At 44.0% G+C, this 144,179-nt stretch overlaps 1 protein-coding gene and 3 long non-coding RNA genes across 8 annotated transcripts; 2 read left to right on the forward strand and 2 right to left on the reverse strand.

The window, feature by feature from the left end:
• Positions 1–10,684: 10,684 nt before the first annotated feature.
• On the reverse strand, positions 10,685–95,556 carry Pik3r1 (phosphoinositide-3-kinase regulatory subunit 1). 4 transcript variants are annotated; one of them, NM_013005.3, is given in 16 exon segments: positions 10,685–14,924; positions 16,078–16,248; positions 16,829–16,897; positions 16,988–17,164; positions 17,331–17,473; positions 18,480–18,605; positions 18,824–19,004; positions 19,106–19,204; positions 20,036–20,138; positions 31,125–31,204; positions 31,394–31,595; positions 32,370–32,501; positions 38,530–38,604; positions 39,252–39,344; positions 84,781–85,492; positions 95,362–95,556. In NM_013005.3, coding segments are annotated over 15 exon segments (2,175 nt in total). In that variant the 5' UTR covers positions 85,115–85,492; positions 95,362–95,556; the 3' UTR covers positions 10,685–14,734.
• LOC148006644 (uncharacterized) lies at positions 56,870–63,677 on the reverse strand. Its single transcript, XR_015673848.1, has 2 exons — positions 61,085–63,677; positions 56,870–58,421 (listed from the first exon to the last, which is right to left on the reverse strand). It is a non-coding gene; the product is annotated as an uncharacterized LOC148006644 (long non-coding RNA).
• Positions 73,407–82,798, forward strand: LOC148006645 (uncharacterized). The gene is made up of 2 exons (XR_015673847.1): positions 73,407–76,257; positions 76,374–82,798. It is a non-coding gene; the product is annotated as an uncharacterized LOC148006645 (long non-coding RNA).
• A 30,551-nt stretch (positions 95,557–126,107) lies between the features above and the next one.
• On the forward strand, positions 126,108–126,899 carry LOC147996031 (uncharacterized). Of its 2 annotated transcripts, none has more exons than XR_015677698.1 (2): positions 126,108–126,311; positions 126,476–126,899. It is a non-coding gene; the product is annotated as an uncharacterized LOC147996031 (long non-coding RNA). The 2 variants fall into 2 exon arrangements; XR_015677708.1 differs by having other exon boundaries at positions 126,481–126,899.
• Positions 126,900–144,179: the final 17,280 nt, after the last annotated feature.

A 144,179-nucleotide genomic window follows, 5' to 3' on the forward strand; every position in this document is an offset into this window, starting at 1 on the left:
TAGGTTTATTTCTGGGACCCTTGCCAGCTGATCATATGATTATTTGATCCTTCATTCTTCTGATGTGGTATATTATCTTTATTGATTTTAATACATGAAGCCATCCTTAAGATGGATTTGACCTGATCACAGTGAATGATCTTACTGATGTACTAAATTTCATTTGCTAGTAATTTGTTGAAAGTGTTTGCATCTATCTGCATTAGGAATGTTGGTCTGTGATACTCTTTCGCTGTTGTCTGGATTAGTAATAGAATAATGCTGGTATTAGTGATATTTCCTTACCTTTCAGTTCTTTGGAATAATTCGGGAAGGGTAAAGCTTGTGGTGAATCCATCTTTCGGTCCCAGGCTTTCTGTTGTGAGATATTCTAGTACTGATTTTCTCTTATTACCTGTTACTGGTTACTGGTCGATTCAGTTGTTTCAAATCCCTCGGGGTTTGTTTTTTGCTAGAGCATAGGTATCTAAAAACTGATAACTTCCTATTGGTTTTCTAATCAGTTAACATAGAGTTTTTCATAATCCTAATGATCATTTATGTTTGGTGATACTAATAATTATGTTTCCTTTTCCATCTTCAATTTAATTTGGGGGGTTGTCTTTTCCCCCCTCGGTTAGTCTAGGTAAAGGTTGTTGATTTTCATATTTACACAACAACCAATTGAGGCTTCGTGATTTTTTGTGTCTATTTCACACATGTATTTTAACATTATTGTTAATTATTGTATGTGTGTGTGTGTGTGTGTGTGTGTGTGTGTGTATCTTTGTATGTATGATATGTGTTTGATGAGGGGTGGGACTAGATTACAGCTTTGTGGAATTAGTTTTCTCCTTCCACCCTTACATCAGTTTCAGATGTCGAATTTAGGTCACCAGGCTTACACCATAAGCACCATTAGCCACTGAGACACCTATCAGTCTTCCTTTCACTTATTTTTGCTTTGGCTGTTATTACTAGTTTTGGGACTGGCCTGTTCCTGCTTTCTAAAACCCTTGATGTGCATTGTAAGATCGTTTACTTGAAGTCTGCTTATTTATTTTAGCCTGAGCACTTACTGCTCTAAGCACTCTGATTTCTCAGTTTGGCTTATATGCCAAGTTGGAGCATGTTTATCATTAAAAACAAAACAAAAACCATTTTAATTGGATATCTCCAATTGTTTCCATGACTCACCATTGGTGTAAAAGTATCTTGTTCAATCTCTATATGTTTGTATAATTGTTCTAACATTTTTTTTCCTCACTGGTGACCTCCTGTTTTTGTTCCATTACAATCAGAGAAGATACAGAAAAAAAAGAAAAATTGTGAAGTTTTCAGGAAAATGGATGAAACTGGAAAATATACTAAGCGAGGTGACTGGGCTCAGAGAAGTAGCACAGGCTCTTTGGATTGGAGGATTTGTTCCTTCATGTTCAAGTCCATTAGTAATGGCTAAAGGTGTTGTTTTGCCTGTTCTCACTTGGCCGTTTCAGGTGATTTGTATTCTGTCTCTTGCTTAGTTTCATAGTCTGACTTTCTTACTTCTTGGGTACCTGCTTGCCAGTGGCAATTTACACTTTTGCATGCTTTCCTGATGACTGGTGTCTTTATTTCACCTTCAGATATGGGATTCCCTCAAGCATCTTTTGTGTTTGCTTGTCTCAGAAGGATTTTCTTCACCTTCATTCTGAAGGGCAGTCTTTCTTGCTGGATATAGCTTTCTTAGTTGGCAGTTACTTAGAATAATAATTCCATTTCCTCTGGGCCTTTAGGATTTCTGCTAAGAAACCTGCTATTAATATAATGGGAATAGCCTTAAAATGTGTCTTGGTACATTTTAAGATTCTAGAATCTTTCTTTTTACCTTAACTGATTGACTATAATATGTTGAGGTGAAGATCTTTTCTGATCATGTCTGTTTGTAGTTCTATATGTCTCCTATACATGATTATGTATTTCCTAAGACTGAAGAAGTTTTCAACTATTTCTAACTAAGTTTTCTATGCTATTAACCTTCTTATGGTCATCTTTGAATATTCAGATGGACACATCTGTTCCTTTAGTGGAACCTCAAAACTCTTGAATGCTCTCATCTTTTCCCTCCTCTTATTTTTCTTCTTTCTTACTTTCATTTATTTCTTTGTTTGTTTATTCTGTTTAACTGAAACATTACAAAATGTCTAGATTTAAGTTCATTTTTTTTCTGTTTAATCTAGTCCACTGTCGAAGATTTTGACTATATATTTTAGTTGACTTACTGAATTGTTTTTAAATGTATATTTTCTGTTAGGTCATTTTTTAAAAACTCTATGTGGTTTACTTTTATTCTGCATTATCTTAATTTCATTGAACTGTTTATATGGATACTCTCAGATCTTGTTGAGCTTTTCCATAATCATTCCTTTGAATTGTCTATCGTACATGCTCCCCATATTAATTTCTTTGGGACCCATCGCTAGAGAGCTACTGTGATTCTTTAGGAGATTTATATAATCTTTTCATTGATATTTGCTTTCACATTGATATTTTTACATTTGATATATTGGGTCTCCCCACCACTTTTATGGGATGGCTTAGAGGTGGTTTTCTCCTGAAAATATATCTAAGGTATTGATTTATTATACAATGTTGTCTTTGTTTCTAGCCAGGCACCACAGTGTAGTTTGTTTGTAGCTTCTTTGGCTGTCATGAATGATTTAGGCAAAGTATATACTATGGAAACATCAAATTAATTCCCCCTGTGGTCCCCGAAAGGGTTGTTGAGACATCAGTTGATTTTGGTCATTTACTGTTTGGCTACTCTTACAAGGAAAATTGTGCTCCTCCAATTATGAGATGATGACTGTATTCTTTATATATATAGAAGAATAATTTACAGGCTGTGGTCCAGTTAATCCAAAATTGGCTGCCTATGAATGGAAGGTTCAAGAATCCAGTAGTTGTTCAATCCACAAAACTGGATGTCTTGGCTGGCTTTCAGTACGCACTAGAACTCCTAAGTAGTAGTAGGCTTTAATGCGAGCTAAGGAATGGACTTACTAACAAGTGTGAGACCAAGCAGGCAAAGAGAGAGGAAGCTTCCTTCTTCCATATCCTTTATATAGGCTGTCAATAGAAGATGTAATCCAGATTAAAGAATGATCTTCCTACCTCCAAAGATGTAGGTTAAAGGTTTATCTTTCCACCTCAAAGAATCCAGATCGGAAGTAGGTCTTCCCAGTTCAAATGATTTAATTAAGAAAATGTCCCTCACCAGTATGCCTAGTCATTTGGGTTTAGTTAGTTCCAGATATCGTCAAGTTGACAACCAAGGACAGCTAAAATAGGCACTGTGGTATTTCTTCCTTTCCTGTCTTTGTCAGTTATAGATGCCTTAACATGGTGCAGAGAACAGGAGCAGTAGCATCTCTGTGGTTACCTGCCTTCAGTTCTAGCTCTGGTAAGTCTGATGCTTGAATATTTTCTAGCATTTCTCTGCTACCCCACTCTTCCTTCACACCTCTGTCTCTTAAAGCTGGCAGGGGGTGGAGAGATACTATGAAACTCTGGTAAGCATTTAGATAGCTTACTTCCTGGAGATTATTCCAAATGCTTTTTTGGTGTCCTGTCCTCTGCTCACAGTATTTGTAGTTATTTCTCAAAAATTCCATAGGCTGATAAAATTCCTTTCCTTCAAAAAAATCTTGACTTCCAAAGTTCATGGATGTTAATAAAAATGTTTCATTGAAATCTATTATTGGGAGAGGAGTATGGTAGTTTGAATAGGAATGGCCCCAATAATCTCATATATTTGAATGCTTAGTCATTAGGAAGTGGCACCACTTGAGAAGGATTAGGTGTAGTTTGTTGAAATAGTTGTCTACTTGTTGGAGAAAATGTGTCACTGGGGGTAGGCATTGAAGTTTCAAAAACCCATGTTAGTCCCAGTTCTTTCTCTCAGCCTGTGGATTAGGAAGTAGCTCTCAGCTACTTCCCCAGCACCATACCATGCCTGCCTGCATGTTGCCATGGCTCCATGAATGATAATGGGCTAAACCTCTGAAACTGTAAGCAAGCCCTCAATTAAATGTTTTCTTTTGTAAGAGTTGCCTTGGGCATGGTATCTCTTCCCTGTTGGGGATTGGTTCCAATGCTTTGAGTTAATCTGGCCCTCAAAATCAGGAATCTGCGTGTCTAAACACTGAAGGTCCTTTTCCTCTATTGGTCTTTGATAGATCAATAAAGAGTCAATGGCCAGTGGCTGGATAGGTAGACTAAGGCGAGAACTTTGGATTTGTGTGTGCTAGGAACTAGAAGGGAGAAGGGGAATCACCATGACTTGGAGAAGGATGGGACATGAGAGCTTCAGAAGAGAAAGCCAATCAGCCATGTAAGATTTTGGGTAAGTGGCCATTGGCCTCTTCCCCAGTTGGGCCTGAGGTAACAGGGGAGGATTTAGGAGTCTCAGGAGTACAAATGGGAGCCAAACCAGGGTAGCTAAATTCACCTCTACACTTCCCAGCAATAAAACAGTAAGCTAAAGAATTGAAGAAATGGATGAGTAAAACTGGGGATGAAGCCCAGTGGGGGACTATCCGCTTAATATGTGGGTTTGACCCTCAATACTGTCAACCTTCAAAAGAAGTAAAAGTAATTAAACCAGAGATGGATTCTGTGGGAGAAAAATGAACTATAGTGACACATAAGGTTGGGCTTTAGGACACATTAATGTGCAGTGGGAAAGTATGGAGCTCAGACCACACAGCATCAAGAAAAGTTGCACCAACTTTTCTATGTATACCACAAAACTAGTATCACTTGGCATGAAATTTACCATTGATCCTTTGACTGGTGAGAATACAGCATTTAAGCAGAGGGCCCTGATTTTGCTGCTCTTTCTTTCTATATACTTTGCAGAATGGTTTCCTCAGGCAGAGTAAGGCAAACATGGCCCAAAGAGTACAGGAAGGAATACAGTAAGTCTCAAGCAGATTTTTAAGCCTAGTCACCAAAGCTTTCTAGAACTATAGTCAGCTTCTGGATAAGTTGAATAAGAAAGCACCATAATGGAAAAAATTAAAACAAAACGTAGTGTTCAAGCATCACTATTATTTAAAGGGACCTCTTGACAGACTCCTCAGGGGAGGGGAAATGATGTCCTGCTATCAAGTCCCTTCTGTGGGAGGAACCTTTATGAAGCCATTATGCAGTCTTATTAGTTTTTACTTTTTCTTGGCTGATAGAAGCTACATTTCCCTTCAGTTATTGGAAAATTTCCTATCATTTTATTATCAATAGCTTTCCCCTCTCTTTTTATTTGTTCTTTTTGTGTCTGTTGTATGCTAGACATTTAAAAAATCTTCTTGTATACTTGCATTTAATTAAATGTATTCTTCAGAATGACTATTACACATCCTCCAACCATACATAGATCAGTGATTATTAGTGTGTTGGCTTATGAGAAATCCAAGACTACATGCCTAACATCCAATACGAACAAAATATTCTAGATGTAGGTATGAGTAATTGTAACTATTTCATATAATACATATAGTTCAAAAGTCAAATAAATACATTTTTTATTGATCTACCATATATTCAGCCCTTTGGTAAGAGATACATTAAATGAAAAATGAGAGCTATATCCCTGTGGCAAATGTTCCCATGAACATATTTATTGGCAGCGGTTGGTGAGATTTCATTCATATGCTAGGTATATTCTTTGTGGCATCTTGTTTGGCTTTTGCCTTCCCCCAGGTACTAAGAACTCGAATGTGTTCTATGACATAGGTACTTAAGTGTCTCTATTGTAGAGGTAGGGTTGAGGATTTCTCTTCTAGGATAAAAGAAACACGTGGAATGAAGCAGCTCGACTTCTACCATGCCAAGGTAAAAGAGACAATGGAGACCTGACAACTGTCCTTGGGTAGGGAGGACAGCGGCCAGCTTAGAGCTGAGCTGTGTGGTGTCAGCCATCCAAACTCCCTGCAACATGGGAGCCTCATATGGAGACCTCTGTTTCTAGGAGAGAGTTCACTGCATTAGTTACTCTTCTTGTTGCTATGACCAAATAATTGACAAGGTGCAACTTAAAGAAGGGGTTTATAGTTTGGGACGTAGTCTATCATGACGGGAAGGAAAGGAAGCAGAATCGTGAGGCAGCTGATCATACACCATCTGTAGTCATGAGGCAGAGAGGGGACTAAAAAATGGGGCCTGGTGAAAACAGAATATCAAAGCCCACGCCCCAGTGAGCCAATGTCCTCCAGTAAGGCTCAATCTCCTAAATGTTCTATAGCCTTCTAAAATAGTACCTCCAACTAGGGTACTCTTCAAATGTGAATCTATGAGAGATAGCTTATATTCAAATCACAATGGGCTGGTGCCTTTGACAGTATTTGAAACACGACACATTACCTGAAGGGTAATAGACATAGAGACTGTACAACAGTACAGACTGGGTGAAACCACCACAAAGAGTCTGTAGGCCCATTTCCCTTCAGTGGGTGACATTTGAAGTGTCCTCTGCTCTGTGAATCTTTGCTTCTCTCTGGGCCATCTTGAAGGTAACTGTTTATTTCTGCTATAAATCTTCAAACAATAGAAGGTTACCATTTTAGTTTGCCTAACTAAAGAGGTTAGTGAAAGACTAACCTCTTTGAATGCAACCATTTTCTTTGATCATCACTGGACGGAGCCCTTTCCATGAAGGTCTGTTGATCGGATAATAAGCACCATCAAACTTGTAAATTCATGAGCCCAGAGGGGATGGGGGAGATCACTTGTAATATGCCAAGGTAAAAGAGCCAAGGGAGGCCTAGCAAATGTCCCTGGGTAGGTAGGACAGTGGCCAGTCTAGAGCTGAGCTGTGTGATGTCAGCCCTCTGAACTCGCATCACAGCCTCTAGCAACTCTTTAAAGCCGTGAGGCACTTGGCACAGCTTCTCTGTGGAGGGCAGTAAACACGAGATGAAATGACCAGTATATTTTCTCCATTGTGATCAAGTTCTCCATAGTTTTTGGTTGGCAAGAGCTTGGACAGTAAATCAGTGAGCCCTGAAACGAAGGCCCCATAAATAAATTGGTTCCAGTGGGCTAGTCACACGATGGATGCTGTATTTTCCAGTCACTGCCATAATTTTAATGAGCCATCCTGGTGATGGATGAAGCTCTTGTGGCACTCTGTCCTTAACGTGGTGAGCGGTGGTCCTGGAGGTTCAGTGTCCTGTCTTTATATTATAGGCCAGATCTCTATCTGTGTTTTGGCAGGTATAGCTTGAAATATTGCTTGTTTGTTTATTTATTTATTTACTTATTTATTATTTAACTAACAACAAGTTAAGCTTGAGGTCATGCTGAGACTGCCATGATTGAATGCTATAGAGAGAAAGGAATTTCTTCATTTCTTTCTGGAGAGCCAGATCCAGATAAGCAAGCATGTGTTGGTGGCTACCCATTTATCCTCCCCTCCATCCCCCGCCCTTTTGAAAGCATCTTAGTGGTTTTCTGTTGAGCTGATTTATGACAGTGATACCCAGCTAGAGGATACAAAGTGGGATTTTTTTTTTTTTGAGAAGATCTGAACTTTGGATAAGAAACGATCTATTATATGTACTCTAAATGTTTCACAAGATTATCATTTCTAGACATGGTTTCAGAAACAGGTCAAGAAAACCATTTTTTATTTGAGAAAGTGGGCTCAGCCATCATGTTTTAAAAGGTGATACTTCTCATTGCCTGTGCTGCCCAAAAGCGGCCATTTTCAACCTGTGGGTTGCAACCCCTTTGGGGGTGTAATGACCCTTTCACAAGGGTCACCTAAGACCTTCCTGCATACAGATACTTACAATTCATAACTGTAGCAAGATTATAGTTATGTAGTAGCAATAAAAATAATATTGTGATTAGAGGTAACCATGGAAGTGTATTAAAGGGTCACAGCATTAGAAAGAAAGAGAACTGCCCTATAGGATTTCCAAGAGCACCTCCTCCCTGTCCTGTTTTCAGGAGATGGTAAAAGGTCATTCTAAAATACATCTCCATGCATACCATAGAGGACTCAGGTGCCAGTTTGGGTTCACTAGAAGGAAAGCTTTTAAGATGTCTGCAAGACTACTAGACTCCAGTTCTGCAATGCTGTTCCTCAGCCACCTTGCTGACCCTGCAAGAGACTGACAGATATTCAGATCTAACTGTCATGCTTGTGGGTTATAATCGTAGCCAGATTGAAAATGGAGTGTTGGAAGGGGGGGGGTGTAGATGTTTCTCTCCAACTCCCTCTGTAGATCCTACAAAGAGGCTCAGAAATCTCCAGAATCAGACTTTGTTTCCATAGAGAAGGAGCAGGAGGCCTGGATGGCTTACATGAGTTAGCCAGATTCTCAAAGTTCCTTAGAACCACCAGGAAGACAGTCCTTCCCATGGTAAATTAAATTTCTCTATCTGGAGTCTGTGCCATGAACATACATTGAAGTAACATTTCTAGCACTCATTAATGGAAATACACTTTTTTTTGAAATGCTAGAAGCACTCAGAAGAGATGACATAAGCAGCTGTTTTCAACCCTTTGTATCGATGAAGAGAGGCTGCAGAATTTGTGGGACAGCAAAGGGACAGCTCTACTCTGAGTCACAAAGTGAGGGATGAGGGAGTTGGAATATCAACAAGGTCCCAACTGATGCCGATGTGTTCCTCTGTACAAGGTCAAGCTATTTCAGGCCATTCATCATAGGGTACCATGTTCTGTCTATCAGCTGTGTCATATTGTTCAGCCCTTAGCACGAGGGACTACTGGTGACCCCTCTTTGAACTGGTCTGTGCAATTTTTTTCACGGGAAGTCTTTAGATTCTATCCCGGCGGGGGGGGGGGTGCCTTGACTTTTAGTGAGGTGGTCTTCTCACTCTGTGTTCTAACAAGTTCCAAGACCTTGAATAAGTCATTAGTTTTCCCTATCTGTTGAATGGGGGTAATACCCCCTCATTTACTTCTAACTTCTAATGTTGGGGGATTAGAATGGATAAAGTATAGGAGATTAATAGATATAATCACTTGGTGTGTCAGAGGCCAGTTGTGAGAAGAGTATAGCCATGTGCCACACAGTGACATTTCAGCTGATTTCGGGGCTTCCCTAAGAGGAGTTTGGGTTACACATAGTTGTGACACCTGCACAACTTGTCACATGATTGTGCAAAGGCTGACGCAAACAAACCCACAGTGCGAGCTGACATAAAAAGTAGCACGGGCAGTACCTGAGACCTGACAATCAACAGTTCTCATTGGCTAATGTAGTTGATGTATCCTAGAGTGCACTCCTAATTATAAAATGTTCTCTGTAAAAGTTTGCTATACCAGCAGCAGCCCCGGATAGTTTGTTTTATGTCTTGATTGTACCATTTGCTCTAGTGCTTGATCTACTCTCATATTCGTTCATTTATTTGGGCCCTGGGAGCCCATAGGTACATGTCACACAGCCCAGGTGTAGTTTAATAATCTGTGCCAGCTAGGTGTATGGGAACACGCCCTATGATGCTCACATAATGACAAAATTACCCCCGCTGCTGGGTACCCGATAGTGCTACTTACAGGCAGAATTAAGGAAGTAGAATTACTCAGCCAATGAAACGGTTAAAAACCCAAAAGTGGGGTGAGTTCAGAAAACAGAGGGTTAGAAGCAGCATGAGGCTGTAGACGTTCAGAAGACTTCAGTGTGAACAGAGCTGAGCGCACAGGATATCACTCACAGGAACTGCAGCCATGGTGGAGACTCACTCAGAGAACCAGGGTCTAAGATCCAGGGAATGAGTTTTGTGATACCTGAGAGCTACTGGCATGCGTAGAACGGACATTGTTGGCATAGAAATAAATGTGGGTCCTCTCACTCTTACACCTAACCCACGGCTTTGTCTTCTGATTCTCGGTTTTTTTTTTTTTTTTTTGGTTTTTGGGTTCTGGTTTTTTTTTGGGGGGGGGTAGGGAGTAATCATTGTTTTTGGGGGGTTTTGTTTTAAGAGACAGGGTTTCTCTGTGTAGCCCTGGCTATACTAGAACTCCTTCTGTAGACCAGGCTGACTTTCAGCTCAGAGATCTGCCTCCAGAGAGCTGGGATTAAAGGTATCAGACACAACAACCCCACCTAGCAACCTAGGTTCCCTAGCAACCTCACTGTGCTCACTCATAAAATGTGTGGCCTACATACATCAAACATATATACAGTAGTGAGGTCATGGGTTCAACTAGCCAGAAATGTCAGTGGGAAAGTTATTTCACAGTAAAAGCTACTTCTTGACCAGGTGACACAGTGCACATTGGTATTTGGGGATGAAGTTTATAAACAGGGGGCCCTGTTTATAGCTTCAGGTCACATCATGGCATCCTGTTTTTTGTACAATGAGTTTAAATAATCCACTGTACAAGAGATACAACCAGAAGCTATCAAAAACCCAAAAGTACTAGTAGATAATTGTGAAGGTTGGGTGGAGGACAGGAAAGATGGAGGGAAATGAGACCCTTTCAATAGCAAGAATATGCCTTAAAATGATATCACCTAGAGGTAATTTTTGTTTCTACCACCAACACATTGAGATGCTATCTAAATAACACCCAGTACATTCGAGTGACCGATTTGTACCTTCAGTTTATAAAATGGAGTTGGAATGGTGAAACCAACAGGTTGGCGGGAGTTTAGAAATGTCTCCGGTGAAAACTAAACTTTCAAATGGAAACTTTTAAGTTTCAAAACAACCTTTATTCTGTTTGAGGACCTAATACAATGCATTAAGCAACTTAAAACAATACATAGCTTCACTGAATCTATAACTTGAACAAAATGTCAAGGAGGCACACTCCCTCCCCACCCCAACCCCAGTTACCTTGTAAAGGCAAAATTACAACCAACCATGACATCCTCCCTCTCGTCAAAAGACCAACTTTAGTTTATCAATGTCATATAAACAGATTTGTAAAAACACTGAACAGAGTGTAGCTTTAAAAAATACACACATATAAATGAGGGTTCTTTTTTTTTTGTTTTGTTTTGCTTTTTTTTTTTTTTTAAATAGCAGCATCCTGGGCAGCCAATGCTATCTCATGGTGACAAACAAGCTTAGTGTGAAGTGGGAGAGTCTTTCCAATTGAGCCAATTCTACCCCCTTCCCTCCCCCAGTACTAGTTATTTTACATAACTACAGGTTGTTGTAAAAAATAGAAGAATTTGGCATTTTGGAACTTTGTCCCATGTGAGGCATTGTGCTTTATTTTTAACTGCCCCTTTCTTAAGTGACCCTAAATTCAGACAGACAACAAAGCCCACTTTCCAAGTGACGTGGATACCATGCATTGCGAAAGCACACTTGGGAAAACCAGCAGGAACATCAGTAGACTTCCCAAACAAGTTATAGTTCGGAACCAGATATATGACAAAGCAATTGGTTCCCCACAATGACAGCTCACAGAAACACACTCTGACCTGACAACAGGGACACATCAGGTAAGCAAGTCATGCAGACCTGCTCCCCAAAAGGGAGTAGCTTCTAAAAACAGGAAAATGTCAACTAATGGACTTCTCGCTTCACGTGCCGACAAGCTTTACCTTTATAAGACAAAACAAAGCAATAGCACACGCACACGCACACGCACACGCACACACACACACACACACACACACACACACACACACACACACACACACACACAGCGTCTACAAGACCTGTACTGGACATCCGCTTGTTACATACTTGAACTCCACTGTGGATCTGCGTGGCTGAAAGGTGTACTGGAAACAGTCCATGCACACTATACATATATACATATATCCAGGGCTGTGAAGTTGTCAAATGTTGCAAAACATGCTTGCTGCCTCATCACGTGGTTATGATCACTCTGGTGTGGAACACGAGGTCCCAACCCTCCCACGTCTACAGCCTAGCTCTGTCTCTCAGCAGCTTAGTGTCTGCTGGCTCTAGGATGTGACAGGTTGTGAGAAAAACCGATGCGGGAATGCTCACACCTCAGCCATGCCCTCTCTATCTTCGATCATGCTACTAGAGGAGGCCTGGATAGAATCAGGTCAAGCTTCTCTAAGGACAGAGCCGGTGAGCATACCAGCCTGTCATCAAAAAGGCATTCAGCAGGACGCTGAGTGACTTAACTCAGTGGCTCCTGCCTTCTGACAAATGAAAGCTCTATTGTACGTGTGTTGGTGAGATGAGAAATTGAGGCAACTGCCTAAAAGTTGCAAGTCATCCTGCAAAGAGTGCTGAAGGAAGAAAAAAAAAAAAAAAGAAAAGAAAAACCATTGAACAGAACTTGTAACGGTGCAATCTCAGATCCATTTTTAAAATTAAAGTTAGTTGTGTTTGATAGCATACGTGATGTGCTGCAAAAAGGAAAAGGGGGAAGGAAAGAGAGAAAGAAAGAAGAAACAGAATCCAATTAACCACCAACCTAGCTTACAAACAAGTGTTAAGTCTTCAGTCACATGTGGCATGGCAGAACGCTACCACTGGAAGTTGCAAAGCCTGGGGTGAAGCCAGGGATCAATGGCCTGGCAGTCAGGAGGTGGGCAGGTCAAGTCTGCAGGCTGACAGTCTCGCTGACTGACTCTTCCTCTTGAGGATGAGCAGTGGCTTCACAGGAAGGAAAAGAATACATTCGACAGACCATTAACCTGGCCACTGGGCTGCAAATTCTAAGATTCAAACAAGAACGACATTACGAGACCTGCAAACACCTTCACCTTAGTCTATAAAGGGAAGAGGTAAAGCTGGGGGTGCATCTGGTAATTGAGAAAGAGAAACTGAGGATGGCTGGTGAATCTACCTAGGCTGTGACCGTGATTCCCCACGATCACACCAGCTTTTGCACACGTACATGAGGGTGGGCAAACTCAAACTCTTGTCCTAAATTAAGGATGTCACCAACTGCTCCCTTCTCACACCCTGACGTATACAACATGCACCTTTATGCTAACGAGAAGGACCGTCAGAACTGTCAGTTTGCATTTAACAATCTCCACAGAGCACAGGGACCGCCCACTTGGGTCTACTTGTCTTCCGATCTAAGCGGAACTGAACAGAGAGCTAGGAAAGTAACAAGTATCCAGCTAGAAGTACTGTTTTTCAGATCATGCCTTTGCTGAAATGAATGGTGACTGGCTGCTGTGACTAGTCCAATGCTGCAAAGAGAAAAGAACACATTTTCTAAATGCAGGGATTCAACCTTGAGGCCAGTGTGTTACAAGGACAACGAGAAAGGGCGCGTCCCAGGAACCCCAGAATGAACTCAGCATTTCCCTCAGGAGAATGGAGATGCTGGCCAGCTGTGCTGGGTTCGAGTTACATACAGTAGGTCTGGAGTTACTGGTAATAAACTCAGATGGGGAAAGACGGGAGACACACAGCCTCGATTCTCCCCTTCTCTGGGATCCCAAGAAAGTGCACACCACCTTACCACCCCCCTCCCCTTAACCCTGCCTGTTACAACCCATGACTGCCTCCCCTCCCTCCAGATTCAACAAGTTCACAATTGATAAGGAAACAAACATTGCCAGGTACCGTATTTCAAGAGTCTTCACACTGTTGGACTCAGCCATACTTTGTCATATCATATATCGTTTTCTTTTTCTTTTTCTTTTTTTTTATTGAATAAAGCAGCTTTGAAGCTTATCAGGGCCCTGCCCAACATTTAGTCCGAGAAAAAAAAAAAATCTGTTATGAACTTTTTAACCTTGGGCTAACAGCCAAGTACTCTGTACAAGAAAAACTGTAAAATATTTCATAGTTTTAATTCTGAAGCCATTTTTCCTTTCTGGCATCCTGTACATTTATTTTATTTTATTTTTTTTTTTAAAAAAAGTAAGAATAACAAAAACAAATATTAACAAAAGTCAGGGACAGTATTTTCAAGCAACAAAATCCTGGGGTGAGGAAAGCTTACTCTGAAGGTGATCGGAAACTGGTAACAATGTAATAAAAATCGAGAATTGCATAGCGCTGCACGTTCAGCCTTTAGCAAAACAAAAACAGAAGCTATTTGGTATTGATACAAATCCATCTATTTGATAGTTAGTCACTCGTTATTATGTACATGTTTTATATACTGAATGTCATTTTTAAGTCCCCTTGTCCACACTCTTTTTCTCTGTTGGCAGGTTGTTGGTTTGACAAGCTTGAACAAAAAGGTTTTCTGGTGTTTTTGTTTTTCCTCCGAACGCACTGCATCGATGTTCTCTCTCTGAGCAGACGCGGCTCTCTGCTACATGTCATCCGTTCATTTAAAAAGGAAACAATCCACAGTGCGATGTGTCTGGGATCACCACACCCAGTGACACCCAGGCTAAACCAGGCTGGACCGAGCGGCCCCAGGTGCAGGCTCCTCGGCCCTGTCTACCTTCTGGTCTCCAAAGTCCCAACTTGTAGCTGGTAAAGCTTCAGAAAGCGTTCACAAGCACCATGGTTAAAGGCCTCTTTGTCCTTGCACGGAGAGATTTTTTTGCATTTCTTTTTCCTCTGTGTATTGTGGCTTTAAATTAAAAGAAAAAAAAAAAAAAAAAAAAAAAAAGAAAGATAAGGTTAGAAACGTCTGGTCATCCAACAGCCCTAGGCTGCATGTCTTCCCCGACTTCTTTTTGTCCAAGAAAGCTCTAGTCCCATGTGCAGACATCCGGCTTCGATTCCGCAGCTCAGTTCACAGGTCGGGCTGGAGAGGAGCCCTTTGCTTCCCAGAGGCCTTGGGTGGCTTGAAGGTGAGGAACTGTATCCGAGGGAGGGCAGCGCTTCATCGCCTCTGTTGTGCATATACTGGGTATGCTAGTGTGACATTGAGGGAGTCATTGTGCTGCACCAGGGAGGTGTGTTGGTAATGTAGCACCAGCTCTTTCAGGGAGCTGTACAGGTTGTAGGGCTCGGCGAAGCCATAGCCGGTGGCAGTCTTGTTGATGACGCAATGTTTGACTTCGCCATCTACCCTGGAAAGGGGAAGGGAACAAGAAAAGCCTTTTGAGCTGGTCCCAGACAATCTGGAATGCCGCTGTAGGGTATTTTTAACAAAGCTGTCCTCATGGAGGGGGCACAGTGAACGGTCTGTTTCACTCCTGGAGAACCAAAGCCCCAAAGCCACAGTAGACTATTAGTGCCCTTTATGCTGGGGAAGCAACACGCACAGCATTTGAGCCTCCTTCACTAGACTGCTAAACGTTTTAACAAAAGGAGAGGCATAACCCGTGTGTATGGAGTAGGGTTCCTACGAGATGTGAGCGCTTGCTAGACGTGTGGCTGGATGTGCCATGTGGCCAGCATGTGACAAATGGCAGCTTCCGACCTTTCAGGTGCTGTTGTTACTATCTCAGTAGGACCACGTGCTAGCTTCCCTCCTTCCAGTTATAATCAACAGGTCTCTTCAGCTCTCCTTGAAATGCCATCAAAGCTCTCCATCTTGGCATTTATTCTGCATTCTCCTAGTCTCTCATCCTAACTCAAAAGCTCTCCCTGTCTTTCTCATAGGGATAGCTCTTAAACGAAGCCGTGGTTTTTTTTTAGTGTCTTTCCATACAAGAGGATGGTTATTTTTCTGTCCCTGTGATGCTAGTGACTCCCAACCTTCCTTGCATCGTTCTTTCGGCTGACTGGGGTCTCCATGTGGCAGCCTATGCTGAACTCAGTCACTCACCATCCTCTTGCCCAAGCCTCTGAGTGCTAGGATTACAGGCGCCATACTCCGCCTTCCGACTGTACTTTTTAAAGTACCCCTTCCACAGAGTTAAGGGGTAAAAAGAAACTAGACTACAAGATAGAAATGTGTCCACTTCTGGGGGTATCTCTGAACGATCGCAATGGAGTCCTTGCTCTTGTTTAGGTCATCCCTGAAGGAGTGCCTGGTCTACTTCAGGTGTTCTCACAGAAACGTGACTGTGCGTTCTAACTATATGGACTCTTAGAGGGGTGGGAATAGTGGGCCATCTCTGTTTATAACTAAGAAAGAAAGAAAAACCACTTGTCCCAGCTGTCCAACCAAATGGCAGAGGGGTCTCTCCGTTAGGTGTTCTAAACAGAATCGTTTTCACATTCTAATGGCCGACGAATAGCTGAAACAGGAGGAGGAAGTGGCTTTGAGCTACTTACACTACAGAGCAGGCATAGCAGCCCTGCTTACTGCTCTCCCGGACCAGGAAAGTGCCATCTCGTTTCCCTCGCAATAGGTTCTCGGCTTTGTTTCGGTTGCTGCTCCCCACATTCCACGTCTTCTCATCATGGTGGGGCAAATCCTCGTCATCTTCTACCAGTGAGTATTGGCTGCACAGGCAGAAGGGAAGGTTTGTGACTGAAGAGTGTGGGAACCCAGCCTGCCCCCAGGTCTCCTTCCAAGCAAGTCAATCAGATGACTCAGCTCTCTCTGCTCTCCTTGTGTCTGGCCTTCTCACCAACCCCCAGGGTGAACGGTGAGCAGAACCTTATTACTACCTCCTCTTGCTAGTCCGAGGCCACCCTTAGATACCCGGGCAGGGGCAGAAATCAGAAGACTGCCCGTTCGGAAATAATTCAAGCCAAACATATACTTAACCTTCAAATTATACTAAACATAATTGTCGGTTTCCTCTCATTGTTCCAAAAATATTTGGGGGTTTTTCTGATATTCAGGGGCATCATTATGGACATACATACAGGGTCAATTTATATAACTGTGGGTTAAAAAAACAAACAATGCCAAAAACCCAATCTTCCTGGGCCCAACTCTCCCTTTGTAAAGCTCTGGGTCCTGCCACTGAGTTTATAGTTTTTCCTTGGGATGTGCCCCAAAGTCAGTGAAAACCCATTGACAAAACTCTCAGCTCTGCAGCTGTCTGCTTCCCTCCCGACTTCCGCGGCTACTTACTCTTCTGTGTTTTCGTTTCCCAACCATTCGTTCAGCTTCTTCTGCCGGACCCCTTTCTGCGTCAGCCACCTGAAAGAGTTTTGCAAAGTAAGGACCTTGAGGATTGCTCCTTGATTTTAGCCACTGTCAAAGTCTCCAGGCCCTATTTCCAACACTCACATCAAGTATTGATCTCTTGTCTTTCTCAGCTGAATGAGGTCCGGCTTAATGCTATTCATGCGCTTGTCGATCTCGCGATACTCGGCTGCCTGCTTCTTCAAGTCTTCCTCCAGTCTCCTCCTGCTGTCGATGATCTCGCTGATCCGAGACTTCAGCTTATCGTGATTATGCATTATCCTGCAGGCAGGAGCAAACAGACCAATAAGTGCCTACCCACGCCGGACAAAGCGCCCAGAGGAAACGGAACACGTTGTTTACTTCATTTGTCGACTGGTCTCAAACACAATTTTTTGTTACCTCCCATCACAGGGATAATGGGGACCTCTCATGGGTCATCATCTACCTTTGAATTTCCTTCTCGTTGCCTTCGCGTTTAAACTTCTCTATGTATTCTTTGCTGTACCGCTCCTGGGTTTGGCACTGCTCTTCGAATATTTTTATGGTTTCATTAAATGCTTCGATAGCTGTTCTTTTCATCTGTATTTCCTGCAACACAAGTTTCACATAAGGCAATGTCACTACTTTCAGAGTACGACTTCTGTACTGTCAGAGAGACAGGCTAGCAGGTGATGGACCGCAGATGAGCCGCTAGTCAGCACAGCCACCCATAGGGACCAGAAGCCCGTTTGGCCACTAACAGTCAGGTACTTAAGTCCCCTATTGAAGTGATGTAATGGCCACACAGAGCCTGTGCAATTTTGTCATCGACCCCAAACCACCTCTAAATTGCTTGAGCCTGCTCCCACATCAGTGCTATGTAAGTAAACAGCTGTGTGGTATGGCCTAGACTACAGCAGCAAGGGGCCGGGGAAAGTCTGTTCTGTGTCTCATTCCCAGAATGCAACAGCATCAGGATTTAGGAGCAGGAGACAGGGAAGGCCAGTGTAAGCTGTTAGCAGAGCTGGTCAGGAATTCACAAACACTTATCAAATAGATGATAAAGAAACGCATGTTCCTTGTGGAGAATTTTCTGACTAATTTCACTTTTTAAAATTATGTTCTATTTTTTTTGAGATTATAATATAATTACATTATTTCCTCCTTCCCTCTCAATCCTCCCATATTTCCCCTCCTTGCTCCTTCAAATTTATATTGCACGCATGCGTGTGTGTGTGGTGTGTGTGTGTGTTCCTAAGTATGAAGTACAAGCTGGTCAGTCTTTTAAAAAGCCATTTTATTTTATGACATCCATGCTGCTTTTTCTGATGATCAGCACAGTCACTTCTCCTCACAGCAGGAAGAGATGGATCTGAACTTTCCATTCCAGAGCTTGGACAAACTGACATTAGCAGTTATTATCAATGTCCAGCTTAGGCAGAAGTATCCAGTGAGGAATTGTATCAACTGGGCTTACAATAACCCTGCCAGTTAGAAGCAAGCTTCATGTGGGACTTTATAAGCACATGGGCTACCCTGAAAAGGGTTAGAGACACTTAATTCTTCTTCTGAATCTGAATCTAAGATGTGTTAGTCCAAAATATCTTAAACTCACCTGGGAAGTACGAGTGTATTCCTCATATAATCTATCATATTCCCGACTTTTTTCTTGAAATTGAGTATTATATTCATGTAATTTTTTCCCTACAGCTTCAATATTATCTTCTTTGACAACTTGATCCTGGAAGGAAACAGAAGCAGGGAAAAAGAATTCAGTTGATAAGGTATTTACTTAAATACCAATCCTTAAAGACATAGTCAATTCGGTGTCTGACTTAGCCATTAAAAAGTTCCGGCCAAGGTGTAAATTTGTCGAAACCCAATTTCAAATCATTTTCTATGTTGGAGAGTCTCTTGGCCCCCATGTTACCGCAGTGTGAGGAGTTCTGTGCGAATTACCTGCTGGTATTTAGACACTGGGTAGAGTAACTTCACATCCAGCTTGGGATTGTACTGAGCTAAGGACTCATTCCGGTAGTGGTTTATTAATTCAACCACAGAGTTGAAGGTTAATGGATCAGAGAAGCCGTATTTCCCATCTCGGTGAAAGATTTTGATTAATTTGTTATTTCCTCCTTTCCTATAAATACAACACAAAAATAATGATTATTAGAGTTTTCTGATGCGGAAGGAGGGCCCTGAGGGGAGAGGGAGGAGAAGGCGGCTGACCTCCTGGCTCACCTTAGTGTGAGAGTGTAGTCACCGTGCATTTTAGTGGATGCATCTCGTACCAGAAAGGTCCCATCAGCAGTGTCTCGGAGTTTTTCATTTACTTCTTCCCTAAAATGGTTTGTTTTTTGATGTTGAATAACTACACACTTACAAAGACAGACAGACAGACAGACAGACAGACAGACACACACACACACACACACACACACACACACACACACACACACAACTTTCCCCGCTCCTGCACTGGGGATTGCTTGACCTTAGCTTTAACAGACACTATTCTTTAGGACGCTGAGCCGAAAATCCAGATGTTCCCTATCTTTACATTCTGCCGTCCTTGGACATTTGCACGTCAGGACTGTTCATTTTCGAAGGTCACTAACAGTTTACTCCTTCTTTGCTTATACAGAAGTGTTACAAATTCATCCCACTGAAAATAAGTGCACTACACACACGTCCATACACACACTTCCATACACACTCCTTTACATTACTGGGGACTATAATACAAAAGTTGTTGGGTTTTTGTTTTTGTTTTTTTTAAAAAAAAACAGATTCTGACAAGTCAGCACAGAAAATCAGGCTCCACAGAAAAGGCTCTAGCAGCTTCTTCACTGAGCACCAGCACCCGAAGAGCTAAAGGAGCTCTTCCTGAAACCCTGGCCTAGAGAGAAGGCAGGCAGTGCCCTGTTTCCCTGAGCTTCCTGGCATCTCTGGCAATGGGGAGGCCTCCCGAGTATTCAATGTCCTGTGTCACCCAGCCCCACAGCACTCCAAAGCTCGGTGACTTTTCTTGTCGTCTTTGGAGGAGACCCAACTGTGCTTCATGTTTATGTTGGATGGTGCCCTAAAAATGGAACTGAGCAAGCTGGTGCCTTCTGCTCTTGCTCGAAACTTCCCCGCAGCTGGTGAAGGAGAAGGGCTCTGTGGCCTTACCTTGAGATATCTCCCCAGTACCATTCAGCATCCTGTAAGGACATATTGTTGTTCATGCTGTTGTTGGCTATAGAAGTGGGCTTGGGTGGTTTAGGGGGCAGTGCTGCGGGACAAAAAGGAGGAGACAAAAGAAAAAAAAAGTTGTTTGCAATCTGAACTCCAAGTGTACATTTAAAATTAGACTTGCATCTTTTCATTGCAAAAACAGAAAAAAAAAAAGTAAAGGGGGGCGGGGAAGTGGTGAGATTCTACTTCAATTAAAATGTATAAAAATTCAATTCTATTTTCAGTTAAAAAGGCAACTGAATTTGCTAAAAGACATTTACAGTGGGGGGAGGGGGGAAGAGGATGGATACCAGGAATTCATGATATCATGTACCACAGAAGATACTTACTTGCCTTTGAAAGAAACCTCAGAATTGACTTAAAAGGAAAACTTAAAAAGGAAAATAGTAGTAGTGCACGACACTGGGGGGTAGGGAGATGACATAGACAGACGGACAGACAGACCAACAGACCAGCCTAGAGGTTCGAAAATAAATGGGGCTGGCTATGGGAGAAAAAAACCTCATAGCAAACCCAGAGTTGACATCCTCCACCTCTAGATTTTAGCTGTGCTAAAGTTGTGCACCCTGGTAACTTGTCTAAAGTAAGAAAGCAGGGACATCTGAGAAGCAGAAATAACCGAAGCCTTCATCCCCCTCCTCCTCCTCAATTATGAAAGACAAATGTGGCTGCTGTGTCTTGCCTGAGCACTGAGGTCGCATTTTCAAACAGCCCTCGTTTACAGCAAGTATGCTTTAAGAACTGGGTTTTTCTATGTTGGTACTTCAGGCACAGCTCTGCCAAAGCCACTTTAAGAAACTCATCTGTGACCTAAATCTCCTTAGTCTTCATGTTACTATTCTGCTGGGAGGGGGGACACTGGGCTCTACATGCTAGGTCCGGTTAAAAACCCTACCCACTTCTTCAATGTCAAATCAGTATGTACAGGGGTGACAAGAATCCCTTCAGCCTTTCTGAGCCTCCTCATGGTAGGAAGGGCTGACCCCAGAGGGAACAGCCAATGAGCCTAAGATTTTTTTAGCTAAATCCCAAACCATTAACTTAGAAAGCACTGTAACTGCTTTAACTTATGCCCTGGAAGATTTCAGGTGTCTAGCAAGACTATTTTACAGAGGAGAGGAAAGTCGACTTCTTTTCCCATTGTAGTATCTCAGCGAGAGAGAGAGAGAGAGAGAGAGAGAGAGAGAGAGAGAGAGAGAGAGAGAGAGAGAGTGTCCCCACATCTGATTTACGAGACACTCTCAAGTCATCAGAAACCAGTCTGAGTCACTGCTACATCTCACATGCTTTCTAAAGCACCCCGTGTCATCAAAGTAGCACAGAGTCCAGAGCCAGCAAAGGAGAGCAAAGCGGCACAAAAGACGAGTCCCCTTAATGAAAGGAACAATATACAACAGTATAGCCCAACTTGCCAAGGATCACAATTAACAAAAGACAGCAGCAGAGAAGAAAGTAGAAACCAGTTCCCATTCATCCAGCAAGAACCAGCATTTCTCCAACACAGCCTGAGGGAGCCGCTTGCTGCTACAGGCAGGCAAAGAGTCTGTTTAATTTTAAAGTCCTAATCAAACTAATTTTAAACCGTGAAACAAATCAGTAAAAATAGCAACCTCAAGAGGATCTGTTACAGCAGCTTTCAAAAAAAAAAAATTAAAGTCACAAAATTAACTATCTCTCTCCGTTAATACTGCAGCATTACCTGGTGGATCCATTTCTATATAAAACATCAAGTCTGTGCCACAGTTTATATCTGTCTTGGCACACTCTAAGTCCAGGTCTTCCATAGTCCAAACCGTGGTGTACATTTGTGCGAGAGTTTCCTTGGCTGTGCTCAGTTACAAGAAAAGAGTCCGGCTTTCTTTGTAATGGTGTCTTGGAATTCATTTTAAAACCTATACGGGGCCGCACTGTAACCTATTACATCACACGCCCCAGCCAATCAAGTCAGAAAAATGTCACCAGACCACTCCTGCTTCGTCAGTTCTCCTGGATGCCAGCTTCACACAGCCCCAGCCTCTCTCTCGGAGAACCTACATGTCACACAGCTGCGGCGTCTACATGCTCATCGTTTCCAAAGGTGTTTAATTTGCCTGCTCTCTTCCAGCAGTGCGCTCTCTAATTCCCTTTTTATTACTCTGCAGCATGGTACAGCCCGCTGTTGGCAGACTGACAAAAGCTGATGAACTGCAGCTTCCAGCCCTGTTCCCTTCGTGCATCTGGGCTTAGAGATAGCCTGGCTATTCCTTGGTATAAAAAAAAAATCTTACAAAGGCATCAAAATAATCTTACTGTCTCTATTACAGCCCTTAGATGTCACCCGCATATTAGGAGCAGAAAGGACCTGAGCACTCTGGATATTTAAATCCAGTCCTCCACAGTTCACCAAGAGCTTGGATCTTAAACTCTGCCATAGATGCACCATATTTAAAAAAAAAAAAAAAGGGAAGCTTAGAGACAGCACTTAGACAAAATGCCTCTACCAGATATCCCAAGGTCAAAACAAGACTTTCTCGAACAATCATGAAAATTCAGCCCAGGAATAAAGATGTCTATAATTTTATAGAAATGGCAAGCATTATGGGAGTTTCAGTGTTACAGCCTAATGACACTGGGCAACAGGACGCTTCTGCAAAAACAAACAAACAAACAAACAAACAAAAACAAGCAAACAAAAAACCCGAGGCCATATATCAGAATGCAGAGGACAGGTGATCTCTGCCAAGTGTTTCACCCAGGAACCCACCTCACAGCTAGCTGCTTAAAGGAAGGTGATGTAATCTCTCTCTCTCTCTCTCTCTCTCTCTCTCTCTCTCTCTCTCTCTCTCTCTCTGCCCTCCCCCTTCTCTCTTTAGCTCAGAGCCTTACTGGGGGAGGGGAGGAAGCGGGGGGGGGGGGGGAGACGAACGAATACTCCTTCTTAGTAGTATTCAATATAAAGAAATCAATTCCCCTACAAATGTAACGATTCGTTTTGGTTCTTTAAATCATTCTGCATGCAATTCTGTCACCACAACTGGAGCTTGATGTACGCTGCCCCTGGGAGCCAGAACCTCTTGACATTTACATGATTATTTGGGGGAGGGGGTAGTGCTTCAATGTAAATGTGGCTTCATTTTAAAGAGTGGGCTTTTGTGGCTGTGAATGCTGTGCACCGGTGGGATGGTTTACAGAACACAGCGGCCACTTTAGGTTTCTATCCCATTTGGAATCACACAGCACTAAAAGGCATTTCGTTCTCTGGCTGCCATCCACTTGCGTCCCCTCTCTAGGGCATTTCTGTATTATTGGAGACTCAACCTGTCCTTTCCAGCTCACACTTCTCTATCTGCCAATAAACTATAAATCCATAGTTTAAGTAAGTCTAAACTCAAAGTCAAATAAAAATGGTAAGGAAATATGTCCTTGGATAAGATCTAAAAAAAAAAAAGTAGTTGAATAAAAATGTTGAGTTTTCTCCCAAAAGTAAAGTGACATGTCTTCTGGGCAATACGGCCCAAGGGTTAGCCCCTAGGCACGTGTGTGGAGCACTCAGTAAGTCAGCCTAGCTGTAGACTGCTGCTACCAAGTGGCAAAGGGTCCGGGACCCAACGAGCAGGTCTGGGAGACAGGTGATTTTCCATGGTCTCTGCAAGCCCGGGCTCGGCCCCAACTTCCTGCCCAGTACTTTCTAAACTCCCAACCTAAACCCCATCTCTTCTCCGCAGTGTCCCCCCCTGGAGGACAGAAGGGAGTGTCTCCCCTAATCGCCCATCTGCTCTCCCCAGGCAGCACTCACCCAGGCACACACACTTCCAGCGCTCACACACACCCGCCCGCCCAGCCAAACTAGAGAGGACGGCTTGCAGATAAAGAGGCCGGTGCAGAGAAGTGCATAAATGAAAAACGACTTACTTTGCAGGTTATGCATTTCAACGGTTTCGCTTTGAACTGCCAGTATCCCACCGGGGAAAAAAAATCCAAAGAAGCTGTTCTTCTACCAAGTGGCTCCAGCCCCCGAGGCTCCCCCGCCCGCCCGGTACCGGCAGTAAGGAACCTAGCTGGCAGTGAGCGCGCAAGGCGGGGGCGCGCGACTCTCAGCCCGGCTGCCGGTTCCCCTGGGCTAGGCTGCAGCGGGTCCCTCCGCCCCGCGCCCCGCCCCGGCAGCAAGTCCCCGGCTCCGCGAGCAGAGCTCCCCTGGGTCGCGCTACTGCAAGGGGGAAGAAAGGAGCCCCGGCGGGCGCTCGCACGTCTCGCTCAGATAAAGATCGCGGCTTCATGATTAACTCGGGCAGGTTCAAATATTTGCTGAGCTAAGGATTTTGGGAGGGGGAGGGGCACCCAAGTCAAAGTCAAAGTTGTCATCGGGCTGACAAGTGGCCGAGGCAAGACTAACTTGCTCATTTTCACCCGGGAAATGAGAAAGGCATTGTAAGGGGGTGCTGAAAATAGTCCTCCCTGGTGGCCACGGTGCCTGTAATGTGCTGGCAGCCCCCGCTCCGGGGGCTCAAGTGGGCCGCAGTGAAGCAGCACAGGAAGTAATCCACCTAGTTCAGCAAAAAATAGAATCAAAGACGCGCTTGTGAAGGCCTGAACCTCTCAGAACAGCTTAGGACAGGGTGCCTTGCTCTCACGTCCTCCTCCTCCCACGCACTGGCACAGTCTGCCCCGCAGGTGTAACAGGAAAGCCCTTCACATAGCTCATCGTATGCTGGCTGGCAGCCCCAGGAGGGCATCTTCTATGCAAGTCCAAATCTTTAAGGGGTCAACTTCAGCTCACCTTCAAATGGCCCTAGGACTTTCTAATCGGACAATCTAGAGTTGTGTCTGCACTGGGTTAACTGCTGGCTGTGCTAGGCAAAGGGACAGAGAAGGGCGTGTTCTCCCGACTTGGGGATTCTAGTCTTTTATTTGAGAAAGTTGCAGATAACTTTCTGAGTTTATGATTGCTAGCTGGACAGGAAAGAAATCAAGTCTTTTCCTGGGAAATGTTCACATGGCATCTACCCAAAAGCCCCGACTTCAATCTTTTGAGCCATTAACGAAAGGAAATCACAAAAGCCCCAAACCTCAACATGACAGTAATTTAGAGATCATTACTTAGTAATTCCTTCATACTATTGGGGGAAGGGGGCTTCACAAAAAGAATTCAACCTTTAGACTTTTGGTCCTAAACTCCATTCTCAGCCCACAGGCCCTATTCTTTGCTTTTCTTGGTATGGAAAGAAAGAACTAACAAACTGAATTTACTTTCTTTTAGCCTACACTGAAAAGAAAAACAAAAACCCTCACACCTATAACAAAACCCTGGCTTTCTTGTTTTCTTCTTTTAGCTTAAGAAGAAAAAAAAAAGCTGCCTTCTTATTTTCATGCATTTCCCTGCTTTCAAAAGAGTTTCTCTGGAAGAAACATCAGACACATTGGCTTCTCATGCATACCTGTCTGGACCTACCTAAGAACCTTCTAGAAGATTAAAATGTAAATCTGACAGTCTATTTTGTCTCAGATCAAAAGTATCTACCGTAAAGCCGTATATAGCAGGAAAGATTCCAAATACCCACAGACATGTTGTTTTAGACAAATTCCTCATGATATGTAAAATCACCTACCACAGAGGCTCTCTTATGAACGTTAACTGCAAGCGCGAGCAGACTCTTTCCCCACTGATACAGACACATGCTCTTTATTAGTTTAAGGAGGGAGCCCTCTGCTGGCAAAACTGAGTAAATCACGCCTGCTTAGGAGAAAACCACCAACTTCCAGTTTCACCTTCTCTGTATCCAAAAGGCCCCACAAATTAATAAAACATAATTATAGATAGCTTATAACCATACATGATTCACTACTAAACCAAAGGCACAGATGTCACAGTGCCTAGGAATTAATTCCCATTTGGCTAATAAGCCCCTTTAAGAAACGCTGGCTTTCTTGGTGTCCTATTTATCTGGGGCTGCTGAGACCCATTGCATACAATATGACTCACTTATTCATCTGGATGCTTCAAGCCAGTGAGCATCCCCTTGCCGAGGGCTTTGTACAACGTGCTTCAGAGACAAAGACAGGCCAGGACTGTACTTTTCAGTAGATTGCAGCTAGCCAGGAAATGCCCCTGCTCGTTAACATGTGTTTCTCAGTTCTGTGGCATGCTGTCTGCTCTAAACAAGACCTCTTCAGGCCACCGAGGGAGACCTGAAAGGCTTGCTGCTTCTCAGAGACTTGCATGCATCACTGTCAATGAACAAAAACTAGGGAAATCAGGTGTGTGTTGGGGGGGGGGTGAATTATCCAAAGTTACCCACGGTTAAAGGAACACGTTCCTTCTTAATTCCAACATGAGACATCTTAGAAAGTAGGGCTCTCCCGGATAGGGCTAATCCATGACTCCAGTGAGCTTAATGAACCCACGGGAAGGAAAAACACCCTTTCCAGTTAATAAACAAACCTAGGCTTGCATAAAAAAAAAAAAAAAAATCCAGACACAGTCAGGCTACAGGCTTTCTGAGAAGGCACGCCCACACCCACTGTCTAGCAGACAGAGGAACTCCCCCTCCGACTCCCCAGCACCCATCCCGTGATGTCCATCCCTTCAGAGAAAGCTGTAGCCTGAAAACAAAAGTAAAAACATTGCCTAGCACGTGCCCAGGGTGGCGCTCACAATGCACTTGGGGATCGTGGGTAAACTTTCTAGTTTCCATGAGATGGATCAGGCTCTCCCCCAATACACCTATACCCCTCTTGGGGTCTACATCTATATCGAAGTTTCAATTTTACCTTAGAGACAACTCTCTCGAGTCAGAACATACTTTCAATGCAATGGGAGGAAAAAAAAAAACAAATCAGAGAAAAGTGAAACTCTGAAAGTTATTTCCTTCTGTCTTGGTGTTTGCTTACGTTGTCTACAGCTAAGAACCCAGCCCAAGGTATTTAAAACCAGATGCATGAATTCAGCTCTTCGGGAGGGATGTTTTGCAATGCACCAGCAGTTAAAAATTAACCTTGACAGGTGTAGGAGAGCAGGGGGAGAAGGAGTCACTTCTCTTCCAGGCTTGACGGTGCAATATTAGACTCCAATTATGATATATTACTGTTTCTGAATACATCCATGAAATCCAAAACATGGATTCAGAGGCACCCTGTGTTTGCTGGACCTGTTCCTACTGCAGCTGCCCTGTAGACATCAGCTCGGCTCCCCACGTCTGAGGAGTGTAAGGAATTCCAGAAAACCCGCTACTCAGCCTCAAACAATGAAGCCTTCCCGACCACAGGGGATGAACGGCAAGCTAAGAGAGCTCTGAAAATACACTATCCCCATCACCTGTCCACTGTGCCTCCATCCATAAAAGCAAGGGATCTTTACCTCAAAGGATCTTTACCTCAAAGGGCTGCTGGATACAGGAAATAGGTTAGTTGGCTTCTAAGATTTCTTTGAAAACCAAACAGTTTATCAGCGTCTGGGTATATTTGGAGAATTAGTAGACTGTGCCCATATCTCTAATTGGAATGAATCAAAATGAGGAATAGCCTCTGTCTTTGCTTCTTAGAAATGTAGTTGAACCAATTACACCAACGGTTTAAAAAAAAAAAAAAAAAGCAAGCAAATGAAAACAACAACAAAAACCCACAGGGCAGCTAAAGATAAGGGAACGGGGTCTGAAGAACACCCACAGTGAATGGACCAGGTTAGCCTGCACAGAAAGCTCACCAGGGCAGACTGGGACACAGATAAAGTGAATGGCACTGGGAACGTTGTGTACAGTTGTACATTCTGTGCACTGCGCAAAGGCACACTGGCAAGGTGACAGAGGGAGTGGCGCTGACATCCAGGCCACTCCACCCACCAAGACACACAGTTTATTCAATCCTAACAACCCAGGGAGAGAGGCTCAACTTTCCTTCCACTGTCCATCTCAAACAGTCCACATGGTGCTGTGGCCCTTTGCTGCATATGGCCCCTGGGATCTTCTCTCATTATTAGCTCACAACATTCGGAAGGCCTTTTCATTAGACGCTGAAAGCAGGCCCAGGATTCCTAATGGTTCCAACAATGGAGGCATTGGTGATCTGCAGATGGGACAGGCTGGACCCAAAGGTAGCTTCTGGGCAGATTCAGGTATGGCGAACACTAGTCAAGCAGCATAGAGCAAACCTCTCAGCTCTGTTTCTTCAAAGCCTTATAACACTTAAAATGTGGCCTTGTGTTGGCGCCAGCTTGGAGAAACACATTAAGAGATGGTGATACACAAATGCCCTAGAAAGTACACACACCCTGTAGGGCACAGTCTGCAACACCTCGATTTGCTGTCTGCCAGCAAACCAAAATGCTATTTTCCTTTTCCTTCCCCAGTTAAAATCGGACCTGCTTTTCAAGGCCCTTTTCAGGATGTACTCTTCCCTAAGCTTACCTACTTACTCAATTACCCCCAAAAAGTCACCAACAGTGCCTCTAAGGCTCTGCTTCTCTTGGGAGAAGTGCACTCCCAGCTAGTCTTTAGACACTATGTCTTAACAGGCCTTATTTAAGTTGATAGTGTGCCTCAGACGTCAGCCTTATCATTCCAAGTACTACCTGGTAACAGCCCAGAGAAGACGCCTATCTACCCTTCAACAAACACGTCCTTGTAGCCCACACTTAAGGATCCCTTCAACGACTCCTTTCAGAGCAGGAGTCTCTATCAATGACTGGTTTATGAGCCTTCATTTGAGATGCTCTGGAGCTGAACTTCCAAAGCCCTCGGGGACTCTTGCATGCCGAGCTAGCAATGAGGACCTCTGGGAAGACATTACATTCTCACTGTGGTCCCACACTCCAACCCCCCTGCCTGGGGATGCCGAGCCAATCAATCACTGCACTGGAGCTGTCCTAGAGCCCAAAGGTGATTCAGTAGGAAAGGCACCTTCTTTTACCCTCTTGCGGGTGGAGAGTGAAATGTTTTCACAGGTGAGAGACACCGAAGCGTCCATTTCGTCCCATGGGGCCTACAGAGTGCTCAGCACGGCTGAGAAATATCACGAGAAGTGAAAATGGCTCACGGAGGGCTTAAGGATCATTTGGATTTAATTCTCCCCACCCCACCCCCTTCTTTTTTTGAAGAGGCTGCACAAGGGCTAGGACAATCCAGTACGTTCAAATCTCTGCCTTTCTTTCCTCAGCGGAGCTGACGGAACTAATCTTCCTTTCAAATTAGTACCCAACTCTGTGCAGGGCCACTGGAGTCCGCTCCTGTGTATCAGGCCGCATTATGAAAATGGCTGCTGCTGATACATGCTCGCTTTTGTAAGTCGGCCTTACAGAAGACATTTAATCCATTTATATTAGACTACAGTGGCGACCTCCCCGCAAACCCCCAGACAAATAAGCCCTTAGTAATCAATTCGTTTGTAAAAGTCCCGTCTGGCTTTGGGCTTCCGTGTATATTCCCCATGAGGCCAGTGGGTGTCCCTAAGAAGACTGTGATGACGGACTCCTCAGATTCCACGTCCCCACCCCATCCCCACTCCTCACCCCTCACCACCCCAAGTCCTTCAGCCCCAAACAAAGCTCCGCTGTGCCTCCTCTCCAAACAAGTAGCTAAAATGCGAGCAGGAGGAAGTGAACAGTTGCAGCTCGGCCCTTTGTTTGGCTCAGGGCCTGGCTATTCTTGGTGCCCATCTTCCTTCCTAGCCCATGTGGTTAGCCTCTGGGTAGGCAATCTCTAGGGCTCACAGCCACATCCATGCCTCCATGGGCATTTGGCCCCATTAAAGTCAAAAGCAGCTCCTGAGCATAACCCGGTACTCCCAAATCCATTATCCGGTAAATTTAGTGTCATATGGGGTGATGATGGTCTTGGCCTCAAATCCCAAGCTAGGCTGAGGTTCCCCGATGTCTATAGCTACGGGCACCCCTGTGAAATGCTGCTTGCTATGGTTTGGAACCTTTGGAGTGTACCATGCATCTGTGATCTCTAGGGACTGGGTTTTGGGCCCATCCACAGAACCTCTCCCCCAGGTCCTGCACATCCCCGGTGCTCAACCAGATGTTTTGAGCCCAAGTCCTGGCCTCTCTCAAGGGGTCTCCATCCAGATTCAAAGAACCACAGCTGGCCACTCGGAAAAGCACAGCAGGATGCTCAGTCCCAGAGGCTGCTCCTACCGCTGTGCTAATTGGTTTCCCATCACAAATAGTAGAAGCAGGGTGCTTCATTTAAAAGCCTGGGCACCAAGGGAGAGTACAAGCAGAACTTAACTCTACAACTATGGGCCCCTGCTAAGGGCTGACTAGTAATCTACACGACCAGCCCTGCAAGCTGACTGCTGCTACTAGATCACAGGTTGTTTGAACTCTAAATGAGAAGTTGCTGTTCAGGTGAGTCTACACTTCCTGCCCTGTTAAATGGCTAGCTGAAGGCCCACCTGCTTTCAGAAAGGCATCTGGCTTGGTCTAAATAGCCCCAGCAGAACACTGCTTCCATACTGCCTGCCTGACTGAAAATGTTTATTTTGACAGAAATTTCTTGGCATAACCACTTCCAAAACACACACGCCAAGAGACTTTATATTATATAGTAATTATAAATCCCCCCAACTTGGTAAGATTCAGAAAAACAACAACAACAAAATGTCAACAGCTAAAACGAACTCCATAAATGTATTCAGCAACCTGAAGCCTAAGAGGTGTAAGGTCCAGGGAGCTCTCTCTCCCTCTGTGTTCATCTAAGACAAAAGGATGGAGGTGGGAAGAAATCTTGAGGTCAAGGCTAACCAACCTCTGCTACAAAGTGAGTTCAAGGCCAGCCTGGACATGGTGAGACCTAGTCTCAAGCTAGTAAATTAAATACAAAAAGAGCAAAACCAAGATAAGTTTAAAGCCTGCAAAACCCGACATCTGACATTTCACAAATACCTCCAGCCTCCGCCGTTATTCTTCCACGAACCATAAATTAGCATATTACTATCAACTGCAGTGACACCAGAGACCTGTGTGGATTCTAGGGAACTCAAAAACCACCCATTTCAAGGTCCAAAAAAGCTGAGCCGGAAGTGAATGTCAAATGTTGTAAAGCCTTACCTGGTGCTGGCTGTCGCTCACTCCACTCCGTTGAGATTAAAAGCTCTACCGCTTTTATGAGGTGTTCAGTATTATCAGAGCTGCAACCAAGAGCATTCTGTGAGAACCGTCGTTTCTATGAGGAATGCTGTTTTCATTTATCTGCATCCTACTGATGCTTGTGAAGTAAGTCTACACAAAAGTTCATCTGTGAGCCTTCAATGTAGGGCCACTCATTACCCCCCTACCCCTACCCCCGTCCCCCAACCTTCTTTTCATCCTTCATTTACCTGGCTGCTGGGAATCTGAAAAGCACGTGGCTGAAAATTTCAGAGAGGGCTCTTGCATTCAGAAGGTTCTTGCTGGAGGCTTGAGAGAGCTTGAAGAAGTGCTTGAGCAAATACTGGAGCGTAAGCCAATACTGATGAGGTATATTAGGCGACCTAATGAGCTTCTTCAACAGCTGGATGTAGTCTTCGGAGCTTGGTACTTCTGCAAGTTCAAAACAGAACAAAACAGGAAGCAGAGTGAGGCTAGGTGTAGGTGCCAAGGAGCCAGCGCTTGAAGCATTTCTTCTCTCTCCCTCAGCTACAGGAGGAAGCTCATACGGAAATCTTCAGGAAAGGTACCTAGGGCATCTCTCCCTCTTATTAAGACGGGCATTGTGAGAAAGTAAAGATCTCAGGTCAAACGAAATGCAAGCGACTCCGCTTGTAAAGAAACCACAAACTGTTCTGGGTGTGCTCTCCGAAGCCTGGCCTCCATCAGCCAGGACCAAGCATGATTGGCTACTTCCTCGGATCATCAGATAAGTATCACAGGTTAAACTTTGAAGGTCACGGACCACAATTTCCTGTCCCCAAAGTACTGAGCAGAGCCTCGGCTCCCGAGGCTGACTGCTCCACCCTCAACACGATTTGTTCTGGGTGTTCAGTGAAGAGGGCAAGAATGGTCCTCGGCCTGCAGTCTAGTTCTGGATCTCTGAACCTGACCCTGGTACTTGCATGGCTGTGACCTGCACAGCTGCAGTGGGCTTTACAGAGAGTGATCAAAAGTTTACAGTTTAACACATGGGTCGGCTTCTGAGCAAACACAAATCTGGGTCTCTACTATTAGATGCTGTGTGGTAAAGAGGAAGATGTGGGGTGACGTGAGGCATGAGGGGGGCAGTTTAGTATTTTCTAGATGCCTTCTACTCCTCCCAGCATGCCAAGTATGGCTTTATCTCAATATCCATCCCAAGAGCCCTGAAAAGAGAGAACCAACCTTGGGCTAAAGACATCATCTCATTGTAAACAGCTACTGGAATGACAGGATTTGGTAAGTCGGCGAGATAGCGTTTGAAAGCATCTGCTAAAACGTGTACATCGAACACATCCAAGTCCACTGAGGCGGCATCTAGGAGAGAAAACAATTGAAGAAACGTTGAGGCCCTCAGACTTCTGTAGGGCCAATTTTCCAAGTGTGGGACTTAAATGAGACATAGGGAAGGGAGCGATGCGGGGTGGGGTGATAGTGGTGGGGGAGGGGGGGACAAGTGCCGCGGCACACTATCAGCTTGTTTCTCAGAGGGTCATTTCTGAATTTTGGACAGAACAGCTTTTCTTCCTGGAGTTCTGTCTTACACCCAACCATTAGCTATCAGGCTAGTCTCATATTTCTTAGGGCAACAAAAATCATGCCACTGTTACTGTTAATACTCTCCACTGATAAGGTGGTGCCCTCCCCATGCCTGGATTAAAAGTCAGAGCCCCAGTGTTCATTAAGTACAGTTTGGAGAGAGATCCTGTAGGGGTGACTAGGTTAAACAAGGTTGTACAGTAGACCCCATGTCCACGAACCGGCATCATTATAGGAAAAGACAAAGTCACGGACACAGGGACTACACGAAGAGAGGAAAGGCCTTACACTGAGAGGCAGCTGTTGGAGAGCCAAGAAAGAGGGTCTCAAAGCAAGCAATGTGGATTTCCAGCCTGCAAGGCTATGTGAGAGATACATTTTGTTCTGTTTTCTGGAGTGGTTCTGCCCTGTCTGAGAAGGCTCTGGCCTAGAAATGGCTAACCAAAGTCTCCTCAAACCACAACAGGAAGATGAGAAGTCCCTGGTTTTCCCAAATCTTAACTGCTAAATGCTGCATGAAATTTAACCCTAAGAGAGTGATGGACTGAACATCTAGATACTACAGGATTTTGGCAAACGATTTAAGGATTACCTCTAGAACAATCTGAACAGTCTCAGAATGCTTCCCTAATGCTGTTACTATGTAACCATCGGCCAGTAAGGAGGTCACGCCTTACATTCAGCAAAGGGGAAACAGTAACCTAAAGTACTTTTCTGCCCATGTGAGGCGATGTAGTTCAGTCTCTGGGATGGGAAAGGAAATAAGGGGCACCAAGAGCAAGATGGCGTCTATAAAAAAGGCATTTGGCCATCGAAACAACATGGGAAGGGTTATCAGGGGAAGAGTGTGCTGAGGAGGACCTGACATTACACTTTCTCCTGCCTTCACTTATCACTGGGTTCTGCTGTCAGGGAGCTCTAAGGAGCAAGACAATATAAAGATAATACATAACCCAGCGTGTGGCTGGTGCAGGCAGTGACTGGGAGATGAGAAAATACCAGAGTCCCTTTGAGATGTTTCTCCATAAGGAGAGGTCAGTATTTGGGCTATCCTGGAACTAAAGATGGTAGTGTAAAACAGGGTCCACAAACTTTCCCCATTCAATTAAAAACTGATAAAACCTTTGCCCATTCATGACCTCTTTGTACCCAAGAAATTTCTATATGACCCAAGATAGTTAGGTTCATAAAACAGGCATGCACGCAAAGCAAATAATGAAATTATAAAGTAGTTTATTTCACAAGAATTGCTAAGAATATATATAACTTTTACCATTGATAAATGGAAAAAGCTAATTTGCATACTAATGAGAGATTTCTTTGTTTATTCTTTTATATATATGCACACAAAACCACACACCCTTGACTGGCCTCAAACTTGAGATTTTCCTGTCTTTACCCTTTTTTAAATTAATTTTTATTTATATAAGAGTATACTGTAGCTGTCTTCAGACACACCAGAAGAGGGCATCGGATCCCATTACAGATGGTTGTGAGCCACCATGTGGCTGCTGGGAATTGAACTCAGGACCTCTGGAGGAGCAGTCAGTGCTCTTAACGACTGAGCCATCTCTCCAGCCCCTTCTTTGTTTATTCTTTTTTTTTTTTTTTTTTTTTGGTTCTTTTTTTCGGAGCTGGGGACCGAACCCAGGGCCTTGCGCTTCCTAGGTAAGCGCTCTACCACTGAGCTAAATCCCCAGCCCCTGTTTATTCTTATACAGAAGTAAATCTTGAAGTATTTGATGCTTCAAGATACAGAGCATCTTCTTCAGTGCTTTTGGAGGTAATCAATGTTTACATAAAAGAATTGTTAATGCTGGGATGTTTGTATAAGTACATGATACAAAATGACAGAATTATATGTCAAGGGCCATTCCAAATATTTCTGGATATTCTTTCTTAATGATTCCAACCCAAAATTTATTTAACTTTTTAAAAAATGAAACTCAAAGAACAATTTTCACAATCTAACATTTCTATATAATGCAATCAAAGGCATACTAATATATATGTATGTGCATATATGTGTGTGTCTGTAAATGTATACACAGACATCCTAAAGATAAACATTTTGAGGATGGCAGGAAAATTCACACCCAATCACACTGTTTCTACGGAGCAGGAGTCCGTGTGTGTATAACCCATAACATACAATAAATCGTGTTGAATCTGAGTTGAGGTGCGTGTGGCCTGACAGCATGGACCACATACACAGTGAAAAGCGTGAATGTTGTATGTTCGGAACTGAGGAAAGTGGAGCGTGGTGCGTGGGTAAATGTAGCCCAAAACAGCTTAGAATGTTACGGGTTTGGTTTCAACTTAAAAATTTGGCTCACAAACCTTTATTGTTGTGAACTTCTTTATGACCACCACATGAAGTTACCCACCCCTTTATGGGAAATGACCCACAAAAGGAGAAGCTATGGGAATCTGAGCTGAGACTGAGGTACAAAAAAAGCCTTTGGGCCTATCGTTCCTTTAAGCAAACCTTGTCCCACTAAGTAGCTTATGACACCACAGCCTAGTATAGGCTGTGTATAGGCCAGGCAGAGAAAAAAACTGTAAAAGTTAAGGCATCAGAGGATAAAACGCTATGCCACTAACTATCCTAGAAAGCTAACCAGAGATACCACAGCTCATCTTAACAAGCATGCACGAGCCATACTGGCCTTTGCATAAAGGGTCTAGCCTGAAACCCAGCAATTATTTGTAAAATTATATAATGCCAATTTAGATTATACGGGCGCCTGTACAGACTCCAAAGGCTATCTGAAGCTTCTGGCTCCTCTAGACGCTGCCCTGGTGTGCCTCATGTCCTGGCTCTCTGCCTTGAAAAGGAGAAGCTCTGAAATTGCTCATCCTGAAAAATGTATGCGGGAACCATTAGGAGACATGTGTAGACTTCAAGATGTTCCTGTCACGTGTCCCTCTCTCAGACACTATCCCCTTGGTGCTCCTTCCTGCAGGGCTCATGAGCAAAGCCTTCACCAGGACACCTGGCAAGTAGTCTATATGTATCTCACATCACACTTAGGGAGCCTCAAGGACAGAGTGTGCTTCTCCCCTCTTCTTCCAGCCTTGCCTAGTGGCCAACACAGGAACTGTGGCAGCTAAGGTCTGGAACCCTTGGGCAGATGCTCACCCCCTTCCTAAGAACCTAGGGAGTTCTGTCCACAGGGTCTTCACAGTGTGTGAATGAAATTACACCACACGAGCCTGGGGATGAAGTCACCATGTATAAAAGCCCACGGGACTTGACGATAGGGTACACTTGGTTTTACTTATTATTTTTTTTCTGTGAAGTGGCTTCTCACGTGTCCTGGGGTCGCTGACTTGTGCAATGCCTGATTCCTCTTCCGCATGAATGCCACCAGGCAGCGCTTAGCTCCCCGCAGCTAAGAGGCAGTGGTCCCTCACTCCACTTTTCACCAAACTACTGATGGGTAACCAGTTCCTCTAAGGCTTCACTACTCTACTTCCCCGGGGAAGTCCCACCCCCAACCCCCAGCCAGCCACCGGCTGATCTCTATCTGGTTTAGTGGTTCCCAGGGCGTGGGGGTAGAGTGGGAAGAGTCTGGCACTATTTGGAGACTGTTCTTGACTGTCGTGACTGGGGGTGGATGCTCCTGGCACCTGGTGGGTAGAGGCTAGGGATGTGGCTAAATACCGGGCTGTGAATGTGACATTCCTCCACTCTTGATCAGCCTTACTCGGGGTTAAGAGAAACCAAAAGGTGTCCAGAGAAAATTTAGACCGTTAAAATTCAAGTAAGTCAACAACAACAACAACAACAACAACAACAACAAAAATTGTTTTAGGGTAAAATGAGTAAAGTAAGGGGAATCAGGGACAATCCGAATAATCTGGATATAAATCGCAGCTTTGCCACTCTACCACTAAATCCTGTTAGAGGAATTTGCCGAACGTGGGCTTTCTTTTCTACAGATTTAGAGTCACTAATAACATCAGCATTAAGTTACCATGAGATGCTCTAAAAGGAGGAGGTCAGGCAGGCTGCTGCTGCTCACCTGTCTGTCTGGCATTGCAAACACAAGGGTAATTGAAAGCCAGCATTTGTCAGGTGAAACTGAGGCTTCCCATGAATACTGTAATAACTTGATGGGCTGAAACGTCCACGACCCAGAGACACTTTTGGCAGATGCGCTCCCAAGTTTGGAAAGTGTCTGCTCTTTGTGGCTAGGAAAGTGTACCAGCCTTCTACATGTGGGTTTTGATGTCAGTGGGGAAGGAAAGAAAGCTGCCTGTCAAAATACATCATTGACGCGAGAGAATCTTGGTGGTTTACGCCATCTCATGAGTGGTGTGAAAAAAAAAAAAAAGAAAGAAAGAAAAACTTTTTCCAAAGCTAACCTGGATCGGTTTGTATTGGTAACATTAAAACCTTAACCACAACTTTTCATAGTCTCATTAGTTTCTGGTGTCTTTTACGTTTCCTGTGACTTTTAGCATGTGTTCAATTTCACACACTCACACACACACACACACACACACCCTCCCTTTTTTTGTAAGCCAAACATGTAACTCTATTTCAATAGGCAGAGAACAACATTCAGCGTTTCTTTGATGCCCTGGTAAGGCTGTGAGAAACACAGAAAATAGAAAGGTCTCTCACTCTCGACTCTGCTGCCCATCAGCTTCTAATGACCCAGGTGGTAAAAGGTTATATTTCCCCGTGTGTGCTCAGCTGAGTTCAAGGCACACAGGGATCCGGAGCTCAGACACTTGGTTGGGTTTGCTTCAAGAGGAAAGCACGTACTGATAGCCATCTAGTCTTTCCTCTAAGAAACACACCTTTTGTAGAAATTCCCGAGTTGCCTAATCCTGAAGTTGCTTCTCTCTTCAGAGTGTGAGGGTCACATGGGCATCCTCATGCGGGCATAGCTTTGAAGGAACTTTGCGCAGAATAAGAACAATGGCAAATGCAACCCTTTCCATTTAAATATAAACTCGAGTAAATGAGATGAGGTAGAAAGAAAAAGGAAGGGACAGGACACTGTGAAGGGACTGAAGGACCCGAGAGAGAGACGTTGACAGGAGAAGAAAGCCTGCTGAGGTAAGCTGTACTACTTTACCCTGTATGGCAAAGTAAAGAGGAAGCCATATGAAGCTGCCATTTGGCAGAATAAATGAGTGTCTCTTGGGTAATTGTGTGTTGGAGCTGGCTTGCCTGGTTCAGGAGACCAGATGTTCCATGTTCGTGTCAGTCAGCATGAAGTCAACCACAGAGGGGGATATTTACATCACACAAGGGCCTAATACACTAACCTGGTACTTTCTGTCTGCAGAGAGCAGGGTTCTCATTACATGGTGGAATAAAGTACCGGCTTTCATATTACCTAACGTGTGTAGGGTGTGGAAAAGCAAGCAGGTAAGCCAGCAAGCCAGGTGGGAAGAAAAGAGATGGGGAAGAAAGGGGAAGAGGAAACTGGGAGACATTCCTTAAAGGACACAGACTTAGAACCCTTTGGCTGACCCCACAGGAATGAGACGCTCCTGACAGCAAGGCTTAGGAACAATGACGGAGACACAGGCAGAGTCAGGTAAACGCCAAAAAGATAAGTTTCCTCACTTCCTGCTGGACACAGGGGCTTGTGTCTGTGGAAAGGGTTGAGAGCTTATACTCCAACCCCACCTCAGGAGCCCAGTGCCAAAGCATGTACTGCTCATGCCATGGGGTAGAAGGAACTCCTGCGCGTGACTGGAGAATTCTGTATGAATGGGGGTGGGGGCGCATCGTCGAAAACAGAAACTCGATCCTCACTTAGAATAGTCCTGTGACACTCACCACAATCAAGAAGCTGTCGTAACTCTGCAGGGTTGCTGGAGCTCTGTGTTCTGTATAGAGTTGAACATTCCAGTCCTAGGACACAAAACAGACCGTGTATGCAAAACACAGCTCTCGGGAGAACCCATGAGCCTGCTGCCAGAGGGACACTCCAATTTCCATCCTGTATCTATTCAGATGTGTACTAAATATTCCTGGAAGCCAACTTCAACAATTAATTTTATCTGGTATGTCAATAATTTTGGCAAATCCAGCAGACTATTAAAAAGCAGATTAATCATCTTTATCTATGTGGGAGCTCCCACATAGTAACCACATATTGGTTTCTGAGCAGCAGTTCTCAACCTGTAGATCCTGACCCCTTGGGTGGGCATTGCCTAAGACCACAGGGAAACACAGATATTTACAATATGATTTATAACATCGCAAAACTAGTCATGAAGAGGCAACGAAAATAATTTTATGGTTGGGGTCACCACAACACGAGGAACTGTATTAAAGGGTCTCAGCATTAGAAAAACTGAGAACCACTCCATGGACCTAGAGTTAGAAATTATCAGCCAGGATTTCTTCCTAGAACAGAGTCCCCACACAACTAGTGTGGGTAGCACAGCCTCTGTCCCCAGCAAATAAGACAGACACATAACGAGTGGTCCAGAGATACATATAAATTATAACAGTCATGAAATAAAACTCGAGAACTGACTTCCTCCAGCAGTTACCTTTCTTCTCAATGGCTTCCAGGAGCTTTATAAGGAGAGGCGGGGCAACATCAGGAGGGGCAAACTGCTCGGCCAGATCAGGAAGGGTCAACACTGAAAGAGAGACAATGCCAACATTAGACCTCATGCAAGGCAGTCAAGCACATTCAACTGCAATCGGGAATATTTCAATACAAGTAATCCGATTACTCCCAACCGTAGGAAACTCAGTTTCCTAAAGGGATTCCTACACCATGCTGTATAGTGCTGGGCCCCCCCAAGACATACCTGTTGCTTCCTTCCAGAGAGAGCTCTCTGAAAGCCCATTAAAAATCCCAGAACCCCCGAACAACTGGCTTCTCATGTTCTCACCTCTGGGGCATTTTTCCTAGGACAGACTGCCCTATGTTAGGGCACCTCAGAGTACAGGCTGGGTCTAGGTAGAGGGGATCCAGGCTTGGCTGCAGCTTGTATGTTCAAGAAGAACAAAAAGAGATGCTTCTGCCCCATGTCCTGAACACAACCAGGGGAGTCCAGAAAACCTGAAACCAAGTCTGGCTTCTAGGTTATTATGAAAGAACTGTTGCTTCGGTAGACGAGACTAGATAGAATCTTGAGATAGTCTGTTACCATGGTTCATAACTGACATATCTAAATTCCTACTAGCTTGGTATTCTTTTGTACCCCGGCACTCAGTTCTATCAATGCCCAGGGATCATTGCAAGCCAACACAAGTGACCAGTGGCCAGCCAACAACAAGCCCCTGTTTAACTGTTGTTATAAAACCTCTGCTTGCATACACACCCACATACACATAGCAGACAGACAGGCAGGCAGGCAGATAGACAGACACACCACACACACACACACACACACACACACACACACACACACACACACACATACACACACACACACCTGGATAGGAAATGAGATACTTCAAAGGGTTTTAAGATCTATTTCACATTATGTGTATGAGTGTTCTGCTGGCATTTATGTATATGATATATATGTACCGCTTGTGTGCCTGGTACTTTTGAGGAAAGAAAATGCATCAGATTCCCCGGAACTGGAGTTACAGATGTTTGTGAGTCACTATGTGGGCGCAGGGAACTAAACCTAAATCCTGTCAGAGCAACAAGTACTCTGAACCAAGAATTGCCATGTTTTTATAAGCTGTGCCTTCGCATGTTACGTGTACATTTTACCAATGGTGTCTAATAGGGTGACAACCTCAAACGACTCTCTCTGCAACATTACAGTGATGACCACGTTCTTATTCAAAAAGAGTGTGTGAGTGGATGAAGTAAAAGTAGTTTTCAAAACTGTGCCAGAAGAGGGAGCTAAACATTTCATCCCTTAAATTTCTCGAACTCCGAAATCTAGGTTGTGGATCTTACTGACAACATCTTCAGGACTAACTTGTCGTTAATGCTTACCGTTCAGCTGTCTATAATTAGCTAGGACAGACAGTTCAGATACCCTTAGAGACACCAAATGGCCACAATTGGGTTTCAGTGAGGCTTCAGTGTTACAATTATTATAAGACATACACGACGTTAAGACAATTTCTAACTTCACCCATTGTAAGTACCAAAGATCAGCACGGATGTGGGAGTGCAGAACTGTAATCCAGCACTTGGGAGGCTACAGCTGGAAGGTCACAAGGTAAGAGAGAGCCCAGCCTATCTTCCAATAGCAAGACCCTGGCTAGAAGAAAGCAAACACGCACGCACATACGCACGCACGCGCGCACCTGCGAGCGCATGCCCAAACACGCACAGCACTAACAGCAGCAGCAAAGGGCAAACCATTATTTCCTTTGACAAACTGTAAACCACTTCCCTTGGCTTTAGAGTTTCAGCTCACAACAACAGAATCCTCTCCCACAAATACCTTCCCTTCTACGAGGAACAAAATGAAGGTCATCCTGTCCATGTACATCCGTGCTAGAAGAGCTACTGAAGATAAGGAGAAGGGCTAGCCAGCAGGATCCAGTACAGCCTTCCTGCTAACCTCAGCACAGCCCCAAGTCCAAAGGCCCACGGTTAAGCAGTAAAGACGCCTATCCATGCTGCACCCATACAGCTAATCCTCCCCCTTTCCCTCTACATGGGACACAAGCATTTTTAATGGAGGAAAAAAAAAAAGAAAACCCACCGGCACAGAGATGGGAATTGCTTAATAAAGTTTATCTTTTTCCAAAATCTTATCAACACAATCATTTCCGCAGGCAAATACGAAAACTAAATTAAATGGTAATTAAAAATTTCATGTTAACTATTATTGAAGTATGCGCCCAGCAGTTGCTGGCTGGGCAAATGTTGCCATCTGCACATACAGGAGTTTCCATCTCCCTCTGCTTCAGCTGGAAAAAAAGACAAAGAAAGAAAGAAAACCAGTCACTGTCCTGAGCTACAGAGAGTCATCTTCTGAAGAAGGCTGCCCACACTACTGTTAGATGAAGTCCCTGAAAACCACTGTGGTGACCACCAGATGTCTGTGAGAACGCCGGCCTTCTCCAAGCTCTGTGCACACACAGTGAAGCAAGAGTTCTCCCTTTGGCGCCGCATTGAGAGGATGCCCAGCTGAATTTTTTAATACCGAAGGAGCTCGATTGCGCAAAGGCATGACTCACGACAGCTGATCAAGACTTCGCAATAGGAACTTGAAAGGACGAACTTCACAAGACAAGACAATGAAAACAACAATTCTAGGGTGTCCTACTCCTTGGTATATGGTCTCTCACTCAGCGCGCTTCCTCTCTGAAATACTGAAGACTCGGAAAGGTCCTATCACCCGCTTTAGGCAAAAAATAGGATTAGCGCTGGAATTCTAAACAGTATTCTAAAACAAGTGTTACTTTCTACAACAATTCTAAACCCAACTATTCTCTAATTCATTAAAAGCATATCTAGACCTGTATTTCTGTCAGTAGGTTTTATCGTAAGAGACTCTAGCAGGAAGTAGCTAGGAATACAGGTTAGCTTTCCCCTGATTAGTCCACGGTGAAGCATCAAATCAAAGTCTGATAAAACATAATGGTACCACAAATTATTTTTTTAAAAATAAACTACAGAACATACAGGTTGGGGCTGTCCAGCAAAACCCGAATTAGCAGCATGCACATCTACATTTTACACAGAGTTACAGATATCCGGGATCTGAATCAGAATGCACTTCGGTTCGGAGGTTTGCCATGCTTCGTTGCCTAAGGTCTGCAGAGCCACAGACACCCTCAAGCATCTGGAAACATCAGTAGATTTCCTGACACACCCGAGCCCGGTTTCTCACTTAGCCAAATCGTTTTTTCATGAGGAAAAGCCAACGTTGTGCAAGGGAAAATGAAAACAAAGAACAGTCGAAAGGTCTGAGAGGAGTCTCAACCACGAATAACTGCTAGGCATAGGCAGATGAGGCTAGCCTTCCGAACTCCAGTGAACCGAGAGCCCCAGGTCATAGAAGGAATTACTCATGCTACATCGGAGGCTGCATTTTCTGTTTGCTCTTTCTGCAGGCCCTGGTGACAGCCAATCACAGACCAGAAGAGAACCTCCCCTCTAAACCGAAGCCCTTCCCAAACTACCAAAGCGGGCAAGCCTCAACAGTCCTGGGCACCAGCGGTGTGGGGGGAATAGGAGCTTTCTGTGCTCTCAATGGTGCCAACGCTACCAAGTGAAGACGAAACCACACAGCTGCAGCGTTTGGAGGCGTTCTCCATTAAAAAAAAAATTTTTTTTTTTTTAAAGAAAAGACATTTTAAAGTTAGTGCCTGGCAGGAGGGAGTGGAAAGTTTAAGCGGAAACATCAAAACGCAGAGACTGCCCAAGCCAAGTATTTCATTCCTAATGGAAGTGGCTTGGAAGTGTGTGAAAAACTGCTCGTTCCCACTCAAAATGTAGCACGAAATACACAGGAAAGAAAGGACATATGCAAATGGGGATCAATATTAAATCAAGATGTTAAACTGTCTACTGACTTGCTGAATCCAAGCTTTACTTCTGTCTGAGCCAATCGTCTCTAGTAACTTCAAAAGGAAAAAAAAAAAAAAAAAAAAAACAGTGGACACAAATCAAAGCAACCCCAATTCTCTTCCTAAACAAACGCTGTGAGCACGCTCATGCTGCCTACCTATGACAGCTAATACCCTGGACTTCAAACTTCTTAAGCTCTGAGGGCTGCAAGCCACATCAAAAGCTGGTGTGCTCTTTGGGCAAGACAGTAAAGACTAAGAATCAAAAACAAAGTAAAAAAAAATAAACTAGGGGTTCGTTAATTTTGGTACACAGTGGCTTCCTCAGTAGTGCTGACACGATTAAAAGCACAAAGAGACGTGGGTTTCCATCATTGGGGTACCACTTAGTGACAGTAATCTTGGACAAGTTAATTAACTTAGACCTGAGTTTTTTCATCTGTAAAATGGGTGTAATTATTTGAGTAAGGATTTGTGAGCAAGAGATCCTCAGTGGACAAAGTACCCAGGGTATAGAAAGACAATCATGTGTATCAGGATGATTACTAGATTCAAAAGGTTTCATCTTTACACGCATTAATGTCTGTCTGCGTGTCTGTACATGGACCGCATGTGTGCCAGGTGGCCTAGAACTTTAGTTGTTGACAGTTGTGGCAGCCATGTGGGTGCTGGGAACGGAACCTGGGTCCTCTGCAAGAGCAGCCAGTGCTCTTAACTACTAAGCAATCTCCCCAGCTCCGTTAAAAGACGTTTGAATATTCATTCATGACAAAATTTAAGAGCAGACTATAATATTTGGTCAGTTTTCTTAATACTTCTTAAAGGAGGGGAGCATGAGGTATAGCTGACAGAGTAGATATTAATGTTTTGCCTCTCACTCTGTAAATAATACTCAATCTTTTCAGAAGTCAACTCAAATACTATACTATTTTGAACTTACTATATTTTCTCCCAGGAAGGACCATAAAACTGATCTGTTTAAGCCATTTGACTTCAATTCTCTGAATCTGAAGGGAAAAGTAAGTTGGAGTGATTGTGTAATAAATTCTATTAAGCTTCCAGAAGCAAACTAGATTTTGCTTTGGAGGATGACGGTTGAGGGTTGGGCAATGAAGACGTGAAGGTAAATCTTCAGGTGAAACCACAGTTTTCAGAGGTGACGCGGACATTTTCAAAATGGCTAACAGATCTGAACTGAAGCCTTTGAGTCCTTGGAGGTATTCTACACTCCTTAGTTCTCCAAGTTGCTCATCACCAAGTTCATCCCCCTGCCTCATGCTTTTGTTCTACAAGTAGGAAGAGGAGAAGAATGGGAGATTCTGCCCACTTCATCTTATTTCTAGACTGGCTTCTAGGTTGGCCTCAGAAACAGCAGGCAAAGGTCTTAGGAAGCATAAACAGGTCTCTACTAAAGCCATAAAGTGGCTCCAGCATACGGAAGTGCAAGGTTACACTTAATCTTTGACCGACAGGCTAATTAATTGTGATCTTTATCACCTAAATTGGAATCTGATGTAAAGATGACAACTTACAGCGCACAGCAAAATTAAAACGCTGAGCAGAAGGTAAATAGGAAGGAAAGTGAGCTCCTCCTCCTCCTCCTCCATTTCTTACCAAGAAAATAATTTATAGTTGAGTCCAAGGAATTTCAAAGGCCAATGATTTATTTATAAGGAAGTTGGTCTTTTGGTCTGTTGGCTAAGAAAGATTTCATTTGAAGCATGACTCAGATGACCCATAAAAGAAAGAATGGGGAGGTGGGGATGGAGAGAGTGAGAGAGAGAGAGAGAGAGAGAGAGAGAGAGAGAGAGAGAGAGAGATTGAGGGGGGAGGGATAGAATCACACTTCACACACATGGTGGTGATGGGCACCTGGCTCTTTGTTGAGTGTGTGAAGAACAGTTAATGACACCAGCTAGGAGCCCTGTCCCGCACCATTTAACATGCATGCTCTTTTTTTTTTTTTATACCAGTTCAAAGAGATCTAGTCATTCTTATTCTTGACTTAAAGGCAAGGAAACAGAAGCTGAGAATTAAGTCATTTGGGCCATGCCATAAGCTCCTAAGTCGGGTGCACGTGCTTAGCACGGGCCAATTTTCTCTGCATCAGTCCCTGGCTTGGAAAAGAAACCTACGACGTTTCCCAAAATTTCAAGGTTCCCAGATTTCAGCGGTAACTGCAGTAAGAGTGTCACGTAACACAGAAGGCATGGGACCCTCAGTCCCATCCGGCAATGGCCATAATCTGTTCTGGTGGGTTCCAGAAAAGCCACCTCGATGGCAGCATCTGCTTCTGAATATCCTGCCCCACGTCAGACAGTGGATGTACCTTCTCCTTCCTCACACTAGTCAGACGCACAGGTAGTCAACAGAACACACAGTGGAGCAATAGGCACCCCTGTTCACAGCTGATGGGAGGAGGGACACCTTGCAGGCTAGGTGGGGGGACTGGTAGCAATGCTCATGTCTCGCACATATACATTTGATACCAGACCTCACCGTCCAACTTATCAAACATGCTACAGCTTCTACAATGAAGCCAGATCATAAGGTGGAATTTGAGAAGCCCCCAAAGCAATTAGTGGAAATGGAAGGGACTGGAAAGTTATCATGGTGACAGCACAGGCCAGAAAGATGTCTGATGTTGGCTGGCGAGCCACTGCCCAGGCAGAAGCAAGAGTGGTCGAGGGAGGACAGAGCTCAAGAAGGAGAAACTGCCAAAGCAGCAAACTGCTTCAGCTGAACAATGCTCAGAGTTTTAAGAAAGCCTGAATGGACATCAGAGGCAACAGAGAACCACCAAACCCCATCCTACTCAGCCCAAGGAGCCAGGGCTTTTCTCTGACATTTAAAAGTATGCTGAAAACTTGAATGCCTGGATACACTCCACTTTACCCTACAGTTAATATTTTGCCATAAATGTTATCTGTAATTTTTGGGAGTACATTTCAAGGTAAGGGGTGTGAATTAGTTGCCATGGACTGTATTGTGTTCCCCAGAACTCATATGTTGAAGCCCTTCGAGATGCCACTCCCATCTCCAAAGTGATGGCACCCAAGAGACAGCCTCTGGAAGATTATTGAGTTTAAATGGTGTGTGTGTGTGTGTGTGTGTGTGTGTGTGTGTGTGTGTGTGTGTATGCACGTGTGAGAACACTTGTGCGTGCTCGAGTATGCACATGCGTGGGGGGCGGGGATTGTCCTTTTATGATGAGATCAGTGTTCTCGCCCTTTCCAGAGGAGAATCCGTGGAAAGAGGCCATATACAACCCAAGAAGAGTTCTTCACCAGGTCCTTACTAAGTTAGCAGAATTTACTAAGGTTCTATGGTAACTTGAGCTCAAAAGTCAGCAACCACAGCCAAAGTGGAAAGACTTCCTTTGTCTAGGGAAAGTCAGTAGCGAACTCTTCGAGTATTTAGAAAACTCCTCTGAGCATAAGAACGTTTCTGACAGTGATATAGGGGCCTGCGTAAACTTTCAGGCACATATCAATAATCCCAATTGAGCAAGATCTCAGACCGCAACTTTCAAGGAACAAGAATTGAGGATGAGTGTCCCAGCTGTAGAGAGAAAAGGATGACAGGACACTGATACCTGTTGCCTACTTGTGCTTGCTTGGTTTCACAGACTGGCTTTACGATGGAACTCAGCAAAGCACCTCAGCTTGTGTTGGGCAGATGGTGCTAAGCAGGTCTCCCTGTCTCAGTGATTAGGTCTGATGTCCTACCATTCCTACCGAATGTCGTATCAACAGGTATTAGGGGCAGAGAGCTTTGTTGTTCAGTGCATCTCTGTACCACTATGTGAGGAGGACAAGGTCTGGAGATGAGTTCCGGCCAAGAGCAAGACTCCTTAGTATTCATGTGTGGTTTAGAGAGACTGGACAAGCAGTGGAGGCCAATTACCACGACTGCAGGTGAGAAGCCCCTTGACTTTAACTCTCAGAACCCAAAGAGCTTTGGGAGGCCGTATAATTGTCCCCATTTTACGGATGAGGAAAAGGACGATTTAAAATAACGAAGTGATTTGCCCAAAACCAGTCAGTACAGCAGTTAAGTGGCAAACTGATCTGAAAGAACCCAGCTTGCTTTCTTGGGAGGCCCACTTGCATTCTAAACGCCAACCAGCCAAGAGCAGGGGCTGCAAAAAGCTTTGCATGAGATTGATATAAACGCTCCTGGCCACGTTTCCGGGCCTTGGTGACTGAGAAGCATGTTTGTTCGAGTCAGGCTTGGATTGGTGGGCCAGCTTCTCCTTTATCAGGCCTGAGGCCCTGCCAGCCCACTCAGCCAGCCTAAATATTTTTGGGAGAGCATTTATTAAATATTTTTCTCATAAGGCTAAACTAAGCTCATTCTTCCTCAGGAGTGTCACTGGGTTTATTCAGCTAAAAATAACTCGCCAACTTATCATATTTGGCAAAATATGAAGGGCTCTTTGTGAGTCACCAGGTGGAGGAAAGGTCCAGTAAAGAGTATGGTGACCTGGGGACTGGAGAGGTAGGTGGCTTGGTGGTTATGAGCCTTAGTTGCTCTCCCAAAGGACTCAGGTTCGACTGCCAGCACCGGCACGGCAGTCCACAATGGCTATAACTCCAGTCCCAGCAGATCCAGTGACTTCTGGCTTTTGAAGGCAGTGCATGCATGTGGCACCCAGACAAAACACCCACACATGTAAAATTAAGTGATAAAAACAAAATATAGAGTGTCCAGAATATCAGAGGAGGAAGAACAAGAGGAAGATGAACTGCATATGGAATGGGCAAGAAAGATGAATGATTCAAAAATATTGAGTGGGAAATTTCCGATAAAATGGGGGACGGACATGAGAAAAAACGAAGTTTGTAACCGTCAGGTTTAACAAAACCTTAAAAAAAAAAATAAATAAAATCACAGGCAGAAAGCTATCCTACCTCCACGGATTACAGCAAGTGATCTTGAGATAGAAGGAAACACCGCCTTAACGGCGTGAAGGATCATGGTTTGAAAGAAATCAAGCAATACGTCTTTACTATTTCTGTTCCGGGCAATTAATTCTGGTGGGCTAACACGGTTTCCTCTACCAAAAGACGCCCTGTTCATCAAATAAATGAGCACAAGCTTACCCACCTCTTCATTAAAGAAGTGACTTTGGCTTTAAGAATGTTAAATGGGCTGGCTGAAGCAAGATGGGCTGTATCAGTCCAGTCTCTCAAAACCACCTCCAGCTGGAAATAGTACTAAACTACGGCGAGCCATCTATGTCAGCCTAATCTTTTTTTTTTTTTAACCTTAACTGCAGTACCAGGAAGCGCTGCAGAAAGAACTGTAGCAAAATATTAAGTATATATTGATTGCATCTGACCCTGTTCCGCCAAAGATTCTCAGAATAAGCTAACAAACAGGGAGATGACATTCGAGGAGTGCCCGCGTGTCATAATAATTGTTTAAAGGTCTGTGGGGGGTGAAGTGGGCTACTCAACATAAGGGAGCAAACCACTGAATGAAAAGGAGCAAAAATAAGCTGCCGCCCAGATGGGAGGCAACCAGTCAGGCTTTTTAATCAACACCTTAGCTCCTAGTGGAAGCGCGGCGTCCTGCAGACAGGACGCAGCTGAAACTTCCTGGCCGCAAAGTGGGAATGGTGGGAAAATGCTGATTTTCTATAAATGGAAATACCTGGGAGGTGGTTAATGAAAAAGTACCAGTGACTCAGTCTGGCGGGGCGCTGGCGGAGGGGAAGGCATTGGCCGCGCTGCTCTGCGGGGTGCTCTCTTCTGCCATTAGCATCTCAGAGAGGACCCTTTTTGTGCTCCTTCCCACCCCCATCGCCCCTCTCTTAGCCACCGCTTCTTCGGAGGGCTGAACAGGAAGTGATAGCGCCCGCGCCATGGGAAGGAGTTTTGTACATTTTGTTCTATCAGATTAGCCCCAGTAACTTTATGAATTATGAGCTGTCAACTCCGTTTTCAACCGCTATAGAATATGCTTCTTAGAAATTGTAGCTATAAATATAACAGCAGATGTTTTCAATTGGCTCCAATAGCGCTTGGGCAACTTCGTTAAAAGGAGGAGGAGGAGTTAAAAGAAATCGCAAGACTGCGTTAGGGCTCCGCCTGTTGGTCACTTTTGCAACAGCCTTGCGAGGACGTTCATTGAGGCCACTTAGGGAAACCAGAGAAGGGGTTAAAACAGTTGTGGTCTCTCTGTGACTTTTATGTTAAGTATGATTAGATCCTCCTCTAGGCACGACTATCACTCTATCTAGAAAAGAAAAAGAAAACAAAAATCCAAAAGACTTAGAACGTGCTTCCCATGTTCCTGGTTTCTCTATGGCCAATGAGAGTTAGGTAACTTTGAACTAAACATCCAGTATCTCAGAATCCTCGTTGTGTAGCTGAGAAATGATCTCAGATTCGTATGACTAATAAGAACAGCCATATTAAACTGTTTCTCATTCTGAAAGTCTAGGACTGGGTGGAGGAAACATAGCTAAATACTCGAGTATTCAATTAACACGTTTCAGGTGGATTTAAAAATGTCTTCTCAGCTGCCATGCTACTGTGACCCCGGCAATAATGTGAGGTGCCCATAGGGACGGCTGGCGTCAGCAGCACACACGATGTGTGTGCCCAACGTTAGGAAGTGAGAGGGTGGTAGCAGTCACTGACACATCATCTGGTTACAATGACCTCTCCTTCTGAACCTAAGGTGTGGGGCTTAAAGTGGGCTTTGCAAATTTAAGTATTAATTTTCACTTTGCTAGAAATAAAGAGACTTTAGAGCTCTGTCGACCTCCGAACATGGACCTCACGGAAGACAACGGGCCACGTGGTCTTAAGTGAATCTCAAAGCTCTGACAGCTACAAATCAGACAGTGGCTACAGGACCTTCTATGGGTGCTGATCTGGTGGGGAAGGAAGCATGAAGTCAGTCAGTGAGGGAGGAACAGGGACGGTGGAAACCAGGCTACACACCCCTCCCGGAGGTGTGACAGCAGACTGGGAAAGAGCATCTGTTTGGGACAGACTCAGAGGCGGGGTGTGTGCACCAACCCCCACCCCAAAACCCCAATGGGTGCTTGGCACAACAAAGGTGAAGACTCCAGGAGCACTTGGCTCCCCTTTCCAGTTATCTTTGACTTCCCTGTCCTCACTCTTCTGCACTTCTGAGTCATTTGTCAAAGCAACCTCCTGGGATGGTTTTGGATTTCTGAGCAATGCATGTACAGCACTCTAGGGCTCTGAAAGAGGGAAGGGAGAACAAGTCTACTTGTGAACTACTACAGTCAGTCAATGACAGTACAGGGAAAGGTGGCCTACTCTGAGGAGACTGCTCTGCTCTCCAGGCCCCAGGGCTTTCTAATTTTATCCATTCCCCTGGAGGGAGATTTGCCATTCAGTCATTTAATTCCTCATAAAACTGTATGTTCTTTAAAATGTCATGGAAAATAATCCCAAACCACACAAGATCAGAAACCATGCACTGAGCCCAGAGCATCTGAACTGTGGGTACAAAGATGATGGTCATCATGGCCAACATGATGATGCATTTAATACGTGCTACGTTCTGGACTTGAGTGCTTGTACTGAAATTTCCAGATATAACTGTCCACCACACCGTGGAGGGCTCTGTCATCACCCCATCTTTATGAGAAGGTGGAGAGGCCAGTGATCCAGATAAGTTAAAGAATTTGTTCAGTCTCCACAGCTGAACCAACCAGCACTCAATTCAAGGGACCCCCATGTACTACGCACTTCAAAAATGTACTGTTCAGATCCAGAGGGCAACATTAGAAATGGTTCTGTGGCCAGAGAACAGACTCAGGAAGTGAGAACTGCTCCTTGGCTGCTCTGGCTTTTACAAAAAATATTCTTCTTTTCCTAAGAGAGTTCACTATGCATAGCATATCTGATTGCTGGATCCCTGATGGGAACAGGCTCCATCATGATGACACACACTCCTCCTCACTCTTAAAAAAAATCACAAGAGTGTCTGTGAAGACAGTTTAGGCAGAGTTCTATCCTTTCCCAACTGATCAGTCACTTTGGAAGGGACAAAGCTGGATCCAAGATGAAACCACACAGAATACACGACACAGCCACCATGTAGACTTCCAACCAAGACAGAAAGGAGTCACAGGGCCCTGCAACAGGGGCTCTGAATAGAAGCAGGTACAGAAGTTTAATCCTTTACTTACTCTTATAGATGTAAAATATGACCTCCTCAACATATAACATAAAATGAATTAACCAAAATTTCTACAGTCATTCCTGCCCTAGTCACTCTTAGAACAATGTCAGTATAGAGAAAGGATCTGCCAGCAGCTCAAGGTGATTGGTGGACTCGGGACTGGACAGCAGTGGTCTTTCAGATAAGTTTTCCAATCTTCCTCTGTGTGGCTTTGGCCAATCTGGGGAATGTATTCATTTTAAAATATAAATTATTAAGACAAGCTAATGAACTATATTATAGGGTTCCAAGTGGGTCGAATAAGAAGGCACACTTTTCCTGGGGGTACATAACTACCTAAGATGGTTCAGCCCTCCTGGGAAGGCGTTTGGGCTGAGCTGAGTGGAGCTGGGAACGCCCACAGCCTTCCTGTTGGGACACCACACCAGCGATCCCAGAGCTTGTCATGGTGCCCAGTGTGAGGTCAGGATATGAGCAGGGCTCTACTGAAACGGTGTGATTAATAAAGTTCTTGCATCTGATGCTTCTCCATCTGTTCCTGGCTTCCCTTGAAATGAACAGGAAGTTTGACCATGTGCCTCCTGTTTCGAGACCATCATCTGCAGACTGCAGATGACAGAAGGTTCAATTATCAGGGAAAAGGCTGGCATCGCTGAGCCATTAAAGTCAGAAAGCCCACGGTCTGCTTAGGTTCACATCTGGACAAGATGAGCAGCAATAATTTCATTTATAAAATTAGGGGTCATTAACATGTCCCCATATTGGCTGAAAGACAAATGAACAGAAGTTACAATATGAAACATCTACCAATAGTAGAGGCATAGGCAGGCTCCTTGGAGAGCTGGGTTTCTTCTTGACAAGATGGTGAAGACATCTTGGTATTGATGAACAAAACGGCACACATTTTTACAATAGGGTCGTCACCAATCCAGTCTTTATCCAGTCTTTCGGGTTCATGACCTCACGCTTACAAAGACATGGGACTATTATTCCAGGCTGGTGGTTACAGTCTGAAGTCTGAGGTACACACTGCTTAAGAATGGTGACAGAGAACGGCTGAACTATGTAGCAATTCCTTTTGCTGCAATCCTGTCTTCCTGCCTGAGGAGGCTGGGATGCCTGGTGCTCCCCCACTAAAACCCAACTCTTCCTAAGCACACGGATGTGAAACTTCAGCCCAGCACCTGACACGTATAGAAAAGCAATGAGTTCCGTAATTCAAGTAGCCATTAATAGTGCCTCCAGCTAGAAGGCAGTTTCCTTTTAGACAAGTGTGCAGCTTTTGCTCTTTCGTTCTAAGGTATAGGGGTTGGGGTAGCAGTAACTAGAGTTGCAGATGGTTTCCATCTTGGACCACATATTATAAAACTACCAAAACCCCACCAAATTAAAAGAGAAAAAAGTTACTTAGGAAAAGCAGCAAGAGAACAAGAAAGTTATGTTCTCCACAGGGGAATCTGCCTTGGAGATGTCACTTCCTGGGTAACAGATGCTGCACGAGTGTAGCTAACACAGGACAGGGACCGGATAATAGGCATGGAGTCTCTGTCAGAAAAGACAGTTCTTTTTTGTTTTTTTAAGCTATACAATAAATGTCTGATTAGAAATGTTAATGTACTCTGGAAAAATTATCCGACAAAGGAAGAATATAATTTTGCAGGCAACATACGAATAAAAGCCATCAGCAGAAAAAGATAATACATTCAGAGTGCTTTACAACCTGTACATGAAATGTTCCAACTGGCCGCCATGACTTTATTAGGCCAAGCGGTCAAGTTCATGGTTACCCCGTCGTGCCAGCCATCTTTCTGTTAGATAGTTTAAGGGAATTTCCCTGGGTCCACCTGTCTGTATTTCTCTAAGTTCCCAATTCTGTTTCTTGCTCCTTGAACTCACGATGCTAAAGGGAACTTAGGGAAAACCCAGATGTGGTAGCAATCTGGGCCTGCTCCCATCTTGGTACAGACCACCATCGTGCCTGCTTTCTGTGGCACCTATCATAGCAATATCCAAGAAGCCTCTATGAAGTACTTCTGACCTCTCCCCAGTGGCCATACCTAACGATGCTCTATATTGCAAAATAGGTCCCAACGTACCACCTCCCCTGAAATCTGCAGTCACAAAAGCACAAACGCCCAAGTGAATATACTGCAGGTCAGTAAGGCCAGCCTAGGAGGCTGAAGGACACCAGCTTATGTCTGTTGAACAGCTGCCTTTTCTTCCCTTCCTAACCCCTTTTCTTAACTTGCCAATGTCTTCTTTCCTCTATATTCATATATATTCTCTCTCTCTCTCTCTCTCTCTCTCTCTCTCTCTCTCTCTCTCTCTCTCTCTCTCTCTCTCTCTCTCATCTCTGTCTCTCTGTCTCTCTCCTTCCCCTACCTACCTCTCATTGAGCCATTCTCCCCAGACCAAGGCTTCAAGGTACTCTCTGTCTTTGCTCACACAAAAGCTACCCTCTTCAACTCACTAAAAAAAAAACCATTTTACTGATACAGGAAACATGATATGGAAATGACCCAGGCTACCAGGATACGGTCAATTTTCATGGAGCATCAAGCCAAATTCTTCTCATTGCAAAGATGTGAAGAACAGTCTTTCCTGAAAACAACTGCTCACTGACAGGACTCTTGGGAAAGTCTGACCAAGACTACCAACATGCTCCACACAACAGTGGATTTACAGAGATCGAGATAAACAGCCTTGACCAGAATCACATACAATAAGCAAGCCATAAACTGGTGTAGCATGTAAAACTTTACAAAATATTTTTGTATATGTTGTTTAGAGACCCAAAAAAGAAAAACTTAAAAAACCCAAATAACTAAATAGAAACACGGAGTGGGATAGAGAAAATTTACTCTAATAAGTAAGTACAAATTGTTTTCATTAGAGACTAGGGAAATCAGTCACTTTGAACTGTGCCATTCTGAATCAACAGATATCCATTTTTAAAGACTCATGAGTGTACAAATTCAGGGTCTCAATCCCAGAAGGCAGATATTTCAGAGAAGTAGTAAAATTGTACCCCTAAAGGCCCTGAGTCACTCAGACTACAAAACCCAAGTGTCTATGGCTCCTGGCTCCTGGCGATCAAACCCCCAAGCAGTCACCACAGCAAGTGACAGAATCGGGAATCAAGTCAATAAATACAGGTAAAGGCATGACGTTCCCTCTGTGTAATTTGTGAAGCCTAATACTCCAAAAGGTGACGTAAGAAGAGTCTCGGGGTTGGAAACCCACGGCCCCCACCATATCCATGAACGACCACAGGATCTGATGTTGCAGGGAGTCATGGATCCTTGCTGTAGGCTGACTACTGCACTGTCATTCTGACTTCCTCCCTTTAGGTGAGGTACAGTGAGACCTGAGGAAACCTGGGAAGCTCGAAGAGTGCTGTGCAAACATCGAGGCTGAGATGAAAACATAGCTCTCTTCCAGCGCACTTTCACGTGTTCACGTCCCTCAACCTCATCATTAATTCCGGCCTCATGCTCCTCAAGGATTATTTTGCAGGCAGGGTTCCATTAGCTCTTGGTCCATGAGAGTCACAAAGCAGTAGTTAACAAGTGATACTCTTTGCTGTGTTCCTGAAGCAGACAATGGAGTTGCACTGGAGGCTGACTCTGGTCATCAAATTATTCCAGTACAGGTAATCAAGAATGGATACCAACCAAATCTTTGGGAAGGCCCTGACTTCGGTATTTACTCCTGAACATATTAACTGCCCCTCCCCCCTTTTTCTTACAAATGAGTTTTTTACATGTGTGGCGCTAGAAGATCTTTGACAACGTATTCTTGTAGACTAAATGAGTCCACGAAAACCAACCAAGGATTGATGCTTCTCTGGTAATTTTAGAAAACTGGACAGTGATGAATTCCATCATTTGTTTAGACATCTCACAAGCTCCAAAAGGCTAACAACCCAGGGGCTACCAGTGTTCCAGGCCCTTCTACATTTATTCCCCTGGAAGGCTCTTCCCCAAAAACGCTGCCTCAGAGCCACATCGAATCCATCCCTGGAGTCAGGACCTGACTCGTGTCAACTGGGGACACAGGCAAGAGAAGGCCTTGGAGGTGTCCCAGTGGAAAATTTAGGAATCAGATTCCAGAACCTCAGGAAACTCTGATTTAATCTAAGATACTGTTTTGTTTGTCTCATGGAAGAAGAAAAAAGCAAGAGGCAACTGAGGTAAGCTTTACCTCTGCACTCTATAAGATTCAAGACTTAAAAGAACACAACAAACAATTACCAGTCTAAACATTACTTAAATGTTTCCAAAGGTAAAACCTAAGTTACAACTGGAAACCAAGACACTTGTCAGTCTAAGCAATCCAAGAGGAAGCATGATGTATTTACATGTTTAACTGATATTTCTTCAGGCCTAGCCTTAGGATCTTGACAGGGTCACATTTTAATTGAAAATTTCATTAGACGTTAAATACCTTTGAACAGAAAACACCTTGATGATGCCCCAACCTCTTGGAAAAGAATCCAACATCTCAGTATTACATCATATGCTCCTCTCCTCCTTCTCCTCCTCCTGGGATTTATTTTTTTCTTTTAGAAGGAAAGTGTAGGTGGGGAAGGATAACCCATACAGTCATTTTCTAATCCGAGATCCATGACTCAAAATTCTTTTCAGTAAACTTTCAATTTTCTATTCTAATCCATAAGAGAAGACAGCAGAAGAGGAAGTAACCACAGAGAACAACAAAACACCTACTGACGGTCCATAGGGGAACAGTCACTGCTTTCTTGGGGATCTCTCCTGGCTGAGCTTTATTTGGGTGACTGCACCCGGTGACTAGGGACCTCACAGGAGTCCCCAGAAGTTTACTCTGACATTGACTTTATCTGTCTTTCAAATGTATGCATTCCTGTTTACTGACCATACAGATGACCAAACGGCCAACATCTCTTGAGATCCTGGAAACATGACTGAGGAGATGGCTTCCTCGATGAAATATGTGCTACGCAAGCAACTGGACTCTAGTTTACATCCCCAATACTGATGGCTGATAGCACTGACTGCTCTTTCAGAGAACGTAGGTACAGTTCCCAGCACACACATAGCAACTAACAACTACCTGTAACTTCCAGTTCTTGGGGATCAAACGCCCTCTTCTGGCCTCCAGAGGCACCAAGAATACATATGGTATATAAAAATACACACAGGCAAACCCCTACACACTAAATATTAATGTTTTATATGTATACATATATATTAATATTATATAGTATTATCTATAGTACATGTAGGTATATATTATATTGCATTTTATTACATATTATAAATTTGTGTGTGTGTGTGTGTGTGTGTGTGTGTGTGTGTGTAGAAAGTAACTGAGAAAGACACTTGGCTCTGACTTCTGGCCTCAACACACAGAGACCTGAACGAATATGTGCTCACGCATGAAACACATACAAATACACAGATACACCACACACACAGTAAAATCAAAACGAAGTCTGTAAGAGTGTAAAACCTAATGCTGGGATCCATGGGATTTCAGAACGCCACTCTCCTAGAGGGGCCACAGGTGGGTTAGATGTTTCTGTTTCAGCCACTCTTCCTGCCAAGGAAATGTCCCCACCTGCTTGATCCAATGTTGGGAGACTATGAACCCACTGAGGTAGGCAAGATGCATGAGTTCCAGTTATGGTAATAAAGAACTCCAGCCAGGCCAGCCAGGCGTGCGCACCAGATTCCAACAGTTCTGCTCTTGGTGTGTACTTGCAAACACATCTGAAGGCCCCAGCTGCTTTTAATTAATAGTACATGCTGGGCGCACCTTGCCCAACTTAGCAAAATATCGCTTTATTTTAAATAGGATTCTGAACATTTTTTATAAGCACTGGATCCATTTATTTTTCAAGGCAAATAAATAACCCCAAAATAAATTTAAACTGGGCTCTTTTAAAAACAGTCATATTTCACGTTGAATGTGCTCCTGAGGCCAGAGGAAATGGTCTTTCCTTCCCTAAACTTTTTAGCCAAGTACTCAACAAACCTCCGTTTCTTCCCAAGAATATTTGCTCTCTTTTTTTTTTTTTTCCAATTTCTCAGAGCCCAGTTTTAAAAGGCTGGAACTTTTCACAAGGCAAAATAATTCCATTTGCTAGTTGGCTCCTTCTCTGAGCCCAGCTTAGATCCTATGGGACACATAACCCTTTACTGAAATGCAGGCGAAGTGTCATGAACCATGCTCGGATATTGGCCAACCGCAGCTCAAAGTACAAAAACTCAAAGGGAGATGGAAAGCTAGCTTTAAAGTTTGTGTGTGGAACAGACACACCGCTGAGCATTAATCCAAAGGAACAGAAATATTCAAGGAGAAAATACACACTTTATACCTAGACGGGGGAGGAGAGTAGGTAGCCAGATAGCAAGATGTACTGTTGGGAGGATGGGACAAGGTAAATAGAGTTACAGCTACCCGGAATTCCTCAAGCCCGTGGCAAATTTTCTAGAAATATCACTTTCAGGGGCTGAGAAGCTCTCTCAGTGGCAGGGTGTTAATCTAGCATGGGTTAGGTTCTGGGTTCAATTCCTACCACTGGGGAGGCAGGAAATAGTGCAGGTATCACATGGAGAAAAAAATTGAAAATTAAGCAGCAGAGTTAAACAAACAAACAAAAAAAAAAAAGCCTTGGGAGAAAGAGTGGGTCTGGCTGTCAGCTCCTGTGCTGTGTAGCCAGCCGCCACTGGATGGCAGTGAAGCTGCTCGGTGAGCATGAATTACTCAGTCTTTTCTACAACAGGTCTGGCCCCAAGGCCCCAGAGGAAATTGTTGATTTTTTTTTTTTTTAAATGGTTCTTCTCTGCAAAGTAAAAAAGATTGGGCACCTCTGACCTAGAAATCACAAATTTCGGTCTGATTTTTCAGTAAGTTTCTTGAAATTTACTGTCAAAGTATGGAACTGAAGACCAAAACAAACTACAGCTTCTAAACAATTACCAGGAGTTTGAAATTCAGGCACACATGTGCAAACATCTGTACACACACACACACACACACACACACACACACACACACACACTCTGAAGTTTGTTATTAAGATACTCTCATCCTGAACCCAGTAAACAAACTGAAACCACATCTTGCCCCTACTTTTTCTGGTGAACTTGATGGCTTCACCACACTTTTCAAAGCTACACATTTCCTCCTTTCCTTGGCATTTGATCCTTTGGTGGGGGAGGGAGGTTAGGGGCAGGGGGGTTAGTAATCTCACCAGTGACAAGCTTTGCTTTCAGTAAGGACATCTGCCAACTTAAACAGCATCTCCCAGGGCAACAGGATAATGAAAGACACATTGAGGTCCTTGCTGTCATCAGATGCAAGCCCAACTCGGCCTGAAATTGAGCCTGTAATTCCGCTGATCCTCAAGTTAGGAGAGGTGGGACCCAGAGGGTCTAGAACACAGCCCTTGACTTAACAGCAGAGAAGGAACCCAGGGGCAAACATTCTCAGTTTGCAGGGCTTCTAACCAGCACTACTTCTGCAGAGGAGACCCAGGAACCAACTACTCTAATACTTGGCAGCTAGACACCTTAATACACTAAGTACTGAAATCGTCCTCACTGTCACTGATAAAACCAAGGCTCTGCTACCCCACCCTGGACCACAAGATGCCAGCAGAGTATGTCCAGGTGTGTCACTCTCGACCACAGCTAAGGCCCCACAAACCCCAAACCAGGGTCACGGCTCCAGAGATTCCCCTAACCTGGAGCTCTAGGTTTCTCTTTTTCCCTCTCTCAGGACATAGGCAACTGTGTGCCTTGCCCTGTGCATCTAGAAAGACGTTTAAACCACACAAAGTGCAAAAATGAGAAAGAACAGTCTGGAAAATTTGAAAGAGCGAACAGAAATTGTAAGAGTGCACAAATCCGCTTCCTACCCTCTGCGGCTGGGTCCAGGGTCAGGAGGCAGTGGCTGATTCATCCACAGGAACTCAAAGCTGCCCCCACCCACAGGCAACTTGACCCAAGAATGGCTTACAAGGACCCAGAGCCTCCATTTTTTTTTTCTTGTTTTCTGTGGTACTAGGATTAAACCCAGAGCTTCCTGCATGTTAGGCAAGCATTCTACCACTATGCTGGCTAGTTTTATTGCAATTAGCCAATTTTGAAAGAAAGAGTCTCAGTTAAGAAAATGCCCCCCACCATATTGGCCCATGGGCAAGCCTGTGGTAAATTTTTTGATTGACGATTGCTAAGGGAAGACCTAGCTCACTGTGGGCAGGGCTTCCCTTGAGTTGGTGCTGGGTGCTGTAAAGAAAGCATGTTGAGGAGGCCATGAAGAGCAAGCCAGTCAGCAGCACTCCTCTAACTGCCGAAGCATCAGCAGCCTCTGGGTTTCTGCCTTGAGTTCTTGCCCTAAGGTCCCTGGAATATATCCTGTCACCAAGTTGCTCTTGGCCATGGGGTTTTAGCATAGCGATAGAGACCCTACGAATGCCAGTTACCATTCCTTCACTCTTTCATTTATTTTCAGACTGCGTCTCAAAGTTGCTCAGTAGCCCAGGCAGGTCTTAAGCTTGTGATTCTCCTGCCTCAATCTCCCAGACAATTGGGATCACAGTGCACCACTAAGTCTGGCTCAGAGTCCTCAGTATAGCCTAGAAAGTGATAACTTAAAAGGACCGCAGGCCATAAGGGACTGTAAGAACATACTCAGTATTTAAAAAAAAAAAAAAAAAAAAAAAAAGCCTACCTAAATATAACCAGATACCCTGGAAAACCAATGGGTTTTCAAAATGGTGCTGATACCATTTGAGCTGAGAACCTGAGTGACCTTGGGTACAGCAGGCAGTTATCAGAAGTGCTTTGTAAGCTTTTATCCAAAGTACAAAGTCACTCATATACTATAACATGGCTATTTCAAAGTTCTATTCTAGTTTCTTTTTCTTTCCTTCTCTCTCTCTCCTTTCTTCCCTTCCTTTCTTTGGAAGCAAGGTTTCCATTTGTGTCCCAGGTGATCCTTGAAGTCTTGACTGTCTTCCTTGCTTTGGCTTCATAATGTTAAGCCTACATATGTGCGCCATCATACCCAACTTTAGAAATTTTCTTATAGTCCAGGTTAGCCCTAAACTCACTATGTAGAGCAGGTTGGCCTCAAAATCCTCTTGCTGCTGTCTTCTAAGTGCTAGGAGTTCCACACTGGAACTTTTACTTCTAACAAAGGCAGGGCTTGCCTGCACCACCGCTGTGTCATCTATCCTACAGAGTACAGTGGGCAGCAGAGATAACAAGTGGGCTTGGTGATAGAGCCTGCAATCCCAGCCCTCAGGAGGCACAAGCTAGAAGCTCTCAAATCCAAGGTTAGCCTGGGCTACGCAGCAAAATCCTGTCAACAAAATCCAACGATGTCTATTGGTGCCATCCTTGTTCAGCTTGTGTTTAGGGAGTCATGGAGATGAGACTTTCATGGCTGTAGCTTCTGACATATTTAGGAGACACTGTCTCATAGAGAAGGGGGAAAGCTCACAAGGCTTCAATTATAAAGAAAATAAAACAAAACAAAACTGCGGGCAACCAAGGAATGCTGAGTGTGCAAGAAACAGGCTTCCCCAGGGAAGAGCACACAAACTGGTTCTCCAATACCAAATGATCAAATGATCAGCCCTATAAGTAACATTATACAGACTGAGCAGGTTGTATTTATGTATTTGGTTTTACACACACACACACACACACACACACACACACACACACACACGCGCACACACACACACAAGTAACAGCAATTAAAGAAAACGAAGACATGAATTTGAAAAAGAACAAGGGGGTTCATAGGAGTGTTTGGGTGGGGAGAGGGGAAGAGAAAAAGCTATGTAATTATAATCTTAAAATATAAACACACACAAACTAAAGAACCCCTACAACAGAAGGAGCGGTGAGCCAGTAGAGGTGGGTGGTTTGGAAGGGGAGCCTTTAATACTGATCTCTGATCTCTCCCTTTCCCTTGGGAGTTGTGAACAAAGCGCAGAATTAATACAGTTTATGCAAAGTCTTGGGAAGACACAAAGTCAGTTTTTTCACAAGAGTCACCTTCATAAACCCAACTTCGCAGTTCATTCCCTTCCTGGGTGCTACTCTTAGGAATGGGACTCGAAGAGAGGAACACAGTCACGTTCCCGAAGCAAGCTCTCCTCACGGGCTGACTGTCGCCACAGGAAGTCTCCAGCCTGCATGTGGATACTATTTCCCAAGCTCATTTGTGAGCTCACTGTATGTTTAAGATCTAAAACATGTGTTTCCCCTAGACATGTTATATATCTGAAGGTTAGGGTTCCAGACTAGGACACCAAAGTCACTTTTCAAGATTGTATGGATGACTGCAAATGGGCACGCCAAGACATTATGGGTCACACAAATTTTAGTAAAAGAATTTAGAAATCTAACACACTTAGGGAAGTTTCCATTTTATACTGGTATGTTACCAACACAGAGAGTCAGGTCTTCTCCCCTGCCACCCTCATCACAGGCAAGCACCTGACTAAGCAGGCAAACACAAGAGGCAGAAAAGAGGCAGGAGGAGAGGGCAGGACAGCAATGCATGGGTCTCTACTACCTTATCCCACAGAGCCTACGACTGAGGTCTGGATCCCATGGGATACAGTCCTGCTTCCTGTCTCAACCAGCTGGAAAAAAAAAAAAATCAAACCCCAGCTGTTTAACCCCAGAAGGAAAGGTCAGCTGCTGGTAGGAATAAGTGGGAGACTAAGGGAGGCACACCACCCACATATGCCTCAAACACATATGCCTCCGACCCAGCTCCAATCCCAAGGGCCACTACTTGCCTGGCAAGATACCATGCAGTCTGCTTCCCACCATTAAGTGATGAGCGTTGACCAGGGTGTCCAGTCCAGGTCAGGACCAGAACCAGAACAGAATGAGTGCATACATACCACACACCCGGGAATTCTCTCCAGTTATCTTGGGAAGGTCAACGGTAGGAGATGGAACACTGTCCTTTCTAGTGTTTGTTCCCTCACCAATAGTCCATCAACCCTCCCTTAGGTGGGGATGTTTATAACTGTTTGCAGAGAAACGCTAGTGTTAACCCTCCTTCCCTGGCCGTTTTCATGCAGAGAGCCCTTGAAATACTTGGTAAGTGATGCCTATAAACACCTATTAAAAGGCAGCTTTGCAGGAGGTTAAATCATTTATAATGGTAGTCCAGTAGTATAGGGTACCAGTTGCAACAGAACTCCTAGAAGGGCTGGCTGGGTTAACCTGTGTCATCTACATTAGTTATGAAGATGTCCAACAATCTGGTCCAGTGTTATTTAAAAGTGAAACTGTATTTAAAGAGGTCAACGGTGTATTCTTCAATTCTGGATTTTCCAGCAGGGCCACTTTGTGCCAGAGTAGCTAATCTGCCCGGGTAGGATTTTAAAGCCCAGTATATCTGCATTTATGAATCCAAAAGAGAAAGACCAAGGAAGGGTACCGCGATACAGATCTGAAGGATGAGAGGGAGAGCATTTTAAAAAAGGAAGACATATCAGATAATGGAGACTTGAAAGAAGGACAAAGTTTCCTGCCGACCTAACTCAATTCTTCTTAAATGCGGGGAACAAAAGCAACCAGACCGGGGAAATGACTTTGAATTGTAAATAACAAGTAAGCATATATTCCTTTTCCTAAAGGAAGGGACAAAAATAGAAGAGAAAGAAAGGTATCATTACTGGTAAGTGGGCAGGCCTTTTCAGAAGGAAATTACACAGCCTGACCTCAACAATGCATCTCAGCTTTGCCCACATGACATGGCTGTGCCTTGAGTTGCTCGCCGATTTCCATGGCCTGGCCCTTTCTCCTCTAACCCCTCTTTTCACATCACATTACGCCACCCAGGGTGAGCCCAACACTGACCTGTAGCAGACACTATAAACACGACTCACTCCCTCCCTTCAAAAACTCCTGCTTTCTCCAAGCCCCACTCCGACCCGCTTCTTGCTCGAATCGTGCTCTGCTCGTCTCGGTTCATCAATATGTTGCTTTGTGACAGTTTATATATTTGTTTCACACATATATAGGTGTGCTGTGTGAAAATGGAAGCAAATAACATATGGGTTTCCTGGTTTCTCTTGTACGACCGCCTCTTTCTCTAGCTGTCATCGTCCTTACTTCACAGTGGAAGGCACATGAATTAATTAACTGAACGCTAAATACCCAGATCCCGGGCATCGGATGATTACTTGGGTAGTACATAGCATTTTAAAAAGTTTCACGTTCAAAAATACGAGCAGGCGTGTGTGGAAGAAATAAAGCCGCAAGGTTAAAATGTGAGCCTTATTCATAGTCTGTTAGGATACTACCCAACATACACACACACGCGCACACACACGCACGCACACACGCACAACATGGGCGGGGAGGACAAGTAAAGCACTAATGTGTATACAATTTAGCTTTCAGGATTTAAGATATTTTTAAATATTAGGGATGGGAAATATATTTAAAATGATGTGTTATTAATAACAAAAATTGTTATACTGGTCCTTTCTATTTAAGTTCAAGCTGTCCTAGTCATTGCGTGCGTGCATGTGTGCGTGCGTGTGTGTGTGTGTGTGTGTGTGTGTGTGTGCGTGTGTGTGCCTCTCCACCTAATAATAGGAAAGCAACTCTTTCCCCTGTTTGCAATTGATTGAGAATTTTCCAAGCCAAATGCATAGATGCCACTACTTAAACCTTGCACATGGTCAAGTTAACGAGACCCCAGCATCAAGAGTCACCAGTTTGCCCATTCTACAGAGCCTGTCTCGAGTCAGCTAGGCAGGAAACACCAGACTCCAGAGGCTAGAAAGAAAGGAAGCCCAAATCAACCACAGAGTTACAAAATCGGCCATCAATTTGTCTAATTAAAACTCCATTTAATATTTCACTAAAGTGGAATTCTGGCGGTCTTAAGAAATATGCATTTAAAAGAGCTATGTAGCCACTTCTCCTTGTCATGACTTTCAGAGACCGTCTATGATCAATCAAAACCCTGGGCTTTAGGTTCCTAGTGAGTCGTGCATTTTCATACATTTTAGCCAAGAGCTTTACCAAAACAACCTCCCTGTGACCACCATACCACCAGGAATGTGGGCCAAACGTTTCGTTTATTTCTCTCCTTGACCAATAGATGGCGACCTCTACTGGGCAAGAGAACCAGCGTCAGAGCAGGCCAGCATTTCCTCTTCCTTCCAAGGTCCTGCAATTTTTTTTTTTTTTTTAACTAATGAGCTACTTCATAATGAATTAGTGAACGAGAAAACAAAATATTTTTAAGTTATTTTGCTATGACAATTCTGGCTTTGTAAAGGAAAATGGAGTTCTGAAAAAAACGAAGGTTTTCCTCAAAAAGAAATAGACTAAACAGACAAGGCAGAAGAGAACTGCATTTCTGGGCATGATTTTGCCAGTACTGTGCCCTCTGAAGAAATAGCACGAAGTCTACAAAACTCTGCCTAACAGAATCCATGGCCCTTGGAATGGTTTACACTTAAGTGGCACAAATGGTTGGGCCTGACTGCATACGCCTATAATAACTACCACTAGAGAAGCTGAGGCAGGAGGACTGTCATGAGTTTAAAGGTAAGCTTGGAGAGTGTGTGTAAATGTCAGTCTCCTAGGACTATATAAAAAGAGTAGTCCTGGAAAACAAAACAAGAAACAAACAAAAAAATGAGACACTAGTGAAGCAGGCGAAGGAGGACATAGAGACTCCCAAGAAAGCACCATTGAAGCAACAAGACTCTGTTCAATGATAAATGAAGACTCTGTGTTGAGAAACTAAACCGTTCCGGCATGCCTGTGTCTGGGGGAGCGTGCACATAGCTCTGGAGAAAACACGTTTTGCCACAGAACACAGGGGGCTCTGTCTACCTTCCTTCTCTGTCTACAAGGAGGGGACCTCTCAGGTGAGGGAGCGATTTTTAGAAGAGGCAGCTGGTCTAACCATGGTTAATTCTGCTGTCATTTAACTTTGTTTCTTCCTGGAACGCCCACAAAGAGAGCGACAGAGTGTTCGCTATCTCCCATGAACTACTGCTTCGCACAGTTCTCAGCTGTTTAAACTGGCCTTCGGCCTTCATTTCCTGTGGCCGGGCGATTTCAACCCCTTTCATTTTCCTCCGGTTCAGACAGATCACTTAAGTCGGAGACGCGTTGTGTGTGTCTGTGTTCTATGTGTCCTTCTGGTTTGAGTGTTATCATTAAACAATGAGCTTTAAATCCTCGGGTCCTCTGGGACTCGAGGTGTGACGGAGAGAGCGCCCTCACAGCTCATCCTTGCTCAGTGAGCCTACTGTAGAGATGAGAAAGCCAGGGCTATGTATGGACATTACCATCTTTAGGACGTACAACAAATAATTCACAGTGACTAAGATGGACTCTTGGCCAAGAATGCCACTGGAAGTCCTTAATGCCTGGCTCGTTCACAAGTTCACTATGTAAGCAAGACCAACAGGAGGGGACATGGAACCAAAGTGCACCAGCCTCACCGATGGCCCTACGACTTCATCCCACGCACTTTCCACCTGACCTAAAGGACTCGCACATGATAAATGATGCAAAACCCGACCAGTTTGTCTTTTTTTTTTTTTTTCTCTAAAGTATATTTGTACAAATTCCCAGAAAACTGCTCCTGCTGCTGAACGGGTTTGTTTTTACTATAATAGAGAACTGTCAAAGACAATCGAGATTGGCCAGTGCTCTCGAGCTGTCTGATTGCTTTGTTCTACGGATTCTCTTTGGCTAGAAAACGAGATGGGTGACAAGGTTTGTTCAGTGCTATACACGGAGGACGCTGAGATGTGGTCTTCTATCCGGCAGACAACAGCTAAGTCTGAGAGTCAACCTGAAGCCAGCAACTTGGTTTAATCCCACCACGAACTGTGAGTGAGCCCGCTCACCCACTCTGCCTCTGTGTAAGAGGCTGAGAAAGTTGCCACTTTGGATTTCTCAGAAACCCTGTAAAACCCATGGGAGAGACAATGCAATAGCATCAGACAGAATTTTAAAGGAAACACAGTCTAAGCACTGCTCTTTACCTCGAGTTGTATCCAGTCATTTGTATTGATCTGAACAATTCAAACAAGTACATTTCTCCAGAGCACACTGATTGCTTTGTCACTATTACTGGAAAAACTAAAAAAAAAAAAAAAACAAAACAAAACAATAGGTCTCACCAGTTTAACTATCCCAAAGCAGTTAGTTAGCCAATCAACACAACATTAATATATTTAGCATGAGTTATGATTGTGGTTAGAGCTAAAAGTCTTTTTTGTACCCACAAAAATTTAATTTACTACTTGACGCAAGATAAAATATGCAATTAGAAAAAAACTTTTTCCATGAAGCCCACTGAGTTGCGCTTAATATTTCTAATTAAAATAAATAAGCCCCAACATCCTTAATTATGACACATTTAGGTAAGGGACTTTTGACACATGCTTTCTGCTAAATCCTACTTGAAGGAAGAAGAATTTTCCATCACTCAGTCCTGTCTCCATGTAATACACTCATTTGCTTCATGCTTCTGGTTTTTTGGGGGTTTTTTTCCCTTCTTCTTCTTCTTCTTCTTCTTCTTTTAGGTTACCAGAAAAAGAAAACCAAGTTAAATCATTTTAATTTTAAAAGGTTTTAATATAAACAGAAAGCTAAAATACCACTCAGGGTTTCAGCTAGCAGAATTTCTATTTTCCCTGGGCAAGCACCTTTATGTATCTGTCAAATCCGTAGGAACTTAATCCCAACAGAGAATAGAGTGACTGTAGTCACAGACAACTCCAAATTAATGTAAGCTACAGCCATTTAATCTGTTCACTGTAAGAGACTAGGATACTTAATGCTTGATTCCAGAGGAGCCGGAAGTGACCATGGGTCAAGAAAGGAAACTGGAGTTATTCAATTGTCCACGAAGTCTAAGGAACCATTTTATTTGGAGGCAAGAAGAGGTTGAGACAGGGTTCCTCTATGTGGCCCTGGCTGTCCTGGAACTCACTCTATTGAACAGGCTGGCCTCAAACTCAGAGATTCACCTGCCTCTGCCTCCAGAGTGCTGGCATTAAGAGTGTGCCCCACTGCTGCCCAGCTAAGGAGCCATTCTATATACTTTCAATTAAGCAGTCCTCTGTCTCCTGGGTCCACATGATTGTGCAACAAATGGCAGACTTGTCCACTCTGGGTGCCAAAGATGACCTGCATCTGATCCTAACCAAAATCAACTCCATACCTGCTTTATGTGAAAGCTGGGCTGGGGCTGGGGCTGGGGCTGGGGCTGCGTTTGCTGTGAGGGGAGTTTTGGGGAGACAGAGAGCTGAACTGTCCCTTCCACAACCTGCTGACAATGGCTTTCACTTATTTTCTCCAGCAGTCATTTGGGGAAGATATAACTACTGATGCAAACTCCTACTAAGGCAGAGGGAGTGTCAGAGGGGGGCTGTTCCTGCCCTGTGCGGGAAGCTGAAATCTATTTTTTAATATTTTATTTAATAGCTATGCATGCATATACATTGATCAAGTCCACTTCACCTTCCCTTACCTTTCCTGGCCTCCACTACGCTCCCTCCAACTTCATGCTATATTTTTTTTTAAAACTTCCTCCCGAGATTTCTGCAGATGTGTACTACACATCCCATGTAGGCTGCAGCTCCAGAGAGCAGGGGCTCACACACCAGTCACCCACTGCAGCACTCAGAGCTTCCTAACCCTGCCTGCCCTCTTCTCACTGAAACTTCCCTTCAAGAATTTTGTAGGTTATGACCCCTATGGGCTCCTCCCAGAGCTGAATTTTCTCTGAGGAAAATCTTCTCATCTTCTGGGAGTTCATAGGACAGGGTGGGTTTTTTTTTTTTTTTATTTTTATTTTTTTATTAAACAGGAAATGAACGACAAAGCTTTATGTGCCTGTCGTTGAGGTTTAGGACTTAACAGTTCTCCCCATCCTGAGGCAGAGATGTGGCTTTCCCATAATGCAAAAGCACAGGGTTCAAAAACGGGTCTCCCTCCTTCAGCTTGGCTTTTTGTGGAAACTGTGACAGTAGACCAGTGGGAATTCTGGCAGGAAGCGCGTCTCATCAGAGACTGACATTTTGTTTAGTTTACAAAAAAAAAAGAAAGAAAGAAAGAAAGAAAGAAAGAAAGAAAGAAAGAAAGAAAGAAAAGAAAGGAGGAGGAGGAAGAGGGGAAGGGAGAAGAGAAGGGGGAGGGGGAAGGGAAAGGGGAGGGGGAGGGGAGAAGGGGAGGAAAGGAGGGGGAGAGGGAAGAGGGGGAGAGGGAAGAGGGGGAGAGGGGAAGGGGAGAAGGGGAGCGGAGGATGAAGCAGCAGCAGCAGCAGCAACAGCAGCAGTTTTTCTGTAGAAAGCTTGCATTTTCCATTATGTGGTATCTGGAGAAGGAGGAAGGGGGAAGGGTTTGTTCTCTATCTATAAGCACTGTAATTTACGGAGTCATGTGAAATATAAATGAAAAATGTGACCCTCCGAGGCAGGGGTCAGCGAATTTGTTTCCCACTTAGATCCAGTGTTCTCTGCCAAGCCATGGGCTTTCCCTGGATAGATGTGCAACTGACCCAGACACGGGGTGCCAAGTCCAAACTCAGGAAGGACTTTTCCACAGTGGGGAGTGCTAAGCTCTTGACTGGCTTTGTGGGCAAGCCTGGGCTTGGTGCACTGCCTACCTGAGCCTGATATCAGTGCCGGGAATACCCGATTCCTATAAAGGATGGAATGATGTATCCTGGAGCTATGGCATCTCACAGCCTTCTACTCAGCCTTGTGGGCACAACGTGGGAAAACACTGGAATGCTTCCGAAGACAAGAGCTTTCTTTCTTTGCCCCGTGTCCTCTGGAAACAGGACTTCAAAGATGAACATTGCATCCATCCATCGGCATGCCTTCATGGAACCACCTGACGACCCCTACAAATTTCAACTTCGCAAATTATGCCCAAGATGTGAACCTGTGTCTGAACACTATGCTCTCTGAGCAAGACCCAACTTCAAGTCACAAGAAAAACATTCACACCCAAGAGCCCCCAACTGTTTGGTTTTTTTTTGTTGTTTTTGTTTTTTTTTTTTTTTTTGTCAGACTGAACATTTCCCTAACTGGTCAGATAAAGCACAAATATTCTTTTAGACGAGGTAGCTATTAAGGATTTCAAATCCAAGTTCCAAAACTAATAATGAACTAATAGTGTCTTTGCTAAATAAAAGGGGTCACTGCTTTCACCTGCAAGATCTCACAAAGAAACTGAGAAAGAAATGGATGGGTCTCATGAAAACAAGTATCGGGGGAGGTAGTGGGGGATGCTGGGAAATATGTCCTATGTACATTGAATTGTATGAAAATAGCCTTGTCATACCCTATATAATAAGAAGTTAATTAAATAAAATTTCAGAAGAAATGAGTATACAAATTGTCTCCTGCAGGTCTCTGGTTTAATACATGCTTCAAGTACACGATTTTGACACAAACAGCATCCATCAGCCTAGCTATCCATACCCGGAGTATTTGTAAAACTGAGATTAAAAGCAGTGTTATGCAAAAAATAGAGAAATTCGAAACTGTATTAAGCCTGTGGTTTAGACACTGCTGTTTCTCAGTCCATGGGGATGACTGGCTAGAGGTCCGTCTTCAGCCTGGCTCTTTGAAGGTTGTGTGTCATGCTGAGAAGCACACGTTCAGAAGCAAGTCTGCTGTGATGGCTGACTGGCCGCCAGCCTTGCTTGACCCCGGCCTCGATCCTTCTCCTAAGCCCCAACATGCAATCGGAACGAGTGGGTGCACCACACTGCAGTGCCTGGTGTCCAGCACACCACAAGCACTCCACCATTTCTGCAAACTTACGAACAGCCACGTTGAAGCTAGAGTTTTTCCCGTCCGAGCAGGGCACTTCCTCTTACAGAAAATGTGGAATCTAGGACCAGGAGCTGAACAACGAAAATGTAAATGAAAGTCCCGATCACAACCTTTCTAGCAAACCAGGTAATTATCCAGGTGCATGCCCACAGATGAGAGGTCCCGGATCAGGTGACCACATTCCTTAGGTCCTGCCCCTCCTTCGCCAGAGTCGCTAAATATTAACTCCTTTTCTGTCCTCTATAAACAAAACATTTTTACCCTCATGTCAAAAGAGTTTACAATCAACTACCCTTCCTTTCTTCTCTTAGGAAATTACACATGGCATGCCAAATGGAACTATGGAACTTGGAAGAGTACTAATTGTTAAGTGGTGGGGTGTAAAAAAAATCACAACACTTCCACATGTGAACTAAACACGGTATCTGCTGTTGATAAAAGATGGCCCCTCAAGGAACAACTGAATCCAGGGGCACGATGTCATCTAAGTAAAAACCAGAGCCAGAGACTCGGTGTGTGCTAGAAAACGGATAAGCATGGCTACCTGAGAGGTGAGGGTGGGACGTTGGCTCTACTTCATGAAAGATGGTTGTAAAACTCACCTATCCTCTGATGAGGTATGTGAAATACACCAGCCTCTCACAGTGGACTCTCCAAGCACGGGGCAGGTAGGTAGGAGGGAGGGAGGGAGGGAGGGAGGGAGGGAGGGAGGGAGGGAGGGAGGGAAGGAGCCAGTGAGAAGTGTGAAGGGGGGGGGGGCAGAAAGGGAGAGAGGAAAGATTGTTTTCCCAGTTTAAAAAAAAATGTATATATATTATATATAAGTACATATATATTATATATGTGATAGCTGGGCAGTGGTGGTACACACCTTTAATCCCAGCACTGTAGAGACAGAGTCAGGGGCAGGGGCAGGAGGATCTCTAGGAGTTTGAAGCCTGGTCTACAGAGTGAGTTCCAGGACAGCCAAAGCTACACAGAGAAACTATGTCTCAAAACAACAACAAAATCACCCAAAAGTATTATCTAGGTTTTAGAATTAAGTCGGAATTGGCCAAAAGCAATTATACAACTAAAATCTGCAGACTGATGTCAGGCCAGTTCTTTGACCAAACTGTGATGAGCAAGCAGGTCTCAGATCTGCTGAGCAGACCCCAGGTCTGGCAAAGAAGAGTAAACATTTGTTGCACTGGGTAAACCTTTTCCTTCATGAGAGCCAAAGGGAGCTGACTCCAGCCGCAGAGGGCCTGGAAAGATGTGGTCTGACAAGAATGGGAGTTTAAGCTAAACAATGTTGAAGCCTCTGCGCCAATATGTTTAAACTTCCTCTACTCGAAAAAGCTGACAGCGTTTCTCAAGTTTCCCTTAAGGGGAAGATTAGACCACAAGTGACAGTTACAATGTAACTGTCCATAAAAACTCCTAACATGGAGGCTAGTGAAGGAGCAAGTTACAGCTAGCTTGAACCAGCAAGCAGTTCCAACAGAAAGGCATTTTATTTAAATAATTAACCCAGCAAAACTTTTGCTACGATCTTATACGCTACTATCAGATCTATTTATGTAAATATAATTTTGTATATATTATGTATAAGCACATAAGAATTTGTACAGAAACACAAGTTTATATGTTGTATACATGTGATATATAACATTGAGAACCACAAGTCAAGGAGAGGTTAATTTAACAGTTAATAATTTCATCAATCTTATAAGATGCACAGGGCGCTGAGAGGGAAAGGCTCAGTCACTACAGGGCTGTCCACTCAAGGATAAAGACATGGGTTTGGTCCCCAGAGTTCACAGGAAAATGCTGGTCACAGTAGCTCACACCTGTAATCCCAGTCCTGGGGAGGCAGAGGGGAGAAGATCCCTGGGATTCATAGATCAGCCGGTCTAGTCTGAATGTCATGGTGGAGACAGATGGCCTTCCTAGAATGTCACCTGACCTGGTCCTCTGGCCCCCAAATCAATCAATCAAAATCTCTCTCTCTCTCTCTCTCTCTCTCTCTCTCTCTCTCACACACACACACACACACACACACACACACACACACACACACAAAACAACAATACACACACACACACACACACACACACACACACAAAACAACAATAACAAAGAAGGTTCCATCCAACATGCAGAGGGGATAAACTGTCTTTAAAATCTGAGTGTGCTGACCTGTCATTCTTTTGATGTAAGGAAAAATGACACTCGTGTCTGCTTCATCCATTAGTCGTTCATGAGTCTATGTCCTGAGACAGGAAGCATCCATTTTGTTTAGCTCCTTTTGTCTTGACAGACCATAGGTCACTGGAAAGCCGGGGGGGGGGGGGGGGGGGGCCTCTTCTGGTTTTGGCTCCAGGACACACCCTGACTGAACCAGCAGTGGGTTAGTCACACGGTATAACATGATTATCTATTGGCTCTTGTTAGCATGCTATATCTGCTTCAGAGCACTGAGGTCAAATCTCAACACTCCTACTGTGTAACTTGGGGATTTAACTACACTTTGGCTTTACAATGGGTGTATGGATAAAGTCACCATCATAGAGTTATCATGAAAAGTAAGGAGCTAACACTCAAAAACCTTCATGGAAGGTGTTAGCAGAGAACCTGAAATGTGTGCAAAGGCAGGTATAAAAGCTAGTTTTAGGTTTATGTGTGCACACATTGAAACATATACATATATATACACATATATATACACACACATCGATGCATATACATATATACATATATATATTTCTTTAAAATTTTTATGCACAGTAAGCCTTTTCCATCTACACTATTATACTTTTGTTATATCATTGTAGTTCTCAGGATTTGGAAGATGCACCCTGCATATGTCTAATCCTTAAATTAATCAAAATCACTTTTAACATATGCTCTAGTTGTGAACTTAAGGATGAAAAATGGAACTTTTGAGCCCCACCCCCAAGTGATGTGACCGGTTTCCTGTGTTGTTCCTGAGTTACTGCGGCCAACATAAAGTATAAGGAGGCAGCCCATCACCCTGGTCCCCATCAGTTCTTCTCAAAACTGGGTTGAAACACAGCAGCTCTTCAACACTGACTGCTAGAGGCAGAAGGTGATTTTGTTGCTTGGCAACAAATACCTTGTTATACATTCTGACAAAGAACTTTAATATTATTTTTTAATCTAATTTTTTTTTCTAAAACGTATCTAGAGGTGGCTTTACAGTGACGTCATGTGGGAACAGCACAGAACAGGTTCAGATCCGTGCAGTCCTGAAGCTGTTCCAGCCATGTTCCTACGTGTTACTTGAAATGAGCTCCTCTTCACGGACTCTTGACTTTCTCACCGTGACTCTGAATACTATCTCCCCCTGCCCACTTCCATTCAGTCTTTTTCTCCGGATTCTACAAGTCCTTTCTTCTTGTATCCTGCTCAGTACAGATCTTACTTTAACGCTGACCGTTCCCCTTTCTGCTGCCCACCACTAGCACACTTAGTTTCTTTAATAACTCCCTGCTTGTACTCCACCCTCACCTCCTCAGCTTGGAGTTGCACAGCTGCTTTCTGTCCACTCAAAGCTTGAAACACTCACTTCTAGAAGTCCCTCTTGCCTTTCCACCCACGGGGTGTACAAAATGGTTTTCTGTAGGCTTGGGAGGGCTTTCCTGTTTACCAACGAGTAAGATCTCTCCCAGACATTCTTTTGCCCATCCTCTCCACGGGCTTAGGTCCTGGGTTCGAGGCTAAAGTCAGATGGCAGACTGAAACCAACAATTCCCAGGCAATGTCCAAACTGGTTCTCCTTTCAACGTCATTTTGTTAATCTGAAAGGGGGAAAAAAAATCCTTTCCTGGTATTGATTTGGCTGCCTGAGGTCCTGAATGACCGACAGTCTAGAATGCACGAAACTTCCCTTAGCTATTATCTTTCGGAGACACCTCTAGCACTCTGTTTCTTTATAGACTCAACTCCTCTGTGCCACCCCTCCCAGCTTTATATAAAGATTTTATGCATTTGTTTGTTTCTTTGTTTTTCTGGACAGGATCTCATCAGGTAACCAAGGTTGGCTTTGAACTTGAAATCCTTGAACCTTGTCTCCTGAGCACTGGGATTACATGTTTGAGCCGACACACATGGCTCTTGGTTATTTTCTGAATTATTACCTTCCACTGAAGAAAGGTAGGGTTGGAGAGATGACGAAACAGAGACAGGGGCATCGTGGGGCTACCTGGCTACTTTTAAGTGGTCAAATGTTGCTCTGTTACATTTTGAAACTGGGTCCACTGACCTCACAGCAGGCAGACTTTCCAAGTAGAACTGATTCCTGGAATAATCGAGAATGTGGTTTTGTTCTTGCCTCTTATGGCTGTGGTGGGAAGAGAGGTCGTCCTCTTGGAGGCTCTCAGAAAGCTATGCCAGAGCTGCTTCCTGGTTAGGACCTTATAAACTCAGGGAACTTTTTACATAATTTTTTTTCGACTGAAGGAGGAAAAAAAAAAGTAAAAAAAATCAAAGTATTCAAGAAGTCTTCCCAGCGTCCAGTGCTTCAGTGACTTCACCAGTAGTGTCACGCTGCCGTGGCAAGTCCCTAGAAATGGAATTCACCTGTGCCCCACGCAAGCCCTCCTCCATCCACCCTCCTGTCTTTGGAGGTCAGGGAACAGAACACAATGTGTACATTACAGACTTGGCAGTGGCCGTCTCTGCTGAGAAATAGAGTTTGACATTCACAGGAATTCGGTAATTTACTCAGTCCTCTAAAGCAGCATTTACTGCTAACCTTGACATAATTCAGGGAACAAGGCTCCGGATTCATTTGAGTCAGTGAGAGTTCTCGTAGGTACAGATCCAAGCAGCTGGTCTTCACACGCCAAAACACACAGCTCTTGGACTGGATATCCTCAGGATTTTGGCTTTGAAGCAGGGCAGGCCTGGCCTGCATTTCATTCTAATAGAAAGGCTGTGAGCCTGAAATATGAAAACCTGAAACCTGGACGCATGTGAAGCGGCATTTGGCATCTTCAAAAATAACAGAGGCGGGAGTTTGGGGCACATTTATAAAACTATATAACTTTAATTATATAGTTTTATATAATCATGGGATTGGGGGGGGGGGTATAATTGGCATATACCCAAAACGTGGTCTTCCTTTTGAAGCCCCATCTTTCTCTTTGTAAGTCGACTCTTCAATGTGCTGGTCAGAAAGGAGTCATATATAACACGAGGGTAAGTTCTTTAAGGCCGAGTGAATGGAATGACTGATGCCACTTAGCAGATATCTATGAAGACTTCAGCTGCCCGGGACGTCAGAGGGGACAGCAAGTCAAGGCCCATGCTGTGGCTGCCACCATGCCTGGCGTGGCTCTGCCCTTGCAAAGGCTCCTTACTAAGGAGTCCCCCTTCTTTCCAGAGACTAGCTTGTGCGTATCTCAACACGGTCCTAAGAACCAACCTTTGAAAGGACGAGTGGGTCCTGTTGAGAAATGTCCATAAAAGGCCCAGCAAGAGGCTGCCGACGCTTAAGTCTACACAGTGTTAAGGTGTAACTTGAAACAAAGATTTTCAGTAAATACAGGTATGAGAAAGTATGGGACAGTAATCTTTATTCTAAACATATTTGCTCCACCTCAGTCCTTGAAATTAGATAAATATCAGTGTTCTGGGCTCTTTCAATATATCTCTCAAAAATATTCATCTTGGGGCTACCTTTAAAATAACCTAGTAAAGCTTGATATTGATACAGAATGCTTTAAAACTGTACATAATATACGAACGCATAGTTTTTAAATGTTATATTTAAAAATTATAAATAATCATACACATCAAGTTTAATAGTGACACAGATACCCAACTATGTGGCTATAGTTAGTAAAGAAATGAGCAAGAGATAGAAAAAGTTCAAATGGATCGTTTAGTGAAAAAGCAATATTCTTATGTTTAATTAAAATATATATCAAAGGGTTGGGGTGGAGCACAGTGTTACAGTGTCTGCTTAGCATCCACAAGGCTCTCAGTTCAAGTCCCAGCACCAGAAAACAAAAGAAAAAGTCATTTTTTGTTTTGTTTTGTTTTGTTTTTTCCGGAGCTGGGGACCGAACCCAGGGCCTTGCGCTTGCTAGGCAAATGCTCTACCACTGAGCTAAATCCCCAACCCCTGAAAAAGTCGTTTTTAAAACCTGTGGTAAAATTACAGCCAGCAGCAATGAATGCAGTCACAATAGTCTAAAAGTCCACAGCTCATTAGAATACATAATATCACAAAACAGCACCTTCTCGGCACCTTTAAATAACTCTGAAAACTGCATTTTATTGAAACAAGTAAGACAGCTTCTTCCTTTTTGCTGGGACCAGTATTAGGTGTTTTCCCTTTGAGCAGAAGGCTCGACCAAGATAATGACCATAAAAGACAGGGACTGGCTTCAGGACAGCCCTGCCTAACATGAAAATGTGTTAACCTCTTCTACAGATGTGAAGTCCTCAATAAGCAAAACGTCAGAAGCCAAACGAACACATTATGACTACCATCCTTCACTGATCCTGGAGGCTGTAATTCACATATTCCGTGAGATCCCTGGACAAGGGGGAATCCAGAGGCTGCACGGGAAGGGACGGTAGTCCACGGACACCATTTCATTTGCTACTACGATCCTTGAAGAGTCAAGAGCCAATGTGGAAGGCAGCAACTGCCAAGTGCCCACCGATAAATGTACAGCTGTTATACCATGGTGAGCTATGTCTTAAGATCGGGTATCATATAGATTGACAAAAAAGTACCAGCTGGACTTCATTAGCAATGGCTCCTATAATCGCCAGAGAAACTTCGAGCAGATCTTGTAATGAGCTTCTGTGAGTGTCTCTTCCCAGTTATCCTAAGTCGGTCCTCCACATAAACTCAGTTCAGGGCAGTGCTGCTGGACTATTAGAGGGGAAAGAACATATCACTGGAGGGTAGGAGAGTTAGTTCTCCAACAGTTCTTAGCGGTAGAAATTCATAAGTTGAAACAAAAACAGAGCCTGCTCTCAGAAGAGCCAATATTGAACTGTCCGTTTTACAATTCGTATGCCCTGGTATTAACGTGATTATGGAATATTTGGGGAGGCGAGGCAGTTTCTGACCTAAATAACATATCAGAAAGAATCGATAGTTCAAGCATGCCAATATTCCTTCCTGTCCTGGATATCAGAGTTAATCAGATCGTATTCTTCACTAACTTCAATATACATCAAACTGTGACAGGACAGAATGATGGAAGCTTTTCGTAATGCATGACAGGAGCTGAGAACAGGTAAGATGGATGAATACAAGGAGACTGCCAGCATCTATCTCTAATCAAGAAACAACAAAGAGAAAGAATTCCTACAAATGACACTCAGGCTATGAGGTGGTACAAAGCCACCAGCTGAGAAAGTAGAAGGTTCTGCCACTTTTTTCTCTTTCCAACACAAGGGTGCACTTTAACAATGTACATTGTATTTGACGTTTAGTTACAAGATTGTTCCTTAACAATGTTTACACGGCAACTGTAGTAGAATAAGGATAGGCAAGGAAACTTTATAAATAATGACAAATAGAAATACTTTATAAGTGGTAGCTCACTCCTTCAGTCCCGGCACTCTGGCTGCAGAGGCAGGAGGATCTCTGAGTTCAAGGCCAGCCTAGTCAACAAAGTGAGTTCTAGGACAGCCAGGGCTACACAGACAAAAACAAAAGACAAAAAAAACAAACAAACAAAAAACCTTTATAGAGTATTCTGATACTATTTTGTTAAATGGATGGCAATCGGATCCTAGTTACTGGAATAAAAGCAATTTTTACTTCATCTTGTTGGTCTCTATTTAGATTTGTTTTATTAAAAGATTTTGTTTTATTAAAAGATTGCTTTGATATTAAATGCTATAAATTAAACCAAGACGTGAAAACATTCGGTAGCGCCTATGAAGCAATGCTGTTCCTATGTCCAGCTATCACACCAAACGACCCCACCCCCCCAGCCCCATCCCGGGCTTCAGTCCATTTTACACCTTCTCCCATGGCAATCTGTCAGCAACAAAAAACATGCACACACCTATAAACACCAGCCAGCCGCACAGCTAACATTTACTTTCTGTTTGTTCGTTACTAACTAAAATATGAATATGCAAATGATATGACACACTTGGCATGCAAACTTGCCACAGGTACAAAATTTTCTCCTTTTGGGATACAACTTAGCAGATGTAAGGCACCATGTGTTGTTGACTTGCAAATTTTCTAATGTTTATTTTCTCGAATGTGAATGTTCTAAAGACATGTTTACTAATCCCTTTTGGACAAAGATACATACATACACCTAGGAACCTGACTAGACATCAGGCTTGTCAAAGACTCTGGTGACAAGTGAACTAATGGTATAGTCCACGGAGTTTTATCTTTATGACAGAGAAAACTTAGGAAAATAACATTAATTCAATTGTTAGTGAAGAAAATAGGAGACTTTGGCTTAAATAACTCGTTTGAAGGGAGGTGGGAGGGCTTCATTCACACTGAAAAGGTAAAGCCTGTGGCCCTTCAACACTTCACAAACACACATACACACATTCCAACACCCCCCCCAATGCTATGCCCAAAAATTTAACATAGAATATGCAGGAATACTGTCGTTCTAAGACCCTTAGTAGGCACCTAAATACACAAAGAGTTCCGTTCTCTTATATATACTACTGTCTTCCTGTGCATACACATCTGTGATAGGAGCAGTGTGTAAACAATACAAACGCAATAATCACAATATACTACAGCAAAAAAAGAAAAAAGAAAAAAATCATGGAAATACAGTCACTTCACCTCTCTCCCTCAAATGCCTACTTGTATAGTAATATGTTCAGATCTCCCTTGACCTCGGGTAACCAAGCGCCTGCCAGGGGTTACTGTATTTCACTTAAGGGAAAAATAAAATGTGGAACTAGAGAAACGACTCTGTGATTAAGAGCATGTACTGCTCTTTTAGAGGGCCAGAGTTCAGATCCCAGGACCCTCGTCAGGAAGCTCACAGCCATCTCTAAGTCTACCTCTGGGGAAATTCGAAGTCACTGTCACTTACCCACAGAACGGTATCTATAATAAAAAGATAGAAATAAATCTGGAAGGGAAGAAAAACAAGGAGCCCAAGCTGCCCGCCTCAGCCATGGATTCTGTAAAGAAACTCTGGTCTTTCCCTGTGAGTAATACCCAGGAGAAGGACGTGTGTCTCCTCTCAGGGCCGGGAATGCCCAGGGCAGCCTTGACTCAGCTGCCAGAGGGCTCCTCTGTCAGTTCCTAACTAGTTGCTTCAGAAAAGAACTCCTTTTTCTTCTTCTGGATTTCCTTTTACAAATCAGTGTAGATATGCAAATTGTTCTCCAGGATTCCTTTTCTTCCTTGCAAACAGTTCTGGGGGGGGGGGGGGGAATGATTACATTTTAAACTAACGAGAAAAATAGCAAATCAAGGATTTAGTGACGGGATATCAATTGTCTATATATGGAGGGGAGGGCTATATTGCAATGTCTAATAATTTAAAAGTAATACAGTCTATGATCACAAAAGAAGTGGTTAAGGTCATCTTTTACCAAAATTACGAATCACATTTCTACACAGGCATGGTGATGCTTTTAATCCTGGTACTCCAATGGCAGAGGAAGGCAGATCCCTGGGACTTCCAAGCCGGCCTGGTCTATTTAGTGAGTTCCGGGCCAGCCAGTTACATGTCGAAATTGTATCTCAAACACCAAAGGAAAAAAGAGCTGCATATGTGGGCTAGGTAGGTGCATGGTATTTGCCTCAGACGCACGAGATCCTGGGCTTGATTCTCAGTACAGAACTATCACTATGGCCAGTAAATTAACTATGACAATTGTGATTAATCAATTATACAAACCATCTTTCAGACATACATTCTGCTTCCTAAAAAAACACAGAAAGGCAAACATTCAAGCTTTTTCTGGCTATCTTGAGTAGAGGTTCAAGAGCCCTCCCATCAAGGGTCCTGCACCTTGCCCTGCTTTCTCCACAGACTGCCATGGTTACAGAATGCAGAACAGGTGAACGCCACCCAAAGTCAGATGCCTGAGACAGTCCTCCAGCTTCCCAGCAATGCTTCCCTCGGAAGGTGGAGAGGAGATGGAGAACGGTAAGAAAAGGCAGGGTCTCAAACACAAGTCCCACAGACAGGAAGGCCTCTCCGCTTATTGCTTCCCGCAGAGAGTCGTGCATTGAGACCACGGCACCCCACCAAGGTGTATAATTTGGGATCAGGCCTCTCTTAGCTTCTGTGACCCCTGTGACTTCTATGATTTATTGCAGCCTCACTTGCTGGACAAGAAGTAAGTAACAAGCATGGAGGGACACTCAAAAGCCAGAGTGTAAAAAAATGTAAAGATACCACGTCTGGGGAGACCATGAAAACAAACAAAATGCAGGCTCTTTTCTTCTTGTGTTTAGAAGGGGTTCTTGATCCAAAAGTAAAACAGTTTGAGCCAATGGCTGCGTTTGTTTTATATGTAAAACCAGCTGGGACCGGCTGTCGTCGGGAGTCTGCCGGGTCATGGGTGCAGGAGGCATGCCTGAGTTTATGTAAACTCGGTGCCCAAGTGGCCCCTCAAGTTGGCAGGTTTTACCGCTTTACACAAACTCTCTCGGTCAGAAGCTCACAGGATGAGATGGACAGGTAAACCTAAGCTGCCTATCTCACGGCGAAGGATGTGTTCAAGCTGCTCAAAGCAGCCCACAGACATCCTCTGCACCCGAGAACGTATTTGTATCCTTCATCCCCGAATCCTCGCTTACAGCGGCTCATTTCCTTGTACAGGAAAGGAAACGGGAGACCCCCCCCCCCCACAAAGGATGGTTGTGTGTAGGGCAGAATGTCCGTCTGTATGTCTCGGTGTGGAAGATATACCTTGCACAGTCCAACAAGACCTAGGAAGAGGGGTCTCCAAAGCTGCTCAAATGGGACACTGGGTTCCAAGAAGGCAAGTAAAACAGGAAGCCTCGTTTTGAATACAGTGGCCCTCATGCAAAGGGAGAGCCATAAAAGGCGCTGAGGAGGTAAGGAGGCCACTACAAATAATATAAAATCTGTGCCCGAGGTCACCTGCTGATAGGACACACCTTCTGCTCCCTATCAGCTTCACCCATTTTCCCCAGCAGCAGAACGAGCTGTCCCAAGGCTGTGGCAGAAGATAAGCATTCTGGAGGCCCAGCCAGCAACTCTGAAGGACAGGGCCACAGGGTACCTCACAGGAAGGAATGGAAGAGCACATGGTGGCCAGGAGCAGGCTCGTCCATTCGGCCTGTGCGCCCGCGTGTGGCACGCTGGCACGCAGAGGTCAGGAAATAAGCTTATTCCATGCGCAGGCCAAGGTGCTCTAGACAACTGAATGCAAAATGGATTGGTAGAGCAAGTCCTGAGAGGAGGTGCTTAATCAGATGTTCACGTAGATTGCACTGCCGTTTGGTTGGTGTTTGACATTTACTATGTACTTGGCACTCGCCGGCCTAGCTACGTAACAGTGCCTGCCTGGTCCCCAATTCAAATGCTAGTCTCTTCAACCCCATAACGAACGAAATGCATGCAGTACAAAGAAAGAAAAAGGTAGATCGTATTGCATAAGGAGGAACCGCTCATAAGAGTCTACTTTGGACCATGGGCTGAATAACACTTTCCTTTGAAACACAGAGTGGTCTCTGGGAGCTGTGGGACCCAGCTGTAGTCACAGGTACTTGGGAGGCAGAGGAAGGAGGATGAGGTGAGCCCAGGAGTTTAAAACCTGCTGTCGAACATGAGCTGAAAAACAGGGATGCTTGGGATTAAGGGGAATCGACAGGATAAAAGTAGGTTAGATAGATACACACTGATCCAAGGTTCCTCTGCCTACATTGCTGTCCATTAGCAAGGCGTCTGGTGTCCAGGTTCCCAGAAGAGAGAATGCACGCAGCTCTTAGGCTTGAAGAGTAGCCTTCAATAAGAAAACCAATGAACTCAAGTTCGATGGAGGGAAAAAGACGACGAAAAAGACAAGAGTGAAGAAATTATTACCGAGGAGGAGAAAAGAGAGGAAAAGAACTTCCTTTTCTTGCCACCACACAATTGTCCACCACGAAAGCTTTGGAAATGAATATTTACTTGGGCAAAAGAAATCTGCCTCTGTACCTACATGGGCACTGCTGGCTTCACATGTCCCATGAGCCACACTGAAGCGAAGTGAGTGTGTGGGGCTGACGTTTCTGGAGTATCTGATGAATGCGAACACCATGCCCTCCTGGTGATGCCCTCCCTCCGCTGCCCCCCCTCCCCCCACCTTTCCGCTATTTCAAATCTCTCGTTTATATTCAGGCCCTTTTCTTTCCAGTGCTTCCACATGCATTATCATGGGAATGATATTATCATATTAGCCTTCTTGAACCCTGCTCAATTTTTTTTTTCATTTTTTCCTTTTCCCATGTATCAAAAAGAAGAATAAAAGCCTGGGGGGTGGGGGGAACAACTCACTGCTGAGGAGAGGAGAGAGCAAACATGCAGCACCTTACGAGAAAGAAAGCCCTGTGCCTGTTAGTCCTATCCCTTGACTGGGTATGACAGCTGAATAAACTCACACCGGATGGCAGCGGTCACATGCAATTTTGTTTAGAAACTATTTCACAAAGTCTTTTTTGTCGGTAATTATGACCTGGCACCCTCAACCCCACCTTATGAATCATCTCTAATTTAACTGAGCTATTTTTTTTTTTTATGGTTCTGCAACCCTTTATATTTTTGGGCGCAATGAAGTCATTTTTCTTCTTAAATGAACCTATTTAACTGTTTCTAAGTTTAACAAAGAAGAAGAAGAAAAGAAGAGGAGGAGGAAGAGGAAGAGGGGGAGGAAGAAGAGGAAGAGGAAGAGGAAGAGGGGGAGGGGGAGGGAGAAGAGGAGGAAGAGGGGGAGGAAGAGGGGGAGGAAGAGGGGGAGGGAGAGGGGGAGGAAGAAGAAGAGGAAGAGGAAGAGGGGGAGGAAGAAGAAGAGGAAGAGGAAGAGGGGGAGGAAGAGGAGGAGGAAGAGGAAGAAGAGGAAGAAGAAGAGGAGGAGGAGGAAGAGGAGGGAGAGAAGAGGCAGCAGTGCAGCAGAAGGAAGAGAGGAGGGGGTGGAGGAGGAGGTGAGGAGGAAGAGGAGGAGGGGGAAGAAGAAGAACAGAGAAAGAGAGTTCCGCAATTAACAGCACTTGCTGCTCTTCCAGAAGACCTGTGTGCAGTGCCCAACACCCACATGGTAACTCATAACTTCACGTAACCTCAGTTCCAGGGATCTGATGCCCCCTACTGCATCTACGCACACCGGTATGCCTCTGGTGCACATGTACACAGTCAGGCACACACACACATAAACATGAAATAAAAATAAGTAAATCTTTCAAAACCACAACAGAAAAAGAGAGGCGTCGGGTCAGAAAGCATGGTATTTGATGGAGGGAAAAAAATGACTTTTTTTATCTTCAGTCTGCTAATCCACCATATGAGAGAAACACAGTACTTAGTGTATGTGCCCGGAACACACGCACGAATTCAGAGCTTTTTGATTTGCATGCAAAAAAAATGCTTTTGATCTTAGTATAGTTTTTAAAACTACATTACTTGTTACGATTAAATACAGTATAAAGGTCTCCAAGTATCCCTTTGGGGAGATGTTAGGTCTGTTCGTTGACTCAGACACTACATTCTCAGTCCTGTTGCCTAGTGCTAAAAGGGTAGCTCTCACCCTTGAAATCTGCCTCTTCGTTCTTAGTCACTCGTTCATCTGGGGAAAGCCTTCCAGAAACCCCTTGTGCAGCCTGAGATTTGTCCAACAGAACAGACAGACACCAAAGTGGAGCATGAAGCCCTCCACAGTAAGAAACCTAATAGAAGACGTCTACCAAGCTGTGCCCAGCCTGAGCGTGGGCTATCTATGGCATGAGGATTTTGAATGGAGGTGGTTTCCATTTAAGAGAAGCACCCCGTGAACCCGAGTTTCTCCTCAGGAAGGCCAGGCAGACTACAGCCATTGCTGCCACAGTGGTACTACACTGCACTTGTGGGAACAGAAAATCCTTTCCTTTTATGTTAACTCCAAGCCTAGAAAGGAAACCGAGAGGCCGATTCGGGGTTAGAAAAACAATGGTTTCTTCTCTGCTGAGCCCTGTGGTCACTTTAAGACGCTACATTTTTTCCATACAAACCGCACTGACATTACATATACTTATATTAGACCTACCCTTTGCTTTCCCAAAGCAAGAACAACTGTAAGAATTGTCCGTATGGGTGCATTCAATGGCCACTTCAGTAAGAGTGCTTAATGACGCTCACAGAACACGCTCTCAGACACCATCCTCCAATATAGACTCCCAACCACACAGAAGCAAACTTCTAGCCATGAAGGGACCAACCAAACTGTTACACTGTATACCAGTTCAGGTCGACTCGCCCAGAGGACTTAGGCCCAAAGGTGACTAACACCTTACCAATTAAAAAGTAAAAAAAAAAAAAATGAAATGGAATCAAAAGGTCATTAAGTAGCCAAGCCCTCGTCACACTGACCTGGTTGCTCAGTGTCTGCTTCAGTTTTTGAAGAACCGGGTGCTACAGGAAGAGGTCGAGGGGGCCGTGGCTTAGGAGTGGGGGGTGAAATTCTTTTCCTTCCAATGTACTCAACATAAGTTCCTGGAAAGTCTCCCCTCTCCCCAGTAGTTTCATTGTAACCATTTAACCAGCCAATATCTTCTGGCCGGGCTTCCTGGCCATCACTGAATCCAAGTGCCACTAAGGAGCCTTTATTCACAGTCAGGATGTCCCCCAAGTGTAGGTCGATGTCTTCCTCTCGTTCCTTTTTGTAGTCATACAGCGCTCTGTACTGGTACCCCTCTGCGCTCATGTCTGCAGCTCTGGTGCCCCGCTACGGAGAAGCCGGCTCACACGCTGCAGTCCGAGTTTACGTCTTAAGGGAAAGTGAGTTCAGAGAACGGGCTAGAATCCCTAACAGGTGTCCGTCAGAGCACAAAGGACCACTATCCAAAGGTTTAAGAGAGGTGACTGGCCATCCGGGTGTCCATCTGTCCTCCATCAATGGTGTGACTGAAGACAGGGCTCTCCCTCTGCGCGCCACCGTCCTCCCACGTGTCCTCAGCAACTTGTCAACACCTTGACTTCAGGCTGACTCTCACAGCGAGGCCCAATCCTCTCTGACGTTCTTGTCACACTGTCCATCGGTCGTCTGATTTTACTGTCACACTCCGCTCCCGGCTTCATTCACCTAGCAAAGCAAAAACAAGGCTTATGAATGGACGTCACACTTCGCCATCTGTGTGGAGTTGAATTTCTACCCCCATTCAACAAGTACTTAATCAACTTGGCAGACGACATGCACAGGCCCCAGAACGGTGTGCCACTGCTTGACACAGTATACAAAACCACAATTAGTAAGACAGTCCCTGCCTTCTAAGAACACTGGGCGGGACAGGGGTGGAAGTGCTAGCATGTGGCAATGTTCCCAAGATAGGACTAGTGCAGGAGGAGCCATAACATTAGGTAGATGCCATACCGGGCCGTAACAGACTCTGACACAAATTGCCATGGGGTTCAAGTGGGAGACCACGTCCAATTGCAGGAATCTGCAGACACAATGGAATGTGTGGCATGATTCTGGGTATGGGCGAGACCAAGCAAATGTCATATCAGAGAAAGAAGCACGGGCAGTCTCATCCATCACAAGACAAAGAGGGAGCGGTGAACCTGGACTGGGAAGACAAGAGGGCCACCTGAAATGCACACCAAGGGGAAATGAAGTCTCCAAGTGTAAGGGAGCACTGCACGGACCCTGTGGAGAAGCTGCCCTCAATGCCCAGGAGGGAGGGACGAGGACAGGGAGAGAACGGGGTGAGGGCTCCTGAGAGACTATAGGCAGGAGCAGGTCCATAAAGGCGCAAGTGCTATGAAGGGAGAAGGTGTGGAAGGTGAAGAATGCTCTCTGGAGGAAGCAATTCCTCACCAACCTTAGGCAAAGGAAGGTGAGGGGCCTGAGGGAGAGGCCTGAGGGCTCACAGGAAGTAAGCATGCACTGCAGGGGTGCTAGTGAGAGCCAAAAACTCTGGGTGAAATCAGGAGTATACCTGAGGCTTTGTAATTAGCTGCAAATGAAGTTGGACTGATTACAGTGGGATGAGAAAACCACTCGAGTGTACACACACACACACACACACACACACACACACACACACCTGGGTGTGGGGGGGGAGGGGTTGTGAGGGAGAAACAGAGACAGAGAGAGACAGAGAGCAGGGAAGGTAGAAATCCACACAAACAAAAACACTGTGGTTCTGCCGATCTGAGAAGGAAAGTCAAGGCTTAGTTAGATACAAAGTAAACCCTAAAAATAGGACTAAGCAAGCAGGTAAACACAGGGGATCCCCAGGTCAGGGGACCCCACACTTGGGAGGCTGAATTAAGGCCTGGTCACTCAGGCTTCTGCTCATCCAGGAATCAGTGTCTTTCTGAGATCCCAGACTTGCAGGCCAGTAATGAGGGTGATGAGTAGACTTCATTTCTTGAGCTAAGAAACAAAAGGAAGTAGCCACGCTTAATGCTACGGAAGTACTATGTAAAACAGGTTTGGTGGAGGCCACGGTAATGAAAACTATTTTCTTTTTATTGCCAAAGCAACTGAGGGCAGAGCATGGGTGAGCCAAAGCTAAGAGAACTTGGGAGTCATTATGGACGACCAACAGGACAGCATGCAGTAGAGATCCAGGCTGGCGGCACTCCGCTTTATTTCCCAATGTTACCTTTACTAAACTCAAGCTAAAGGTTTCAGTTCACCAACTGCACAGTAAAGCAAATCAAGAAAAAACCAGCCACACAATCTCAGGGTGCCTCGTCAAGGGGACTTTTCTAAGTCTACAGAATGAAACACTTGAGAGGCTGAGTATTCCAGACACTCTTCAGGGTAGGAATCTTAAGAAGCGAAATCTAATCACAGATTAATTGTTATGTTGGCATTCAGAAGTGTGAAGTATTCAACTTCACATGGCTAAAGCCTCTTACCGTTATACAATAACACTCTAAAGAGGGCAGCATATTCAAAGGAAGTAAAAACAAACACTGGAAATCTTTGTGTAACAGACTATTAATCTGGGGTAGCACTCTACTTCGCATTTCAGGCATCAGAGGGGGGAAAAAAAATTAATGCAGCCAGTGGAGCATATGAGAAAAATAAGCTACATTACGTTTGAAGAAGGCCTCTCCTTTGAAAGATCCAGAATCAAATTAAATATTCATTGCATAAATTCACACAAAAATGTAGAACTAGCAAATCTCATTTTTTCTGTACTAATGTGCTCTGTACAAAAGAGACACAGAACTCCAAAGAACATGAAAATTTACATATCCCTAAATGCTTGGAAACCAGGCAATATGCCTAAGAATAATTTAATTCCTTCAAATCTGCCCTGAAATTTTTGTTAGCGTTTCCTGGCAATGGGTGTCTTTTGGGAAGGGGGATGTCCTAAATCAGTAGCCCGGGTAGATAGCTTTCTGCCAGCTGGTGCTGGGCACTTCCTCAATCTCAACCACCCAGAGGCCCAGTTTGGTGGGATTCTCAGTACAACAGGAAAGAAATGTCTCCAGCCCCCAGCAACAGAGTAACAAATCCCGGCAGGCAGCACACAGAACAACTAGGCATATTCCACACAGGATGCACAGACCTGCTCCCCACCTTCTGAGGGCTTTCTAAACCTGAGATCTGATTGAGTGTGCCTGGGGCTAAAGTCTGCACAGGGGGTGAAACCTGGGAGGAGTCTGATTAACTTTAGGGGTCTGGATTCTAGAGAAAACAATCCCCACCCCTAGAGGACCTTGAGGCTTCTGCAAATGCCTTGCCTCTGCCCCTATCAGAAGAATCTTAAGACCTCTGCAGGACTCTGGGTCTCAGTCTCTTATGACTCAGGGACTGCAAGGAGAGCATGCCTGTCTTCTCAGATGGCCCAAACATGGCCAGGAGGATCAATGCAGACAGACGGTTAAGGTTAGCAGTCAAGGTGATCAATGACTCAGTGTCGGTGAAGGGCAGTAAAAATTGAGAGGGCGCAGACAAGTCATTTCTTTGGGTGGGGACTTGATCATGTGGTGACAAGGCTCTGGGAGACCTTGGCTAGGCAGAGGAGGCAAGCCCTCCTCTCTGGCTGCACCCTGCACACTTTCTCCAGTATGCCATACCCATTTAAATGAGGCCGTTATCACAGCTATCACGTGACGCCTTACTGGGAGCTGCATCTCCATCAACCCAAGATAACCAGGGTACTACAGATATTCTCGCCACCAGAGAACAAAGCCAAACATCTCCAGCCACTTTTAACACTACCGTGACTTACTTCTGGACTCCAGGGGCCAGCTGTCCCACAGTAGCAGTGTCCTGCCTACTGGGACTGGTCCCCCATGAGAATTTTGTAGACCTGCCTTCATGACAGCCAAGCGGATGAGTGGGTCTGGCTCCCACACACCTGCACGAAAAAAAGCCACAACAGCTGGGCAGCATGCCTGCAAAGTGCACGGACCCAGCACCTAAACCATGCATGTGCTTCTCTGAAGCACTTCATTAAAATGCAACCTTGCCCAAGAAGTCCATAAATCAGTGACTAACAGTAGTATACTGAGCAAAGTGCTTCTGGATTCCTGCCTTTCTGTGTCCTACAAACTTCGATCCTGCCACCTGTACCCCTCTTGGCCTCTCTGCCCATGTCACTCTCCTGGGCCTCCCATTGCACAAGTTCTAACGACTTGGCTCCTCCCTGGGGAGATCAGTGGAACAGCTATCCAGAGTCACAAGGACTGTCACATCTAGAGGACTGGCAAGCTCTTCTTCAAATTGTCCCCAGGACAACGGGACACCCAGCAGCCTGAAGCATGTGAAAGTGCCCCTGTGACCCTCCTGAAGTCAATTTGGAGTTCTGACAGAACAGATGTTTGCCCTTTCCTTAAATTATGCCTCCCATTCTCTTTAGATACAAACACCTGCCTGGTGAATATTTCCACCCGGATTCACAGGGTAAAGGTCATTAGCTATGTCATCAACATACTATTACTTTCAGAAAATCCAGGCAACTTTATGATAAAAGCTCTAAGCTGATAGAATATGGTATACCACACACACACACACACACACACACACACACACACACACACACCCTAAAGCATAATGGAATCCTGTGAACAAACTACAAAACTTATTTTTATACAAGGTCACATGCAACCATCCATAATTTCCTTAAGGGGAATTATTTTGCTCCAGTTTTTTTTAACCCTTTAATAGCTGACTACAAGCCCACTCACTGAAAGTAAATTTTCTTTCTCTGGTTAACATACTGAGAAATTCTCATTGACTCAAAGAAAATTGTGTCTGATGGCTTGACACATAGAAATCCATGACTCCTTAATGTGCGACGGCTTAGAAGCGGATTCTCTCTTTTTTCAACCTTCTAACCTGCAGGCATGGCGGAAAAGGGCCAGACAAACTCTCCTCTGAAAGGCCCTGACTTACTCTATCCACCTTTACAAAGGACAGGATTCGAGAAACCCGACTGGAGAGCAGAAATAATGGTTATCTTCAAAGCCCATTTAAAATAAAAATCAAGGTAAAAAAAAAAATGTGCATTGCCATTTTGCCCTGAGATTAGTGGTATGACAGTGGGTGGCAGTAACCAGAGTGTCTATAGTGAAAACAAGGAGGACTCTGAATGGGGTAGCCCACACCACTATGTGTAATCCTTCCCCGTTTAATGGGCTAGCTCAGAGTTTCACACGAACATCCTACCTCAACTTATACAAGAATGGTTACTTGAAAATCTGTCTACCCTTCAAAATCCCGGAAGTTATGTTCTATAAACTGGTCCTAGTAAACACCGTGTTTGTATACAGGGTAGTAGAGACGCCGAGGAACCTCAGTTAGAGGAGGACAGAAAAATGTTACAGGCATCTAATAGCTCAACTCATTTCCAAACCGACAAGCTAAGCCGAATATGCTGCCTGCTGCCACACTTCAGGCTGGGTAGCAGTGTGGGTAAGCAGGGTGTGGATGGAGGCTGTAATTCTTGCCTGCAAGCCCTATAGGGGTAGTGAGTACACACCCTGGTGACACAGTGGAGAGGGAGGGCTGTGAGGGACACCGAGTGTCCCTGAGCACACCAGGAAGAGGAGTGGTGAGAGCCACCCCAGCCCACCCCCAGCAGCCCTACTAGACTGAGAGGGTCATGATGGAAAGAGCCAGGACTAAAAGCCATGATATTTTTATTAGCTAAGGAAGAGATCCACACCACCTGGAAGAGGTGTGCCTCCAGCAACACTACCGTATAGAGTGGGACTGAAAGGGGGCCATGGGGGTTGGGGATTTAGCTCAGTGGTAGCAAGCGCAAGGCCCTGGGTTCGATCCCCAGCTCCGAAAAAAAAGAAGGAAAAAAAAAAAAAAAAGAAAGGGGGCCATGGGAGGTGTGAACTGAGGGAGCTGCCCTAAAGTGCTTCTTCTTGTGAGAAAGCAATGGTACTCTTTTAAATTCAGGGCAGGAAGGGTGAACTTGGAGTCGCAGCTAACAGTGACTGCCCTGGTCCTTGCCTAGATATGTAACTATGGACAAGTCAAGTCGCCGAAACTTCCTCTTCTCCATCATCCTGTGAGGCCAGTCACCTGTACGGCCAAGAGGCAGACCTATCTATACCTTACCAGGTCATTATGAGGATTAAAGGCAATTATATTCACAAAAGCACATAGCACCGCGCTTCTCAGTACAAGTTTAGTACAATTAACCCTGACTCAGTGCTTGCCATGTGCCAGACACGGTTCTTGGGGCTTGATGTGAACCCTTACAACTACTCTAGTGTGACTCTCGGCCCCATTTTGCAGATGAGAAAACAAGCCAACTGAAAAAACGTGCCTTCAGTGACTGAAGTTACGGCATTCCTGTAGCGCTCTTGGTAACAATAGGACTGCTAGGCAATATCGGCATTGAGTGTCACTGCCGTTTGCACAATGCAGATTTAAAACAGAAACAGACAGGTGCCTGCCAGGAATTTTCTCTTGTGCTGCCTTTCAGTGCTTCAAGCAGTTCTAAAAGAAGCCTGAAGCTACCTAAAAATAAAACGCTGCTGTAAATACAGGCAGATAGAGCCTGCCTGTGTGTGGACTTAGTCCAAGTCACTCTCTCCAGACCCAAGGTGGAAGGTGGCTCAGGGGAGGTCAGGGGGTGTTGTGTGGGAGGGGGACAGAAGTGTGCCTGGTGGCAGGGCACAGGGTGGGAGCCACGAGGCTGTTGTCCAGTTGGGTTTCGTCGCTGCTCCCGGAGCTGCCCTCAAAGAGGAAAAGCTGAACACAGTCATGCAATGCCCGCAGAGAATGAAGGCGCTGGTTCCTCTTGGGACAAGCCCAGTTGTCAAGGCCACAGAGGCACTTCAGGAGGAAGGCACCTGGCAAAGGCTGAACGGCTGGGTGGACAGCTCTCCTCTAACAACACCCACTGGTAGAGCCTCCTGACCCTTTGGCCAGGCTATGACTTCAACTCTCCCCCAGGTGATCATTAACCTGAGAACTATTTTGACTACAGGTGCTTATAGGTATATATTTGATTTACTTTACGATATACAACGGAGGCAGAACCAAGTGACGTTTACAGTCTCATTTTTTCTCTCCAGTAAGCTTGTACTACATGTATTACACATTTCTCCAGAAAATGGGGGGGGGGGGGGAGTTGGAGACCATCATGAGCCAAATGGACAAGCTATACGTTTTTACACGCTCAATCTTTCAGTTCATTTAGCTTGGTGTCCAAAAAAAATGATGAAGCTTCGAAAGCCAGATAGTCACCTGTGAGTCGAAGGGCTCATTCATTGTATGTGTGACTATGCACTCAGTTTGTAGGCAGTGTCTCACGTAGTCCACACTGGTCTTGAACTCTTGATGTAGTAGAACTTGACTTTGCACTCTTGAGCTGTTCACCTCCACCTCTCAAGCCCTGTGCCACCAAACTCAACTGTCAGTTTTTTTTTTTAAAGACAGCTGTAAATTGTATCTTTTTTTACAAAAGCACTCATTTATTGCAATTTTTAAAGTCTCATTTGTCTCCTCTCTAATGGAAATTTTTTTGGGGGGAGGGAGGTCGTGGTTTTGCCAATACTCTTATTGAAATCACTTGCCTTTATCAGAATGCTTGCTTTCCTGCCTTAGCTAGCAAAACCCTGCCCACCATGCAAGGGGGGCTTTGTGCTTGACCTGTCTAATATGCCTAACAGACTGATAGGAGCTAATTTCTTCTGCATGTGTACACCTTATTCATGAGAGATTAAAAGTAAAAGCTCACATGCAAACATTGGCTCAGCTTGTATAGACAACCTGACCATAAAACCATTTTTTCCCCAGTTGACTCACATTCACTATCTCCTTATCCAATAAAACACATTTTGCAAGTCAAAAATGCAAACACAGTAAAATCTGGACCAGAATTGCTCCTATTTTAGCAAGTTCTGTGGATAATGTTCTCAAAGTGAATGCCTTTTACAACGCTTTACTGAACTACTTAGGGAAAAGGGGGCAGAAAGGAAATCTCAATCAATACAACAAACTCAAAGTCCCACAGTGTTCTCAGGAACCGTTTAAGGGTTCAAAGTCTGTGTAAGTTGAATAAACTTGAACTTAAGACTTGAAGCCTTTTCAGAGGTTAGCTTGAGAGGGGAAGAGAGACAAGAAAAGGCTAAAGGAGGAATGAATATGAACAAAATGTATAAAAATGTATATTGCGTGTATAAAAATGTTCCCCGAACCCACTGCTGTATACAATTAATATATATTTAATAAAAGAAAAAAAAAGGGTAAGGGGTGTACCAATCAGGTTAGGTGTAATTAACATTTCCAAAAGATACGTGCACACCACCCACCATCAGCAGCCTAAGTACATATTTTCATAATGTATTCGACTGCTCAGTTTTCCCAATCTAACTTTATACTAGAAATGTACCAAAGACACACACACACACACACACACACACACACACACAGAGAGAGAGAGAGAGAGAGAGAGAGAGAGAGAGAAGAAAGAGAGAGAGAGAGCAAGAGCAAGCACTAAAGAAAACAATAAATCAAGTCAGTGGGCAGTGAAATACTGGTTTTTTTTCTTTAACATGACTACAGCGCATCCCAGATGTGAAAAAGCAGAATGCTATCATAAAAACACAAATAAAACAGTAGATAACAGCGTGCACATGGTGGCGTTGTGTTATGCAACTAGGAACAGGTCCCGGTGCAAGATGAAAGTTAAAAGCAAACTCCCACAACAGCCTGAGAGCCAGCATCAGCTCCATCCAACTTTCTTCAAATCATAAAAACTGACAGATTGCTATGGAAAAGTAGCGTGGCCTGCAACAGGCACTTAGCACTTAGAGGAAGGCAGCCAGCACAGAACTTCTGCAAGGCAAGGAGCTCTCCCCCCCCACTCCCCATTTAAACCTGCCTTTCAACCACGGGAGGTGCAAGAAAAACCAGGATCATTTTCTTGGTAATAAGCAAAAACACGTGTTTTCCAAAGTTTAAGCAACTTGTGTGCCTAAGAAAATGATCTACTTGTGTGCAACTGGAGAGGGAGGGAGGGAGAGAAAGAGAGAAGGGGGAGGGGGGGGGCTTTTGCTCAGTGACAAAAGCTGCATGAACTTCTCACCTGTGCAAAAGGCCCTGAAGTCTTAATGATATCTACTTTAGAAATCTACGAATCTGCTATCTGTGGCAGAAATAAACCCATCTGCCTACTACAAGCTTTCTCAGCTCATAATTTACCATCTTTCAAGTGCTCAACATGGAACACAAGCTAACGAAATATTAAGATAGGCTTGCACAAGGAGCCTAGGTCAATCAGCTTTGTGAGTAACCCTACCACCTAAAACTTGAAACTCGATCTCACTGAAATGACAATCTCATGCTACACTCAAAACCCGGAACTGCTTCATCCTTTCCTATTTCACACTGTCTGACAAAGGAAAAGAGAGGGAAAGAAAGGGGGGGGGGGAATTAAGTCCTAAAATCATCAAACCCCGAAATAAAGCATAAATTCACACCAATACACCAATAGAGCCTGCAGCTCCTTCAAGAATTAACGGTGGAAGTGAGACCTTTCCAGTATTACCAGCGCCGGGAGCAGAATTCCCCTGAATCCAGTGCCGGCACACAGCATTCAACATGTCACAGCCACTCCGCTCACACCCTTGCGTTATTGTGCGCGAAAGCTGGTTACCAAAATGCATTTCTGTACATGCGTGCCTGGCCAGAGCGTTTCTATTCTCTTTGTCTCGTGATCTGCCGGGCAGTTTCTGCCTTTGGGAAGGAAGTGGCTTGCAGACAATTCCCCCAGATATTTTAGCTCCGGCTTGCACGCGGGCCGGTTCTCCCTGGCCGGCAGCTTATTGCTGGGCAGGTCCTTCCAGGGTCGCCCCGCGTTAGGAAAAGCTGGATTTCCGGGCGGTGCCAGGATCCCACTCATTATGCCTCCAGCAACCTGCCCAAGCCCGGCGGGCGCCAGACGCCAAGCTAGAGCCCCAGCCACCGGCCGCCCCGAGGCGCACTTCCCCCACCCCGGAAGAGGAGGGAGGCAAACTTCGGAGGGCGGGGGCTGGGGGCGAGCTCCGGGGACCACTGTGGCCCAGCCCAGCCGGAGACCCGGGCTGCGACTGCCGGGCCTGGGAGGGTATGCCGCGCTAACGCAAAGGCAGCGTTCCAGGCGCCCTCCTCGCGCGCTCCCGGCTTCAGAAACCTGCAGGGCGATCGGAGACCCTCGGAAGCGCGAGGTGACGGAGGAGGAGGGGAGCCGGCGACCGCTGGCAACTCCGGGACAGAACGCGCCCGGCGACTAGCAGAGCCGGCCCGGGGTAGCACGGAGGAAATGAAAGCAGGAGGTGGCCGCGACCATACAAGCTGGTTACTGGCCCGAGAAGGCTTCCCAGTGGCCGGGAGATGCTGGCGACTAGGAGCTGGCAGCCGGCTCGCTTCCCCTTGAGTGGCTCGCCAGCAGAAGTGGCTGCTGTGACAGGAAGAGCAGCAGCCGTGCGCGTTCGCACCGCTTCCCCCTCCCGGGCACACCGGGACCCGCCGCCGCCGCCTACCTCCGGGTCGGCTCGCTTCCTTCCTCTGCCCGGCCAGGGCTTCAGCGGCCTCTCAAGCTCCCAGCTCCCAGGTTCCTTCGATCCAGCTACGACCGGCCGTTGCTTAGCTGTCCCGGTTCCTTGGCTGCACAGCCGTCCTCGCTGCTGCCGCTGCCGTTGCCGCTGCTTCCTCCAACTCGGCTCCAGCTGCTAGCTACTCCTCGCCCTGAGCCCGCAGCTCCAGCGCCTGGCGCCAGCCCCACCCCGAGCCCGCCCCTACGCCCCGCCCCCAGATACGCACCAATCAGCACCAGAGACCCCGCCCCCGGCGCCCGAGCCGCGCCCTCCGCCTCTGCCAGTCTCCGGGCGGGCTACAAGGGTCCAGCCGCTACACTCCGTGCTGCAGACCCTATCCCGCCCCCCGCCCCCCACTGCCCTCGCCTCCGCCCCCGGCACGGGGATGCCCCGGGCGACTGGACCGCTCGCCCTCCGCTACGGAGCGCTCTAACTCTGCGCGCTGGAGGCTGGCTCGGCTGCGGGGCGTCTCCCAGGCCCGAAGCTGGAAGTTCAAATGGGGATTGGGAGAGGTGGGAAATAGTTCAGGCCTCCCTGGGGCCCGACTTGCTGCCTGCGAGACCCTGCTTCTTTCGAATCCGCTAGAGCACAGTGGCTGGCTTCAGGAGGATGCAGATACTAGGGCTCGCCAAAGCGGGGAGGCCCTGTAATTCCTGGCCTCGCCTGCCCAGCTTCCCTAGTGGTCAGAAAAACCGCGCCACCCGGCGTGGCACTCCCGGGGTGAAGGAGGGGTGAAAGGGTGAGCTGGAGCAACGAGTGCCCGCAGCCTGCAGCCGCCTGGCACCGCTGCCTCCAGGAACCAAGGCGGGACCTAGAGGAGAAAGAGAGTTCTGTGAGGAGGACTCACCGGATGATCTCTGGCAGTCTTTGCAAGGCAGAGCCAATGTAGGTCATTGAGCCAGTCCACCGCCTTCTCATGCTTCCGATAGGCTGGAGAAGCTCAAATGAAGTCCATGTTTCTTAAATGTAAAAATATAGATCCTTGGAGTAGAAACCACTATGGAAGCTGCTCAAGAAAAAAAGTGATATTGACTCAACCTCTCCTTGATAAGAAAAGATGCTAGCCCATGTTTTGTCCTCATAAAAACGTTCAGAACCTCATGGACTTTTAAAGATTTGCTCCCAAAACATGGCTTATTTTGTAGCTCAGTAACCTATAGCCACCCACCCTTCTTGCCCAAAAGTTCCCTTTCGCATCTATTCTCCAGTGTTCTGACAATACTTCTTTTCCTTAACCAAGTACTTAGTCTATTACCAAATTCTAAATTTGATAGTATATCACTGTGAGTTTTGGGAGTAGAGGGAGGGAAAATGAAATTCAGAGTTTATGTTTAGCAAATGCAATCAGGTTTAAAAGTGACTCCCATTCTAACCACAGAGATCTCAGCACACCATTGAGGTGTTAATGTTTCTGTTAACCTTGGTATCTATTAAAGACCAAAAAAAAAAAAAAAAAAAAAAAAAAAGCAGTGTGCCACCCACATCACATTTAAGAATTGGCCTACCATTCAGGATGTGGTGACAAACACCTGTAATCCCAGTCCTTTGAAGCCGGGGCCATAGTCTCAAGTTCAAGCCAGCCCAGTCTTTATAGAATCTCCCTAAATATTATGCTAATTGGTGAAGGGAGATCCATCTTAACTGTGAGTAGAATCACTCCCTGGACAGGAAATTCTGTTCTGTACGAATGAAGAAAGCAAAGTGAGTACCATGCATGCAAGCATTTTCTGATCGAGGCCATAAGGTGAACAACTCATTCAAGTTCCGATGGCCTTGACTTACCCACGATGGTAGACTACTCTGAACTGCGAGTTAAACGTTTTCTCCTCTAAGTTGCTTCAGTCAGAATATTCAGTCATGGCAATTAGAACCCAAGATAGCAGGGTACGTTCTTTGCAGTCTGTGAAACGATGAACCTACTGGGAGAAGGCAATAGTGCGTTTCCTGTGGTAGAAGTCCTTGGACCCAATCCAAACCAAGAAGACTAAAGTAACAAAACGTTCACAAATGGTTTCCTTAGTTTCCCTCTCCTCTGAAGAAGCTGAAAACACAAGCATTTCTAGCTCTCTCCTCCCTCGGTGCTCACTAGAGTCTTGGAAAGAGGCTCCAACAGAGTTTACTATTCAGCCATAAAACAGTGTATAATCCCCAATCGCACCTCCCCTTACAGAAAAGTCCTCAGCAATTGATCATGCACTCACACTTTCTGTGACTTTTTTTTTCATTATAATTGAACACAACACACAAATATGTCCAAAGAGGGTCACGTGAAATGAAAATAAATTTTCCATACAAAGGCACCAAATGATCCATCTGTTTCACTTGTATCAAACTGATACCTTCCCACCCATCACTGGTATGATATTTTGTTTCCGTTTCCCATATATTTTACATATTAAAAGCAATAGCAAAACAATAAGAATATTTATACTTGGAGTGGGTGCCTATGTGCGCATATATATATATATGTATATATTTCACTATTTCACGTGTAGACATGATGTGCGGGCACACACATAGACTTAACAATGGAGTCTTCTTCACTCTCCACATGATGTACTGAGGCAGGGTCTCCCACGTGAACCTGAAGCACCCTATCAGACAGTAAAGTTAGCCAGTTTGTGCCAAAGATTTTTCTGCCTCTGCACATTGTAGGTTGGGATTTACAGTCGAGCCCCCATGCCCACGCAGCATTTATATGATAGCTAGGGATCTGAACTCAGGTACTTACCCTTGCGTGACAAGTTTCTAGCCTTAAGCTTGTGGTTTTTTGGTAAACTTTTCCTGAGCAAAATCTTATCTGGAAACACAAAAGGTAACTGTTCTAAAGCAAGAGACTGATATCATAAGACAAAGGGGGCCCCTGTGCCACGAGCTTTCCCTTCATTTCTACAAAACCTCCAGATAGCCAGTACTATGAGAATCTCATTGGAATTTACTGGAATATAAGTTATCTGTCTTCCCTAAACCAAAAACGTCAGACTGGAGTATAAGGGGGCGGGGGGGTGGTATTTTAGGAAACTTTCCAAGCCATTTGTATGCTGGGGGTTGAGAATGATTACCCTGGGCCTTCTAGGACATACTGAAACTCACCCCAGTAAAATGCTCAGATGTCATACAGACACAGTGTTCTAGTTTGCTTTCTATTGGTGGGAGAAAGACCATCACCAAAAGCAACTTTCGGAGGCAAGGGAAGGGCTTACTTCCTTTTACAGCCCACAGTCCATCATGGAGGAAAGACCAAGCAGGATTCCTCCATGACCTCTGCTTCAGTTCCTGCTCCTCAGCTTTCCTTTTCGTACAATCCAGGATCATCTCACCAGGGGTGACATCACCCACAGTGGGCTGCACCCTTCCACATCAATCATAAATAAATAAATAACCCCCAGTTTTGCCTACTAGCCAATATAATCAAAGGTCTTTGTCAATTGAGAAGCTCTCTTCACAGAAGACTCTACCTCGTGTCAAACTGACAAACAAGCAAACAAACAAACGGCATGCACAACACAACCAATCCTTGTCATGCTGTTGGCTTTGGTTATTGCCTAAAAACGTCAGAAGACGTGAAATTTCCAACAGGAATACCAGAGTATCACTGCTTCTTGCATAGCAGCGAAGATGGAGTGGAAATCAGTCAATCAAGTACCTGCATTACAGAGAACGACTTTGAGTAACCAAAACAAATTGAGACTATATCCTCAAAAGCGAAAAAAAACTCAAGCATCCACTGGCCACCTGTAGTAACTGTGATGTTAGAATATTTTTCCACTGGGCTTGAAACCTAAGTGTATATTTTAGGGTTTCAAACACAAACCAAATGAGTACCAGTGTCCTGGAGTCTTCCTCAGCACCAGACCCACAGACCAGCTGCACTGGCAGAAATTAAGATGGTGTTACAAATGCAGAATACCAGGTCCTATCCTAGACTTCCTGGATCACAAGCTGCAGTTGAACAAGATTGCCAGGTGATGCATATGCAAGCTAAAGGATGTACCTAAGTGCCCTCAATCTTAACCATAGAACAATATTGCCCGGAGAGTTTACCAAAATCCCTGGTCTGCTCTATATCCCCGAGATGGATTCTATAAAATGTCTAGAGGTAGGCCATTAACATCAATCATTTCTAAGTCTCTTCACAGGACACCAAGGTAAATCCCGTTTTTAAGAACTACAACCTTGGAGAATCCAAGTAGGAAAGGTATCTTCAGCAATGTCAACAGGAGTCAAAACATCTGACCTCATGAAGAACAGCTGATGCTGGAGGTCAACTGATGGGCGCCACTTAGACTGTAAGCCAGGTTTTCCATACCTTCTGGTTTTCAGAGAGAAGCTGGAAATCTGTTTATGGGAAATTTCCTGATTATTACACGGTAGTGACTAAGTCAGAAAGCTATTGTTTATTTTTTTTTTAACGTGGACTAAGCGAACAGTGTGATGGTCATCTTTGTGGATTTAAAATAAGTAAGTTCAGCCGAGAGTGCTCAGGTTATCCCAGTGCTGACAGGAAGGTATGAGCATCCAACATCTTCTGCTCTTCATGAACATTGTAGGCAACTGATGCCTCAGAGCTGGTGGCTACTGAGGATCATGTAGGCTTTTGCCCAGTATTTTTCTTTCCCCTTTTTAAATGCCTAATGGTTGAGAAGTACTTGGGGTGAATCCAAGCTGTGTGTTACTTACCTCAATATCTTCAACTATTGTAAATATCTAGGTTGAGCACATATTATACAGAACTCTGGGGGTGGGGGGAGGGTGGAATTATTGACCAGGATGCTTAATACCAGAGTAAGAATTGAAAAAGCTAGCATTCCTATGATTCTCATCCAGTTGTAATGAGCTTCTGTGAATTATGGCGTGTGAATTCTGCAAGAGGGAACCTCCCCACTGTGTTCTAGAGAGTGGATTAGTGCAGAAGTGCATGCTTTACAGATCTCTGGTGATGGCATTTGGTCTAGAGGCTTTTGCAAGTGTATGTAAGTATGAGCATGCATGCATGGGTACACATAGGATGCTGGTAATTGGATCCAGGGCTCCACAGGCAAGTGCAGTCATGCTTTGCGACTGCCTCCATAGGTATGAGAGAGAAGCAAGTATTCAGTGGGCATTTCAATTAAAGTTTGTCCAATATCGTCTCTTAAAACCATCTTCAAAAAGAAGGTAGACTTCGAAGCTATAAGATTGGTTAAGTACACAAAATATAAAACAAGCAAATTTTATGCATTTCCTTGGAAACCAGTATGTTTTCTCATTTTTACAGCTTTATCAGATGGTAGAGTACCTTGTGTGCACTCAGGAAAGGAGAGGGGTCTGAAGGATTCAGGATTTAAGACTCGCTGCTGGGTTACTATGTCTGCGACTGTTAAAATAATACAACGTAAGTGCTGTTCAGGCAGCACATGAGGGAGGCAGAGCCAGACTTGAAGACAGATCAATGGGGACAACAGACCACTAATCTGTACATGGTGTAACCCATCACTGGGCATGGGACATGTGAGAAGGTATGTACAAGGAAAAGAGAGCCTTAATCTTACCTCTCACCACATAAAAGTTAACTTGAAATGGATCAACTTACATTTAACAGCCAAAACAATAGGGCTTCTCAAAGTTTTGGGAAGCCTTCGAAAAGCTTTCTAAAACATTAGAACAAACACACACACGGAACTTGCTTTGCATGAAAGGAAAAGAAATATGTTGGACTTTATCAAAATTCAAAAGAATTCTCCCCAAGTGACATGAAAATAAAAACCCAAACTTGGTAAACACACACACACACACACACACACACACACACACACACACACACACACTGGAAAATTTTATAACTGAACAATAAAAACTGTAGTTTTGACAAATGGTCAAAAGGCTTTTGAACAAAACTTCAACAAAGAAAATATGTGGATGGCAAACCAGCTCATATATAAGAACCCGTAAGGAAGTACAAATTAAAACTACAAATGCCCATCAGACACTACATGCATCATGTCCACATGAGCTGCATTCAACAGTAGCTCAAAGATTGAAACTATCCAAAGGTTTATCACTACGCGAGTGATAAATACTGCCATATAACACAGAGCGTATGTGTGTGTGCATATGTGTGTATGTGTATGTGTGTGTATGTGTGTGTGCACGTGTATGTATGTGTATGTGCGTTTGTGTGTATGTATGTGTGTGTGCATGTGTGTGCATGAATGTGTGTATATGTGTGTATATGTGTGTGTATGTGTGTATATGTGTGTATGTTGTGTGCGTGTGTATATGTGTATATGTGTATGTGTGTATGTGTGTATGTGTGTATGTGTGTGTGCATGTGTGTGCATGTATGTGTGTATATGCATGTGTATATATGTCTGTGTGTATATATGTCTGTGTGCATGTGTGTGTATGTTGTATGCATGTGTATATGTGTATGTGTATGTATGTGCGTATGTGTTTATGTATGTATGTGTGCATGTGTGTGCATGTGTGTGCATGTATGTGTGTATGTGTGTGTGTATATATGTCTGTGTGTATATATGCCTGTGTGTATGTGTGTGTATGTTGTATGTGTGTATATGTGTATGTGTATGTATGTGCATATGTGTGTATGTATGTATGTGTGCATGTGTGTGTATGTGTGTATATGTGTGTGTATATATGTCTGGGTGTATGTGTGTATGTGTGTGTGCATGTGTGTGCATGTATGTGTATGTTGTGTGCGTGTGTATATGTGTATGTGTATGTGTGTATGTGCGTATGTGTGTATGTATGTGTGCATGTGTGTGCATGTATGTGTGTATATGCGTGCGTTTATGTCTGTATGTGTGTATGTGTGTGTATGTGTGTGTGTTGTATGTGTGTGTATATGTGTATGTGTATGTATGTGCGTATGTGTTTATGTATGTATGTGTGCATGTGTGTGCATGTATGTGTGTATATGTGTGTGTATATATGTCTGTGTGTATATATGCCTTGTGTATGTGTGTGTATGTTGTATGTGTGTATATGTGTATGTGTATGTATGTGCATATGTGTGTATGTATGTATGTGTGCATGTGTGTGTATGTGTGTATATGTGTGTGTATATATGTCTGGGTGTATGTGTGTATGTGTGTGTGTATGTTGTGTGTATGTATGTGTGTGTGCATGTATATGTCTGGGTGTGCATGTGTACGCGTGTATGTGTGTATGTGTGTGTGCATGTGTGTATGTATGTGTGTGTGCGTGTATGTGTGTGTGCGTGTATGTTGTGTGCATGCTTGTATGTATACGTGTGTGTATGTGTGTGCATGTGAGTATGTGTATGTGTGTGCCCGCATGTGTATTTGTGTGTGTTTATGTGTATATATGTGTGTGTGAGTGCATGTGTATGTGCATGTTTGTGTATGTGCATGTTTGTGTATGTATGTGTATGTATGTGCATGTGTGTATGTGTGTATGTGTATATGTGTGTATATGTGAGTGCATGTGTGTGTGCACGTGTGTGTATGTATATGTGTGTATGTGCGCATGTATATGTGTGTGTGGTGTATGTGTGTGTATATGTGAGTATGTGTGTGTATGTGTGAGTGTGTGTGTGTAGGAATACTTTTCAGTGAACTTACTGAACACAGATGAACTTTTTAAAAACATCATGCCTAGTGAGAGGGAAAAAAAGACACAAACACCATGACATGAGATATGTAGACTAGGAAAATTTGTAGAAAGTGAGTTTTCAGAGTAGGGTGGCAGGAAGGGTTTGGTGGGTGCACATTTCCATTTGATGCAAACAGTGGTCATGGTTGCATAATGCTGTAAGAATAATAAATGCTACTGCATTGCACCCTTACAGTAGAAAAGATGGTTAATCTTATCGTATTCACTTTAATGAAATAACATTTTTTTAATTAAGGACCAAATTTACTTAAGGAATGTTATTTTGCATTTTCTAAGTGCTCAGTAAGTGATTGTTGGATTGAAAAAGGGATATTTGAGTAGATAACATCTATGTGACTAATGGAATGCTGAAAATTCTAAAGGTTGACTATGGTGTCGATTCGGTTTATTGCTTATATTATGTTAATTGGGTTTCCCAACTGTGTGTGTGAGACGCTGATGGTCCCTGCCTTCTGCTGGTTCTAATTGGTAAATAAAGTTGCTGGCAGCCAATGGCTGGGCAGGGAGACAGAAGAGGGACTTTGAGGTTCCCTGGCAAGTAATGTGAGGGAATCAGAAAATAGCCTTTGCCAGGGAGAAGGTCCCAGCCTGAGGACGATAGGAGAGAGAGAGAGAGAGAGAGAGAGAGAGAGAGAGAGAGAGGGAGAGAGAGAGGAAACACTGTCAAGATATCAGGGTCACGGCCCACGTGAGCTGCAGGCCTGGGGTCCATGGTGGCCAGAATGGAAAATGAGTTTTAGTAATAATTCAGGAATATCGGAGTGGAGGGTATGTTAGCTGCGGGGAGGTTTGGAAGTACTCAGCCATTGCAATGTTTAAGACATATTAAAATAGAAGGGTGTGTGTGTGTGTGTGTGTGTGTGTGTGTGTGTGTGTGTCTTTCAAACACCTAGGCAGGTAGTGAGGAGTGTGCACACCCACCAGGGAGTTTAGAGTGGACTAACTACTGCCTCTTCGTCACTTTGTGAAGTATTGGCAAGCAGGCGGGACAAATGCAGTCCCATTACACTGGCAGAGATGATATGGAATGGGGCAGTCAAGGAAACAGTTGTGTCGTTTACTTAAATACTACAATAGTACCAAGCTGTCCCCCTCCTGTAGAGGAGTGGTTCTGATGTTCTGATTGAATTGGGAATCTGTGAGTAGTGACATGGAAAGTCCTTGTCCCCAACTGATCCTTGATCAATCAATAATGGTACCAGCAGCCAGTGGCTGGTCGGAAAGAAAGAGGAGGGGCTTCCAGGTTTCTGTAGGCTAGGAGAGAAGACGGACATACTTGGTGGGGACAGATGGAGCAGACTCAAGAGCTATAGGGAAGATCTGCCAAAATGTAAGTGGACGAGGAAAGTGGCCTGTGGGATGGCAGCCTGAAAGCGTCTTGGGCAGCAAGACCGGTGATCTCCACAGAAGGCAACGGTGCAGCTACACTGAGGACAGATGTAGAGGTGTTGAGCTAGGAGTGAAGGGAAGGGCACGCTAGCTGCTGGAGGCTTAGAAGAGCCCAGCCACAGAGCCAATAAAGCAGGTTAAAAATGATCTAACCTGTCTTTCATCTGTGGATCTGAGGTAGCTCCTGGGCGGTTGAGCGCCTGCGACTCACTGGGAGCTCAAAGCAGAGTAGCCAAAACTACTCACTACACCCTCCTCAGTATTTTGGTCGAGAGAAATGAAAGCATAGGCTCACAAGGAGATCCGCAAACGTCCATACAAGTTTTATTTTGCAGTTCTAGCAGCAACAAATGGACGAGCATGTAAACAAACTTTGGTATCCTCTCATAGTGGGATATTACTACTTGTCAGGGGAAGAAGGAGGAGAAGAGTGAAAAGAGGAAGAAGAAAAAAAAAAAACCAAACTGTTGATGATACACACAATCTGATCAATTTCAAATTATGATGCTGAGAGGAAAAAGGGGTCCAAAATAAATGGTCTACATGGGGCATGGTTAAATGTACTTAAAATGTTAGAGAAAACAAGCTAACCTGGGATTAATGATTGACTGCTGGTCTGCCTGGATGATATAGGTACAGAGAGATGCATAGTCTAAGCAAAGGCATGTCGAAATTTTGGGGCACGGTGACTATGTTCATTGTATGTATTATGCTGTTGGATTCTTGGCCTCAGGTTTTTGTCAAAATTCACTTAATGTTACCCATCAAATACGTGCTGTCTGTTCTGCCAAGCACACCATGGTAAAGCTAGAAGAAAAAGGAAAGGGATATCTTTCCCCAAAGCATTCTACGTTCAGCCAGAAGTTGCAATGAATAACTCAGTTTAAAAATCATGGGAGTTTTCTAATGTCTTCCATAAAGTTGCTATAATAAACATTGAAGTCTACAAAGCACATGCCATAACTGATGTTCTCCTTGATATGATTGATAACTCTTGTCTAGTACACAGCGCGCATAGGAGCCTGAAAGCCTTCTTCCTCACCTTAATTCCTTCCTGGTTCTAAGGCAACTGAGAAGCGGAACGATCCGGTGAAAGATTGCTGTCTGTGCAGCTGCTGTTTCGAAATGGGCCTCACCATGCAGCCCAGGCTGACCCGAAGCTGGCGACCGTCCAGCCTCAGACTTCCGAGGAATTGAATTAGAGGTGTGCCCTGACACGTCTGGATTGAAAGGTTGCTGTTAATAGGTAAATGGTGGTGGAGACTCTTGTAGTGTATTTCCTCCTGACTACAAAGACCCCTGTTGAAATCTCCCAAGTGCCTGGTGGAATGCAGATCCGAGTGCTGTGGATTGTCTGAAGAGGAGGAACACACTCCTGTTCCCTCTCTTCCTAATTTTTTCTGGATGGCACGCTTACCACGCTTTTAATTAAAACCTTTTCCACAAAAAGTACAATTTTCCTAGACCTTGGACTTCTTGACACGGCATTGGATTTCAGTTCTACTTCTTAGAGACTATAAAACTTAATTACTTATTTCAGACTTGATGGTACCAGATTTCCCCACTGCCATTCACAGACGGTCTCCCAGAATGATTCATGTAGGTATCAATTACCACACTGATTTCTTTTCTTTGAGGTCATTTTTTCCCCCAGTGTTCTAGAGTGGCCTTACTTTGACCCAAGCAACAGTCTGAGAACACAGGAAGCATGCCAACTGAATTCCAGAAGCAACTCCAAGGCATTCTCTCCTCTTTTCAGTCTGAAAAATGAGCTTGCATCAGGAAGAAACAGGGAGGGCGAACGCGACCTAAGAGCGAGCTAATAAATTACGTTCCTTGTTGATTCAGCTAATTGGAAATTTAGCCCAGGGTTGATTGCATTCCACACCCAAGCCTGCAGCGCTGGCGCACATTGTCGGGGTGCCGCTACAGCTGTCAGGGTAAAAGGATTTGCTTAAATATGCTCTCGTTGGCACTGCCAGCATAAAAACCAAGGGTAAAGTCACACGGATAGATAATGAGCCCTTTATCAAAGAAACTGTGTTGGACAATGTCACCGCTCAGAGACTTTGCTAAAAGAAACCCCAGTCTTTGTTCCCTCCATTGAATGAGCCCCAGAACTGTTGGAACTGCTGACACAACCTAGTCCGGAGTGCTCACTCGGGATGCAGGAAGCACATGACCCAGCCTCCTCCATCTAACTCCAGTCGCATAGCCTTTTCTCCGGTCCCACCATGATGTGCATGTTACGAAAATGCTTCTGGCCAGGTGAGACTGGTTTGACAGCATGATTTTTCCAGCAGCCCTGGTATCTTTTTTGTCACTCAAAGTCCTTATTGGGTGAACATCAGGATGCTAATGAGCGCTTTCTCCCGGCTGTCATAAACGAAGTGTGTGTTGAAGGTGTGACTAACAGCCATGTATCTGGTTTCTTGAGATGTTGATCTCTTTACTGCAGTGTTGGAAGGGGCACTTTCTGTCTTTCTGTCTTTCTGTCCGCGGGGATCTATTAGGTTGGCTTTCATGTCAGATTTGAGTGTTTGGTTCCTACAGGGGCTTTTACAAAAGTTGTTTTCGATTCATTGGCCCTAGATCATAGGCAGAAATTGTATGATGAGTTTCATATTGAAAATGACATTAACAGTCTCAGGGAGGTCATATCCTCGGGCCCTGGTCCCAGGAGTATACAAGAAAGAACAGGACTTCTGCTTCCCACCTGAGGACCACACCACCTGTTGCCCAGTTTGCTCCCAATTCTGCACTCGTCACCTGCCATATCTAGGCACTTTCACCTAAGACTATAATTAACTAACCTATTATCTGCGCACATTGGGGAGGAACTCTGGGAGAGTTCTAAGAGGATGTCAGACAGCTTTACCCCATCTTTGTATAATGAGCAGGTGTCATATACTACTAGCTTGACTTTGGGGTTTCTGATGAGGAAGCTGAGCTCTAAAAATGTTTGACAATTGTCTCTCTGCTGCAAAGGTATTTGCTGCCCTAAGTCACAGAGCTGGTTCTTGCTAGAACCATGATAAGAGCTGAAGTACATACCAGCCCCAAACCGGGCTGAATGGACTCTGGCCTTATGGTACCATTCTGGATCTGCTTGGTGCCTGGCGATACTTGGTAAATATAGCAGGCACCGTCAACTTATTGAAGAAGAGCTTTATGGCACAAATAAACGATGACAAGAAAAGTCAACAATGCCCTTGTAAAAGATTAGTAATTGTGTATGAAATTCAGGTGTCATGCCATAAGAAAAACACGAGGAGCAATACAGCCGATGATGCAATCCGCGGTAGAACTTACCCAGACGTGGAATGCTACAAAATCCTGTACCACAGAATTCTGGGTAAAGAAATGGCAGGTTCCTTGCCTTTTCTTTAGCTACTGAGCTTGAAAGGAAAAGAGAATACACAGCCATTGTTCCCAAACATGCATGTGACTCTGGATGTTTGCAAACACCCTTGTTCCCAATTCTATCACACAACCCAGATCAGACCCCATTAAAGCTGCATGCCCACATCCTCCTCATCCATGACACAAGCTCTGCATCGTGCTGAAAAACTGGGGTTACTAGCGGTGAAAGTGTGAGGTGAGCGTTCTGAGGTGAGCATTCTGAGGTGAGCATTCTCCCCAACTTGTAGTCAGCACTGTAGCAGAGAGAACTTCCCCAAGTTTCTGGTTTTTCTTTTCTCCCTCGTTCTTTCTTGGAAGGGATCCAGAAGCACTCTGGCTTTCTATTGTTAAGCGTTAAGTTTGAGGCAGGATCTTTGATTGTGTCTGAGCTCTCAAGTAGAAGTCCCTGCACAGGGGAATGCTTTGCACATATTAATTCACTTCATTTCTACAAACGTCCGAGGAAAGAGCTTCAGTGACATCTTTCCTTTTTACAGAAAAACACAGGAGTGAAGTGTTGAGCCCAAGCCGGTCTGCTGCAGACAAGGATCTGTATACCACACCGCGTAGAGTGACTCAGGTCCATACCTGCTCTTTTACTGTTTGCAGCTCTGGACATCAAGCTCAGACTCCCAAGTGAGACGAGTGCTCTCCAGCTTAGCTGTACTTCCAGATCTGACCTAATCTGATGGCTGCTTTCATGAAGTGAGCGTGGGGGGGGCACAACTGTTTTGGTGGACACCACCGAAACCCACCTGTATGGCTCACAACGCTCAAGATGGATGCTGTTTGGCTGTTTTCAGGATGGGCCATTGACTCTTGTAATTTTTGCCCCTCTGTCACCTTGCAAACAGACAAGTACATATGAGGGCTATTTTCCTCTGTTTTTTACATTTATTTATTTACTTATTTATTTGGTAGGGGTGGGGAAGAGGGGTATATGAGGGTAGTTTTTTTCCTCTATTTTTAGCAGTTATTGATTGATTGATTGGCTGGTTGGTTGATAGGGGTGGGGAAGAGGGGTATATGAGGGTAGTTTTTTTCCTCTATTTTTTAACAGTTATTGATTGACTGATTGGCTGGTTGGTTGGTAGGGGTGGGGAAGAGGGGTATATGTCACGGTATGGATATGGAAGTCAGATGACAACTGCTGAGGGATGGGGATCAAATTCAGGGTATGAAGTTTGAAGGTGAGTGACTATATCTGCTGACCCATCCTGCCGGTTCCCTGTTATATAGATCAACAGTTTAATAACTGAGGATTATTTATCATCTAGTTTCTCACCACTCAGATTGATATGAGAAAGGGGAGAATAAACTGCTCTTAAATTACCTTATGGGAGAGGACCCTGGCAGATCTGTTATGCTTCACACTTAACTGTCAATGACATCTTTGAGAGGAAATTCATGCCCTTACAATTCAGGAAGTCGGACTGCCAGGAATGTTAGGTAGCACCCAGCAGGAGGATGAAGTTAGTAGTAAATGCAGGAAGGCTAAAGGAAGACACACCAGCCTCTGCTTTGTCCAGGCCAGCCCTTGGAAGGACTATCTAGCCTGTACGGACTTTCACTGTCTCTCTGTGCCTACTGAGCACTCAGTGGTGGATTATTTTATACATGTTTTTGGTCATATATGTGTTTAATAGGTTTTCTCTGCCAATAAAATAAGCCAATTAAAGCTGAATTGAGAGTAAAATAGGGCAAGTTTATTTGTGGGCAGCTCTTGGATGAATTCACTGATCCTCAAAAGCAGGACCATGCAGACTGGGAGACAGAGGAGGGAAGGGAGAGAGAGAGCAAGCCCATACAGCAAGGGAAAATGCCAAGAGAGAGACAGAGACAGAGACACAGAGAGACAGATAGAGGGGGAAGAGAGACAGAAAAAAGAGATAGAGAGATAGAGAGACAGAGAGCAAATTGTCTGATCTATATAGGGAAGAGCCTCTGGAGAAGAAGGAAAGCCCAGCCCCTGGGCTGGAGATTTCAGAGTAGAGGGCGGGGTATGCCAGTCGTACCCTGTAACAGGTAGGGACTGAAGACTGCTGGGAGAGCCTTGAGGCCAGGTCTGTTTTGATATGTTACACAGGCATCTCAGCTACTTGTCCCGGGTCTGAAACGCAACCTCCTTGCTGCATGTTGACTAAAAATGAATATGGGGTGAGATAATCATCTATGATTATTTCCTGCTGACACTGGGGCATCAGTATGGAGGGCCCCAAAAGCTAGAATGTTGGCCAAGTCCAGGAAGAGCAGACTGTTTCACTTGTCCAGGCTCTGCAGGAACATCTGGGGCTAGAGACGTGAAGGGAGCAGTTAGAGCAGTTTGCAGTCTTTGATTGATTGGAAAAATCTGCTGGAACAGATATATGCTAGGGATAGGAGATAAAGTTAAGGAGTTTGGTAGAAAATTTTTTTCTTAGGTGTATACTTGAAACTTTTAGACCCATGGTCTTGGCAGTTAGAGGAAAGAGGGTTTCAAATTCAGGGAAAGGGATCCCACCCTCTGGAAAAGGCTGGTCGGGAAACAGGTTTTGATGCACAGTGTTTATCTGGAGTCCATTTGACCTGTGACCGGCTGATCTAAATCTATTGCCTGAAGTTTGCAAAAGTCTTTTAAATTTACAAAACAAGATAAGCTTTAGACATGTTAGCATTCCCATTGTTTATAATTTGTACTGAAAACCACACAGTCACAACTTTGTATCAGAGTAGAAGCTTAGGAAATGTATCACCATTTAAGCTTTCCACACCCTCCAAACTACATAACTTGCATTTGCCAACCTTAAAACACTTCCTTAGCTCTTCACACCAGAAATTTTCCCATCCTCAGAACTTACATAAACTTTACGCTTTTCCTATCCAGTTATTCACAAGACATAAGTGGTTGATTACTGGGGAGCAGTCACTGTAAAGAGAGATCCTTTAGATAAAGGAATAATAAAAAGTTACTTTGGAACCTGTTTTCTGAGTCTGGTAAACTGTGTCTAGACCTAGTAGTGGCAACTATAGGAGAATGAGGCCTGTGGCCTGATTTTTACATATGAAGAAAAAGCAACTGAAACCTTGGATTTCTGCTGTTAAACTAATCAGTCTTTTGAGAGTTTAGTCTTCCCACACTTTGGAGACCTGAGAAGGATAAATTTCACCTGAGTAAGCAGGAAATGCAGACCAACCTGCTTCTGAGTCTATAAAAGTGGCAGAGACTTACCACTACCTGGACAATCTGTCACCAAAGGTTCCTCTGTAGTGGGTGGGACATCCACCAGGCCCAGAAGATCTGACAGACTTTTCTATGAAGCAGGAATCTGGGGGAGGGAAGCTATCCTACCTTCGTCTAGGTAAAATGGAACAATTCACTTCCCAGTGTCCTGCCTATTCAGTTTGGACAGTGTGCTGTCAGCAGTTGATGCAAGTTTACAGCCCAGTGGCCGGATTTGCCTCATGTAAAGCAGGTTTCAGGTGCCCATTCTTCTTTTGAGGAGATTAGGGGTACTATCAGGAGCTAGCATGTCTATCACAAAAAAAAAAGTTTTTATTAAACATTTTAAATATCGTATTCTATAGACCTCTGAAGTGTTTAAGCACAATCTGTCTATCTAAAGTTTATTCGAATGGACACTTTTTGCTTGATTCTAGTTTTCATCCTAGGCTTAATCTTGAAAACATATACAGGAGGGTAAATAAGGTTTATTCCTATAATTATATCAGTACTTAGCATGACTACAAATATAGTTTTAGACATAATAAAGGATTTGATAATTTATAAGGTGACTATTAGCCTGTATTTCTTAATTATCACTAACAGTTTATAATAATTTAGTAGCTATCATAAGGCTAGGAATTTAGGTTTAGGCCTGTTAGGTTTGAGCCTTAAATATCATGATTTTGAACTGAAGATCTTTTAGTATCAAAATCAAACTTTTTTGTTTTATTTTTTTCAAGACAGGGTTTCTCTGTGGTAACAGTCCTGGCTGTCCTGAAACTTGCTCTGTAAGTGGGACAAGCTTGGTCTGAGATCAGTCTGCCTCTGCCTCTGGATTGCTGGGGCTAAAGGCATGTGCAACCACACCTGGCCAACAATTTAACTTTTAATCATACATAAAATCCATAGGGAGAATAACAACTTTATTGATCCTGAAAATGGACACAGTAAAGAAACCAAAATAGCTTTTTCTGTGGGTGTAAAAGGAAACAAAAATTATTCCTAATTGCCAAGGCTGTCTAGGAGAAAGGGAACTTGTGAGCTGGGGTAAGGCTTGTGAACAGGGACTTTGGGAACCTTGTGGCCAGCATTGACCTTGACTGGTTAATATGTACCACAGTTATATGCTAATGGAAGGATCACAATTGCCCCCTACTAGAAATAAGGAGAATGACTCCAATTTTAGGTAGCAGGAAGTTTCTTCAAACCCCTGAGGGAATGGGGGCTTTTGTCTCAATGCCTGACCTTGGGAAAAGGACTTTTCTTGGGGGACCAGACACACCATTATAGAATATGAAGATTGCAGGTGTGTTTTGGTGTGGTTTAGTTTACCCAAACAGCTAAGGCTTAAAAGGCAAAGAAGCTAGACAAACACCACTGTGAACTTCACCAGACCCTAAGACTTTATAGGTCTTGATTATCAAATATACCTTATTCATTAAACATATGTTGCTGTGTATCTAAATTTTTTAGTAGCTTGTGTTGAACAATTAGCAAACATGTAGGTAGCTAGACAGATATCTTAAACTAGCTTTTGTTAATCTCATTAGGCCTTAATTATCTTATAATTACATCATCACATACAGAATATTTGAAATTAGAATTGAACCTCATATACAGTATGTTGTGGCAAGTATAACCTTAAATTTCTATCATCACCACAGAAAAATCCATACCAATGTAAAGTATTTGGGACTTGCTGCTTTCTTAATCTGAAAGGAGGTACAATGATAAACAGAGTTCATTACATGGCAGGTAGAAAGCCATGTTGGCCAACATAGTTGCTATTTAAAAACATTTCTTTCCTAGTAAATCTATCTATATTTTTAAATGAAGAGTTGGATCCAACTTACATGTACACATACACTAAACAAGAGTTCACTCTCATATACAGTTAACCATGTATAGATTTTTAATCATAAGCCTTTTGTTAAAGGTTTAAAGCCAAATTTTGTTGCAGATTATATAGATTTTAAGTCATACTCAATGAGCAACTTACAAATCCTTAGTTAAGAGTTTACAGCACAATCCTAAAGTATTATGTTGTTGTTGTTGTTTTCTTTTTCTTTTAAAGAGCAGAGTGAAAAGAAACCAGAAATTAAAAAATTTTAAGAGTTGGGGAGGTTTGGGAGCATAGAGCAGAGCAAGTTTAGATATAAGATATTTGTGAATCGTTTGTCGCTGAGTGACAGTGGGAATTTGGAAATCGGGTGTGCCAATTTCTGGCCATTGAAAGAAGCCAAGCTGTTGTAATATGTTCTGAGTCCATGAAGGAAGAGAGAGCGTGCTGAACTTAGCACAGGCTGGCTGCAGAAAGCCAATGGAGTGGTCCACATGGACAGGCTGCAAGTGCCAGCACCACGTGGAGGGCACAAAGTGGGCTTATGAGTTAGACTCTAGAATTTAGATTCAAATTTACAGACAGATGATTCGTACATACCTCAGCAATAGCGTAGGAGCGTCCGATCAGCAGCTTGGACAGGAGCAGGAGTGTGTACAGAGTGCACCAGATAAAAAGTTTGGAACCCAAGTCCCTGCTAGTAGGACTCTGAGCGGTAGAATATCAACTACAGAGCAGAGAGACTAGAGAGGTACTGGGTGGCATCCTACTAGATAGCTGGGGGTAGAGCAATGGAGATGAGGTAGCCTCAGAAAGGACGTCTTCAAATCCAAAGGCTCTCCAGAACAGAGACTGCCATCGTTCAAGAACTTGCGTCTTGGCAGGGGATCCTGGGGTCCTGGACCTGGAAGAAAGATTGGCACTTTTTAAGGCAATGGCTGGAAAAGTAGCGGGGAGGGGCTTATCAAGCCAAAAGTCAATTGCATCAGGCAGAGAAATACAGGGGTAGAGGAGTGGCTCTGAATGGCCAGCTTGGCTTAGCCCACCAGGCTGAGTGATCGACTTCTGAGTGTTTGGCACCAAGACAATGGATTTTTCTCTGCCAACAAAATAAGACAATTCATGCCAAATTGAAAGTTAAAAGGGTCAGGTTTATTTAGGGGCAGCTCTTGGGTAGGTTCACCTCTCCCAAGAAGTAGGGCCAGAGAAATCACCAAGCAGATAGGAAGATGGGGGGAGGAAGGGGAAGCATCCCCATGCAGGGTGAAATTCAGAATGGGGGGCGGGGCAGAGAGAGAGAGAGAGAGAGAGAGGCAGAGACAGAGACACAGACAGATGAGAGACAGAGACAAAGATACAGAGAGACCAATCATCTGGACCATATAAGGAAAGAGCTTATGAGGGAGGGGAAGCCCAGCCCCTGGGCTGGAAAGTTTAGGGTAGAGGGCAGGATTTGCCAGCCTTACTTTGTAACAGGTAAGGACTGTGGGATTCTGGGAGAACCAAAGAGACCTGGAGGCCAAGTCTGCTTTGATATGTTAAATAGGCCTATTGTCCCAAGCTTGGAACCCAAGGTCTTTTCTTGCTAAAGGCTGTGGATTCCCTGGGGGGGGGGGGGGGGGGAAGGTCAATAGATCAATAGCACTTGGAGTAGGAAGTGTGTCTCCTTGTCCTTCCTAGAGTTACATCCTGGAAGCCTGAATGAAATGCTACTATTTCTTAGTGTTTGTTTTCACGCTGTCCGTAAAACAACCCACAGGAGATTTTTCTTTGCAACTATTTTCGTCACACATAATACATCCAGCCCTCATTTTATCTCAGACCGACAAAGAATTCACGACCCACACCAGCATCCCTAGACTTGTCTCTCACATTTGTCTTTCCCCAAACGCAATGGAATCCAGGGTCTGCTGTTTCTCTCGGGACTTTGAGGAGTCTTCATGTCCGTCAAATGAGAACCAAAATAGCTGGGGTTTGTTATATAATTTTCTGTCTATAGAAATGCAAATGATGCTTTAAATTAGCATAATTTCAGAATGAGTATTTTGCTTTGTTGAAAGTCTCAGCTCTAACCCCATAGTCCAAATCACGTAAACACTAGTCTATTGGCATTCATATGACATTTTGGAAGCATTAGATGCCGTAATAATAATTTCTAAAAACTGAAATATTTTGTAAAAGTACAAGCATTCCTAGAGGTATCTTCATTTAAGTCATGTTGTGCACGCATAATAATTCGGTCAGGTGGAATTCTATTGGTGATCTTTCTGTAGATAATCAATCAATTGCACACATTTGGGCAGTTTTATCTCGTGATCGGCCGGCGTATCACGGGACTGTGGTGATCCACCACAGCTGTAACAAGTAACACAGCAATACCATTCACCCCTTGGCTGGGAAGTATGAGGCTTGATCCTTCTCCAAGGGCCTGGCCCTCTGTGAGGGCTCCGTTCCCAGTGACCTAAAGATGTCCCACAAGGCCTTGACTCTCACAGGCCTCTGTCACATGCCCTGTGAATTTTTAGAAAACACTGAAGAGCCCTACTAGAGCAGGATGCATTGGCCACTTCTCACCGGTTCCTCTTTTCATGTCTTACTCTCCCAGCTCTAATACAGGCCTCTTAAGCTATGAGAATGTTGATTTCAGCCACAGTGTATCAAGGTATATGAATCAAGTGGGACTATCATAACCTTTTCCTGGGTCCCAGTTCCTGGTGCAGCTGATTGGTTCAGAGAAGGTAGGGTGTGACTTGTGTTCCCCAAAAGGTGAAATGTCTAAAGTCTAGACTGAACCCTAGGCTGCTGTCACTTGCAATGTTTTTTTTTTTTTTTTAAAGATTTATTTATTATCTACAAGTACACTGTAGCTCTCTTCAGACACATCAGAAGAGGGCATCAGATCCCATTACAGATGGTTGTGAGCCACCATGTGGTTGCTGGGATTTGAACTCAGGACCTCTGGAAGAGCAGTCAGTGCTCTTAACCACTGAGCCATCTCCAGCCCATTTTTTTTTTTAAATTTTGTTTTGTTTTGTTTTTTATATTTACAAGAAATGTGATGGAAGCTGATTTATGAGGAGAGAAAGAACTACAACACCATCAGTTCGATGTACGGGCTTTGCTCAGCCCCACCTGTACATTAATTCTTACGATGTACAAAATATTTTTATACCCTCAAGGTGGAACGATGTCTTGTTCTTAGTTCATCCAGGTGGGACGTTTAATATATTGCACAAGATGTCATAAACCATTTTTAAAAGACAAGATGGAGATAAATAATTATGCTAGGAAAATAAATGTGTCGTGTGTGGGAACTGTATTTGTTGATTTCTCCTTCATGTTCCAACTGGGGGGCTGACACGAGGATAAGGCTTTTCAAGCTCGGTCATCGTTGTCTCTCCTGATGTTACTGTGCTTCGGTAAATAAGTGGCAACAATTCGTAAATGACGTACTGATCGCCTAACGAGAAAAGGAAAGAAGTATGCTGGAACGTGGTTAAAATCCAAGTCCAACCGAATTAGCTCTCTCTGGTTCTGATCTTTGCGCCTACCTCAGTGCAATGACCTCAGCAGAAGCTGGGCGATTTGCCCATCCATTTCCCTCAGAGTCCGTTATTCTAGTCATCCCATCACTGTGTCCATGATGGTCTGTGTGAGAAGTGTTCCCCACAGGTTCATCTATTTGAACACTTGGTCCCCAGATGTTGGTGCACTTAGAGGAGGTTACGGCCCCTTTAAAAGTTGGAGTCTTGCGTTAGGGGCGGGCTTAACAGGTTTATAGCCTTGCTCATTCTCTGCTACCTGTCGGATTGAATGGGACCGGCTCGCGGCCCCTGCCACCATACTGTGCAGCCCCTGCCACCATACTGTGCCGCCCCTGCCACCATACTGTGCCACCCCTGCCACCATACTGTGCAGCCCCTGCCACCATACTGTGCCGCCCCTGCCACCATACTGTGCAGCCCCTGCCACCATACTGTGCAGCCCCTGCCACCATACTGTGCCACCCCTGCCATAATGGACTTTAGCCTTCTGGAACTCTAACTCTTTCTTGAGCTGCCTTTGGTCATGTCCCCACCCCCATCCCCGACCCCTGCAGGGACAGCATTTCTCTGTGTGACCCTGGCCATCTTGGAATTTGTTCTGTAAGCAACCAGACTGGCTTCAAACTCAGAGATCTGACTGCCTCTGCCTTTGGAGTGCTGGGATTAAAGGCTTGCACCGCAACCACCCAACTGAGGAAAGCGACTAATACAGTATGGCTCTCAGGAGTTTGCTCTAGCAGCTTCTGAAATGTGCTCTTTCCTACGTCAGAACTACAGCTGCCCAAGCCCAAACTCTCATGGCTTTCTAGTCACCAATTTGGTGTCTTTTCTGATTCTCCTTTCTAGCCTGAGGACTTTTTTTTTTTTTTTTTACATGTGTAAATCTGGTAGTGCCATCTTTCTTTCTTTCTTTTTTTTTTTTTTTTTTTTTTGGTTCTTTTTTTCGGAGCTGGGGACCGAACCCAGGGCCTTGTGCTTCCTAGGTAAGCGCTCTACCACTGAGCTAAATCCCCAGCCCCTCCATCTTTCTTTCAAAACAGTCCCCGTATCTTTAGGCAGCTCTGTGGGGTGCTTTTCAGGAAGCCAGTGAGCCTCACCTGTTGCTTTACTGTAATTTTATCTGAAAAATTCAAAACAACAGCAAATCGTACCCTTCCTCTCACCTCGGGAACTTTGCATTGAGTAGCGGCAGAGTGGGCCCCTACTCTGCTTGAGTGAGGCATGAACAGCTCTAGGAAAATAGGCCCAAGTACCGAGCATGGTTGTCCCTGTTTCCACCATGCTCATCCCCGTCCCTCCACCACACCCGGTCTTTTTCCACCTATGGAGATGCTTCCTGTGCTGGGAGCAGTCCTTGTGGTCCCCAAGACAAGCTTGCCTTCCTGCCTTCTCTGATTAGGTCCACTCCCAGTGTGGGCTCTTCCCAAGCCACACCCTTCCTTGATGGCAGCTGTCTCTCCCGAGTTCTGCATTTCCATTTCTATTTCCATGTCATTCTTTGAATACTCTTTGTCTTTCCCATCAGACTACACGGTCTGAGAGTAGAGACTCTGTATCCCTCACGACTGTAACTCCCAGCCAGAAGGGCAGAAGACTTCACTGGGTGTTAAGTGACCATAAGAGGGAAGGATTGTCTCACTGGTTGTGGAATACAGATTCTACAACACGAGTCTTGTCACCAGTTTAACAAGCGTGGCTATGAGAAAGCCAGGTATTCTGCAGAAGGACAGGGTAAAGCCCAAATGGAGGAGGTGGTTTGGTATCAATGTAACAACGATGTCCACAGGAACGTAGAGTTCCAGTCAAATATCAGGATAAAGATACAAGGAGGGCGGGCTACTGGTGGGCTCTGTCATGGAATGATGGGTGGCCTGGAAGAGACCCCTACTGGTAATCTGCTTTGCCCTCTGGGGTTTTGGCCTGTGACTAAAGGCATATGGCACGAGAGCAGAAAGGGACCATTTGTCTAGCAATCCTATTGAACTTCACAGCACAAGGCAGTATCCCCAAGGGTGCAGCAGAACACGCAAAGAATTGTTTTGGTGACACAAGGAACACTCACCTGACTAAGGGTAGTATAGCTAATTTGGGGCTTAGACTGGGATCCAGATTCCCTAGTTTCACATCCCTGTAGGTAAGTGCTGCTTGGTGACCTCAGGATGAATTATTGGTGTTCCTTATACTCCAACTTCCAGACGGAATCATGCAGTTGATAACAGTCTCTAACTCACTGAATACACATCAGATTATATATAACACCTCCTACCTCACAGTGTGTGCACTAGATTATATAAATTACAGTAACATAGCCACCTCATCATGTACACATATGATTATATAGATTGTAACAGTCCCCACCTCACAGTATATGCATTTAGATTATGTGGATTACAATAACACTACCTGCTTTACCATGTAAATATTAGATTACACATAAAACAACATATAAAACAGATTATATATAACAATATAAAATTGTATTATAATAGAATTATTACAATAATTTCCCTCTACAGAGCAAGACAAACTTCCTACCATCAGGTGAGAAAGGGCTCCTGATTTATGACTCAGATCAAGGTGAAGACTGTTTCTGATTTCTGAAGTTTAGAAAGATCAAAAGTGGACTAACAATTTGTTTCCCAACTACAGACAACAAAATGCCTCAGTCTGAGACTGTTTGTGAAGCTCGTTTTAACCTCTACTCCTTGACATACACCCCACAAACTCCCACTCCATGCAAGCCTGGGATCTTCTGTTGTACAGATAAGCGCTTGTGCAAATGTTCTTCCTGAGATGGCCACAAAATACTCACAATACATAGAATATCTTCTCCCCCCGACCCCCATTATCACTGAACATATTTCTAGGGACAGGGATCAAGGAGGTGTATTCTTTCTTAGCATTGTGACAAAATGTCTGGCAAAGGCAACCTACAGAAGGATGGGTTTATCCTGGCTCACAGGTAAAGGGTGCACTAGTCTATTGGGATCAGGAAATCAATGATGGCAGGAATGGGAGAAAGGCATCCATCCGCAGTCATGGAGAGATGAGAGAAAGGTATTCATACGTAGTCATGAAGTAGGCAGATGAAGGGCTTTATCTGCTTTCCTTTTTAAGTGGGGGGTGGTGGTGCTGTAAAACGTATTAATGCTATTCAACAACGTTGGGCTTCCTAGACCACTCTTCTTCTAGGAGTCTGGGATAAAAATTGTGAGCAGAGAATCTTAGAACATTGGGGATTGAGTTGGGACAGGGAGGGACTCCTTGACAGGGAAGGGCCTCTCTCTTCTGTTCTTTTTTGGGGTGGATGATTCTGGCTTTCTTACTTTCCAGAGATTCTGTGGACCGGGAAGTCAACTGTCCTGTTTCTTTAGCCAAATTTCCTATCACGCAAGAACTGAGCTTGACAAAGTAGTCATCATGATGGAACAATGCCAGCCCCAGCATCAGAGTCAGAAAAGTGGGTGCTGTGTTGTCTGGGACCCTAGCCCCTGGGATGCATAGACCACAATTAGAGTGGGTCTTCCCTCAGTTAAATATCTTAGAATGTCCTCACAGACATAACACAAATGTGTCTCCTAATGAGTCTAAATACATTCAAGATGACAATAAAGATCAAACATCCATGGGCTGTCCCACTTAGTTACAGATCCTAAATCGAAATGTTATGGGCATATAGCAAACAAGAAGAACATAGCATATATTGTACATGTATACTACATCAGAGTAAGCAGAGAGATATTCCTGTTACGATCATGGGGATTTATCTGGGATTTCTATATAATTAGTCCTCCATAGTGTATGAACCCCTCGCAGTAAGTGTGATAGCTAATTGTATCAAAAATAGCTGTGCAAGAAATTTCCCAGATATCTAATCAAACATTATTTTGAATATGAGGGTGTTTGTGCTTGAAATTAATGCTTGAATTAGTAGACTTGGTAATACATCATTCTCTCTAACATGAGACTCAACCAGATTGCAGAAGCCTAGAACAATGAGGCTGGCTACTACACCAAAGATGGTTCCTTCCCTCAGGTTGCTAAGAGCTGAAGCATTGCCTTGCCTTGTGTCTCATCTTCAGGCTCTGACTTCAGTACCAGTTACTCTGGATCTCTGGTCTTACTGGCTTTTGCCTAGAGCTACTCCAGCTGGCTTCTGGTTAAGTCAAGCCATTTGGACTGGTGTGGTGACCCAGGCTTTCCTGAGGCACTTGTGTGCTGTTCAGACATTCCTTTGAACCTTGTTAACTTCTCATAATGATACTAGCCAATTCCTTGCAACAAATCTCTTTGCGTCTTTGCGTGCGCGCGCGCACACACACACACACACACACACACACACACACACACACACAATTAGTTCTGTTTCTCTGGAGAACCCTACTGGTAAAAAGGGCTTAGAGAGGGTTGCATCATATTAGTGAGTTCAGGAAGTCAAATGTTAATGAATTTTTCCCCTTCTAATGAGGACTTACAGTGTTTTAGATAAATACCGAGCATTGTGAATGTGAATCACTTAATTACAGCCACAGTACATGAAAACTGGACAAACCTTAAGCCAAAAAGCAATACTTCTACCCTCCTGTTAGCTACTAGGAAGGCTCTTTAACAATTCCATGTTTTGCAAACCTGCATCTCCGTGATGACTGGTGCTCTGTTTTTTCTCATACCAAGAGGCCAGGATAATGCCTTACATCACACTTCCAAGTCATAGGCACTGCCCGAAACACAGTATAACACTATGTCAAATTCCAGGAAGGTTCTGTGACATCTCTACTTCCTCACAGACTGTGTGGAAGTCACAGGAAGCCTTTCAGACTCTTCTTGGTCCCAGACATGTAAACTACAAGTTTTTACCGAGAAACATGAAGAAAAGGCCAGGAAGTTAGTTTTTTTCAAGACTGAAGAGATCAGAGTCCCAAGGCCTCCTGGTGAGACCTCTGGGACTTCTCTTTATTTTCCTAGAATAGTCAGAGAGGTCAAGGAGGGAAAGGCTCCTGCTGCACTCAGCAGATTAGTAAAAGTCTTGCCCCATCCTGGTGTATAAGAATGATCTGAACTGCTGGAGTCCCTCTGAGTTTTGATAAAGCCAAACCCTCAGACAGTAACTGGTAAAATGATGCTTTGGGTTGGACCAGAAGCAATGACTGGACCTTAGGCACCAAGGATCCTGTCTTTGCTGCTTGGCTGTACAGCTTCACCTCAGCTACACCACGGGAGGGAAAAGGAGCTGGATTAGCAGATCTCTTAGACTCAAAGACCCTAAGGTGTATTGGTTATCTCTCTAGGGCGGTTTTATCAGCACGATAAACCTGACTGGTTGCTTTGATGGCTCGGATTTTTTTGGCTGTAGGCCATTGATTCTGTTTTGAAGCACTTGGTATGCAGCAGCCCTGTGCTGAGTTCTAGAAGCATAAAACAAACTCCCCAATGTATGGGGTCCTGAAGAAGATCCATAGTTTAGTTTAAGAAACTAAGCACCAAATTGCTCTTCTTAAAGGCCACAACCAGAGGAAATCCAGCACAGCGTCAAAGCATGCCTTCAAAGACCCCCTCACCCCTCCCACTGGGAGGTGCAATGTCAGGGGCAACTGAGAGTCAAAGTCCTGCCTTCTTCTTCTGCATATTCCAGGTAAGGTCATTCACCACACAGGAAGTCTGGCTGGTGTAGGAGTCAACAACGACTAGGCCGTCAGTAGGGACTCCGAGCTCTCAGTACATCCCTCATCAGCCCCAGGTACCATTGACTGCACCTGTAGGAAAGGTCCTGGGAGAGACCCTGCCTACCAAACCCTCCTTGGGTTCTCAACCATAAAGCTGGGAACAAAATGAAAACACAGGCCTAAGCTGCCAGTCTAGAGGTAATTAATTATGTATTAGCAGTGACTATAGCAATGTCTTCACCAATATTCTTCTAAAAGAACCAAGAATTAAAGACACAATTGTAACACATTATCACCAGATTTTTAATGCATATAGCCCACTCCAGAAATGATACATATAGATTATAGATATATACATAGAAAGTCATTCAACTGTCCTAAAATTTCCAAACAGAGAATTACGCTATGTTCTAAAACTTTCTGTGCTTTTAAAAATTTAACTTTGAAATATGGTTTAAATTTCTTCAAACGAGAAATGCACAGGCTAGATATGAGTGTTAGGAAAAAAATAATTCAATTTATTAATGAAAAGCAAGCCCTTAAATTAGTTACTTTTCTATTTCACATTATTGGTGTACTTTTGGATGACTGGGTATTTGTTTCTGCTTGAAAAAAAAAAAAAGTCACGCTGAGTCTCTTTTTACTCTAACCACACTGAGACACATTCTGGTCTGGTGATCAGAGGAAAACTATTTGAAGATAAGAGCAGACTCCGCCTCCTACCCTGGTGCTCCACAGTGAGTCATGTGATCCTTCTATTCTACATTCATAAATACACTTGGTCTTTTATTTTTTAAATCTTAACACAGATATTTCTGACGTCATCAAGATTCAAGGGCTCTAACTCAAATGGAGGAGAACCGTAACCCAGCCCCTTCTTAGAATGACAGCTTTAGCCAGGCAGGGGTGTGTGGCGGGGGGCGGGGGGGTGGTGCAGAAATAGACAGATCTTTGAGTTGGATGCCAGCCTGGTCTATGGAGTGAATTCCAGGACAGCCAGGGCTATACAGAAACCCGGTCTCTAAACAAAAACAACAAAACAAACAAAGAATGACAGCTGCCTGACTGGACAGACTGTCGTCTGCTGATCTAGGTTCCCGTGACTTCAGACAATTTAAGTTCCTACCTTGGGAACATAGTTAGGCTTGCCTCTTCATTTCGACTTCTTTATTTGGAGAGCTGCAATTACGTTTCTACCTGACCTTAGGAGTCACTGGGTAGGTTCGAAAGGGAAGCAAATGGTTTTAGGATGAAGAGTCTGAGAGTTAAATGCCAAACCAACTTTGAAAATGTGTAAGCTTTCAAATTTAATGACGATTAAATTTGCTTTTCAAAAAATTAATTTAATAATTTGTGTCCACCCTGGTCCCATTTGCCTGTGTCACTTGTCTGCATTTTGCCTTCTGAATGGAATACTCACGCCATGAGGGAGCGAATGTCTAGGGACATGTGTGTGTGTGTGTATGGGGGGGGTGGGTGTGCACAAACTTTGAAACCAATTCCTGGGAGTAATGGCAGAACACTTATTTCACGATTGCCTGAAGTTCGGGTGGATTAAGATCCATGTGAGAAAGAGAGAGATGTCATTTAAATAACAAATTCATGTAATGGTTCTTTTACATGGGGGATCCACTCTTATTTGGAACACGTTGGGAATGTCTGAGTTCGTCCTTGGCAGACCTTTTGGAAATTTCCCTATGACAGAAAAGGAAGGCAATGTCCGCATCTAATAGTGTTAGTGCTGGGTCCCAACTTTGGCTATGAAGAAAGGACCCTTTAAGCTATAGTTGTGTTTTTAAGCCAGCTGTGGAAACTCTCCCTGTTGGCAAAGCCTGTCTTCTCCCTTTGCTCCAGCGTTCTCTCTGGTGGGAGACCTTCCGATCTTCTTCCTGTGAATTGTGTGTCTTGTCTACTGGTCTCCCATTCATTAGCCTTTCAATGCCCTCATTCAAGCAGACCCAGCACGGCGCTCATATGACTTGTGTACATCCCATCTTCCCATCACACAGTGAGCCCCCCCTCTCCAGGGGCTCCCCCAAAACTGCAGATTCTCTTTTCTCTTCCGTCACAGCTGGTACCGGCTCTAGGTGGAACAGATGCTCAATCACCACCAAAGGCGCTTGCCTCGTGGTCCTCCTGCTGACACTTTGTCAATGTCCCTTCCCAGATCTGCCCCGTTGTGATTTTCACTGCATCCTTCTGCATTTTGACTCGAAAGCTCTCCACCACGGAATGAAGACGATGTCGGCCGATGCAAGGTGCCAGCAGTCAGCATGTGCCTGTGTGAACTGAGTCATCTCCAGCTCTCTGGTTCCCAGCTTTTGTCGCACATCCGCACAGTGCCCTGTGCTCCGTTTCGTTTCCCTAGGGATTACATCCGCAGGTGAGAAGGTGCCATTTCGCCGAGGCGTCTGTGCTTTCCGAATGCTGTGCTGAAACCAGCTTATGATTCTGCAGTTATTCTGAAGACAGTGGTGTGTTTCCAGTGCAGATAGATTTCCTGAAGTTGCTAGCGATGAGTAGCTAGCTCATTCTAGGTTTTAAGTCCACTCTGGTGCAAGCAAACTCTGTTCGGAAGGTTTTGTTTTGTTTTTTTTTTTCTAATGTGAAGCATAACTCTACTCGTTATGAATCTACTTGTTATGAATCACTGTTTTAAGAATGGCATAGAGGCTCTTTCTGCCATCTTGGCGCCTTGGGAGGCCTGGGAACAGGGCTTCTAAAAAAAACAAAAAAACAAGTATGTCTGCAAGGCTGTGGTGCAAGCCATTTTTGCTGGCTACAAGTGAGGCCTTCGGAACCAAAGAGAGCATACAGCTCTTCTTAAAAATTGAAGGCGTTTATGCCCGAGATGAAACTGAGTTCTATTTAGGCAAGAGGTGTGCTTATGTGTACTAAGCAAAAAACAATACAGTGACTTCTGGAGGCAAACCAAACAAAACCAGAGTGATCTGGGGAAAAGTAACTGGGGCCCATGGAAACAGTGGCATGGTTCCTGCCAAATTCCAAAGCAACCTTCCTGCAAAGGCCATTGGACACAGAATCCGTGTGATGCTGTACCAATCCCGGATTTAAACTAATGGAGAGTAAATAAATAAAAGTAGATTTGTGCTCTTGTATTTTTTCAAAACAAACAAACAAACAAACAAAAAAGAATGGTGTAGAGATGGGTCACCAGAAAACAGAAGAGCCTGAGTCAAAGGAGTTTTGTTTAGGAAAGTTAACATTTTAACATTTTCTGTGTATGTATAAAGATTGAAAATAGTCTCATAATGATATGAGCACATCCTAATTTAATGACATGAACTTCATCGTGCTTCTGTTTACATTTCCCCGTTTACTACACTAACATGTTTTTTTTTTTTTGACCAGAAAAGAATAGCAATAGCAGAACACGATGACAAACCTAAAAACCTTTAACAATAAAAAGAAAAGTTATGTCACAGATTGTCGCCTGGAAAGGAAGAGTGTTAAGGCCCCCTTTTTTCACTGTAAAATTTCCAAGTGAAAAATCATTTAAATTCACGGGTAGAGAGAGTGGCTGCTGGATTTTAAAGGCATATGGCCATGATTGGTGGTAGGGATGGATAAATGTTGCAGCTATCCATCAGGAAGCTTAGCCAGTGGGCCACACTTCCCACCTTCTCGCTTCCCCGCAGCCCTTTAAGAGGATCCCAGCATCCTTTCATTCATTCGCGTCTACTTTATTTTATACAGTGTGGAATTTCTCCTTTGGGAGACCTTACAAATCCCTGAACGTTTTACACATCCAGGAATAGAGTAAGGCTTCTCCAATACATTCCCTTCAGTCCCACCAGGAACAAAATCCCACTGAGGTCTCCATGAGCAGACATCTACCAAAAAAAAAAAAAAAAAAAAAGGATAAAGCCGGCCCTAGCCGGCCCTGGCAGCCTGAGAGCCACCCCATTGTGATTCAAGATTCGGGGTGTAAACAAATGCAGCGTTAACAATCAGCAGTTTGCATTTAATGCTTTATAACCGTGACTGGGCTGGGAAGAACACAGTAGTGTCTTCTTCACTGGAACTGCAGTCGGGGCTTTATTTAGTTTTTTGGGCAAGCAGCACCGGCAGCTGCAGGCGCTCAATGGGCGCTTTCTAGTCGGCGTGGGCCGCGGGCGCGTTGCCGGGAGCCGAGGGTCCGCCGGGCGGCGGGGGCAGGAGGAAGCGGCCGCTGAGCCTGCATCCCGTCTCCGTGACAGGTGCTGAGGAACAAGAAGAGGAAGGAGCCCTCCCACCCGTGCCCCCAGTCTGGGTCCCCCAGATCTGACACTAACTGTCTAACTGTCCTGGGTTATTGTTGTTATTGTATCATTATTAACTAATTAATTACTGCTTTTTGTGTGTGTGTTTGTTTTGTTTCAAGAACAGAGAGCATTGGTGGGCACAGATGTACCCTGTGGCGTGGCCTTTCTCTGCTTGGCCGGTGATGCCCTGACTTCGCTTAATGACCAAGACTTGCTTAGATACAAACCAGAGGCTGCTGCTGGCAGAGTGCCTTCTAGATGCTTCGTGTAGTTAAACTAGGAAGCATGCCGAGGAAAGAGCTGTGAGCCATATTTCCAGTGGACCAAAGGGGATTATCTTCTCCTGATTGGGAAAGATAACTGTGTTTATTAACAGACTTCGTTTACCAAGAACTTTTAGGTGCCAGGCACTGAATTTAGATTCGTTTCCTCGGTAGACACAACCCTTCAAAATTCGGTCGTTGCCTTTATTTCCTTTTTCTTTGTTTCTTTTTCTTTTTTCTTTTCGTTTCTTTTTTAAATAAAAGAGAAAATTGAGTTTCAGAGAGGATAATCGTCCGACCTTTTTACACAGCTTATGTTACAGAAAGAAACCCGGTCTCAGTAGGAGTCTAAAAATAACAGTCACTTTGTACGAGAAAGTTCTTAGTTTATGCCATACAGAGTCTACATTGAAGCTACTGGCTGTGGCCCTGGCAGGTGACCTATCCATGGGAACAAAGAAGAAATGTATGATTCAGATACAAGGCACTGTCCACTCTTTTCATTACAGAGAATATTACAGTTCTGGAAAATTATGCATGTGAAAAAAAACAAAACTCTTTTTCCAGTAAATATTTCTCAGCCTGGGCTTGTGAGCCTGTCTGTTCACTGCTAATAGGCCACACGGTCTTACAACGTTTAGGAAAAGATTTTCTTTTTAAGAACACATTGATATTTAAAGAAACATAAAGAAAATAGTACAAAGAGCTATTCCAAACTGTCTTCTTGGTCCCTTATTCCTAACATGGTCCTTAAGGTACGTACATTAGTCACATACATTATGATTTAAAAATTTCCGTAGATAAACTGAAGTTAGACAATAGTTTATTCAGATTTCCTTAGGGTTTTGTTGTTTCTGTGTTTGTTTTTACTTGGTGGTGGGTGAGCTGGTTGGTTGGTTTGAGATAGGATGTCATTCTGTCGATTAGGCTAGCCTGGAACTTACTTTGTTGCCCAGGTTGGCTTCGAACTCTTGGAGATCCTCCTGAATCTGCCTCCTAAATGGTGGGAATGCAGTTGTGAGCCACCGTGTTCCCTCCACCTGGGTTTCCCTGTAGACTCCCATGTTATGTTTGTTGTCTGTTCTCAGCCATTCAGAAGGCTTTCCAGTTTCCGTGACCTTGACTGTTTTTTTTTTTTTTGGTTCTTTTTTTCGGAGCTGGGGACCGAACCCAGGGCCTTGCGCTTCCTAGGTAAGTGCTCTACCACTGAGCTAAATCCCCAGCCCCCGACCTTGACTGTTTTAAGGAGCCCTGGTAACTGACTTTGCTAGTGGTAAGAGGATGCCCCTTCTGGGATTTGTCTGATTTTTTTTTTCTTTCACTATGAGAGCAGTTGTAATGGATTTGGGGGAGGAGGACCACATAGGTACAATGACAACTTTTCACTATGGGTCTGTTGACAGTCGAACATGATTTATGACTCTAGATGCTGACCATGACCTCTGGTTAGGTTTCTGTAGGGTATCATTCTATCCTCACACTGTGGCCTTTCTAGTAGGGATACACGTCACTTTCATGATAGTCTTACTTCCCCCAGTGACTTACTTTTCTCAGAATGATTTATTTAATACCACTTATGTTTATCAATCTCTCCATCTCTACTTCTGGTCTTCAAGTTACAGTCAACAGCGTGTCACCTTTGAAAGCTCAGAGAGAGCATATGGTCCTTTTTGCCTATGGGTTGTCAAAGCCAGATTGAAATCTATATACATGTGTGTGTGTGTGTGTGTGTGTGTAGATATGATATACATATATATTAATTGTTCATAATACAACATATATATCACAAATTCACACTAGTGCTTCCGTACACATTGGAAAAGCCAGAGGCTAGTCTGTGTGAAGCTATGTGTCTGTGAAGACTGTGTGGAGTTCTTTCTCTATAAGAAACTTTGCAGTGATGCCTGAGACCCTAAGAAGATGCCTACTGTTGCCCTGTTGTCCCATTGCCGCTAGCACACCCCGCCCCTATGCTCAACCCCTTGTTGCTAATCTAGGACTCCTGGCACTGGGAACACTCTACCCAGACATCCAGTTACTAAGGATCCCTTTCTCCTTCCTTCATCTTGTTGCTCTAAAGTTCAAGGAACTCTGGGTGAAATTGGCCGTCACCTCCACCAGCCCTATTGTTCAACTTTTTGGGAAGGTGTACCAAGCCAGTCCTGAGAGTAGCAAGAGTCAGCAGTAATAGAGAGTATGTTGGCCATCTAGACGCTCTTAATCTGTCCCATCCATGGCACAGCAGGGTAGCAGCTAAGCACAAAATCAGGTGTGTGTATTTTGGGCTCTGCCTCCGTCCTGAGGTTGTCCACAGGACACTGTGTGTGTGTGTGTGTGTGTGTGTGTGTGTGTGTGTGTGTGTGTTTTTGACCCCACCCACCCCACCCTGTTTTTTTGCCCTTATTAAAGAGTTTGGTTCTAAGGGGATGTGTCTTCCACCCCTACCTCTGGGTTCAAATGAAAGCAGTTTCTACCCCAGCCAGGCTGTCTCAGAAAGTCCTAAGAAGAATTTAGCACCCTTTTTTTCCTCTTTACTACCTGGTAAGTTTACCTCCATCCTGGAGAGCAGAACCTGGACATGGAAGAGGGATCCAGGCTTCCTCCCTTTCCTCCTCTTGATCCCACAGTAGCAGAACCAAGGCAAACACAGACACATCCCACTCTAGACTGACAGCAGATCCTAACATCAGAGAGCTGTGACGTTGGTGTAATAGCAAGTTCTCTGAAAGGCAGATGCCATCGGTTAAGCCCTATTCCTAAGTCACCACTGACTGAGTGCCTCTGGGTTCTTTCTGGTAGCAAATTACAACAGTGGGAGAGAAGGGTGGAGAAAGACACGGAAACCTCCTTTCGTCCCCCTTTTCTACCAGATGAGGAAAGCCTAAAGAAGAACCACAGTTACACAAAATCTACTTGGAAATTGGGAACTTCGTTTTTTGTTTTTTGTTTTTTTTGTTTTTTTCTTCTCTCCCCTGTTCCTTCGTGGCAACGTAATTAAGAGTCTCTTCTAGAGCAGATTACGGACAAACTGAAATTGAGATTCAGCGGAGTCCGCCATAGTGGAAAAGACCTCCGGTGGGCACTCAAGATAGGACTCGATGGGTAGGGAGCCATTATTACACAGCACAAGGTGTGAATAGCTCAGCAGTACTTTAAAATCGTTGCTCACCACGCTCCCACTGCCGATTTACTTGATGTCTATATACGGCAGGTGCTATTGTTGCCTCAGATTTAACAGGTTAAAAAAAAATAGCACTTTAATGATGAGTAGCGGACCAACAGGGAGCCTCCTCCTCATTTTTCCAAGATCTCAACACTCAATCGCTGTGGACCAAACGAACGCGACGGAGCCAAGACAGTCTCCGGTTCCAGTTCCCACTTTGCACCCAGCTCTGTGGCTTTAGAAATGGTCATCTAACCTCTTTGGGCGGTCAGAAGAGAGCCTGTCCCAGCACTCCAGAGATTTTTAAGTAGAGCATATGACCACAAAGTTTGCTCTGCATGCAGCTAGTAGAGTAAAGCTAAGTTTGGCTTTTGTCCCTCCAGCCTTCCTGGGTCTTCCTGGCTTCAGCCCGATTTGCTCTCAGGCTGCCATTTCCTTATCTGCACCTTTGTTAGTCTCTGGTGTGGTGATAATGGCACTGATAATGGAGCCTGCTTTTGAGATGCAAAGGTTTGGGAAGGGCTGCTGAGGTCAGAGGGAACTGGGAATGGAGCTTTGGCTAACTGAGTGGTCTTCTCTCTCAGCTTCAGCTTCTACACTCACAAGGGTTAGAATAGGCCATCTGAGGGCTTTGTAGGGACTCACTGAACAATATATGTAAGGCATCAAGGACGGTCAGCCTTTCATATAAAGTGGCTGGTCAGCCTGCCTCAGTCACGGGGCTGTTTTCTGTCACCCTCCATTCCTAACAGGCCATGTGGAATTCAGAGGTGTGTTGTGAGGATAGATGTCGTATGACTGGCACATATAATGTCCTCCTCTTTTCCCCACTCTGAAGCAGTCATTGGTAGGGCTGAAGGTCTCATTTTTCCCTTATGTAGACACTTCTTAGCAATGATCTCTCCTTTTGGTATGGATACAAAGAGGCGCTCAGATGCAACGCCTTGAAAGCCCAACCTGAATAGATTTTCAAGGAAATTTACCAGTTCACAGAACTAAAAAGTCAACAGAATGTTAGTTCCCCTGGAGGATGACTTTGAGGCAGCCATCAGTGCGGTAGCACAGGAAGTGGTCCATCCATCTCTGTTTTAGGTCCCAGTCTACTGGATTAATGCTTGAATCCTATCAAGGTCACCCACTGGCTGCCACTGGATCCTGGAAGGAGCCAAGCACTTTCTCAGCGAGGCAGAAAGAACTTCTTTGTCACCCTTAACCTCCAGAGAGCACATGTCCTCTCTTGAATCATTTACTCTGTCTGGGGAGGTGCCGGTCTTATAGGCAAAGTCATGTACTTTCAGGATGTGTAGGAGATCTATTTCTTGGATCCCCAGATAGAATGTAGCTGTCTTTGAGAGGAGGAAGGCTGATTAAATAAATGTCTGGTGGCTGCCTGAAGGAAGTTGAACAGGCTGGGAAGTCGTGTGGGTGGCTTCCTCACAGAGGTCTGCACTTAAATCTTGCTTCTGTTTCCTTGGAAGCTCAACCTCATCTCCTCAAGGTTCAGGAGTCCAATTCCTTTCAATCTGTTGATGCTTGTATTATCCCCAACGAATTATGCCCTTTAAAGGCTTAAAAGAGCAACCATTTTATTGACTCACATGATTCGAGGGTGGTTAGGTATAGCTGGATCATCTTGTGTTGTGTGATGTTAGCTGAAGGAAAACTCCTAAGGGCTTCTTTAGTTCTGAGTGTCCAAGGCTGTCCTAATTTCATATTTCAATGAGGATACTACATTGCTGAGGTTTTTAGTCAAATATTAATCTAGTTGTTGCTATGCAAGTACTTTGTAAACGTGAATCACAGAAGCTATTAGTTGATTTGCGCTTCTAGGCTGCCTTAGACTTTGGGTTTGTTAGTCCCCCACAACTCCATTAATCAATTCCCTGAAATAAGTACTATCTATCTATCTATCTATCTATCTATCTATCTATCTATCTATCATCTATCTATAGATCTACCTATCATCCCTCTGCCTATCTAATTTCATCTACCTATATATCATTCATCTACCAATCCTCTATCTTTCATCTACCTATGTATATCTATTTTTCCAAATGCTGATACATATGAATAAGAATGACAGAAGTGGGGTAAAATGAGCTAAGTTGAGTAGAATGAGCCACAGAAAACAACAGGTAAGGACATCAGAAGTCAGTCTATTAACCAACAATTGGGTGTATATAACTTCTTCCAGGGCTTGCATGCATATATATAAACTGTTTTACAAAATTCAGGTGTTAGTATTTTAAAGAGATCACTCGTCAGTGTAGAATATGAATATAATAATCAAGAGGTATAATATTATATGACTATCTTGAATCTGATAAACATTGAATCGGCACAATTTTTGTTGTTGTTGTTGTTTTGGGGTAGAGCCTTACCTTGGAGTCCCAGGGAATGGGCTTCACGGTCACAATCCTTCTGTTCCCAGCACTGAGGGTACAGGGATGTACCGCCATAGCCAGTCTCTCTGTTTGTCTTTTGTTTGCTTTCTTTCTTTTCTCATCTTCTCCTCCCCCGTTCTCTTTTTTTTTTTGTTTGTTTTGTGTTTTTCATTTTTCAAAACAGGGCTCATTTCATCGTTTTCTGGGAACTCACTCTGTAGATCAGGCTGCCCTCAGACTCGAAGAGATTCACCTGCCTCTGCCTTTGGAGTACTTAGATTAAAGGCAGGCACCAATAGACCTGTACACCTGGCTTTCTTTTGTTTCGAAAGACGGTCCCTCTCTCTGGCCTCAGACTCAGGATAATCCTCCTGCCTAAGCTGACTGTGGGCATTACCAGAGTGAGTCACTGTTAGAGGATCCAGTTATTTCTTAATAATTACCTACAGATCTTTTACCACGCTTGACTCATTAATGATTAAGGTAGGATTCCCCAGAGGTAGAATGCTTTGTGCACTCAGACTTTGGATACACTGATAGAGATAAACTATACCTTTGTGGTAAAGTACCCAAACCTCTCATTCCTATGATTCACTCAAATTTTGCCTTTCATTTAAACCACAGGTTCTCATTCTGTGGGTTTCTACCCTCTTGGGAGGTCTAATGACCGTTTCACAGGGGTCACAGATAGCCTGCACATCAGATGTTTACGTTATAATTCATGACATTAACAAAATTACAGTTATGAAGTACCAATGAAATAATTTGTGGTTGGGGATCCCCACAACATGAGGACCTGTATTAAAGGGTCACAGCATTAGGAAGGTTGAGAAACACTGTTTCATACAAATTCTATCCCACTAGACATAGTTGCTTCTGTCCTTCTGAGTTCTCATAGCTCTTAATACATCATCTCCTTCGGTGGATAACGCTCATGCTATGTGCAGCGAGCAGAACTTCAAGTTGACTTCAGTGATGCTCTTGTACAATTCTTATCTGCCGAGTGTGAGTTCTGCCAGTGACACGGTGAACCACTGCTCCAGAGATTGTCATGTGGCAAAGGAGTTTTGCACAGTGTAACTCAGATGCCCAAATCAAAGGGCATGGCTGTGGAATTACTCTTGGTGAGATGGGCCTGTAAAGGTCAATGTTTTTGAAAGGAGATTTCAAAAGGAGTTTGAAGGGGGAGAGGGATTGGATACAAGGGAGAGATGATTGGCCTCTACTTGATTGGGCATGGGGAGGTCCGTAGGACAAGCAGGCAGCTTCTTGGCTCTTAGAACACTTAGCAGTGAGCAAGGAACTTACACCTACAATCTCAAGGAGCAGATTCTATCTATCCCAACCATGTGAGCTCGGGATGTGATGCCAGTTCCAGATGAGTGCACAGCTTGCCTGACACCTTCGCTTTAGCACCGTGAGATCCTAAGCAGACCAGCCACTCGTGTGATATTTCTGACCTGTAGAACCCTGAGCTAAAAAATAAATCCTGGGTCCTTCTGTGTCTTCTGTGTTCACTGGCCTTCTCCACTGAACTTCATCAGCTCCTCCAATTGTCTTTTGTTTGCTTTCTTTCTTTTCTCGTCTCCTCCTCCCCCTTCTCTTTTTTGTTTTGTGTTTTTTTGTGGGCCGTGTTTCATTTATCAACAAGCACCTCTGAGAAAGGGGCTTTATGTGGAACAGTGGTCTCTCTCATGTGTGATAACTGAATAAGAGAACAAGGGAGTAGATTAGCAGTCCTGTGTAGGCAGTCAGAGATTAAGAGAGCCAAAGCCTTTGAGCTGCTTCAATTTAAGTATTCTTCAAGCTCCCACTTGGTGCTCAGCACAAGACCAGTATCAAGTTCCTCCTAGAAGATGGTTTTGACCATCGGACTCTCCAACTTTGCCTTCGCACCACACACAGCGGTTCTAGATGTTATAAAGACAGAACTCTCAAGTATCGCACTGCTAGACATAGGAGATGATGGAGCCGCAGATGGGGAAAAAAATCCCAAAACGTATTGCCATGGTTTGCATGTTTACCTCCCTCTGAAATGCATAGGTTAAAAAACTTTGCCCACCTGAGGGGATAGTAGGAGGCAGAATCTTCTGGAGATTACCTCATGATTGTGGAGCTCTCAAGAAAGACTCAAAAATGAGCCTCTGTCTTCTTTGCCCTGTGAGGGCACGGTGATATTCCCTCTGTGGACCAGGAAAAGGGTTTTAACCAGAACCTAAATCTGTCATTATCTTTGTCTCAGACTGTCCACCTAAGGCTTCCAGAACTGTGAGACACATATTCTGTTATTAATATGTCACCCCATCTAAGATAGTTTAAAATATACCAGTCAAAATAGACTAAGATACTTATTTTGAGGGAGAACTTCATTTTGGTACATTTTATTTGAGTGTGTGTGTGTGTGTGTGTTCGTGTGTGTGTGTCCACAAACGTGTACATGCTCATGTACTCATTAATACATGGTATTATCTATGAATTTCATGAGATCTGAATGTAGACGGCCATACCACATCATGCAGACAGTTAACAACCCCCATACTGACCATGCTGTTACTTTTTTCCTCATGGGTCAAAAAAGGATCATCTCAGCCTTCTCTGGAAGCAAGAAAATGTGTTTGTATTTCCAAGATTCTTCTCTTAATAACCATCAACTTTGGCTTTAAAAGGGGGTCAAAACCTTTTTGACTCTGAAAAAGTTCAGCCGCTACACCCCAACTAGAAGAATCCCAGGCTAAAGGCCTTGACATTTGACTATCTGTGCAGTAATGGAGTATGGATGCCAAGTGATTGAATGCTTAAACTCTGCTTTGTTGTCCTACCCCAATGGAGAGGGGCTTGGATGATGTAAAAAGCAAGCATCTCTAGAACGGATGAAGACACAAAGTGAACAACAGTTAGTGGCTTTCTGTTAGTCCCCCTGCCCCCTGTTTTAACCCTGGAAAACAAACACATTGTTAACTAATTTTGGTCCCCTCCTCACACAGAGACACACTCAGAGGAAGACTTGTTACTTGTTCAAATGGTGAGAATTTAATAGCAAAACAGGAAGATAAAAATCATTGTCTTCTTCTATGAAACTTAAACTTTTCCGGTTAAATAGGAGGCATTTCAGCTAGAGAATTCCACTCCATGTTCAGTTTCAGAAACATCTACTCTATGGCCATCACTGAAGGAGGAGAATTTTGTGGTATTTAATAGCTCTAAGCCTCTCACTCTACCTCCATTCTGGGTTCTGTGTGTCCTTGTCAGTGCCTGGGTGAGGAGAATGGATATTAAGAGCCCATTCCCACTTAGTGACAGCATGAGCAGGGCAGATGTGCTCTCCCAGAACTCCGTGCAGTTTTCTTCCCTGTACCATGTTCTGCCTGCCCAAGAGTCTGGAATCCAATTTTGGCACCAACAAAGAAGGCTTGGAGTGAGATGGGTATCCCTCTGCCAAGGCCCTCCAGACCCAGGTTCTGCCACAAATGTTTTGTGCCCTGTTCTCCCACCGAGGTCACCCAACAGGACCAGGCCAGTCACTGAAGTTATGGCCAAAGGGTGTCTGGAGCTCTGCCCAGAGAGATCAAAGGGACCTTTCTAGTGAAGCACCCTGGAGTAGGAGACTCTCTCAGCTGTGCTGTGACTAGTGAGCTCTGAAGGCAAAGGACCTTTTCTAATCCACCAATAACCAAATAATTAATAAATAAATAAAAATAAATAAATAAATAAATAAATTCATCTAGCTTGCCAGACGAAAGGCAGATACTATACAGTTCTTGCCATGAAGGAACAGAAGAGTACGAATTACAAAAAAAAAAAAAATTAAAAGTGAGTCAAGCAGTTAAAGTGTAATAAAAGCAACACCTGTTACTCAATGCAAAGATATTGTTTGTGCCATCTTCTCGGTGCCTCTTACTATTTGTAAGAAGTTGTGACTTTCCTATTCATTTTGAAATAGACATCTACATCCTTGGTCATAACAAAGGTGCCATGTTTTACCAGCTTCATGAAAACCTGGGTCTGCCCTTAAGAGAAAAATAGATTTTAATGAGCAGAACCGGATGAATAATTAATAAGAAACCACTGGCTCCAAGAGGAAACAATTCCTTTATCTTCTTAAAAACGGCAAAAACTCAAACCAAACCAAAGGAAAGCAACGCTATTAAATTCTCATTCCTACTTGGTCTTGAATCTACTGAAAAGCCAAACAAGGATGCTCAAAGCACTTAGGTCTCCCAAAGCTGCCTATCCCGACCTCGGTGGAAAAGGCAGACACAAGCCTGTCTTCTAAATGGGAAGAGGGCCAGTTTGCCTGAAACTGTTTTTGGAAAGAAATTAAAAGATGGACAGCCCCCTGCCCTGATTGAAGAGCATATCATCTCATCAGCATATTTCTTTAGAAATGAATTAACGAATTCAGAGGCAGCTGCTTCCAAATGTCTCTGCGTACCACATCAGCCAATGTTTTCCGTTTACTCTGGAGTGACTGGCAGGGCTGGAAGCCACGGAAGAGGAAAAGAACTGCCTGCCCGTTTTGTTGCAACAAAACCAAAGGGCTCTTGATTTATCAGTGCATTTGACACAGTCTTTATTGCGCTCACGGGGACGAGGGTGAGGATGGGTAGTGGAAAGAAAGGTTGTAAATTTTATAAATGCAAGTCCTCCAAAGTAGGCCAATTGGTCAGCTGTGAACTTGGCAGCATCCTGAGGCCTGTGTGCTGGGTAGCTTGGGAACACGATGTTCTGTTTCACTTCTGAGAGCAGAGGGAAGTGGGATAAAAGCTCAGCCTGGGACAGAGAGGGCTCAGCTCAAGACAGTGAGGGCTCCCCTGAAGACAGAGAAGGCTCAGCACAGACAGGAGAAAAGGCTGTGTGACAAGTGGCGAGCCTGGTGGGTGGGGCGGGGGCTGGGAGGTGGGGAGCCCCAACAGAAGACAAGGGAAAAGAGAGAACTCACAGCACCCAGAGAGACTGTAGTCCTGATGTTTGCTGAAACTACTTTCTAGAAACTTTGGAGTGCTTGTGTGACTGGAGGCTAAAGCTAACAACTGACTCCTTTAATGTAAGAGAAACGAGAGTTTTGCAAACGTACTTGAGAATAACGCTGACTTTATAAGCTGTGAGCTTTAAAGATATGTGGCAAAAATGGAAAGTATATTCAAAAGAGAAACCTTTTTTTTTTTAAGATCTTCTTTTAATAAGGACTCAGTTGGGTTTTCTCAAACCTAAATTTACATTTTACATTGTTTCAATAAATGTCTAGCCGTTAATGTGTAAAACGATACAATAAATAAAAGGGATAAAGTCTTTTGACATATTTAAGTGGTGACTCATCTCAAGCCATAGGAAGTAAATTAGTTATTGCCTTCCCTTCCTCTCTCCCTCTTCTGTCTCCCTCATCTTCTCCCGTAACGGTAGGGACAGAGCTCAGACATACAGTGACCACAGTTGGAGAGAGACAAGGGTGACAGTAAACTGTTCCTTAACTCATGCAAGTGTTTATGGGACGAGACCAACCGCCTGTACCTTCAGATCTGTTTTTTACCGGTCATTTTGAATTGCATTAATGTGGCGTTCCATCAGACAAAACCATTTACAATCGACAGTATGCAATGAAGATGAGAATGGCCAGCTTGAAAGAACAAAGGTCAAACATGGTTTAGTTTTTCGCGCACAGTATTATTTAAAGGTATTAATTAAATGGAAGTCCACCTTTTAGGGGATTTTTCTACGTTTGCACATTATTTCTCCATTGATTGACAGACTAAGCCTAATTGTAAAGACAAACCTGATTTTTACTCAGTTGCACCTCTTCTCCCCCTGTTACACCCCAAGAGACAAAAACAAAAAGCCCCCTATTTATCAGTGAAAAAAAAAAAAAACACCTCAGATGCTGAAGCCAACAGACTCAGCTGGTCTTTGTAAAGGAGTTTATAGCTTTCAGCTGAGCTCTCTAAGTGAGCCTTCTCATTCTCAGCTGCTGGCTCTCTGCTAGCTCCCTGTGGCCTCTGACCTCATCTCCATGGAGACAGAGGTGGGAAGGGGAAAAAAAAAAAGAAGGAAACTTTTAGGCAGCACTTCTAAGTCTCTGCTCCTTTGACAGTACTGACCACACACCAATAGTGGAGACTCTCGGTTCGTTCTTCCAGGTTAAATGCTGAAGGGGTAATTGGTCTAAAAAAAAAAAAAAAAAAAAAAGACATTTGCAAAGACGGAAGAAAGCACCTGCCACACTCAACACCATTTAATTGGTGTTCAAAGCTGAAGCGAAGAATAAAGGCAAAATGGCTGCTGACATTAAACAGGAGAAAGACGCTCCTGCAATCATTCACGGCTTCTGGCTGAAAGCCATGAATGTCAGGTGCCAGGACTTTGCAGATTCTCTAACCTGTGGGGGCTAGTGTCTTTCCAGACATCAAAAACTTGAGATTTTAATTAGGAAAACTCTTTAAAGGAAAAACAATCATTTTCCTTCTATGCATTAGCTAAATCTACTTCCTTGCTTACCAGCGTTCGTTCCTGGTCATTCATCTAAGGCCAATGAAAATAATGGGACTCCAGCCAGGACGACACCACTGGCTCTCCAGCTGGGACCTTCAGTCAGGGATTGTGTAGTCGCTGCATAATGCCAAGGGACGATGCTTTAGTCCATAGTCTTTTGGAAAAAGAAATCCAAAATTCTGTTAGGAAAAAAAGAAAAGTACAAGCATACACAGATACGAGAGAATCACACCGTGAGCCCCTTGTACCCATTGCTCAGTTATGACAATTGTCAACTCAAGGTCGTTCCCGTTTCATGCACTCCCTTACACATTTCTCCCTTCATTATTTTGAAGCAAGTCTAATACACTTTTATTCTTAAACATTGTAGCATACATTTATGGACTGGGAAGGTGAAGCTTCCTAGTTCATAACTTCAGAAACATACATTTCATAAATTCAGCACAAGAGACTTAAAATTCTGCAGAATATGCCTCCACCCTCAACCTACCCCAGGAGGTAAGCAGGAGAATCCTGACAAAAATCCAGTTACAAATAAAGGTGAACAATCTTCCAACATTAGAAAGCTTCTGATAAAAACAATATTTTTACTAAGTGGTCAACTTCATTGCAATTATGATCTCTATTCCCAAAGGAAATATTGTTCTCCCCATTTTACAGACAAGGAAATTGAGGCACAGTGGGCTGTGCAGCAGCCAGTTGTGGGCTTTTACCCACTCGCTTACTCTAATGTTTCTTCCACCTTTATAATTATTTATGTTGTTGTTGTTGTTGTTAATACAGTTGTAGGTCACTCCATGGGCTAAGTGGTATCTATCCAGGACCCAGCAGCAAGGCCAGCACAACCTCCGAGCTTCTCTTTGTGACTCCAACAGGGTAAGCACATCACCCTCTAGAATGGGGCCTTTGATGCTTTGGGTGATAGAGTGGCTGGTACCATCCATAAACTTCACACACACCCATGTGCACTGTCCTGGTGAACTGGTCCTGCCCAGTACTTTGGTTACCCTAGCAAGCTTGACGGGTTGCACATGACTCCTGTCCATGATGGCGGCTCTTCGACAGCGAGCTATCTGCTATGTTCCATTCATGTGAATCGATGCTACGTTTTCATGGTTAAAAACTCAAGAGATTCAAAAAAGATACACAAGGAAAAAATACCCATATCTGCTGTCCACTATTCAGTTCCTGTTTCCAGTGGTGATTAATGCTTGCAGCTTCCTGAGCTCCCTTCTGCTGTATTTCTTTTGCATATCTGGGTGAGCACCAAGTCTGCCCCTCCTAGTTTCTTTTATTTTTTTTAAATATTTATTTACTTTATGTATATGAGCACACTGTCGCTGTCTTCAGACACACCAGAAGAGAGCATCAGATCCCATTACAGATGGTTGTGAGCTACCATGTGGGTGCTGGGAATTGAACTCAGGACCTCTGGAAGAGCAGTCAGTGTTCTTAACCATTGAGCCATCTCTCCAGCCCTGTCCCTCCTATTTTCAAGTGGAAGGCACTGGGTATTTTTTTGCTCAGTGTATTTTGAAGCTTTATCATCTCTTTTGCAATGAATCGCATCATTCCATTTTGCCCGCACACATGGGCAAGGACTACACACAGGGTTCTGAGCTCTCCATCTTTGAATCTTACCTGCCGTGTAAGTACTTAATGTGGAGTTGGAACTTTTGTGCTTTCCTTGCTCATACTTGAAGCCTAGGCATTCTGAAATCAATTCATTCAGCTCTTGTTGTCAAAGCTCCCTTGAAAACAAATACCTTGGACTGTGTTCCCTCTGGTGCTAGCCAAGTATCACTAATAATCCAATGTCATAATCAACCGGTCTTTAGATTTTCTTAAGTTTATTTATATCTGTGAGTAGTTACCATTCACAGTGACGTCAGAAGACAGAGATCGCTTTTGTGAAGACACACTAAGAACCAATGTGGTAAAACACAGATGAACAATAACAGTGGGATGGAGTTGAAGGTATTTCCCATGAGAACTTCTAACCACACAGTTTGGGGGGCCATTATCACCATTACCTGTATAATATTTCAAGGTGGTGGTTCTCAACCCTCCCAATACTGTGATCCTTTAATACAGTTTCTCATATTGAGGTGACCCCCCCATGATAAAATTATTTTTGTGTTGCTACTTTACAACTGTAATTTTGCTACCATTATAAACGGTAATATAAATATCTGATATGCAGGATATTTCATATGTGATCCCAAGGGGATTGTAACCTACAGGTTGAGAACCTCTGTTCTAAGGGGTCCTAAATTGGTATTGCCTTCAGATGCCCAACAGAAGCAAGCAGAAACCCTCTTTAAGTCCTGGCTGCATATAAATTTATATGTGTAAAGTTTCATGGAACATCTGGAACATATATATATATATATATATATATATATATATATATATATATTCTCTCTCTTTGTCTCTTCCTTCTTCCATTCCTTACCATACACACAAAATGTAAATGCATTCACTCAATAATATGGAACAGACACAGCACCGAAGAATAATAATTAAAAGCAAAAAAATGAAAACTATAGATAAAGGGATTCAAGAATTATCAAAATATGACTAGAGACAAATAGTCTTTAAAACATATAAAGACTTGAAAAGGAATGAAAATGTAAAAGAAATGAGATATTGAGATAAACTAAGATAACCTGGTGTCACCAGATTGCTAGAAAAGATAATCGAAAGAATAAAGGAGAAAGAGCAATTGAAAAGAAAATGATTGTGTTTTAAAACTACTCAAAATTATATGACATTTGTCAAATTGAATTTTTATCTTTATTAAAAGACAGATTCTTAGATTCAGGTATCTCAACAAATTTTTGGTCTGGTTAAACAAAAATTGAAACCTAAAACTTAGAGAGCAATAAAAACAAACAGATTAGGTACACAGAAGGAAAGAAGCACAGGGAAGGGGCACAGCAAAGGAGCACTGCGAAGAGGCACTGAGAAGGGAGAACAATTTGACAACTGAGCTTTCATCAGCAGCATGAAAGTGAGACAGTAGTAGAACCCTACTTTCTTTCTTTCTCTGTAGTAGTGGAGCCTGGACTCATGGCTTGTGCACGTTAGGCAAGCACTCAGCTACTGAGCTATACCCTCAGTGAGCAGGAATAGGAATACTATTTTAAAAATTACAGAGATGAAAAACAGAAGAAAACAAAACAAAACAAAATAAAAAACCTCAACTTCTCATCATAGACTTGTTGATGCAGTAAAATGTCATTTTTTAAAATAAGGAGAACTAGACAATTTCCCACCTCCAAGTCTTTGCTAAAGAAACTCTCATGTGAAAAATTTTCTGAAGAAGGAAATGGACCTCAGAAAATCTGATTGTCAAAGAAATATCCTAACAAGCAATGAAAAGTGTCTGATATCTAAACATGAACAATGGATAAAAAAAATAAATATCCCTGTCAAAACAGATGAAAACAACTAAACATGAAGATTATTGATTAAAAGAGCTTGTCCGTGGTACCATTTACCATCTAAACATAGCCTTTCTCATTTTTCGGCCTACAAATGACATTTAAATTTAGACTTCAAAAGATAAAAAACACATGTTAAAGTTTCTAGGCTAAGCAAACACTACAAAACAAGCAAAGGAAAAATGGAGAGAGGAAAACAAACAAAACAAAATAAAACCCAAATCTCTAACAAAGAAATAAGAAAAGATAAAGATTAAAAAAAAAAACCTAACTCAATAGACTACGAAATGCGAAGGTGATTTGGAATAGATCAGTAAAGAATGTAGGAGGATTAACCCATCAAGGACAAGGCTGTAAAACTAAACTTAAAATGAAGGCAATATGCCGTAAGCAATATGCTGTTTTACATGAACCTCATTTGGCAAAGCCTTATGGGTAGAGCAAGATTGAAAGCCAGTACAGAAAATTAGATGATAGTGAATTGCACAGGAAACTGACCCTGGGTTGCTTTAACACAGCAATACTAGAAATAATTAAGCCACTATACCTCTGCAAAGAACTTAAACTCACCAGAAAGATGTCAAAACTCTAGTTTAAAAGATGCAATGATATAGGTTCAGAATATATGAAGTAAATATGAAGAGAACATCATGGCACAGCTGACAAGGTCTTCTACGCACCAGATTGGGAATTCTCCAATCCAAGTATGCACTAGAATCATGGGGGAAAGATGGTTGAAACAGAAACTGCTGGGCCTCACTCTGAGAGGTCCTGAGTCTGTCTGAAGTCAGGGTGGAGAACTATCTTATTAGATGTTCATATTACCAGTTCAAGAAACATATCACACACACACACACACACACACACACACACACACACACACACACACACACACCCTGAGATGTATACTATAAACCATCATAAAATATTAACAACACCTCATGGCACAGGTAGAAAACTGTAAATAACTCATAGTATGTTTATACAGTTGGGCACTGTATACGACAAAGAATTACTGACAGTCATGTGCATTAACATAGCCAGTTCTCAAGAACAGTGACAGAAGGAAAAATCAAAGAGACACGGTGGGATACATTCATATAAAATTCAAGGCAGGACACATTAGGATATAGTTTAGTGACCCATCTAGAGATGATTTTAAAAGTCATAAAAGAAAGAAAACCAAATCATAGACAGTAATCCCCCGAGAAGTGGGAATGAAAGGATGCAGTTTTGGAAAGCGATGCTGCCCTGCTTTTGGTGGGAGGAGGTGGTGGACTTTTGGATACTTGTTTTATTTTATGATCTACCTACAAATGATGCTACATTTTGTATCTGTTACAATTGAAATATGAAATGTCCCCCAACAGGATCATGTGTTCGAACACTTGGTCCCTAGTACAGCGGTACAGTTTTGGGAAGCCTTAGAACCTTTGGGATGTAAGGCCTAGATTGTGGGTATAAGCAAGCCACTGGGACCATAGCTTGAGAGGTATGGGTAGACCTTACTTCCTAGACAAGGTCTCTGTATTGGTTCACCAAGATTTGAGAAGCCTCTTCACATACTCCTACTGTAGTGAACTTTATGATGACTGTCCCACCACAAAAACTGTTCCCTTTGAAACTATGAGCCCAAATAAACTTTTTTCCTTGGATTGTTTCTGTCAGTCTCTTGGTTAGGGTTTTATTGTTGTGAAAAGACACCGTAACCCAGACAACTCTTATAAAGGCAAACGTTTAACTGGGGCTGGCTTACAGTTTCAGAGGTCTAGTCCGTTATCATCATGGAGGGAAGCACGGCAGTGTGCAGACAGACATGGTGCTGGAGGAGCTAAGAGTTCTACATCTCGATCCACAATCAGTCAGGAGGAGATTGTGTGTGTTTTACACTGGGTGGACCTTGAACATTGAAGACCTCAAAGCTCCACCTCCACAGTGACACACTTCCTCTGACAAGGCTGCACTGACTCCATCAAGGCCACACATCTTAAGGATGCTACTCCCTATGGACCAAGCATTCAAACTATGAGGGAGCCAAACCCATTCAAACCACCACAATCAGGTTTTTATTATTTTACACAGCA

Source organism: Rattus norvegicus, chromosome 2 (assembly GCF_021556685.1).
Source record: "Rattus norvegicus strain SHRSP/BbbUtx chromosome 2, alternate assembly SHRSP_T2T, whole genome shotgun sequence".
Lineage (NCBI taxonomy): Eukaryota > Metazoa > Chordata > Mammalia > Rodentia > Muridae > Rattus > Rattus norvegicus.

Coding starts and splice junctions, on each gene's coding strand:
- Pik3r1 (XM_087616445.1), bottom strand. CDS start 85,114: ATGAGCGCAGAGGGGTACCAGTACAGAGCGCTGTATGACTACAAAAAG. Junction 31,596..32,369: donor GATGATGTCTTTAGCCCAAG/GTTGGTTCTCTC, acceptor TTGAACTTGCAG/AAGTACCAAGCTCCGAAGAC. Junction 19,005..19,105: donor GACTACACTCTCACACTAAG/GTGAGCCAGGAG, acceptor TTGTATTTATAG/GAAAGGAGGAAATAACAAAT.